Below are 115,104 nucleotides of genomic sequence, written 5' to 3'. Positions count from 1 at the left end.
AACTATTTTTAGATAAAAGTTATTAATATTGAACCTGAATGAGCTATGGGGGTTGGGAGCTAGGTTTTGATAGTGAATTAACAATTTTATAGGTTGTGTAGCCCAACCTTGCCTACACCCTAAGCATAATAATATTTGTTTGGGCTTGGGATAGGAACATGGTTGCCCATAATTATAAAACTATGGCAATGGGGTGGGGACTATACTCCCCGTCCTTGACCCCAATCCGTACCAAGGATAAATATAACCCTCCATCCCCAATTGCTAATGGAGATAGATTCTTTACTGGGAACCTAAATCTTCAAAATTTTTAAATTAAAATTATCTTCATAAAATATATTTACTTAAAATAATGGAACTTTTTTAAAATATAAAAATATTTTAAATATATTCTGATATAAAAATATCATAAATAATATATATAATTAGGGTTAGGGCGAGGTGAGGAATTCACTCCCCCATCTTCATCCCTATCCTCGGTTGGGTATCACTATCAATCATTGTCCCTACTAAGGCAATATCCATCCCAATCCAATGTTGAGTACCCAATAGGACGGGGAACATTGCCATCCCTATTCATATTCAAATTTTATTAATTGGTTAATTGTCAGAGAACTATAATTTGAAACCTAATAACTAAAATTAATAAAGCCCAATCCGAAGCCTTAAACCTTAAGCTCGAGCTTATATTAATGTAATTATAACTAAAAAAGATAATCTATAGATTAATTTAATTATGGATATAACTTAACTTTATGTTTTGTTTATTAAAAATATTGTTAATAAAAGAATACTAATTAAAATATTGTAATTATTAATAGCACTATATTAATATTGTAATCATTACCTATTTTGACTAGATTAATAAAGTTGCACACTATTAGAGAGAAAGAGAGAGACTTTTGGATTTTTCAATACCTCTAAATTTTAATGCATGTTATTATTACATTTAAGAGAAAGAGACATTTGGGTTTTCCAATACCTCTTATTTTAATGCATGTTATTATTACATTTAAGAGAGAGGGAGAGGGAGGGAGAGAGAGAGAAAGAGAGAGAGAGAGAGAGTTGTAATAATAATTACAATATTTTAAAAAATTAACAGTATTTTTATTAATTAACAATATTAACCATATTTATGAAAAATAATGTATTTATTAATTAATAGTATTTTTAATAATCATAGAATTTTTAAATAATTAACAGTATTTATTCAAGAACCATATTAAATAATGTATTTATATATAATGTAAGTTATAATTTATTAAAAAATAGAATTAACAATTATAGTATTTATTAATTAACAATATTAGTTGTAGTATTTTAAAATAATTATCAGTATTTATTCAAAAACAATATTAAAAATGTATTTATTAATTAATATGATATATGTTATAATTTATTAAAACTAGTATTAACAATCACAATATTTATTATATAAAAGTAATTAAATAATTGCAGTATTATATTAATTAATGGTAATAACTGTACTTTTAAATAATACAATATTCTTGATAATTATAGTATTATTAATTAATTAAAAGTATCCATTAAAATACTGAATTTATTAATTAACAATATTTTTAAGAATTCAGGTTGGGCTTTTATTAATTTCAGTTATCAGGTTTCAAATTATGGTTTTTTTGACAATTAACCAATTAATAAGATTTGAATATGAATAGGGGTGGAAATGTTCCCCATCCTATTGGGTACTCAAAATCAGGTCGGAGAAGGAGATTGCTTTGGTAGGGATAGCAATTGATAGTGATACGTACTACGTAACCGACCAAGGATAGGGATGAAGATGGGGGAGTGAATTTCTTGCCCTTCTCTAACCCCAATTATATATATATATATCAAAATATATTTCAAATTTTTAATTTAAATATATTTATGAAAATAATTTTAATTTAAAAATTCCAAGGATTTAGGTTCCTAACAAAGAACTTGTCTCCGTTAGGAATCAAAGATGGGGGGTCATATTTATCCCTAGCTAGGATCGGGGTCAAAGATGGGGATTTGTTTCAAAGTCAGAACCGAGGATAGGGAGTATGATCCCTATCCCGTTGCCATGGTTTTATAAACAGCATGGGCGAGCATGTTCCTATCCCAAGTCCAAGCAAATATTATTATGCTTAGGGTGTGGGTAGGGTTGGGCTATGCAACCTATAAAATTGTTATTACACTATAAAACCTGGCTTGAAATCTTTTATGTTTTTTGTTCATTATGCTACACAATGGGGTAGCTTAACCCCCATAGCTCATTTGGGATTAATATTAATAGTTTTTATTTAAAAATAATTAAAAATCCAAAAATAATATATGCATGGGTTGTTCTTAGATTTGATCCAGTTTAATTGCAAATTTCACATTGCTCTTAGGGGTGCAACATAAGGGGTTGGGTTAGGTTGAGGATCAACAAAAGTGAATTATTAATCAACTTATGACATATAATACATATAATATAAATAAATAAATATATCATTATAAACATAATATTTTATAATATAATTATATTTTTTTCGGTAAAACTCATGACATATAATTAGATTTTATAACATAATTAATTATATTATGCTTATGTCATAGACACACACATATATTATTACATATATAATATTATAATATTATCATGGGTTTCATCGGGCCAAGCTTGAAGTGTTGGGCCAGGCTTGGCCCCAAAATTTAGCTAATCCGGGCCTAAAACACAAAAACCTTAGCCCAAGCTTGAAAATTTCTAGGCTAGGTTGGACCGACAATGACCACCCCCTAGCTGCCCTTCTTTTCTTAGTCTAAATCTTCCTGTAGCTATGAGTTCGGATCTTCTCCCAACAAGGCAACAAGTGATTATAGTTACACCTCAGGAGCGGGAAGATCTCCCTTGTCATTCATGGGAAGATGTTCCCTGTGTGCAGACTGCAAATGCAGGGCCTTGTTGGAACACTTGTTCATGTTGAGAGCAGATCCAGTTTTAGTAATTATCTATATCAATTTCTGGATCCCCGGTAAAACCGCTATTGTCTATAAACATTTTTTTCATGAAAAAATAATATAATATTTTTTTTTATAAAAAAATCTATGATACTGAAAAAACATGATACCGAAAAGGTCAATCACCCCATCATAAATTTTGATGAAAACCCACCTGATTGACTACTATTGTTATTGTTATAAACTTATGATGCAAATTGGTTGGTTATAAGTATTTACAGTATAATGTCTTCCAAGTATATATAGTCAACCCTTTTTCTCTATCCAATTTTCTTCCTTCTCCCTCCCTTTCATGCTCTCTTAGCAACATTATTATTCCAAAACTGTTGCAACATAGTGTTTCGTGTTTTCTCCTTCTTTTCCTACACTTCTCCCACTATGCAACACTACTCTTGATTTTACCACACTACCACTCAACAAGATAAAAGATGATCATAGTTGATAACCACTCAAGTGACTATTGAACATTTGGAAGTCACACAAAAGAATCTAGAAGTAGCTCTAAGAGGTGATAAAATGAAAAAAAAAAAAAAAAAAAAAGCAGATTGAGATGATTTGGTCACAGGCATAGAAGACAATCTACAACACCTGTCATACCCAAAAAAGAATTTGGATGAAAGTAATAAGAAATAATTTAAGCACGCATAATTTAATGATGAATGTGGCATTGATGATAATAGAATGGCAAAACATGATTTTAGATGATGATGACTACGTACCCAAACTTCCCTACATGACTATTCCGATCATTCACTCCCAATTTCACGTACACCTTTAATATTACTGATTTACTCTTGACTTAATTCAAATATACCCATCTCTTCTTCTATCCAGTTTCCTATTTGGACCTCCAAAAAATTGAACTTATTGAAGTGTCTTCTTCTGTTGTCTTCTTTACATGATTGCTTAGATCTTTCATTGCAGCTACCACATGTTCCTAGCATACCCCGATTCTAGAGTTAATGGTTAACAATTTAAGGTCCTGTTCGCTTTTCGATAAATTACTTACTTGGGTAAATGCATTTTAATATGGGTAAGTGCATTTACCCATATATTTTATATCCTCAGGTGGGAAAGTTATTTATCCACCTAGGAGATGGATATCACTTACAATCAGGAAAATATTTTTTTCCTAATCCCCCACATAAATCTGAAAATAGAACATGAGTTTCTTGGTCAATGGAAACCAAAATCCCATTGACCAAGTTTCCCCCTCTCAAAATCCAAAAAACAAGCACACCCTAAAAGTAAGGATTAATATGCTATTCACAACACTTAAAAAAATGACCACCACCTTTTCATGTAAGAAACTATGGAATTTGATTCATTGAAGTATTAACTGTCAGCCAGAAAGGTGCCATGTGGCACAAATCATGGGCAATCGTAGGAAATTTGAGATCACATCTGTGCCCAACAAATGCCCCACATGCACATCTCAGCATGCATTAGGAACATCTCCCAAAGTTATCAATTTGAGATATTCTCAATACACAGTTGGGATATGCTGTGGGGCACAGATGTGAATTCAAGAAACTTATTAACATAACTAATAAGGTGAAAGAATTGGGATCTGCTCCTCATACTGATCTCATATCCATATCCCATTTTGTATTGGAAACATCTTCTATAGTTAAAACTATGGAAGCTGTTCCCAATATATATGGTACATGCTGTGAGGTCTGTGTGAGGAGCATTTTGTAAGAAGAAGATCCAAGGCAAAGCCAAAGACGTGCACGCATTTAAAACTGAAACGGATGGCAAGGACCCATTTTGGATAAGGATACCTAAATTGACAAATGAGACCGTTACTCCTTTGCTAAATCTCCTCCTTATATAAGAGCCCCTGACCCAAGGTACGACACATGAGACCACCTCAATTCATTCGTACTCTACTACTCTATTAACTTTGCTGCCCAATCTTTTGTGTCCACCTCATCTGACTTGAGTGTTAAATACTAAAGAACTCTAGGGTTTCTAACAATTTTTCTATAATCACTAGAGACCTAGATCTTATTAGGGCTGTAAAGGGATTGTATTAAAATGGAAATATCTAGATCCCAAATTGATTTGTTAATACCCGTGATTTCAATCCAGTCTCAATTGGATTGAGATATTGAATCCTATTAATTAATTAAACTAAAATCGATCAAAATATTATGTCATTAACTAAATGAAGTGAATTCGATATTCATTTCATTAATAAAATGATTTTTCTTGTGAGTATTTGAATAAAATTAATTGAAATAACTTCTACAAGACTTGAACCTAACTCTTAGGCCCCATTTAGTTCACAGGAATAAGGGTCTGGAATGGGAATGGAATGGGAGAATTGGAATCTCATTTCCATTCCCGGTAGAATGACATTTCCTCATTCGAGGGAATGACCATTTCCTCTCCCTCCCTTGGGAATGAAATCTCATTCCTATTGATTTTAATTCTCATTCCCTTTACTGTTTGAACCAAATAGATTAAGGTAGTAGACCATTCCGATTCTTAATCGAATCTAAATGTGGGTCTCTCAAATGTAGAGACCCTTAGACTTTTAGGGTCCATTTGGTTTACAGAATCAGAATTAGAATCTAAATGGTCTATTTTTTATAGTCCGTTTGATTCATACAAGAATCAGAATGGGAACTGGAATCAGATGGAATGAGATTTCATTCCCAAGATGAGGGAATGACCATTCCCTCAAATGTAGGAATGCCCCATTCCATTAGGAATGAGAATGGAATTCTGATTCTAGCCAACCAAACAGTTGGAATCCAAATGGCCCATTCCAATTCCAATTCCAGACTTCCATTCCTGCAAATAAAATGGGCCCTTAGTAAATAGACAACACACAGACTTCCCTAATGGAAATAATATAAAGTTTATGTAGATACAAGCATTTAAAGCATGTATATTTAAATATTATTAGATCCAAATTGATGTCAATCCATTTACAAATGGATCTCATTCGTGTCATTCTTGTCTAAATCAAGTTTAAATTTTGCACTTGTATGAACCAATACCATTTGCAGCCGTAGAACTGACTTTCTAGCGGCAATAAGATATTAAGGTGTAGTTTGTTTGCAATGCATATTTCCTTCACATGCATCAGTGTAAATGCATAGGAGTGCAAATAAGTTGACTATGAATTTTGGTTTACTTTTGCTTTAGATTGAACTTTATTTTGTTTGTTTGTGAAAAGTAAAATAGAAAGTAAAATGAAGTAATCCCCACTTTACATCAAAGAAAAGGGAGGTATGAGAGGATTATTTGTTTGAGAGTGGTGTAGGAAGTAAGATGATTTGGTCTTCACTTTATATGAGAGAGAATTAAGTTTGGGGGGAAGATGGTGTAAATTTTGTATCAGTTTTTGGAATATAATATTTGCATTGCTAATGAGTGCAAACGAGACAAATTATAGATTGTATAAAACTGAAGTACAAATAATAGTTACAAACAAATGGATGCAAAATTAGACCGGATGCAAAGTTTGTATTCCATTCAAATTTTTTATAGAGTCGAAAGCAAAATATACCAATTGATTTTAATTTCCTTCATAATAGAGCCAACAGAACCCAAGCTAATTTTTCATCTTAGGGCCGTTCATTTTTCGAATCTTGGGAGGAGGGAAAATTGGTCAATGGGATTTTGGTTCCCATTGACCAGATACCCATATTATTTTTTCAGATTTATGGAAAATTACCAACACTTTGATGAGACAAAATTACTCTTTTTAATAGCTTTTTTTATGACTAAAACAATATCTTATTTGTTTGGAAAATAAAAAAAATGAATAAATAAATTCCTGAAAAACAATCAGGTGATCGATAATGAAATGAGTGAAGCTTCCGCAACAAGTAGAACCTTTAATATTTTATAGGTATGGCTCTACCACAGGTGTTTCCACCGGAGCAGTAGCAACAGACGAAATCCCATAAGCAAGTAATGAAGTAGATCCTATTGTGCTTCCCCATTTTGTTATAATTTCAAAACCGTAAGAGTGCCCAGCTGATATAGCCTCTTAATATTATCGAATTAATGCTATCTTCTTTGAAGTTTCCCGTGCAAAAGGTTTAGAAATACGGTATACAAGATTTTGCACCTAACATATTTGTATTGATATATACAAGGTGGAGAGGTTCATTGGACAATTAAGAGCCTGTCTCGGAAGGCTTTAGCTTTGATTGAGCTGTGTTAATTGAGTCATTTTAAAAAAACTATTAAAATTAATTTCACGGAAAAATTGATTCATTAGAAAAACATAGCTTCTAAATTTTCTATGTGAGGCCCACCCTGTAATGCAAAAAACAGGTACATATAATAAAAACCCTCCCAAATGGAAGCTAAATCAAATGCAACAGCTTTGGGCTTCTCCCGCTAAATCCCCTGGAATCTGATTTTTATTTTCGTTTTTCAATTTTTGCCATTGAAAACCTGAATTGAATGGATGAAAATATAAAAATCAAAACCATACAAAACAAATGAAGGGGTGTTTGGCCAGTATTCATGATTTTATTTCTTTTAACCAAAAATAATTTCCTTCCTTTGCACCAATGGAAAAGCCAGTTGTTCCCCAGCCCCAACAAGCCACAAATTCAATCAGGGTCGCTTGAGAAACACCCATAATAATCATACCAGCCCAATCTATTTTCTTTTTCTCAACTTGAACTGTCCAAAGAAATGGTTAGTGAACAGTCAACGATATTCTCACAAATAAAAAGCTCTTCCTTCGTAAAAGCGTGGGCGTTTTTTGGACCTATTTTCAAAAAAAAAAAAAACGTCCATGTTTGTTAGACCTGTTTTTTACAAAAAAAAAAAAAAAAACACCTTTATATATTTGATAGTGTTTCTGCCACGTAGGCAGTGAACAACACTAATGATGTTTGGTAAGGTGATTTTCATCACCATTTTTTTATGTATGTGCACATATATGTAAGCACCACATCATTCATCTGATGGGGGAAATGATTCACCAAATTTGATGTTTCATGCAATGGTTGGGATGTGATTTACGATGCATGCCCGTTTTTCAGCATTTAAAAAAAAACGCTTGAACCAAATAGTCATGTAGTCGGTTGTTTGTGGAATTGCCTACATGGATCCAACGTGGCACCATTGTTCAGAAAAATGCCCATGCTTCCAAACATCCCCTTAGTATGTGTTTGGTTCTGTGGGCATTTATGGATAGAGCGTTTATTTGCACATTTTCACTTTAAACGTTTATCTATACCTTTTCATTTTAAATGTTTTTTTCTTACTTTAAATATTTCCTATTTTTTTTTGTTTGATTGAACTCTACTTTAAATGTTTTTTATTCTCCGATGAATACCTATTAAAGTGTGCCAAATCAGCATTTGGTTTCCAAAACGTTGGGGCATTGAGGGAAACAAGAATTTGATGTTTCCCCAAATGCCCCATGCACAAAAATCAAAGTGTTTTAATTTGCTATCATTTTATTTAATAAACTGTAAAACCAAATAATTATTTCATTTTGCTTCATTTACAATAAACACGAACACTTATATGACGCTCATGTAACGACATTTTTTCAATAAACACCGGCGGAATCAAACATCCCCTTAAACTAATTTCAACCGCTCCATCTAGGGCTGCAAAAGTGCAAATGGTATCCCTTTATAATTACAATTCAATCATGTTAAGGGTGATTTGAATTCCATTTGTCTATAATTAGAAGTATGTGGATAGACCTCTATCTGAATATTTAAAATCTCATCCGATTTGATTCAAATGTTTATGAATTATGCTTATATGTACTTAAAGTTTATATTCTATCATTAGTGAAGTTGGTCATATATCTTATTGTTTTATCAAAAAAAACTAGCTCTCTTTGTTTGCAATGTAATTTATTTTGCACTAAAACAAATGCAAGGAAGCATACTTTTACTTCGGATTTTATGTTATTCCACCTTAAGTTTTATTTTCTTCATTTACACTGAAAAAAAAACAAAAATAAATAAATCACACCTTGCATTCAACTCATTCGCACTCCATACAAAAGAAATTGCATAGCAAACAAAGCACAAATCCTCACGTAACAAAATTAAAGTAATTAACGCTTAATTAAAAAACGCGTTTATCTTTTTTGGCGTTTTTTGTACTCTTACTTGACACTCGCTTTAGGCTCTCTGTTTATGCCCATGGAAACGCTGTATAAATTGAAGCCCACGGATCAATCTCTCTCCTCACTTCTCTCTCTCTCTCTCTCTCTCTGGCTCTGGCTCTAATGGCTGTCTCCAACTCTCTCCTGATTCTCTTTCTCACCATCTCTTCTCTCTCCCTCTCAATCGAAGGAATCCAGAACTCTAACAACTTTAAACCCTCAAAGTATTCTTTCTCGTTCCCTCTTACATCTCGCCGCATTTCTCGCCCTGCCTCTGCTGCAACTCTCCTTCCCTCACTCGTTTCATCAACCAGCCGGAACCCCAACTCAAGCACTGGTTCGAAGAACAACCAATCAGCTTACAAATCTTCATTCAAGTATTCAGTCGCTCTGATCGTTTCTCTCCCAATCGGGACTCCACCACAGAGCCAACCAATGGTGTTGGATACCGGAAGCCAGTTATCATGGATCCAATGCCACAACAAAACCCTTGCAAAACCTCCTCCGTTTAATCCTTCCATGTCTTCATCATTCTCTGTTCTTCCCTGCAACCACCCTCTCTGCAAGCCCAGGATTCCCGATTTTACCCTCCCAACGGATTGCGATCAGAACCGCCTGTGCCACTATTCTTACTTCTACGCCGACGGCACCTTGGCCGAGGGCAATCTCGTCCGAGAAAAAATCACATTTGCCAGATCGCAGAGCACCCCTCCTTTGATCCTCGGCTGTGGTCAGGACGCCGGCGCTGCGGAGGGTATTCTGGGGATGAATCTCGGCCGGCTGTCATTTGCTTCACAGGCCAGGATTTCGAAGTTCTCGTATTGCGTTCCGGTTCGCCGGAACCAGATGAAGGTTCCGCCGGTAGGAGCATTTTATCTTGGTGAGAACCCATATTCCGGCGGATTCCGGTACGTTGACCTTTTGACCTTCAACCAAAGTCAAAGTCAGCAGATGCCAAATCTTGATGGGGCGGCGTATACGGTTGTGATGGAGGGGATACGAATTGGCGGGAAAAGACTGAACATTTCGCGCTCGGTTTTCCGGCCGGATCCCAGCGGAGCCGGTCAGACGATAATCGATTCCGGCACGGAGTACACGTTTTTGGTTGAGGACGCTTATGTTAAGGTGAGGGAGGAGGTTGTGAGATTGGTGGGACCGTCCAAGGTGAAGAAAGGATACGTGTACGGTGGAGCGTTGGATTTATGTTTTAACGGCGATCCGGTACTGATCAGACAGTCGATAGGAGGGATAGTGTTGGAAATGGGAAAAGGGGTCGAGATTCTTGTGGAGAAGGAGAGAGTTTTGGCTGGTGTTGGCCGTGGGGTCCATTGCTTGAGCATCGGACGGTCAGAATTGCTGGGCGTGGAGAGCAGTATAATTGGGAACGTTCATCAGCAAAATCTATGGGTAGAATTCGATCTTGCTAACCGTAAAGTTGGATTCGGGAGGGCGGAGTGTAGCAATTCAGCATAGACGAGCACGAGCAGCACCTTCAGAATACCGTATTGCCGTTCAACATTTCAAATTTACCCCCTGTGAATATCTGTGATACCATAGTCTCGCATTGGCTTCACGTCATTACATCAAGATATTTTTGTTTTTTCATTTTTATTTATTCGCGTGAAAGTGTATACTCGTTCACCGTCCGATTTTAAGTGAGTGGTGGGATCCACATCCACCTCGTTGGTCTTCCACACGCTGCATTTCAGCATCTCATATATTGTTTCATTGGTTAATAAAAGTGATAACACTAATCGTCTACACTCTACAGTTCAACTCATACTGGGCCATATGGAAGAACAGAAGTGAAAAATGCTTTGGTGGTAAGTCCAGTAATTCCCAAATAATCATTAATACTGAAACGAAATTTATTAAAAGGACATTATTGTATCATCAATTGTCACCAATTGTTTGTGTGGACATGAAAGTTATTTACCTATCTTAGGAGGGTATTATATATCCAAGTAAATTAGTCACTCGGGAATTGTTTTTTTAAGAGCAATTTTTGGTCCTTAATATCAATAAAAGTAATATATTTAAAAAATTTCAAAAATGGGTTAACTTTTTAAAAATAATATCAGTTAAGGGCAAAAACATTGTTCATATTCTTCCTGGCACCATCGTCTGCTGCCACCTGCCACTACCTCCGACAACACCTTTCCCACCTCCACCTCCGCCTCCGTCTCCGACAACATTACCAGAGGTGGGCGGAGACAGAGGCGGCGGCGGTGCTGGTGGGCGGAGGTGGTGGCGCAGGGCAGAGAATGACCACCAATAATGTCGTCGCTGCCTCTGTCTCCGCCCACCTCTGACAACATTGCCAGAGACGAAGGCGGAGGTGGTGGCATTGAGTAGAGAAATGACCACCAGCACTGCTGCCACCGCCTTTGCCTCTGCCCACCTCTGGTAATGTTGCCAGAGCCAGAGGTAGAGGTGGTAGAGATAGGCGGAGGCATTGCCGAAGGTGGTGGCGGACGGCAACACCAGGGAATAGATTGCAAGAGGAAGAAAATGAATAGTGTTTTTACACTTAACTACTATTATTTTTAAAAAGTTAACCTATTTTTAAAATTTTTTTAAATATATTACTTTTATTATAATTAAAGGCCAAAAGTTGCCCTTAAATGCTGTAATTCCTTCTTTCTTTTTTGTGGAACCCACCAACTAATTTGCCCCCATTTACCAAAAAAAACAAGCGACCACATAAATTCATTGTATTGGTCGATACTCACAGTATCAATCAATGGTCATTATTGACTTTACAGCCCAATGTGACCTAATATGGCCTGATCTCAAAGTTTTTATTGTATAAAATTATCATCATCACCATCCAAATCCTATCCAAACTATTGGTTGGTTACATGAATCCTATTTTGCCATTTCTTTCTATTTAATGCCATATCCATTATTAAATTATGAGCTATTAAATCATTTGTACTACTTTAGCCAATGTCTTGTTGGTTTATCCCTAGTCTTTGTTGCTCCTTCAAATTGCAATAGATCATTTCTTTTTACAGTACTGTCAATGTTCTCTTATGTAAGTTCAAAGATAATAAGTCCACTGCACCATACTTCATTTACTTGTCATATTTTATGGGTTTAAAATTTAACCCTTGATACTTTTTGTTTTTTTACTATTTTCCAATAATTCTTAAATGTGTTATAGTAGTTCACATTTATGTTTCTCATGTATGTATGTATACTTCATATAATTGTTTAAAACTCAAGACTCAATATTATTGATGTATTTTTTTTTGAATTTATTTTAATATCCATAACATGTGCATGCATATATTAATATTAGTTATTCCACCATATGTGTATTCAAAATTTTTCCCTATTAGATCTCTTACGATTGACATTGTTTGCACCATCATAGATAATTTGATTCTCAAACTTCTAGACCTTTAGTTTGGCAATTTGCACATTGACTGTGAGTACTAAAATTTGATCTTGTTGTCTTGGTGGTTTAAGTAGGGTTGTAATTGAATCGGATTTAGATTGGATACAACTACATCATCATCATCATCCATGCCTTATCCCAACCATATAGGGTTGGCTATATGAGTCATGTTTCACCAATCCATTATATTTAAATTCATATCCACTATTAAATTATTAGTGCTTAAATCATTTTGCACTACTTCTATCCATGTTCGTTTTGGTCTACCCCTTTATTCTACTTGTAACAAATCAGTTATGCTAACCAGAGCTATTGGTGAATCATCTTAATCTACTCTCTCATTTTATCATGTATTAGAGTTATTCTTGGGTTTCTATAGATGACTTCATTTTTTATCCTATCCTTTCTAGTTTTTCCACTCATCCATCTTAGCATTTGCATTTCTATCGCTCTCATTTTTTTGAACATATTTGATGTAGCACGATCCGGTCACTCCTAGCTGGCACTCACGTGGCTCCTGAGAGGTATCTGAGATGAGAGGAAAGAAGAATAACTCCCAGAGGTTTGTCCGGCAGGAACACTCTAATGATTAAGTCAGTATTCTATGCAAGAAGCAAAGGGAAAACGAAGGCTAAAAGTGCAGATTGCACAGGTGATTCGAAGATACATTGTTCCTTGAGAATAAGCCCCTTATAACAGAATTCCGTTGCTTCAAGCCCTTTGTCTTCTGACAGGACAGGTATAACCGCCACTGTTAGTCTGCCACAGCAATTACAGGCAAGGCTGAGGTGGTACGCGCGGGGCCATAGTTGTAGGGTACGCACCTGTCAGGTGCGAGACACCTTTCTAAAGGTGACAGGCGCGACACTAGCTGACGAGGGACATGTCTGCTGTCCACAGATTTTTCGGATACAGTGGTCGAGCAGGAAGCCTTCCTGTTGTATACCGAACTACCCTTCCGCGAATTACCCAGAGCCAGGCTGTCACTTGAGTGACGAGCTGCCTGTAGCAAGTTATGTCGAGCTGGCTGACTTGAGGTGTCTATGCCGCGGGATGTCCAGAGATGGATCGGTGCGTTCTTGTATGGGAGTGGCCCGAGGTCCATTGGGAGGAGATCGGGCCTTAAGAGAGGCCATGTCACCCCAAACTCGGGACGCCCCAAAGTGCCTTAACCCCGGGGAGGAGGTACGAGTAAGGTGGCTTCCGGCGAGTAGTTTACCTGCCCAGTTGCCGAACTGAACTCGGTGGGACTTTCCCTCCGAATTGTGATCACGTCCGTTGTGCTGTTATGCTGAGTCACTATTTGAACAAGATGACACACACGTGTACCCGTGTAGCAAGATCAGGCCAAATCACACCCCCATCAATATTATTTATTAATTGTCCAATACTTTGCTCCATACAAATGGTATTCTCTTATCACACAAAAGTCCAAATGTAGCCATCCATTTTTCCCAACTTATGGGTGACATCCTCCCCAATCCCTACCTTGTTATGAATCCAATCTCATATGGTGAATTTATACATACATAAAAATATATATACCAATATAAAATGTTATATATAGTAAAAATTTGAATCCTACCTTGGATTCAAATTTTTTATCCCATATGGGTTCAAATCCACACCCAATAATAGGATGGGATGTTGGATCAAGCTTCAAGCAATAGATTTTTCAAAGTACAGGGGGAACCCGAAGGAACCCATGCCTCAAAGTTCTCCACTTACCAATACTATATATTGTAAAATGTAGTTGCCCATGTCAGTCTCCTTATTAGGGGTGTTCATTACATGGTCTACACCACTTAACCTCATTGAACGAAATTCAAATTGACAGTTTGGTGTGGTCTAACTTACTGTTTTTAAAATTGGATTGGACCGGATGGTCAGATCAGAAAAACCGAGAACTGGTCATCTGATCGGTTTCGTTTTCCTCCAAAACAGCTTTTTTCCCTAAAACCGTTGATTTTGGTTAATAAACCGTTGAACCGGCCGGTTAACCATACAAACGGTTTTGACTGTTTTCCAATTTTTAAAATTTTTAATTTTTTTATTAAAACAAACCAACCATTTGGGTCAAATGGTCAAACTGTTTGAACCTGTAACCTGACCCCTAATCAGTTCGTTCACCGGCTCATTTTTAAAAACCATGGTCTAACATTAAAAATAGTTTGGTTTGGTCTAAGAAATTCTCATACTACAATATTTTGGTTTGATATGATTTTCTAAATTTTAGAAACCATACCAAACCGTAAAACTGAATTATTAATGATATATATAATATATATGTTTAAGCATATATGTATATATATTAAAATGCTTTTGTTTGGATTGAGAAATTTTCAAATCGTCATTTAGTAGTTTGGTCTAAGATCATCTCCAAACCAAACCGTAAACACTAAACACCCCTATTCATCATATTGCTCAGCCGTTTCAGAAATTGTGTTTTTTTTCTTAATTTAAAAAAAATAAATATTGAACTATTGATATTCACCCATAATCAATTCAATTAAAAAAATGAATATAAGATGAACATCTTTTTTTACACCAACTTGGGCATTGCACGGGTCTCCCTCTAATATCATAAATATAATAATATAATAATAATCTACCCCCATTCTTTTTCAATAATCAAACAAAAATGGCCCCACCCCAAAAAAATCCTAGCTCTTCTCTTGGTTGACAGCCCTAATTTAAAGAGTGTAGTTGTTGACTCTTGTTGGTAGCCACTAGCGAGCGAGGCGGTGCAGGGCGGGACGTGTGAAGTGATAATACAAGCAAAGAAAAGCGAAGACAAAAGCAATTAAAGAGAAAAAAGGAGAGCACTTGTCAACGAAGAAACAACAGCTAGCGAAAAAACGAAAGCACAGACGAAAAGAAGTCAAGAAAGGAATCGCTTTCAGTCGTCGAGCATCCATCCAATCCACAGTGCATGGGCCTCGCCTTCGCATTTCATCGAACAGCTGTGTGAAGTATGGACTGGTTAGAGTTTGGCGCATCTCTCGATGTTTTAGTAGACAGCTGTGCAGAAAAAGGCAATACAGCATTTTTGTCACAATAGATATGGACTGAATTCATCCCGATAATGATGGATTAATTAAAAGAGATCCTTAAATGTTCGAAGCTGGATCACTGCAATTCGAAAGCGACACACACGTTGCAATCAGCCAATCCTTCCTCTCTCTCTCTCTCTCTCTCTCTCCCAAGTAGTCATTGCCCCATGCATTTTATTTTTGGTAAATTACAGAATGTCACCCTTTCCTTACAAATACTTATACTTAGACCCTTAGTTCTTTACCCTGCCTCATTAATGTGCTTGGATAAAGATAAAATTATAAAAATACCCATATATAAAGTTATTCATTTTTGTCTATTTTCTGTATTTTCCTCTTCTTTGTTATATTTTCTATAATTTTCTGTTTTCTTTTATTTTCTTCATTTGTTGTTGTATTTCTCGTGTTTTTGCAATTTCCTTTTTTGTTTTATTTTATTAATTTTTTTACAAAATTGTTTCATAAAATAATTTAAGGATAATTTGGGGTTGTAAATATGTTTAAACAAGTACATAACAGTTATATAGAAATCTTTTATAAAGTTAATTAACGGAATACCAACGTGGGGACAAAGTGAAAGAAATAAAAAATCAGTGGGTATTTATTATAAATGAGAATTCAGGGATCAAGTGTCAACAATCTCTCTCTCAGTCCAAAATTTAAATGTAACAGGAATCAAATTCCTACTAATAAGGGAAACATGCCTGGGGTGTTGGGTTTCTTGTTAACATCACCAAACAAATTTTGGGTGTATTGGGTTTAGAATTATCCCACGCTCAATTGCCTGGGTTATAGGGGTAATGGTCAGTGGTGGACAGTCTTATTGATAATGAACTTCATTTGTCTTTGTCTTCCATCGGCCGAAGAGCAAGTTTGCCTACTTGAGGTGGCCAACCCTTCACCATCCGACCCATAAGTGGACGCGGTTGTCGTGGTAATGTAGACATCCATTGTAATTTGTGATGGGGGAATTGGATGGGCTACAAAAAAAGTGGGCTAAGCATGTGTTCATGTGGGTTCCACATGGGTCATGTGTAAGAAACATTAGCGTGTTCACGGGCTCTATAGGCAAGGCCCACAATGCACACTACCACCATTCGAAAATTCAATTTTGAATTTGAGATTCGATATAATTGAATTAAATTTGAATAATTCAAGTATCTAATCAGTTGAATTCGGATATCTTATTCATATTGAACGGGTAATCGGATTCAAATTCTGATATAACTTGTTCGATTCGATAAATATCTGAATTTGACCAATTATTTAGTTCTTATATATAATATATCAAATATTTAATTATTTTATATAATTTATATATAATAATTAAATTATATAAATAATTTATATATTTATATAAAAATATTTATTAATTACCTAAAATAACTAATTGGTCAAATTCAAATCGAACTGAATTGAATAGAATATTTGAATATTTAATCAAATTCGAATATTAATTTTTAATATCCATTGAATATCAAATTGAATTCGGATACAATCAAAGTAAACTTTGATCAAGAGGCACCTACTGAGCCCAGAAGTGATCAAAGTAAAATTTTCTTTTGGTAATACAGTCAAAGTAAACTTTGATGCATTTAGAAGATAGGATGAAAATTGTACTTATGGATGCATTACCAAAAATAAGGGGAGCAGGTCCTGGCAATCCGAATGGGTACAAGTGGAAAAACTTACAATGTCTGACGAAATGAGGTCTGGGCTTGAAGCCCAAAAGCTTTCCAAAGTGCTTGGTTTTAGCAGGTATATTATTGAAGGTGACTCGAAATCTATCACTGATGTTCTCGAAGCATCAGCAATAATGTCTACGTGGAGGTGCGGTGTAATGAAAGAATAGTGCTTGAAGATTGTTCGAGAAAACACCCTCAACAACACTTATAATCACACTCAAGGTTTTTAAAACTGACCCGGAGAATGAACCGGTCAGGGTTCGGTTCTCAAGTTGAATGGTCCGATTTTAAACCGAACAGTTGGCCCGTTCTGACAAAAAATAAAAAACAGTCAAAATTGTTCCAACAGTTCAAATAATTAACTGCACAGATTCAATGGTTTATTGACCAAAATCAACGGTTTTTGAGAAAATTCTGGTTTTGGGGAAAAATAGAACCAATCACTTGATCGATTCCCAATTTTTCCGGTCTGACCGTCCAGTCCAGTCTGATTTTGAAAACCATATCACCATGATCACGCTGATGGAGAAAGAAATCGAGTAGCTGACTAATAAAGCGTTCTCTGCAGCTGAAGTCAAGAGCTCTTCTTTGGTCATCCTAGAGGCTAGGTGTTTCGCAATGTAGACCTAGTTAACTAGTGGGTTAGAGACAAGATAAACATAAGGCTTACTGACACATAACATGGAGAGCTTCCCTTTCCATAGTTTAAACTTGTGCCTTCCTCAATATTGGGATGCCTTACGAGTTAATACTAATTTGACATGAGTGAATTGATGATATCAGTAACAAAAGCTAGAGAAGTCTTCCCCAAGAGTTAGTGAATGATATTAATCTATTTGACACCAAACCAGAGCAAATTGAAGACCAGTCCGTGATTTTGAATGTATGACATTCTTCAACCAAGATGGGTTTGCTTAAACGTGTAGGAGAGATAGATCATCTGCATTTCTTTCACTTAAACCAAGATGGGTTTGCTATTTTGAATCTATGACATTCTTCAACCTTTTCCAAAGGTTTCAATATCAAGTAATGGTTGTTGATGAGGGCAAATTTGGCCCTTCAGTGAAATTGTGAGATGTGGTACCTCGTGACAACTAGGAAAATACCCAGCCAACAAACTTATGAAGTTGGTGACCCGCTCGGGCACTAGTCTGGCCGGCCTGGTGCGACCTACGTGCGGCATGCGCGAACTACGCACGGCCTGCGCGAGCTATGTGCGGCGTGCGGCCTACGCGACCTGGCCGACCCGGACCAGCCTAGCGCATGATCCGGCCAAGCCGCCCATAAGGCGCCCACCGACAAACCTGGCCTAGACACTGACCCGCCGACTAACGCAGGCGCCCCCCTGACAACCCAGCCCAGGCGCCGATCTGGCCGCCTGACACAAGCGCCAGCCTGACGACCTCGAGGAGTTCACCACCGTACCCCAGTTCTGACAAAATGCGACGAGCCTTACCGTTTGGAGGCTTTTCACCCACCTAACCCGCGAGGACTCCGGTATATAAAGACCTCACCCCCCAAAGGGGAGGGGATGAAAAAAGGGAAGTAACCCTGCTCTCTAGCTCTCTCATACTATCTTCAAATCTCTCTACAATAAGAGTGCTAACTTAAGTGTCGGAGAGCCCCCACAGGGAAAATACCCCTGGGACCTCTGATTCAGATCTCGCAGGTCCTTCAGCTCCCGCCGCCTACGAAGAGGAGGAAAAGATGGAGTTCTCGGAGGTCCCTTAACTCCCGCCACCTACAAAGAGGAGGAAAAGATGGAGTTCTCGCAGGTCCCTCAGCTCCCGCCACCTACAAAGAGGAGGAAAAGATGAAGTTCTCGTAGGTCCCTCAGCTCCCGCTGCCTACAAAGGAAAGAAGACCACCTCATGCTGAGGGCAGTCGGATTGCGCCGCACCAAGGAGCTCCAGCATTCTCTAAGTCACTGGCTGCCTAGTAGGTAGTTCGCTACCAAGCAGTTCGCCACCAGGCAATTCGCCACCAAGCAGTTCGCCACCAGGCAATTCGCCACCAGGCAGTTCGCCACTGGGCAGTTCGCCACCAGGCAGTTCGCCACCAGGCAGTTTGCCACCAGGCAATTCGCCACCAGGCAATTCACCACCAGGCAGTTCGCCACCAGGCAGTTCGCCACTAGGTAGTTCGCCACCAGGCAGTTCACCATCGAGCAGCTTGCCACCAGGCAGTTCACCATCGAGCAGCTTGCCACCAGGTAGTTCGCCACCAAGCAGTTCGCCACCAGGGAGCTCGCCACCAGGGAGCTCGCCACCAGGCAGTTCGCCACTGGGCAGTTCGCCACCAGGCAGTTCGCCCCCAGGCAGTTCTCCGCCGAGCAGTTTGCCAGTAGGCAATTCACCACCAAGTAGCTCATCACTAAGGCACGCCACCACCGAGTCAAATAACGAGGTACTTAGCCAAAAAATTTTACATCACAAAACATTGGTACGTGGCCGAAAACGGTTACATCAATTGGCACCATCTGTGGGAACACGCTACCAAAAGCTAAGTTCTCATCCTACAAAAGCTAAGTTCTCATCTTGCCAAAACTAAGTCCTCGCTTTTTAGAAATTGAAGCTATCGCTTTATAGTTTACATTTTTTATGAACTCAGAGACTATGCAAGGAGCTAACGGACTAAGTAGCTCTACCAACCTTACTTTCAATTCAGATAATGCCACATCAGTCCTCTCCGCAAGGTCCCCCCTACAAAGATGAGCTCTTCGTGGCTTCCGCGGGAGTTGGCGGCCAACTGACTACATAGGCGCCCTTACCGGTCGAGCCTTCTAAAGCTCCCGTGTGAGCTGGCAACCTAAAGTTAGTAGTGCTGCCCCCGAAGGTCGAGCTCCTAGTAGCTTCTTCTAGGAGTAGGTGACTGGCATTACAAAGCTGATGCAGGCCACGCCTACGGGCCACATTACTACTTAAGACTCGGTCGCCTCTCCGGCATGAGCAAAGTCAAAAAAGAGTAGACCACTAGTCACTCCAAAGCCTACGGGCCACATCACTACTTAAGACCCGGTCACCTCTCCGGCACGGGCAAAGTCAAAAAAGAGTAGACCACTAGTCACTCCAAAGCCTACGGGCCACATTACTACCTAAGACCCGGTCGCCTCTCCGACATGGGCAAAGTCAAAAAAGAGTAGACCACTAGTCACTCCAAAGCCTATGGGCCACATTACTACTTAAAACCTGGTTGCCTCTCTAGCACGGGAAAATTTAGAAAAGAGTAGACCACTGGTCACTCCCAAAGCCTACGGGCCACATTACTACTTAAGACCCGGTCGCCTCTCCAGCACGGGCAAAGTTAGAAAAGAGTAGACCACTGGTCACTCCCAAAGCCTACGGGCCACATTACTACTAAAAACCCGGTTGCCTCTCCGGCACGGGCAAAAGTCAAAGAAGAGTAGACTATGAGTCGCTTCCAAAGCCTACGGGCCACACTAGTAATTGGATCAGCACTTACTAGCTCATCGACTTACGGGCCAAAAGAAATCTACTCCCTTCGCTGAGTTACTATCAGCTCGGGAGTGGGGGGTTATTGATGAGGGCAGATTTGGCCCTCCAATGAAATTGTGGCACGTGGCACCTCGTGACAACTAGGAAAACACCCAGCCAACAAACTTACGAAGTTGGTGACCCGCCCGGGCACCAGTCTGCCCGGCCTGGCGTGACCTACGCCGGCACACGCAACCTGCGTGCGGCACATGCGACTTGCGCAGCGCGCGCGCGGCTTGCGCGAACTGCGCACGGCCTGCGCGACCTAGCCGACCTGGACCAGCCTAGCACATGATCCGGCCAAGCCGCCCATAAGGCGCCCGCCGAAAAACCTGGCCTAGACACTGACCCGCCGACTAACGCAGGCGCCCCCCTGACAACCCGGCCCAGGCGCCGACCTGGCCGCCTGACACAAGCGCCAGCCTGACGACCTCGAGGAGTTCACCACCGTACCCCGATTCTGACAGGATGCGACGAGTCTTACCGTTTGGAGGCTTTTTACCCACCTAACCCGCGAGGACTCTGGTATATAAAGACCCCACCCCCCAAAGGGGAGGGGATGAAAAAAGGGAAGTAACCTTGCTCTCTAGCTCTCTCATATTATCTTCAAAGCTCTTTACAATAAGAGTGCTAACTTAAGCGTCGGAGAGCCCCCACCGGGAAAATACCCCCGGGACCTCTGATTCAGTTCTCGTAGGTCCTTCAGCTCCCGTCGCCTACGAAGAGGAGGAAAAGATGGAGTTCTCGGAGGTCCCTCAACTCCCGCCACCTACAAAGAGGAGGAAAAGATGGAGTTCTCGCAGGTCCCTCAGCTCCCACCACCTACAAAGAGGAGGAAAATATGAAGTTTTCGCAGGTCCCTCAGCTCCCTCTGCTTACAAAGGAAAGAAGACCACCTCATGCTGAGGGCAGTCGGATTGCACCGCACCAGGGAGCTCCAGCATTCTCTAAGTCACCGGCCGCCTAGTAGGCAGTTCGCTACCAGGCAGTTCGCCACCAGGCAGTTTGCCACCGAGCAGCTCGCCACCGGGCAGTTCTCCACCGAGAAGTTCGCTAGTAGGTAGTTCACCACCAAGTAGCTCATCACTAAGGCACGCCACCACCGGGTCAAATAATGAGGTACTTAGTCAAAAAAATTTACATCACAAAACCGAGTAATCAGCAGAGTGCCAGAGTCCCAATATATAGGTAGAAACACTCAGACACGTCAGAATTCCTCAAGGAAGTCTTGTTTGGCCAATAGGTTGATAATTGACAGAGCAACACCTTCCAAGATGAATAAATGATTTTACTGAGGTCCAAATCCTTAGCTAAAGAACAAGTTTGAAACGGTTTATGAATTATATTGACACTTAGACTCAGTTTGGAAGGAGTATAAACACAAATTTGTACAATATAAATACATATAAAATACATAGTTTTGCACTCTACATATTTATATTTGTACTCTTTCCAAACTAAACCTTAGCATTTCTAATAACTATCCCCACGGTATCACTGTGTCTCTTGGATGCATCAGCAACATTGGTTTTAACCCAATCAGCTGGCAGAGCAACCCTACTCAACACTATACTTCTGTTACCTGTAGTATACTTTCGGGAAGGTCACTACTACAATCTAGGATGTTTGCAAACACTTGCCTATTTCGGCCCTTCCAGACGAACCAGAATATTGTTTAAGGCCATTAGACAATCAAAGGGGAGAGAGGAGGAATTTGTTTCTATAAGTCTATATCAATCTCGTGGAAGTAAGCACATCATTCTTGAACTCACTACACAAAGCATGCATGCTAGAACCGAACCAAACCGTCTGTGAAACCTTGCACTTGAAGAACAAGTTTCACCAAGTTCTCTTCCTCACATTTGCATGATGGCCATGGATTCGATGGCTGGGATTCTGGTTTTCATAAGTCATAAACTAAAGATTCCAGAAAGTTTTCCACGTTATTCCATTGCAAGCAGTATATGAAAAAAGATGGTGAAGGTTGTGCTTCATTTAAGCATCAGTAACCTCATTTGGATGAAAACTTGCCATAAAGGGTGAGCATCCAAATAATTTTGATGGTGTCTGGTACTAGTGTCGTTTCTCCAAAGCATCCAAATAATTTTGCTGTCTCACTTTTTCTTGTTTTGGCCGAGTATTTTTAAACCATTTCAAGTAAAACTGGATGCTTCAGTTCTATAAAAGCCATTTTCGGAGTTGATATTTTTTGCAATGGAATCAATGTTTTTCTCCTTTTTGCCTACTAGTTTAAAGGTGGGTGGCATGCATGATGTACAAGTAAAAGATAAAGATATAATTTAACACTGATCAAATTAACTTTTATGGCCTGCATCAAAACCAAGGCGTATCTTCTTTATAATAGCATAGATATGGCGCCTAATGCCACCAAATGACAATTTAAAATATGCATAGAATCTAGAGTGACTTTATTGAATTCCAAGGCGCGACCATAAAATACAACAATGATACCCAACACCACCTTTATCAACTGAGTGTAGAGGGAAGCTTTATGTTCAATATAAGGTTAGCTCTCAACCAACCTAGTGTCAAATGAATTAGGAACCTCCTCCTCCTCCTCCTCCAATCTCATTGTGTCAGTATCCATATAATTTGCCACCTTATTGTATAAATATGGTACATATATTATAGGTCATGTGGTTGGATCAGGCTCAGTCTGGGGATGGGGTATCAGTGATCTAAACCCAACCCCAACTAGAGTTTCAGGTCCTATGTCCAGCCAACGGCCCAACCCCTGTAAACAAAGGCTGGCCTGACCAAGTTCATCTACCTGTGGATTGTAAACCCAAATTTGAACCAATTGAACTTGCCAATAGAGGCAACCTGGGTTTGACCAGTAATGAATTACTTTGAAAATATGGACGATGGCTAGGACTTCACTAACTCGACATAATTTCACAAGTTGAACAAATAATTGAGGGTTTAATGGAAGCTTGATCTAAAATAAGACAGGGCAATTTTTCCAATTTGTTAGCAACTGATCAATTGCTCCACCAGATTCACAAGTTGATTAGTACTTGCCAACATGACAACATGAAACATCTTTTAGTTCTTCAATGACCAGTACCTGAAGCCTAATTTTTCTCAAGGCTCGGTTTGGAAGGAGTACAAGTACAAATATGTAGAGTGCAAAACCTCGTATTTTGTATTATTTTATATGTATTTGTACAGTACATATTTGTATTTGTACTCTCTCCAAACTAAGCCCAAATGAAAAAGGATTTGTTAATTTGCTTCTCATGTATGGTGGCAAAAATTAATTGGTCACAACATGAAAATGGAAAGCCAATAGCAAGAGATTGAATTCTTCAGGTTACAGCAATGGCATTGGAGATCAAATACGTTTTAGCAGCTCAATCTTTTTCCCTTTTACCCAATTTCTGCAGAAACATGAAGAGAAGGGGAGAGGGGTTAGAGGATCAAGCAATATCAGAATTCCTCACTTTTTCTGCTTTTATTATTTAGGACTTACAAGGGTCTCAGGAAGCCTCCTCCCTTTTATAATCTGCCACAATTAGGATGGAATCACAACCTCATACACAGAAAACAAGACCTTTGCAATGTGATCACAAAGTACATCAAAGTTCCCTATTGAAGACTCATCAAAGTTCAACTTGGTATTACCATTGTGATACAAATTATGAAATGCATTGATATCAATAGGTTAGGTCCATAGCAGCAACAATACATCTCTCAATAACATAGCAATTCATGTGATAGATACCCCTGAAAGCTTTAAGCTACACATAAATATGCAACTGATGAAGCAACAATGAACCACGGCTTCAAGTAAGGATTTCCGTCAAGTACCAAAAGAATGCATGCAATGAACTATTGCATAGTGTCTCACTCCCTCTTCTCCTCATAATAAGTTGACTATGTGCCAGGGTCTAGTTAAACCAGAGCTACCACATTGAAGAAATAACAACTGCTTTCATTTCCCTCAATAATTTCATATAGAACAGAGTCTTAAATGGCTTTCATGTATTCTATACAAAGATACAGCTTGAAACAATCCTCTTTATTCATCATATGATCCACCTCCTGTACAACTTACCTCTCGGTTTAAATGGTTCCTCTTGCAGGGACCAAGTTTTCCAAATTGTGAAACTAATGAACAGGAACCAACATTATATATTTTTATACAAAGGATAGATGGAGAAATAGTCAACAATTAGTGATATTTAAGATATTTAAGTTGACACAAATTACAACACGAAAGAATTACATGTACTCTTCACATGCTTTCTCTCACTATCAACTCAGTCATCCAGGACTTAATACAAGTCATAAATTAAAAATAGAAGTAGTCAAAGGGCTCCAAATTTTCAGTTAATCTTCATCATTGGTGTCAAGAATTAATGAATATTCACACTAAGCATTGGCTAAACCTGTTAAATCACAAGGTTATTGCATCCTGAAAAATTGATTGTGTTCCCTCTCTTATAAATGAGATCTTGCCTTCAACCAATAAATAGGGTAGCAATCTTGCATTGGATAAAAATTGACCACAGGGTACCATAATTTTCATCTGATAAATAGATTAGGGAAATCAAGGTGTGTCCCTTCAATTCATCTCAGAGTCATACATATCCCTAGCTATGTCACTCAAATGTAGAATTTAACCATACAAGCATCTCTTTTGGCGACTTTTTGAATTTTTACTTAATTCACTAATCAGTGAACTGTAAGTTGCAAAATTAGACACCCAACCTTTCTCACTACGTAGCTTATCAGAACCCATTGGGTCTCCATGTTTGCTATGCCCTTCCAAGAGAACGTTGTAGGTAACATTATCTGGAACAACCCCCAAATTAAGCATTGCATCATGGAGAATATTCGCAATTTTCATCTGCCCCTGTTTGCAGAGCCCATTCATAAGAACACTATAGGTCACAACACTCGGTACACGACCATTGCACTGCATCTCCTTAAGCAACTTGAAACCCATTTTAATGTCCCCCTTCTTACAAAATCCGTCAGTCATCATTGTATAAGTAGCACCATCTGGCATCATTCCTGCTTTTAACATTTCTCTCAATGTCCTTTCTGCATTAATCATTCGTCCTTCTTTACTCAATCCTGAAACAAGTGTTGTATATGTCACGTTATCAAGCTCAATCCCTCAGCTAATCATTCCCTTCCTTACCTCAATGGCAGATTCTAGATCTCCCTCCTTGCAACACCCATCAATAATGGTTGTCTATGTGATCTTATCCGGTTTCAAACCCCTTTTCATCATTTCATCAACAAGCCTTCTCGCTTCCCTCAGATCACCAACCTTGCAAAGTCCATTAATGAGGGTATTGTAAGTAATTAAATCAGGCTTCACACTTTGCCCCAACATTTGCTGTTAAATTTCCATGGCCTCACTAATTCTCCCTTTCTTGCACTGCACATCTATCAAAGTTGTGAATGTAACATCATTTGGAACCAAACCTCTTTCGCACATTTTGCCAAACAAGTTGTTTGCTTCGTCCAATCTACTCTCTTTGCATAAACCATTAATCAAAACACTATAGGCTGTGTTTGGTATGCAGGGAAAGGAAGGGAAACCTTTGCAAACCTTGTATAAGTTTCCGTGTCTTTCCCTTCCTTTCCCTTCCTTTCCCTACCTTTTCCTTCAAACCAAACATAACCCATAAGTTACAACATCAGGAAAGATTATTGTTTCTGACACTACCCTCTTAAGCCTAAATCCCTCCTCCAGATTCTCCATTTTGCAGTTTCCATTGATCAAAGTGTTAAAACTAACAACAGTCGGGCTCAATCCTTCTTACTAATTTCATAAAAAATCAACCCAGCTTCCTTAATTTTACCCTCCCTACACAATGTATGCATCAAAATATTAAAAGTGTAAATGTTGGGCGGAAATCCACAATCCAAAATTTCCGAATAAAACGCCCAAGCTGCTGCAGGTGAATTGGAAGGTACCCGCAGGAATGAAATAGAATCCGAAATCCATGCTTCCTAACCAACCTAAAACACTGAATTGCGTTTGATATAAAACCAGAATCTGTATACGCATTCATCAGAGCATTAAATACCAAATTAGGTTCATGGGTACCTCTGGTTTCAAGAACTGATGCGAAAATGGATGATGTCGAGTCCTTCCCCTTACAAGAAACAGCAAATTGAAGCAGTGATTGGCTGAGAGCATCCGGTGGCCGCATAAGTGATGGGCCATGGACAATAGGATTGAATGGTATGGTGAAAACCCTGTTTGAGGAGACATTCATCTGAAGAAGGAGAGAAGAGAAGACGGGCCGAGGTAGAAAGGGTTTTGGGTAGTCAGATCAACAACGTGGCGAGATGTGAGAGAAGGGACAAACCTCTTGAGAGAGGAATCGAGGGGCTTTGTTGGGGTATTCTTAATGACCTGAGAAATGGTTGTGAGAATTGGGTCTTGCTATTCTTGGTGGAAAGGTGGTGGTGATCCAGGTGGAGAAGAGCACCAATTGAGGAGGAGAGAGAAGTGGGTGGCTTTTCGGGATTTTCAGAGTAGCCATCTGTTTCTTGCTTTAGACTGGTTCCCGAGTAATTTAAACTTCAAAGGTTAGTAGTGAAGATTTCGACAACCGTTTGCGCAGTACTCTATGCTGCCCAGGCCCTTGACAGAGGCTGGAGGGGAATCATCAAGTGGGAAACTGGGAAGTCGAACTTGGGTTTTGGCAAAATCTACGAGGGTCCGCTTGTTCGCAGTGGGAATCGGAATCGGAATGTTCTATTCTCATTTCCCAATCTGTTTGGTTCAGACAGAAAAAATTGAAATTAGCAAAAATGTGATTTCATTCTTAAGAGAAGGGGAAGGAATGGTCATTCCTTAAAATGCGGAATGCCATTCCACTCGGAATTGGAGATTCCGATCCTGTCCAACGAAACAGTTGGAATCAAATAACTCATTCCGGTTCTGATTGCAGATCCCTTCCGGTGAACCAAATGTGGCTTGAATGTTTTGGTTTTCATTTGTTTTTAAATTTGTCACATCAGCAGAAAATCACAAGCATGTTAATTTGACACTGTTTTTGTTTTGAAGAGAAAAAATTATTTTAAAAACAATACATGTTTATGAAATCATCAACATGATGGTTTAAAGAAAACAAAATTTGGAGTATATTTGCAAGTAGTTAAATGATATTTTAAAAAGACACAAATACCCTTCAAGTGTTATCTAATTTTTTTTATTAATCATTCAAATATTGACAAATAATTAACAACCATAAACCCTTGTCTCTTTTATTCAAGAAAGTTGGGGTTCAAAATACACTGAGACGTGACCTCAACTTTCTTGAATAGAATAACCTGGGAGATGATACCCAGACTTCATATAAATCTGAAGAAAGAATGAATTTCTTGGTTTCCCCTCTCAAAATTCAAAAAATAGAATGCCCCTGAAGTGTCACCAAACTGGATATTGATTTTGCTGCAACTCTCATGCGTTAACATTATTTATCTTTAGTATTAAGCCACTTCACAACCTGAGGAATAAATCCAGCTTCACCCGCTAATCTCTTGGCGGCTGGTAACAGTGTTCGATTGCAGATTACAGCGGTGGGTTGAAGAAGAATGGACAATGAGGGAGAGAGAGAAAGAGGAAGAAGAAGATATGACTAGTTCTTTCAGTAGGGAGGATCATAGCATCCCACATCGGCTAGCAGCGAAATGTTGAGAAGATATGACTAGTTATAAAATGTATTTGAGTCACACGAGTGAAAGCATCTTTGCGCTTGGGGCAATGACGCAGCTAATGAGGTTATAATCGAGGCGCGTCAATTGCTGGTTGAAAACTATTTCCAAACCCCCTCTTTGGCCTGGGTTTGGCCCTGGCCATTGAGAATTTCTGGAAGGGTTCCCTACGGGGTAAAGCCCTACAATTTTATTTTCTCAAAAATTTTATATCTTACATTTAATCCTTTTTTTATCCTGTTTGGGATGTCCTGGGCTTTGATTCTCAAATTAACCCTTCCAAACGATCTACTTCGGTCTTGTAGAAATGGCTGTTAGTAATTGTATCGTCTTTGATCTTTAATGAATTGTCTGATTTACTACGAGAAAAAACCAATAGAAAAGTCTTTTCGTTGGGTCGGTTTTAAAAACCTCGAGTAAAACATTCAAATAGCCAAATTTACCCTCTTGCAATAAATTCTTCAAAGCAGCTAAACGCAAACAACCAATAATTACATTTAAACTGAGTACAATGATCAAAATATAGATAAGCCCAATAATAAACTTTGCCAATAAAGAGATTTCAATCATCACTCCAAAATTTTAAAACTTTTTTGTATTGATATATCCATGCATATCTAGATACATTGTTATGGATAAGATTCATGATATATCATATCAATATTTTGATGATTGAGTGATAGGTAAAAGATGGATTTGAATTCGACTCATTTACATTTTTGGATATTAGAATTGATTAAAGTATCATTAAATCTATGTAAAATTGCCATGAATATATAAAGTTAATTATAAAGCAAAAACTTAGGCTGTGTTTGGTTTGAAGGAAAAAGTAGGGAAAGGAAGGAAAATGTAAGTTATCTTGTATAGGTTTTCTACATTTCCCTTACTTTCCCTACTTTTTGCTTCAAACCAAACACAATTTAGGGTATAATAGCCTTTAAGAATCATAGGCTATAGAAAAGCCTCACCTCTCATTTCATCGGAGTTGAGGTCATAAAGTAGGACCTGGGGTCATAAAGTAGCATGCATGCTAAGACAAGAGGGGTTGGGTGGTTCACAATTCATTTCATAGCATCTGCAAAAATATTACTATAAATGGGAAAACATTTATCTGAATTCCAAATTCAATTTAATTCTAAACAATTTAAATACTAAAACTTAATATCTATCTATCTATCTATCTATTTGTCTATATATATATATATATATATATATATATATATATATATATATATATATTATATTTGATTCATAGCATCTGCAAAAATATCTATCTATCTATCTGGTTATGATCATCATATTTTAGATTTGATTCAAACTAAACAGATATTAAATCTGACTTAAACCAATAAAATTCAAATTCAAATATGATTAAATTCAATCCATTTAGAGTGCTAGCTAAGTATGAAGCTAAGCCTTCCAAATGGATCCTTATGCCTTAATTTCAAAAGTTGTTTGAGAAGTAGGGGTGCAACTTGGGCAGGTTGGGTTGGGTTTGTTTGAGGTCAGCTCAAGCCTCACACTTTGATGCAAACCTTTAGCTTGGGCCTAGTCCAACCCAAGGTCAAGCCTGAGTTTACCAACCTAAGATTAACCTAGTACAACTCAAGCTAGGCTTTGGCTCAATTTGGGTTTTTTTGCAATTATTTTTTATTGGGATTTATCGCTCAAAATCATAGATATAATTTGACTATCATACCAAAAAGACATGATACTAGAATAACTTATAACTTGGGGCGGAGACAAGTATATTGATGGGGGTCCTTCCCCCCACCCCACCAAAAAAAAAACTTTTTGTTAAAACCATTATTTATATGGTTAATTAGTAAAGGTAAAAAACATAATAAAGTGGGTCCTTGCACCCCCCCCCCCCAAACTCGAACTAAAATTATAGTCAGAACTAATTGTACATGTAGGTTGGTCCAAAAACCAACAAAACTCTAATAATCGGCTTTACATTTTAAATTATAAAAACCCCCACTATGTCATCAAAGGCTTATGTGGTTATTGCCAACATGGGACTCTTAATCCATGTTGGACACAACAAAAAGCTTATACCGAATTCGTCCTTTAATGCTAGGTGATTTGAAAATAAAAAAGGTTTTTAATTCTCTCCCTCCCTCTTCTCTCTACCTATCGTTCCCTCAATCTCTCTCATTCTCTTTTTCGATTGGTCTCTCCTTCTCCATCAATTGTACAATATCAATCAAACCGTATAAAAGAGCATGGGGTCAACTTAGTATGGTTCTAAAAGCATTACACCAATTTGATAAAATTTCATAAGAAACGCTTGGCTATGAAATTTACACCAACTTAATAGAAATTTATAACTTGATTGTAGAAGTGCTTGGTCCCTTTAGTTCTTTTATATAGTTTGATTAATACTATATAAATTTGTATAAAAAAAATAAAAAAGAACAAGAGAGGAAATGGGAGAAAGACCGAGGGAGAATGAGAGAGAATGAGGGAGGAGATGTCGACTGAGAAAGAGAATGAAAGGGATTAAGGAAGAATGATAAATTCACACACACACACACACACACACAGAGCATGAGAGAAATATAGATTTTGATTTGGCTATAGACCGAAGCTGAGAGAGTGGGAGAGATAGAGGGAGTAGGAGTTTAGGAGATCGAGAGATGACTGTGAAAGTGAGAGAGAATGGACGGAGATTGAGAGACAGAATGAGCAGGAGAGGAACTGAAAAAATATTTTTAGTCTTTTTGCTGTGTCCAACATGGATTAAGAGTCTCATGTTGTCAACAACCACATAAGCCTCTGATAACATAGTAGGGGTTTTTATAATTTGAAATGTAGAGCTGTCTGTTAGAGTTTTTTGGCTTTTGGACCAACCTACAACCTAATTTAAAATCTACAACCAGCTTTAACTATAATTTTCCCTTAAAAATCTATAATAGACCTAAATTTTCTTAGGTCATTTTCCCATTTTCCCCAAACCCTAATCTTCTACTCTTTATCTCATTATAAAATAAAATGCTGTATCACCTTCTTCGGATGGGCGGGCCCAAACTACCCAAGCCCAATATGAGTTCAAGTCAAGTTTGAGTTTTCTGGCCTAGGTCCAGCTTGAAGCCCCAAAACTTAGGTTCAACTCTACCCTATTGAATACCAGTTGATTTCAAGATTTCAAAAATGATTACAAAATGACAAAAAAAAAAAAAAAACAAAAACAAAAAGAACTATCTAACCGTACTACTACGGGTATAAGTTGGGTTGAAGTCAACTCTAACCCAATCATAGTTTTGAACCCCTAACCCTAAACTTAACCCAATCCAACCTAGTAAACCCTAACCCTAATCCAACCTAAATTCCCCAACTGTAATTCAACTCAACCCAATCTGAAGTTGACTTCAAGCTGGCTTGGCTGGACACTTTCTCTCATATTCTTTTAAAATGTTGTAAAATCTCTCACATTCTCTTTCTCTTAAACTAAAACATCTAACCTGAACTTTGATCACTATATGATGACCATATTTTTTTATTAGTACAAAGTACCTACTCAGATTTCATGATCATATTTCCATTTTATACGAATCATGCATCCACAGGTTTAAATTTCATACACCAATAATTAAAAATTCTGTTAATGAAAGACGAAGGTGCAAACCAACACACTAAGGTACAATACACCACGGACGATGGGTCAATTCCACCAACAAACAAACAAGGTTTTACAGCCCCATGCGAAGCTTCATCGCTGATCACCAACCAGCTAGAAGAACATACTACTGCCTGGCTCCCATACAAATACAACAATTTTGATGGCTTGCTCCCAACCGCCCGATCGATCGAACACATCATGGTAGGCCCATTTGGAAAGTAAACATCTTGTTTGTGCAGATCCATACACCCCAATCGTACAGCTTAAATAGGATTAAAATTACAAAAAGGTACACAAAAAAGTTTGTTTATTGCACTTTACTACATTCTGTGCATACACTTTCACTTGGCATGGTTGGCTCTTGGGCGGCAACCAGAGAGGCCGACGACGGAGACATGCTTCGGCAACTGCAAGCGCCGCCCGCACAAGACTCCTGCTTCGACCACCTCTCCGCCTGATCCTCTTAGCCAAAGGGCGCCACCGCCGTTCAGTTTCTTGTTCATCTTCTTCCCACTTCTGTAACATTCGAGCAACAGTACTGCCTTCTTCTGGTGATGATCTTGATCCTTGACGGGAGAGTCCCCACAGAATTTAGCATTACTAGACTCGATGAGATGGTCTAGCTGCTGGGTGATTCTCTGGATTTCGTATGGATCAAGTAGAGAGTTATCTGCTAGCAGCTGGGATGGACTTGGAGTTGGACTAGGCAATGCCGATCCCTCCATGGTTCTCCGGCCGGCCAGCCTTATCGCCTCTAGCTTGTATCGAGATGGTCTGGCGGGGCGCCGATGAGTCCTTGTGAAGTCGTATTCACGCACTGATTTCCGTTCGGAGCCTCCATGCTGGTACCATGCCCACGCTGCGGCCTTAACTAAGGCTGATTCACCTGTGCTTCCGTTTGTTTTCTCCATGGATGGCTCTACAGAGGTTGAGGTATTAGAAGTTTCAAAATTCAAGCCTTGGACTCTTGGAGATGCGAAGCTCAGTCTTGAATTTATTACTACTCGATGAATAAGAGTTGTTCAATTACCTCTGTTCATATTCAAAGGTAAATTTGCCAATTTTGTTTTGCTTGAGTTCGAGGCCTAGTTATATTGTCAGAAATTGAACGGAAAGGTATTTATTGGGCAGGCCCACTAAGCCCAGTAAATATAATAATTCAAGTTAGGTGGGTCTGGGAAGATTAGTAGGTCATACATAGTTGATAAGCTCACTGTTCTTTCCACGTGGAAGAGTCCCGAACTAAAGCTGAGAAGGCCATCACTATTTGATTCCTATATTCTGCTGCTTAGGCTGCATTTGGCATTCCCTAATTTAAGGACTTATCTTTTTTATTTTTACAGTTAAAATGTCCTTATAAATACTAAGTTTTTAACTATAAATTAAAATAAGGAATGTCAAATGCAGCCTTAGAGTTGTTAATGGGTTTGGTTTGAGACAAGTAAATCAGCCTAAAATTGATTATTAAATAGACCCAGAATTGAATCAATAAGATAATTGTATCTGAATCTATAATTCTTCTTTTTTTTTTCCATTATTTGACATCTAAAATTAATTATGATAATAACAACTAACAACTTCATTTTTGACAATATAAACTTATATTACATGATAGCAAACAGTAATATGTTTATATATTAATAAAACAGGTGTTTTTAACCAAAATCATCAAACTCGTTCTCTATGTTGAAGCCTAACCTTCGTTATTTCTTGCACAGATTGGCTTTAATTGCTATTGCTTTGCTTTTAATGAAGGAGACAACAGCAGAAGCTTCCACCCAGATAGATGTATAAATCAAAGCACATTACTCTTCTCTAAATGCAAGTATTGTCCCGTTCTGATGAATCTACTCTGACTGGTCCATGACCCATTTGACCGTTAAGTGAACTGAAGTATATATATATATATATGCATGCTGCCTAATCAAGTCATGTTTGGTTTTTGGACTATAAATTAGATTGTTCAATTTGAAGAATTTTAACTACATTGGCTTTTGCTGCGTATGCCGGGTTTGTTTTTGCTGCGTATGCCTGCATGAGTATGTTCTCATACCAACCAATCAACGAGATGATCCCACATCAAAAGAGTAGCCTATATCTGATTTTATGGCTGGTATGACTAGAAAATTTAACAAATTCCAAACCCAGCTTTCTGCTCACCGTTGTTAAGTTTTTGTCTTAATAAGTAATATGATGGAACAAGAGGAGTCTAGATCACCTGCCAACAAAAAATGTATTCCAACAACTTACCAACAACATCTCACACCACACATTTTATAAATGGAAGGTTCCACTTTTATGGTGGGTCACAGTCTCATGGTGAGATATGGGGTGTTAAATCTGTTGGTAGGGGGTTAAAATGTATTTTATTGGCAGAAGATCCCAACTCCCCAACAATTGTGAACCCAGCTCAGCAAGGTGTCACGGGGTAGTTCTACAGCGGAAGAAACCCGTGCGACGTCTTGGCCAAGGCAGGCCAGGACAATCCTTTATACGCATAGAGGCTAGGAGTTGCCCGAAGGGATGGCTCCACCAAAGTCAGTAGCACTGGATCATGACCTCAAGTCCAATGGCCAGGGCACTCTCCTGGCTCAAACCGGTCCATGGGAGGAGGCGCTTACGTGCTAAAGGGGGACAACCGTAATGCAAGGCGACCATGCGCCGATGAGGTGACTTGGCACCGATGTGATGGGTCTCTTGTATGCCGATGATGACAGGCACCTGTGTGCCATGATGATAGGCAACCGCTTGGACCGGAACACACCCGTGCACTAAAGGCAATGGGGTAGCTCACTCAGCTTGGGCAAGGGGTTGGCGTGGTGAAGAGTCATGCTTGAGCCAGGCCCACATGCCAAGCCTCCCTTGAGTATCGATAGCGTAGTGCCGGTCCAACACTGTCCCCATGAGCAAGTGTGCGCCCATGAGGAACCTTGGTAGCCATGCTAGCCGTTAACCAAGGCCACCCCGCAAGGGGATGAAGGTCTAGGAGTGCCAATGTTAGGCACCCAAGGAGGTCGACCACCCCTCCTCAAAGAGTACGTTAAGCTTTTGGTGGTCTGCCTGAAGATGACATCAGTTCTCCCAAAAATCTTATAGGCAAAAATGACGGGCATGTCCCTAACGTAAGCCTACTAAGCGTAGGCAAGGCTAAGCCTGTGTTGAACCGTCACAAAGGGGCAAGTTGGCTAAGTATTAAATCTACATCAATGAAAAAAGGTGAAATGTTTGTTTACATGGAATAAAGAATTCAAGTTGCACATGTATGGTATGGGAAAGAAAATGGAAGGAGTGAGAAATAGAAAGCCAACGGAGGAAGTTAAAAGAGGGAAAAACTTCATCCATGAGAGGCATTCCATATGAGGAATTCAAGTTGCACAAGTGAGGGGTGTTTGTTAGTGAAAACAGATTAGCCAAATTTGTTAGCTGTTTTATGCCACCTATATATAAAATGCATATAGCCCACAAACAGTCAACCCCTCACTTGCATCTATAGCTGTTGTGGAGCAAAATGATTGGTCTCACAGCCCGTAAAACTAAGGGTCCATTTGGTTTGCAGTTGGAATCAAAGTCGAAATCCTCCGGAATCAGAATTGGAATGATCCATTCCGATAGCCCATTTGGTTCAGACAGGAATGAGAATAGGATTTCATTCCCAAGGGAACGACAGAGAATGACCATTTCCTCAAATGGGAGAATGTCATTCCAACAGGAGGGAACCGGATTCTGATTCCATCCAACCAAACAATTAGAATCAGAATAGCCTATTCCAATTCTGATTCCAGACCCCTATTCCCACGAACCAAACAGGGCCTAATCTGATGGCATCTGCCAGCATGTTTGATTTGAAAAAAAAAGGCTGTCTAAATTCTAACAGTCAGCAGGGCTCTTCTTATATGACACGTTAGTTCATTTTTCAGACAGACTCCTTAGTTGCTAATTATAAACAGTTTTGGTGCTGGATGCATTAGTAGGTGAATTAATGTGTCACATAGGGAGAGCCCTGTTGACAGCCCAAGCTGTATAGCATGGACAGTCAAAGTTTTTCTCATGTGATTATATATTTTTTGAAATAAAAAAAAAAACTAACACATTAGCAAAATCCTATATTGTTTTTGTTGATGTGGAGTTGGTTTTTGTAATTATGAAAAATAAAATCATATATATTATAGAGCACCTATCTACTTGATAGAAGTAAGACCATGGTTGTATTTGGTACTATTTTCGTTTCCACTTAGAAATATTTGAGCTCAGTTTGAAAGGAGTACAAATACAAATATGTAGAGTACAAATACATACAAAATAATACAAAATACAAGATTTTGCACTTTAGATATTTGTATTTGTACTCCTTCTAACTGAGCCTTGGGGTTTATCAATACAAATTGCCATACATCTGTTATATGAGGCTATTGATAGTTGAAACTTGTAATAGACATCTTAAAGATGCATGTGTGAAAAGTTGTTTGTAGCAATTTGGATCTCCTGTATTTGCATGTTACCATTTATGGAGAGATGTTCCCTGTACAACTGTAGTATCATGTGGGTAGGTGTGAATAGGATATCTGAATTGTGTTTGTAGAAATGTAAATTTGGCATTTCTTGCTCCAAGGGGTAAGTCTATCCACATGTATCCACAACCACAAGACACTACAGCCATGCATTGGGAACATCTCTCCCATGAATGACAACTGAGATATTTGCCTTGTCAGTATGTGATGTGGCAACACATGTCTCTCACCGATCTGTATTATTCAATCCAAAACTATATGGATCATGTTTTTTATCATTATCAAATTCCTTGTAAAAAAAGGAAGATAAGATACAAAATAGGCTCTTCCAAAGGATTTAAAAAATTTGGATAATTGGAAATTTAATTTACACCAGTTGGGAGGACCAACTTTGAGAATAAGAGATGATTAGGTTTATTAACATGATATTCTGCGTCAACTCGATAATATAATTAATATTTTTATACTTGTATCAAATAGAGAGTTGAGGAAATGCTCTTAACAAAACTAATAAAATACCTCAACTCTTTCTTCCTCTCTTATTTTATATCAAACCAAAGACAGCCTTAGGCAAATTTGTCAACCTTGGATAGGACTAGATAGTTGGACCATTAGAACTAGAAATTGGCAGCCAAAATGATTTATTGGCTGCTCGATTCTAAAAAAAATGTTCATTTGGTCAAATTAATAAAATGTGTTAATATGTATTATACCCTATAATATTTGTTGTTTTAAGCATATTTTCCTTACATTCATGTAGTAGTTGAACAGAACAAATGAATCATTCAACCCAATGACCCAATCACCATAAAAATCCAATCGAATATAGTCATTTTTGGCTCCCCATATTTGCATTAGGCTGATTCTGGTTCAACTTATGACTAGAGAGCTATTGTCTTTGATTATCAATAATCCCACTTCTCATTAATTATGCGTTCATTAAATTTGTGTGTTGATGTCACTTTTCCCATTAAAAAAAAGAAAAAAAAAATCAAAACCAATAAGTAAATAAATCTTAAACTTTAAAGCTATAGAATTAAAAGTCAAAAAGTTATAAGAATACATTGTATATATGTAGGGTATCATGACCCAGTGTGCAGGTCAGTCAAAACCCTAACCCAATTCGGATTGAATAATCAAAATCCTAAAACCAAATATATTGACCCGAACTCTACCCTATAAGGTCAGGTCAAACCAGATTTACCATTTAACCCGACTCACTGACATCCTTACTTGGGACACATACATCTCAAAAAGTTATCAAAAAAAAAAAAGAATATTACTTCAATCAAATATTGGAGTACAAAGTTATGACCTTCCGAATTTTATATACACATTTAATGTACAACACACGATCCAATCACTAAGTCAAACAAATCAACAGTCCAATCATCCGAATCGAATGATTGTTAACGAATTCAACAATTTTTTACCTCCCTCCAGGTTTTACTCAAACTGTATCCAAAATTTTGACCGAATTACGATTTGAGCAGTCAATCAGCTGAATCAGTTGAAAACACTACATAAAATTCCTACCTTAAATTTACTCGACAAACACGAGTATATAAATATGTAAAGAAAAACAAAAAATTGAGTTTAATCTCTCATATGGACTCAGTAACCCAATCCAAGGTTTTGGATACATCCTACCAAATTCTATCCTACCCTTTTGCAGCCCATGTAAAATCTTCGATCCAGACCCAGTGCGCCCGTTAAGCCTGAGCGCAGAACCTAGGCCCAAGCCCGAAAAATTGATACCGGACCTGGGCTTCTGTGTTGGGCTATGTCGGTCTATGATTGTATCGTTTCTGCCTTGTCACATTACACGTGTGCTACCGTTTCAGACACAACCCACACTTCCACAAACGTCATATAAAGCAGAAGAAGAGGATAGAGACTAAAGCCTACCGCTCTACTCTGGATTTACTGGGTCCTACAAAATCATCACCGTTCAAATACACGATGTTCATCAAATCACGTCATAGTCTATATTCGCATCCAACAGTTAATACCGGTCATATCTATCAATTCTTGAAACAGCTTAATCTTCCCCGCTGAAGTAGGCAAAGCACAACCGACGAGTCAAACAAACTGAAGGCAAAAAGCAAAGCTCGAAAACAAATTCAGGTAAAAGATTTTCGAGAAAGCGTTAAAAAAATGGAAAATCGAAGCACGTCGACACATACAAAACTAATTCTCCTCCATCTCATCTACCCTTCAACGCAGCAAAACAGAGAGAGAGAGAGTTGGAGTCTTGGAGAGAGATGAGGAGAGAGAGTGAGAGACACAGAGAGGATTATATAGAGAGGGAGAGAGAAATATAAGCCCAAACAGTTCCTGAACCCTAATAATGATATTGGTTTCATCTTCGTCTTCGGATTCTATTCAATTTCTTCTCTGCAACTGTCCGTACTAGTAATGGCGGAGGCATCGACCACCACAACCACCACCGCCGACTCCTCTGCGCCTTTGCTACGGCCGAGGCAGGGGACACCGGAGTCGAACGCCGCTCGGCCCGCCACGCTTGCTTTGCTGCTGGGGCGAGCGGCTGGCCGGCGGGGGCCGTCGATGCTGGTACGGGAGACAGCGGCGCTTCAGCTCGAGGAGCGACGGGCGGATTGGGGGTATTCGAAGCCTGTGGTGGCTCTTGATATTGCTTGGAATCTGGCGTTCACTATTGTGGCAATTGTGATGCTTATTTGCACCGCAAGAGAGCGACCGAATACGCCGATTAGGATTTGGGTGTGTGGATATGTGCTACAGTGTTTGGTTCATGTGGTGTTAGTGTGGATGGAATATAGGAGGAGGAATATACAGAGGAATCGGAATCCTGAGGATGGAATGAGGGATTCTGATTCAGATGTGAATGACAGTGACGATGAAGATGGAGTTGGTGGGAGTCGATCAAGGTCAGTTGAAGTGCATTGGATTTCAAAATTGCAAATTTAGTCTGGTTCTAGTCGTCTATCTCTTATTTGTTGTCTGGATTGGATCTTTTTTTTTTTTTTTCTTGTTTAAGATATTTAGGTTGGAATTTTGTAGTGGGGAATGGTTTTTCATTACCCTTTCAATTTAAATTGTTTGATTTTGTGGATCAGAGCAGCTTGGCGTGTTTCACTTTTGCAGAATTTGTATGGCGGGAAAGTGTAGTACAAATCCATGATAACCTGACTAATTATACCATCTACATTTTTTTTATGATTTCAACCTGTTGAAAATTTTAGCTTGGAAACATGTATTCTCTGGATTAGTTTCTTTTGTAACTCTTTGGATGAATGCCATCGTTAAGTTTCTTATTGACAGTTAAAAAAACGTTCTTAATCTAAGCAAGAAAAAATTGAAGAATGAATGAATGGAATCCATTCATGAAAGGGTGATTAATTAGTTGCCTGACCAAAGAAATCTTTGCAGTACTAGTGTTCTAGGGATGCAATTTAATAATATTCAAACCACAGTTCATTTGGCATGCTTTATAATGTTAGCCTACCTTGGTGCTCCTCACTAGTCAGGAACATAAATATTGCTTTGGGGGAAAACGTTGTAATTGGGCCCAGGAATTTCTGACCATCAAGAATGGTGGGAGGACTGTCCTAAGTGAATGATGTCATTTGAATAAAACAAATAGGATACTGCTGTGGACTGATGTAATTTAAGAAAAGAAACACAAGTTCGAAGAGAAGAAGAGAGAGAGAAAATAAAAGAGAGAAAGAAAGAAGGGGTTCGGTTGTGTATATCTATCACCCCATTTAATTGTTATTTATAAGCATTAATCTCCTTACAATAGTAGGAGTTACTCTAATACCCCTACTTAAACTCCAAGTTTCCAATACAAAATAAAAAAGATAAACATAAACAAGGCCCAGCCGACCCGACTAAAACTATCTCTTCAGTAGTGTGGGGTTGGAACCACACACACTACTAACTATCTCTACACTCCCCCTCAAGTTGGGAGTAGATGTTTGTCATTCCCAACTTGCGTGAATCTGTCTCCAGCTAGCTCTTTGTGACTGCTTTAGTAAGGAGATCGGCTAATTGCATGTCTGAGGCAATGTAAGGAAGACATACTTCTTGAGATGCAACTCGCTCTCAGATAAAATGTTTGTCCACCTCGATATGCTTTGTCTTGTCATGCTGTATTGGGTTGTGGGCAATCTTAATTGTAGCTTGATTATTGCAATACAACATTAGAGGCTTCTCATAATCAATTTCCAGCTCATTAAGCAAGGATCTCAGCCACAATACTTCTGCAACACCATTGGCCATGGATCTGTATTCAGCTTCTGCACTAGAGCGAGCAACAACATTCTGTTTCTTGCTTCTCTAGGAAACAAGATTTCCCCCCACAGATGCACAATATCCAGAGGTAGACCTCCTGTCATCAACACATCATGCCCAATCCGCATCTGTATACACTTCTATCTTCATGTGACCCTTATTCTTGAAGAGTATGCCTCTCCCAGGGCATCTCTTCAAGTAGGCAAGAATCCTTTCCACTACAAGGAGGTGAATGGTTCTAGGAGAATGCATGTATTGGCTAACAACACTAACAGCATATGAAATATCTGGCCAAGTTAGGCAGAGATAAAGAAGTTTCTCAACCAGCCTTTGGTACATAGCCTTGTCCTCAAGAGGTTCTCCACGTTCTACACTTATTTTATGGTTAAGCTCAATAGGTGTGTTAGCTAGTTTCACTCCTAACTTTCCAGTTTGCTCCAATAAGTTAGGAACATACTTCCTCTGAGAGATAAAAATGCCATGCTTAGGTCGAGCTACCTCAATTCCCAGATAATAGTGCAAATCCCCTAAGTTCTTCACTTCAAATTCCTTGTGAAGGTGTTGTTTAAGAGATTCAATCTCACTAATATCACTTCCTGTTATCACAATGTCATCTACATAGACTGCAAGTAGGGTCAAGGAAAGACCTGTCTTCTTAAAGAAGAGAGTGTGATCTGACTGAGCCTGTATATAGCCGGATTTGTCCAAAGCCAATCTAAACCTATCAAACCAAGCTCTCTGCGATTGTTTCAACCCATAGAAAGCCTTCTTTAGTAAGCAAACTTTTTTTCTTGCTTCTATACTATAAAAGCCAGGGGGTAACTCCATGTATACCTCTTCTTGCAAGTCTCCGTTGAGGAAAGTATTCTTAACATCTAGCTGAAATAGTGGCCATGAAAAGTTTGCAGAAATGGACAGTAGGACTCTGATAGTGTCATATTTGCAATAGGTGCAAAAGTTTCTACATAGTCTATGCCATAAGTTTGTGTGAATCCTTTTGCAACCAATTTGGCCTTATACCTCTCTACAGTGCTATCACCATTATATTTTACAGTAAACACTCATCTGCATCCAACAGGTTTTTTCCCTTCAGGCTAGTTAACTAGTTCCCATGTGTTGTTCTTAACAAGAGCATCCATCTCTGCTTTCTGTTGGTTCGGCTGTCTTAATTTGTATGTTTATCTTTGTTGGGTCTTAAGTCATTAGTTATTGGGCCTTAGTTACTGGGCCTAATCTTATTTAGTGTTTATTTTGAATAGGTGTCCCATCACTAATCAAGGGCATTATTGTCTATTTATGTAACATTATGTAATGTTCTTATATATAATAGATTAGGGCTGGCTGAGGACTATTCTGCCGCCCATCTCATATCTTCTTCTTCTTCTTTCTCTTCTTCTCTCATTCGACAGTCCTATTTCAGCAAACATGGTATCAAAACACTAATCTTTTGACTGGTTACAACAGCCACCTCTTCTTCTACTCGCAGTTAACTCTCTCATCTTTTTTTTTGGTTGCTGCAAAGAAACCCTAGGGTTGGTCGTAGAACACAGCTAGACCTACATCTAGGGTTTTCCTTGCTTGTAGGGCCCAAGGGGAGTTAGACCTAGAGGCTGATGCCCTAATAGACGCAGTACAACAGACTGTAGCCATTTGGCTAAGATAGATCTGTGTAGAACAGATCTAGGCGGAAGGACTAGTTCGTGGGTGAGGTTATAACCTGCGATAGCAGTGCTTAGCACACAGTAGAAGCCAACACAGCAAGTTGCAGGCTGCGGCAGCAGTGATTAGAACACAGCAGAAGGTAGCACAACAGAGTATAATCTGTGACAGTAGTAATTAGGGCACAGTGTGCAGTGTAGTACTCGGTGTTTCAGCTCTGTGTCGGGTTCTCAGGACTGAGTTTACAGTGCAGTAAGTTCTGTAAGTGTGAAACAGTTCACTATATATTGCGTTTACAGTCTTGACATTTACAAGTAAGTGAAGATGTCTTCCATATCCGGGGAAGTGTCTTCTAGAGATGTTAGGGCTTGTGGGAGGTCTCCTAATCTGGAGAATCCAAATCTGCACAGCCTACAGATCACAAGTGTGTTGTTGGATGAGTACAACTTTAGAGAATGGTCTGTCTCAGCCATGCTTTTCATCACATCCCAGGAACTCACTGGTTACTTGGACGGGCAGAAGTAGGAACTAGAAGTGGGGAGTGCTGAATATGCAGCTTGGCGCAAGGAGAATGCTACAGTTATGTCCTGGCTACTTGCCTCAATGACTCCAAGAGTAGCTAGGACTGTTCAACATTTCTCCACGACTGCCAAGATATGGGAAAAAGTTTCTAAAACCTATGGGCAGAAAAAGAATAATGCCAGAATTTACAAACTGAATCAAGACATTGCTGCCTTGAGGCAAGGAGATATGAGTATTGCAACATATTTTGCTACACTAGAAGGACTATGGGAAGAGTTAGATCACCACCTTATTATTGATTGGGAGAGTGCCGGAGACAAGGAAAAGCATGACAAACAAGTTGAGGAGGGTAGAGCATTTAACTTTCTGGCTGCCCTAGATCCCATATATGAGAGCATAAGGTCCCAAATTCTGGGAAGGGATGAAATGCCAGACTTACATCATGTTTACTACCTTGTGAGGAATGAAGAGGTGAGAAGAAAAGAGATGCAGGTTGATACTCAAACAAAACTAGTTGAATAGTCTGTGGAACATTCGACCCTAATCTCTACAAATCAAAGGGGAAATAGGCACTCTGACAAGAGACATCTGAAGTGCTCCCACTGTGGAGGGGAAAGGCATGTGAAAGAGACCTGTTGGGTTCTCCATCCGCATCTGAAGCTAGCTGCATTGAGGAAAGATAAGAAGCATTTGAAGGGTCAATCTGCAAGTGTGTATCTGGCTACGGGTCAAAGTAATGATGGTTCAAAACACTCATCTACAGTTACTTCCTCTTCCATGGGACAGACTACTAGTTCCCTTCGAATCGGGTCCTTGGGTTTTACTGCCAATGAGGTAGAGGTACTTAGCTGGGCCCTAGCCCGTTTAAGGACCAATTCTCCTCCATCCTCCTCCCTTGCCAGATCAGGTATTGTCTTTGCCTTTAGTGCACTCGTGGATTATTGATTTTGGTGCAACTGACCACATGACACACATGTCTTCTCTATTTTCTTCCTATCATTTAATGTCTGGCCAAGATAAAATGATGGCTGCTGATGGTTCTCTCTCTACCATCTCTGGGAAAGGAGTGGTTGACCTAAGCAAGGACCTCTCACTCAAATCTGTCTTGCATGTTCCCAATCATTCTTCAAATCTCTTATCTGTTTCAAAGCTTACCAAAAATTTGAATTGTAGCATAACCTTTTTTCCTACTCATTGTGTCTTTTAGGACAGATTGACGAAGAGAACGATTGGGAGCGGTCATGAGTGTGGAGGTCTCTACTACCTTGATGCAGACACTAGTTCGGCCTTGCAAACATCTGCTACTTGTAGTCAGTCCAATGTGGAGTCAATAGCTAGGTTACATCTGTGGCATGCTAGGCTAGGTCATTTACCTTTTTCATCATTGGAAGTGTTGTTTCCAAAATTATTCAAAGGTGTTTCAAGTCAAGAGTTAGTTTGTGAAGTCTGTCAACTATCAAAGCATGTAGAACTGTTTATTCAACTTCGAGTAATGAAATTCGAGCTTCTTTTGACTTAGTCCACTCTAATGTTTGGGGCCCCTCTCCCATTATTTCTGTTGATGGCTTTCGATACTTTATCAGTTTTATTGATCACTATTCTCGATGCACATGGATCTACTTATTAAAAGCACGAGAAGAAATGCCACGGATAACCATGACATTTTGCAAAATAATTGAAACACAATTTGGTACGAAGGTCAAACAATTCAGGTCAGATAATGTTGCAGAATACTTTGAAAGGTCTTTGAATCTGTTTATGGAGGATGCTGGAATGATTCATCGGTCATCTTGTGCTAGTACCCCCCAACAGAATGGGGTTGCTGAGCGCAAGAATAGGCACCTATTGGAGACCGCTCGAGCCTTACTATTTCAGCACAAAGTTCCAAAAAACTATTGGTCTCAAGCAATCCTTACTGCATCATATCTGATAAATCGAATGCCATCCAAGGTATTGGGGATGAAAACTCCTTTCTCTGTTCTTTGCCCTCATCTTCCTGACTTTTCTCTTCCACCAAGAGTCTTTGGTTGTGTATGCTTTATACATGTCAAGGATCCGAAGAAGACCAAATTGGATCCTAGGGCTACAAAGGGAATCTTTTTGGGGTACTCCCCTACTCAGAAGGGATACAAGTGTTATGATCCAGTCACCAAGAAAAAATATGTCACAAAGGATGTGGTATTCTTTGAGTCTCAATCCTATTTTCATTCTTCCCAGAATCCTCTTTAGGGGGAGTCGTGGGATGGAAGAGGATTCTTCTGTTCCCCCATTCTTTGTACCTCTCTCTACCTCGGGCCTTCCATCTTTTCCTCCTGATCCACCTAGTTGTGGTATCCCGGGTGAATCTAGTGAGACTCCCATTGTACCAGCTACTACTAGTGATGTTGCAAATATTACTGAAGACTCCAGCAGGCTGCAAAGAGATATCAAAATCACCTACAACAGAAGGAAGAAGGGTCCTCTAACTCATGATAGCAACCAATTGGACTCGGATCAACCTGTCTCAGAAACTCAAGGTAATCCTATCAGTTCCTTTGACTTGGATCTTCCTATTGCCCTTCGTAAGTCTACTCGTTCTTGTACTATCAGACACCCCATTGCTGATTTTGTGTCTTACTCACATTTTTCTCCTCGTTATTGTTCCTTTGTGTCTGCTCTCTCTTCTGTGCATGTTCCTACTAGATATTCTGAGGCAGTATCTGACCCAAAATGGAAAGAGGCTATGGACGAAGAAATGAAGGCCTTAATGAAAGCAAGGACTTGGGAATTAGTGGATCTACTAGAAGGGAAAGGCACTGTTGGATGCAAGTGGGTGTTCACTGTGAAGCATAGGGAGGACGGGTCCATTGAGAGGTACAAGGCTAGACTGGTAGCAAAAGGGTTTACTCAAAAAAAGGGATTGACTACAAAGAAACCTTTGCTCCGGTGGCAAAACTCAACACAATCCGAGTTCTATTATCATTAGCTGCAAATTTCTCATGGGAGCTACATCAGTTGGACGTGAAGAATGCTTTCTTGAATGGCGACCTGCATGAAGAGGTATTCATGGATCCTCCACCAGGTTATGGTTTTGGCAAGAAGGTATGTAGACTGAGAAAAGCCCTATACGGCCTTAAGCAGTCCCCTCGAGCTTGGTTTGAGAAGCTATGTGGGGTCATGAAGAAAGGGGGTTACACTCAAAATGGGGCAGATCATACCCTATTCATAAGGAAGAGAAATGGCAAACTTACGCACTTATTGTCTATGTGGATGATATGGTAATTACAGGGGATGATCAGGAAGAGATTAAAAGACTAAAGGAGGTTTTGGTTGCTGAAATTGAGATCAAAGACCTGGGCCAATTGAGATACTTTCTTGTGATTGAAGTTGCAAGGTCCAAAGAGGGCATCTATATATGTCAGCAGAAATACATTTTTGATCTTCTTCAAGAGACAGGCATGATGGGGTGTAGGCCAGCAGATACTCCAATAGAACAGAATCATGGTCTACAGGAGTCAGTAGGAGAGGACTACCTTGATAAGGAAAGATACCAAAAGCTGGTGGGGAAGTTGATTTACCTGTCCCTCACTCGCCCTGGCATTGCTTATGCTGTACATGTTGTCAGCCAGTTCATGCACACTCCTAAAATCCCTCACATGAAAGCTGTGGAAAGGATCCTCAGATATTTGAAGTCTTGCCCGGGAAAAGGGATTATGTTCAGGAAAAACAGTAAAATTGAAGTTGAAGGATATACTGATGCAGATTGGGCTGGCTCTGTTGGGGACAGGAAGTCTACTTCTAGGTACTGCACCTTTGTTGGAGGAAATTTAGTTACATGGAGGAGTAAAAAACAGAATGTGGTTGCTAGATCTAGTGCAGAGGCCGAATACTGAGCTATGGCTCATGGTGTTGCTGAACTTTTATGGCTTAAGATCCTGCTTGGTGAACTTGGAATAAAGATTGAGTGTCCTCTCAGATTGTACTGTGACAACAAGGCTGCCATCAACATTGCAAATAACCCAGTGCAACATGATAGAACGAAACATATTGAGATAGACCGTCACTTTGTTAGAGAAAGAATTGTCTCAGGAGAACTCTGCATTCCTTATACTCCCTCCGAGATACAGATTGCAGATGTTCTGACTAAAGGGCTAGCTACAGTGAAATTCGTGGACTTACTTGGCAAGCTAAACATGATTGGCATCCATGCTTAGCTTGAGGGGGAGTGTTGGTTCGGCTGTCTTAATTTGTATGTTTATCTTTGTTGGGTCTTAAGTCATTAGTTATTGGGCCTAATCTTATTTAGTGTTTATTTTGACTAGGTGTCCCATCACTAATCAGGGGCATTCTTGTTTATTTATGTAACATTATGTAATGTTCTTATATATAATAGATTAGGGCTGACTGAGGACTATTCTGCCGCCCATCTCATATCTTCTTCTTCTTCTTCTTTCTCTTCTTCTCTCATTCGACAACCCTATTTCAGCAAACACTTTCATTGCCACTCAGGTATTAAAAGAGCTTCTTGCACTTTTCTAGGTATAGGAATAGTAGTAATAGATGCCATGTAAGATCTATAAGATTTTGAGAGACATCATAGGAAAGGAACTTGGAGATACAATGGGTAGTGGATGAGGTGCAACGACACTTCCCTTTACGAATTGCAATTGGAAGATCAAGGTCATCTGACGGTGGAGGCTGAGCATCAGTAATAGTGGGCTCAACAGTATGAGCAGTGGTAGTGTCTGGATCTGGGGCCGTAGAAGATGTTGGGATTGACCCGGATTGTTGTTGAGGACGGGAATCAACTTGCCTCCACCACTTTCTGTGATATACCCTCAACTCTCTGGACTTTTGACAACCCTCTTCACGACACTCCCCTTAGTAACTGGGACAGGTAAAGGCCCTTTTAGGGCTGAAACTGGGGCTAAAACTAAAATCCCTTCCTCACCATTCTCCCCCTGAGGAGAAGCCCTACAATAGTAGGGCATATCATCAAAAAAGGTGACATCCATGGACACAAAACATTTCCCTGAAACAGGCTCATAACAACAATATCCTTTTCGATTTTGTTCATATCCAAGGAAAATACACTTAGTAGCTTTGGGGTCAAACTTGGAGCGATGAGGTCCAAGGATTTGAACAAAACAAGTACACCCAAAAGTTTTGAGGGGAATAGTGAACATGTCCTTATCTAGATACAAAAAGCTGAATGGTGTTTGCATGTTTAGAACCCGTGAAGGAACCCTGTTAATAAGGTAAACGGCTGTACGGATTGCATCCCTCCAGAAAAGTATGGGAACATTAGAGTTGAGCATGATGCTTCTGGCTACCTCTAAGATATGTCTATTCTTTCTCTCAGCAACCCCATTTTGCTGAGATGTACAAGGACAGGTGCTTCGATGAATGACCCCATGATCAAGGAGATAGGATGCCAAGGGTTTTGCAAAATATTCCTTGGCATTATCGGATCTAAGAATTTTGATCTTGATTTCAAACTGAGTTAGAACCATCTGATGGAAAGCTTGGGTCAGAGAAGGGACCTCATTTCGAAAGTGCACAAGGTAAACCCATGAGAAGCGGGTATAATCATCAACAAATAACAAGAAATATCTATACTCCCCCCCCCCCCCCCCCCATAGTGGGAGTATGATATGGCCCCCAAACATCGGTATGCACAATTTCAAAAGGAAGGTTGTTTTTTTTTTTTTACTCGGAGGATAAGATGATCTACTGTGTTTTGCAAGTTCACAACTTTCACATTTTGACTGACTCAAATAAATTTGGAAAAAGACTCTTTAAGGACCCAAAGACAAATGACCTAATTGGTTATGCCAAAGCATAATCTTACTCCAAGACTGAGAGACAAACAATTTTCCCACTTCACTCTGCTTCCCCTATGGATGTTCAAGCAGGTAAACTCCATTCATCTCATGGTCAATCCCAATCACCTTCTTTGTTTTCAGATCCTAAAAACACACCACTAACTATCTCTTCAACAGTGTGGGGTTGGAGCCACACACACTACTAAAACTATCTCTTCAACAGTGTGGGGTTGGAGCCACACACACTACTAACTATCTCTACAATGTCCCTATAGGATGTGTATTAAATTCCTGAGAGACACTTCTCGTAATATTTTCTTTTAACCTCTTGCCTATGACAGAATTCATCATGAATGCCATCTTTTTCCTATAGACTGTTCCTAAGCAACAAATCATTTCTCAGTACTAAATCATGTTCCACCATTCAATGCTGTTCAGTACCACACCCATTGTTCAATTATGAACCCGTCAAATCGTTTGTCACTGATACAACCCATATCCTTTTTTGGCCTGCCCTCATCTCTTTTTGACCCTTCAACTAACAGATCATTTCTTTTCACTGATGCTGTAGATGGTTCTAGTCTCCTAAACATCAAATATAAACTTTTAAATTTACTTAGGCAGTTAGGCTTATAGGCAGCTATCTAGATTATGTTAGGTGACACTGTGACACAATGTGGACTTTCTTTATAGTAAATTGTTTTTTATCAGTAAAAAAGGATTTATTAATAAAAGCAGGAAATATGCAAAGCTTGGTTTCTCAACTTGCTCATTCAGACTCCTGGATGCTCATTGGTTCTGATTCCAGTTTGTGCCCATGCAGCATTAAATCTAGGAGGGATAATGATAAGCATTAGAGGGGACTCTTTCCTTTGTCAAATTTGTAAGGCGTGACTAAAAAACCTCAAACTCTCAAGCTAAAACTTGGGCATGTGCTGTGAATTTGTATTACTTAAAGTTTAATATGATTTAAAATTATTTTGTTCGTTTTCTTTACCAACAAATATTTCATAATTTATAAAAATAAGAAATAGTATGCAAGGTGCCAACCAGTGGGTTGGTAAGGTCTCCAGCTGGTCATAGCAGAGACTTGGGGTCGTATCCCATCTGCACCTGAGTTGGGGGGGGGGTTATGGGTTGGGGGATGAGCTACCCCCTGTTGTGTAGCCCTTCAAAAGCAATAGTATTAAGAATAAAAAAGGCCATTTGCCAATGTTGGTCCAGCTATCCTGGAGTCTTGAGAGGGGTAGATAAAACTTTAAAATGTTAACCCACCAAGCCATGGATCCTATTTTTCATCTATGATACCTGGAATCCTGGATACCTGTACAAGGGCTGTATCGTGTTGGATACTTCATACTTCATGATCACTAAACCTAACACATAGTACCCATTTCAGATTCTGACATTCATGCTGTTATCCATGTAGTATAGACTCTACCCAACCAAATTATTAGGGTCTGCATAAAGGTAATCGAATTAATCTCCCATGTCAGTTAGTTGTCTTTTCCCTTTAGTTGGCATGGGAGTTCCTTAAGGTAAGCAACCATCATATGAAAGAAGGATTAACATAACTCATCACCCTCAGCTGTACCTTCTCCTTCTATTAATAAATTTTTATTTTTTATTTATTACCAAAAAAAACACTTCTGTTAAGCTTCTGTTACTAGTTAACCTCAGAAACTAAGCATTGGAGCGTCCATGATAGCATGAAACTTTAGTTTGCGTGAGAGTTCCTTGTAACTTATCCAGCAAGACTTCCTGTTAAGCTTCTGTTACTAGTTAACCTCAGAAACTAAGCATTGGAGTTTCCTTGGTAGCATGAAACTTTAGTTTGCATGAAAGTCCCTTAGGGTAATCAACCATCATGTGGGAGAAGGTATAAGGTCTGAACGAGTATTAAGACTGAAGAGCAAGAGGGGCAAGGTCTGCATTAGTGTTGAAAATGGAGGTACAAGATGCCAAGTGCTAATCTTTCCTTCTTAGCAGTCTAAACATGAATCAAAAACAATGTGCATGCTTTGCATATGATGGGCAACCGTTGCATTGCCATCCTGCATAATAATCCAATACATGTTCTTATAAGGAGAACATAATACCTTGCACCCTAGAACACAGATCAACTACTTAGGTTTTTGTAAAGGGCAGTCCAGTGCACAGGGCTCCCCCAATGCGGGGTCTGGGGAGGGACAGATGTATGCAGCCTTACCCTCCACATACATAGAGGCTGTTTCCAAGATTTGAACCCTGGTCACCCAGGTTGCAATGGAGCAACCAACAGTTGCGCCATAGCCCACCCTCAACTACTTAAGTTCTTGGTATTAATAGAAATTCAATTTTTGAAGTGAAAGGGCAACGCTATTCTCTCATTGTGTTGTAGTTGCAGAACCATGATTACTTAATTTTCATGGTACTTCTTTGTGATAGCAGGAATTACTTGCATGGGGATGTCTAAGACTTTTGGATTGTTTTGTTAGATCCTAAGTGGGCCCATTTGGTAGCAAAAGTTATATTTTCCATTAAGGTCTCCTGCTGGTCGTAGCGGAGACTTGGGGATCGAATCCCGCCTGCACCTGGGTTGGGGGATGGGCTACCCCCCATTGTGTAGCCCATCGAGAAAAAAAAACCATGGTGGGGGTCATTGCTTGGTGCAATGGTAAAACTTGTGCTGGCTAGCATGAGGACAGCCACTTTGTGCAAACAATTCTAGAAGTTGTGACTATGTGCAGTCCATCTGATGCAGATGGAGAAACAGGGAAAGGATCCATGGAGAGAGCAATTTTCCCTTAATTCATTAATGAATGTTTGGTAATTCAAAACTTAGTATTTTTGTTTATTTTAAAGTTATTTCATAGTTGTTTGGTGTCTTAAGAACATGGTTACTTGTCTTAAAGGGTCATAGTAGTTTAAAGAGTCATATTAAAGAGGTTTTAAAATTTTGAAAACTTGAAGATACAATCTTGTCATTTTTCATTTAACCCATTTTCAGATGCAAACTTTCTTTTTCTTTGCATGGTTTTGGTATTATTACATAGGTTATTATCTATCCAATGACACAAGATGTTGTAAATTCAATGTGTTTCGAGCAAGTTATAACCATTTTAGTGATAAGGTATCAGTCTATGAAGAGATTTTGGTCACTCTATTTCTGTAAGTCAATTTAGGAACTATTTTTGGTTTGTTTGGCAGTTGGATCAGTTGTGTTATTAGAGTTATTATGTGAATCTAAGTCTTCATTCGAGTTGTTATCTATGTGTATACCTTAGAATTAAAGCATTTAGGAGTTCTATCTAGTCGATTTTTTAGTCTAAATTGGAGTGTCCGACTATGTAAATGGAGATCTGATTCATATTCAGTTTGTAAATAGAGTCAATGTTGAATTAATGGAATAAAAGTTTTTGTGTCTAAAGTTACTTGCTGGTAAGAGTGATATTCTTTCTCTCTCTTTTTATCTCTAAGAGTGTAATAGTTCCTCCTTTAGCCTTTATTATTCAGATTTGGATCTCTCTCTCATCATTCAGATCCTTAATATCTGTATTCTTCCCACCATGTGAAGATTGTAGGACTTTTCTCCTTCCCATCTTGCATCACCACCCTACCAAAACCCTTGGTTGTCAGTTTGATACTCTGTAACTTTCTTTGTTGTTATGGTCACAGAGGAGTCCGTTGAATGTGGCTAATAATCCTGAATCACTTGGAAGTGTTAGAGAGTGGTCTGAGTATTGGATACAATCATCCCATATATCTTATTAAGTGGAAAGGATTTGGGTGACTCAAGTTGTTTTTCCTCTTCATTGTGCACAGAGGATTCCAACATTATCTATCATTCTTTGTGCTTTTGTCTCTGTAGATTCCCTCCCCTGAAATTTTATGCTTTTGCCTATGTTACATGGATGTTGATATAGACTTATAGAGTGTCCAAATCCAACAGGTTAAGAACAGAAGAATCTGACACAGTAGTAGGTATCAGATTTGGCATTCCCAAAAAAGGACTAGACATATAGACTTGTAATTTTCAATTATTATTTTTATATTTAATAATATGATAGTTAATGAAAAGATGCAAACTAAATGGTCTTTCTGAAGAATTAGTGGAAGTTGAATGTAAAAATATAAACTGATATCCAAATACAAACAAAAAATTGAAAAAAAAAAATTGTAATTGAGATGGTAACTAATGAAAAGAAGCAAAATATATGACCTTTCCAACAAAAGAGTACAGGAATGCAAATAATAGTAGAAATTGAAATTAGAGGTTGAGGGAAAGGGTGTGACAATATCACAATGTTTTGAGGTGAAGTAGGGGGAGGTGGTGTGGTGTCCCATTTTTAGAAGACCTTTTGCTCAATTGGGAGGTGGAAGAATGTGTGCGGCTGCTGTCGAGACTTCAAGAGGTGGATATTGATCTAGGGCGTGCAGGCACAAAGTGGTGGAAGGAATGCGAGAATAGCAGGTTCTCAGTTAAGTCTTTTTATAAAGCCTCAATTTGAAATCAAGTGGAAAGATCTTCAGTTGTAGGTGTTTGGGGTAACCCAGTTCCTCCAAGGGTTGAAGTTTTTGCATGGTTGGTGGCAATGGACATCATTCTTACTCAAGATTACTTGAAGAAAAGAGGGTACTAAACGGAAAACAGGCATGTTCTATGTCAATCAGAAGCAGAAAACATTTTGCATCTGCTGGTGGACTGTGGCTTTTCAAGTTGTATTTGGGATTTCTACTTCCAACTCTTCAAGATGGAGGTGTGGTCACCTTAGATGCCTAAAGAAAATTTTGAGCTTTGGCTGGTGCTTAATAGATGCAGAAAAGTAAAGATTATGTCAAGCTGCATCCCCTTTGCAATGCGTTGGGAGCTTTTGAAAGAAAGAAACAGAAGAATCTTTGAAGGAAAAGAAAGAAGCATGGAGAAAGTTTTGTGCAGTCATTGGGGCAAAGTTGCTGGACTAGATTTTGATTATGCCAGAATTCGAAGTCTCTAAAAGAGGAGTTCGGATCTGATTTTTGGAGAACTTTGAACATACAATAAATGTATCTTGGATAAAATGGATTGTAGTGGTTTCTGCTTGTACTTTCTGGTTGTACTTTTTGTTTGTGCATGATGCCTCATCATTTTGTATTATGCTTTTTATTTTAATGAATTTTCTTTCTTTTTTTTATTTATCTTAAGGAAACAGTAGAAATTGAAATTAGTGATAGTGTTAAAGTAAGGTAAACACTTGTAAAAACTGAAATAATTTTTTAGATTATATTAAATTTAATTAAGCATTATAAGTCCACAATTCATTACCAAGTGTCCCTTAATTGTTATGTCAGGTTGGTGTTAAACCAAGGTAAACACTGAGCCAGGTTTTGGGCTTGCCTTTACACTGTTTCAGACTCAGGCTTTGGGCCGGGCCCATTAGAATTTTAGAAAAAGCTAAGCCCGAGTCCAGCCCATGAACAGGTCTACCCACAGTCAGCATGTCTTGAGTGAATTTGAAACGAAAATGTGATGATCAAACTCTAGTCTTGAAGTAAGGTGCAACTTCGAATGGCAGACACTCATTTTTTTTCCTGATAGGTAACTGTGAAATTTATTAATATTAAGAAAAAAAATAATGAATATGTGCAGGGGTGGGGTGGGGTGCTCAGGTCATTTGTTAAAATTTGAATGGGCCCAAGGCAGCATAAATTCTTCAAATTGCGAACCCAACTTGTCCCCTATATTGGAGTTGGAAGCAAAGAGTGAAGCGTGTTTAATAACTTGGTGAGATTCTGCAAAAAATAGAAAAAAAAATGTAATGGTGAGGAATTATGCATTTATGCTCCCATCCTGCACTAACGGCCTATGGGCTGTTTAACTGCAACCTTGGTTGAGCTGCTTTCACTGAGCTCTGCTTTAGAGGAGCCAGTAAAAGAAGCTTCAGTGGAGAGCCATGTTTTTGGCTTTAAGACAGTTTTGGGGTTTTCACCAAACATAGCTATTAGGCTGACTGGGTGGGGCCTGCCTCTCAATGCTAGAAGCTGCTGCATGAAAACCCTCCAGAACAGGCACTTAGTTTCTTGAAGGAGTCAGTTAGATATATAGGAATAATGAAATCTGGTTATCTTTCTTTCAAAAAAAATGTGGCTATTTTAGTTATTTGCAACACCTATTGCATTTATTTTGGACTTTTTTCCCTTTTCTCTTGAACTGTTGCATGTGTATTAGGCCTCAATGTTTCTCTTTCTTCTACCATATTTTTATGGATAAGTTTGAAACTTTCTTATTATAATAAAGAATAAAGAATGACCAATTTACAAATGCCAACCATCCCTCAACTTAAGTTGTCTCTAGCAGTCTAGCCACCTAATCCCATTTTTCTTCTTTGTTTTACACTTCAAAGTTCCTTAACTGTCTCCAAAATAAGTAAGTTCTATCTCTGTTTATCCAATGTATAAGCCATACAATTTGGCTGGTCTATGTGTCCAACAGAAGCTACAAATCATCTGCCTTTCCAATCCTCTTATCTCTCTCATTATGCTTTGGTATTGTAAAGAGACTACACTAATGTTCTTTAGCCAGCCCACAACTACATCCAAACTTAGGGGGTGCAGCTTGTATAAATTCTTCAAATCAGGTATCCAACTTTGCAACCCTAGGTCCCCTACTATAATACAGAGATCTTGCCAGCCTTAGAAGTTAGACCTTGAAGCACTACTTCTAATTCTGCCCTTTGGAGTGTCCTTGTCCTATGGATCCATAAAGTTAATTTTGTCCTATTGCAATATCTACTGACCCTTCCTATACCAGAGGGATCTGGATTACCCATGCTACAGCCATTAAAGTTTAACATATTTTGATTTGTACATAGTGGCCTCTATTGCCCTGAAACTAAGGGCCAATATTTAGAGGACACTATCCATTGCCAGCTTCTAAGAAAGTCCTCCATAAAGTTGTTAAGGATATTCTATGTACCCAATTTATTACTTTCATGATAACATTTTCAATGATTGCACTTCTAGATCTCATTTTCTTATTCTTCCTTTTCCTTTCTTCCCAATCTGTCCAAAGTACTGCTGCCCTTGTATATCTCCACATAATCTCCATCTTTTCCTTTTCCTTTCTTTTGCTTTTTTTTTTTATCAGAAAAAAAAAAAACTGAAGGTTACATTGCTGTGGGTATATTACCCACTTCCAAGAGATCATCAAAGCATAGATAGTACTCAATCCCAAAATACAAACATTACATTTTAGCCCAAAACATTTGCTGCTTGTTTACCCCTTGTTTGGCTAAAGCATCTGCCTTTCCATTTGCTGTTCTTCTCACCCACTTAAAGGTAATACTTAACTCAGTTGTTAAGCATTCAATTTAAACCCAAAGACTTTGGCTACAGAATTTTGTCCAAGAAATAATCACCTGGGAGTCCTCTTCCACTTCTAGTAGCTGGAACATGAATTGCTTTGCAAATTTCAGTCCTTGAAGCAATGCCAACAGTTCTACTGTCAATGAGTCTCCTTGCTCTAATGGGCCTGAATATAGTGCTAGCACCTTACCTTTTGAATCTTGCTGAATCTTGAAAGACCCCCAAAACCAGCCCGCCCTTCATTTCCCAAAAAATTTCCATCTAAGTTAAGGTTAAAAGTATTGGTTGCTGGTGGTCTCCACTCCATTATCAATCTATCATTTTATTGACCCAAGTGTACTACTTCCTTCCATAATCTCAAAATATCATTAAATGAGAAATCATGGAAGGTTTCCAAGGTCTTCTTCAAATGTGCAACTTCTATTTTTATGATATCCATGGTCTCCAACTCAGACCTATTCTTTTCATTGAAAATCCTCTATTCCTTTCCTTCCATATGGTCCAAACTATTGCTACTCTCACTGCTTTCCACATTATTCTTCATCTCTCTTCTTTGGTTGTGTCTGAAAATTTGGATCAAAGAGACCCACTACATCTTGGGGAGGAGTCCATTTGCAGCCAAAAAGAGAACAAAAATGCTTCCAAACACACCACACAAGAGGATAGTGAATAAACAAATGGGAAGTGTTTTCACCACTAGCTTTTCAAAGGCAACACATGAGGGGAAAGGCATTTGTTTGGCATTCTTTTTTGCAGCAAGTCACAGGTGTTTATCTTTCCAAGAAAGGCCTCCCAACCAAAGGCCTGAATTTTAGGTGAAATTATCTTGCTTCAAATTTATTTCACCAGTAGGTTCAACCCCCAAGTGGTAAGGCTGTACTAAGTTATTGAAGAATGGTACATAGGTAAAGATACCATCAGAGGATATCTCCCAAACCCTTCTGTCCTCTGTACTTTGGTCCAAGAAGACTGAATCTAATTTGGCCAATAGAAATATGAGAGCTTCACATTCCATCTCCCTTAGACCCCTCCTAAAACCCAAGTCCTAGTTCAATCCCCAATTGTTGAAGGTCACAAACTTGGAAATGGGTTCAGACTTATAGTTTGTCAAAGCATAGAGTAAGGGGAATTGGGCCTTTAGAGGTTGTTTGCCTATCCAGAGGTGTTCCCAAAACAGTACCTTATTCCCACATCCCACATCAAATCGAATATGGTTAAGAAAGAAAGGATATACCTCATGAATTTCTTTCCAAACTGAAGGTAAACTAGGGGAAGAGTTATGTGGTAAGAAGGCTTGCCAACATTTTGGGTTGTCCAATGAATGATCGGCCTATGAGTTATTTGGGTTTACACTAAGGGAAATCAAAACTTTGAAGCTTTCCGGTACCCAATCCTAGAGAGGTTCACAGATATCTCACTCGGGGGGAAAATTACTCTAATCAAGTCCACTTTGGCAAACCTGCATGTTTATTTCCTCTCTACCTTTTCCATTCCTGCGAAAATTGCCAGCAAATTAGAAAAAAATTATGTGGTAATTTATATTTCTTACTAACTAATCCATATGGTTCCCGCCGGATAGGGGATTCATGAAACTCAACTTTGATGGAAGCTGTATGGGTAATCCTGGACCTTCAGGAATATGAGGTGTATTCAGAGATGAGGTATTGTTATAGCACTTTATTCAGGACCAGTTGGGGAAGGAGATCCCCTCATAGCGAAGGTGCTGGCTGCGATGGAAGGGAATGCAAAGAACAAGTCTGTTAAACATCAGAAAATTAGTAGTTGAAGGAGATGCCAAACTGGTGGTGAGCTGGTTGTGGTGCAATGATCAGAGGATGTGAATTTTTAACTCTGAAAAAGAAATTCAAATGGTTAACAAAAGATATGGAAGTAAAGGTCCAGTGGGTTAAGCAGTCTGCTAACTCTATGGCAGATAGTTTAGCCAAGCAAGGGGTGGAGAGGAAGAATCTGTTCTGGGCACTGTTGCAAAACTTATAGGTTGTAGGGGAGAGACAAGTCTGTTTGTCTCTCAACGTCTGTGTGTATATTGTACCTCTTGTATCTATATTTTAAATCTTCAATATAAATCTTGTTATTGATAAAAAAATTAGAAAAAATTATGAGAGACTTTTTGTGGGAACCTAATGAGAGAAAAAATGATCATTTGGTGAAATAGGAGGTGGTTTTTGGGAGTAAGGAGCAAGGAGGGTTAGGTACTGGAAATATTTGAAAAAGAAACCTAGCACTTTTAGGGAAGTGGATTGGGGATTGCCCTTGGAGCAGGATAGGTTGTGGCATAGGGTGATTGTTAGCATTCATGGTATGGCACCCAATGGCTGGGACACCAGACTTGATCCTAGGGATACACACTCTTTTGTGGAAAGCTATTTATGGCATTCTTCTTTCCTTCCTTTCATAAGGTATGATGCTTGTTCTGGAAATAAAGTGCTTTTTTGGCAAGATACCTATCTTGGAGAGGCTCCTCTTAAAGTTAAATTCCCTTACCTTTACTCCCCACTCTCTGCATAAATCCAAGTTGTAAGAGGATGGAGTTATATACCATTATTGTGATAACATAGGCCAGTTGCGAACACAATAACTTCTGTGGCAGTATGATTACAAGGAAACCGTGATAATCTCCCTTATACAGAGAGAACTGTGCATGCCCTATTTAAGCATTATGGGTTGTGGTTCCTAGATGCTAGGCGAAGGCAAACACCAAGCCACAAAACAAAAGTAAACTACTTGGACACAACACAAAAGTAAGGCTCACGAGCGACAAAAAATGTTGTATACGCATCAGTGATTTAAAAGTCGCACTTGAGGTGTGGGTGCATAGGCAAGGTGCATTTTAGGGTTTGCACCTCGCCTAAGTCCTAGGTGCAACATTTTCAAAAGGCATGTGCCTGGTGTGCCTTGCACTTTAGCCCAGGGGCTTGGTACAAAGGCAGCTTCTTTAAGACCCTAATATGGGCTTGTTTGGGCTTGGTACAAAGGCCGTTTGTAGAACCAGGAATGCATAATGTTTAACATCACATTAGCTATTTCAAGTAATGCAATTAGGAAAAAAATAAAGAAAATAAGAGTTTACATGTTTGAATATGTTTTATATGTTATGCTTGATTTTATTTTTAAATTTTCATTTTAAATGTGTTTTACATGTTCTGTTTATGTATTTGAATTGGAGATAATAAGTTTTTTAAAACATTTATTTTAAAATTTAAGTTTATATTTTTAATTAATATTGCATTTATATATATATTTAAATTTTTTGGCATTTTTTTGCCTTGCTTCAAAAAGGTGCGTGCCTCGCCTTGCGCCTCACACTTCGGGCACAAAATGGCCCTTATGCTTTTTTGCACCTTGCACTTTTAAAACACTGACAGGTATGTGAGACATACAAAGGCGCTCTCCATGTGACACATGGTAGGATAACAGAGGTGAAAACCGTTATAGTCTACCTAGGTTGATAATCGGTCACCACACCTTGGGGTTTGACATGTGTCCCCATCGAATCAATCTAGATGTGCGAGTTAACCACCTTGAGAATATTCCAGAATTTCTCATTTCTTACATGAATGAGCCCTTCTCCACTTCTATAAATAGCCATCCTTCTGATGGAGAAGGGACTCATTCATCTATCCTTCATCAGCTTTATTCGTCTTATTCTGTCATCATCTTCCTCAAACTCTTCCCTGATTGAACCCTAACTCCCCATCTTTGTCTCCTTGTCAATTTCAGAGCCAAGACCCCATCACATCCTTACACAAGTCATTTCTTTAGTTCAGGGCAATGGGGACTCTTGGGATTTGGGGCCAAGTAGAGGGCTAAGGGACACTGACATGGGAGCGGTTGTTGAGATTCTTTCTCTTTTGAGTAATGTGTTCTTGGACCATTCTTATTTGGAAGCATGGTTTGGATGACCTCTCCTTCAGGTTCTTTCTCGTGTCCTTTCTTCTCTGCCCTCTTCCAGTCTAACAATCAGGATTTGTCTTTTCTAGCCAAAGAAGTGTGGAGTATTCCTATGCCCCCCCACCAACCCTTGTGATGTGCATCAAAAAAGATGGCCAAATTGGTGCCTATCTTCTCATGTTTGTATCCTTTGCTTTACTTGTGGTGAGACAGCTTCACACCTGTTAATATCTTTCTCTTTTGTTGCTTTTATTTGGGATTGGTTTACTTCTCTTTGGGTGCAGGTGGGTGCTTCCTCTTTCTTTGGCAGCTTTGTTTGAGGCAAGCTTTCTCAGACAACTAAGGAAGAGGGGAAGGGTTCTGTGGAGGCTACCAGAGCAGCAATATTATGGACAGTTTGGGAAGAGAGGAACAACTATATCTTTCGAGATACGGCTAAATTGGAGGAGGAATTAATAGAAAACATTACCTTCAAAGTAGCAAATTGGGTTAAAAAAAGTGAATTGCCTAAGGAATTTTCAGTGCTGGACATAATCAGGGGATGGAATGCAGTAGCAAATACATCAACTATCAAAGATGTAACTCAAGAGGTTTGGGTCCCTTCAGCATCTCAAAGAATAAAAATTAACTTTGATGGAAGCTCGATGAGCAACATGGGGCCTTCTGATATTGGAGGAGTTTTTAGAGATGAGAATGGAAATGTAGTTGCTCTCTTTTCTGCTCCAATAGGAGTGGGAGATTCACTTAGAGCAGAAGTTTTGGCCCTCCTTCAAGGCTTAAGATTGGCTAAACAGTTGGGTGTCCGGTATCTAGAAGTGGAAGGGGACTCCAAGTTAGTGATAAGGTGGATGCAGGCAAGGAATCTGAGGGTATGGACCCACAGGCAGTTTGTGAGGGAGATATTATGTCTTTCAAGAGAGATTAGCATCAGCTTCAAATGGATTAGAAGATCAGCCAATGGGATGGCAGACAGTTTAGCTAAACAAGGGACAAGTAGGGAGAAGCTCTTTTGGGATGCTTTGTAATCTGTTTTTCAGAAATTGTAACATTTTAATTTCAATTGAAAGTTACCATTTTCAGTAAAAAATGATATACTTGACATTTTGTATGGGTCTTCTGGTGATGCTAATTATCTTATTGTGTTGTAGGTCCTGATGTTATATGCATGTTTTAGCCCATCTTCGTTTTGGATGCTTTCCTCCATTTTCATCTTCATTGAATTTCTTTAGTTGGAAAGTACTTAAAAAATGAACTTCTTCATCCTATTCCTGATATGTTATGATGGTTTATTCAGGATTGCCAAGCAATGTGAAAATATTAATACATTGGCTTCCTTTCTCTGGTGGATAGTTGGCTTCTATTGGGTGGTTTCTGGTGGTGAAACACTTTTGCAGAATGCTCCACATCTATACTGGTAATTTTTTTGCAAGAAATAGCAATTTATTTGTATGCATTCTTTGAGCTTGTTGAACTTTTAAGAATGACAAGAGCTTTGGCTGTAGCTAATTTTATTATCTCCCTTTAACTGCTTGAATACCTCAGTGTATGTGTTAAAAACAAAGCCCCATCATCATGTTCACACTTATCCAAAAAAAAAAGAAAGAAAGAAAGAAAGAAAGAAAGAAAGCCCCATCATTTTATATCAAGGCACAATTGACTGGAATATCAATATGTTCATTCTGGACTGGACCCTAGTTCATGAGGAATTCAAGGATATGTGTAGGTTGACTTCAACTTATCTCTTGTTATATTTGTATTTGCATAGAGTGAGTTACATGAGAAATGGAAACCTTCTTTTTTTTTTTGTGAATCTCCCAAATTTTAATTAATGAAAATTCTGTTTCAATTAAAAGAAAAGGGAAGTCCCAATTTTTTTTTCATGGAGAAATAATTTTAAACTAAGTTATGATTTCGTTTATTTATTACCATCATATTATATCAGTTACACAAAAATTCCATGTTATCCCCTTCTTTTTTTTGTTCAATATGTTATCCCCTTCTTGATTATTTGATATGTAAACCACGTTCAGAATGTGTGTGATGGAGCATTCTCCTCAATGATTATTATGTTCCTGATCATCCAAAGGTGATCAAGAGTATGTAAGATTTGCAAGAAGCAAAATCAGAAATTATAGGCATTAAAATCTAGTGACCATGGTTCAAGTCTTGCTATTTATCAAAAAAAGAAAAAAGCAAAATCAGTTACTTCTTGCTTCTCTCTGCAGTAATAATGGTTGATCCTCAATCTTTTGAGTGTATGAGAAATGATAAAATTATGTCTATCAATTGGACAGCAGCTGGGATGCTGGAGCTTCGGCTAGGGAAAATTGAGCTTCTCCTTGGAAATCCATCAATGCAGTACTACCACTCCTTACTCCTTTTATTAGATACAATCTTTGTAGTGGTAACAAGATCAAATTTTGGGAACATGTTTGGCTAGGGTCCTCATTGAAGGAACATTTTCCATCACTATTTGCACTTTCTTGTTCTAAAAATGAGAACATTTCTAAATTCATTGTTCCTTTAAACTCAAGAAATTGCTTCACTTGGGATTTGGGTTTTCAGAGGGGTATAAGAGACTCCAAACTCTAGAATGTACTTACTTTACTCCAATGGTTGGAAGAAGTATTTCTTGATCCTTCTAAACTAGATAACTGAATTTGGACTTGTACCCCTTCAGGCTCTTGTTTTTCCTTTTTCAAAGCCTTGTTTCAATCTTCCTCTAGCTCTCTGCTTCTCTTTCAAGTTAAGGAGGTATGGTGTTAAGCCTATCCCTCCTAGAATTGGTGTTTTTTGTTGGCAGTTGTTTATGAAAAGATTAATACTGGCATACTGCTGACTTACTCCAAAGAAAACAACCAAAGTGGTGTGTATCCCCTCATTGCTATACCTTGTGCAAGGCAAATGGTGAGAGCTTCTATCACTAATCTACTGTTCGTTTGGCTCAGTTTGGAAAGAGTACAAATACAAATTTGTAGAGCCAAAACCTTGTATTTTGTATGTATTTGCACTATACATATTTGTATTTGTACTCCTTCCAAACTGAGCCTTTATTACTTTTGTTTGGGAATGGTCTTTCTCCTTTTTTGGGTGTAGGTGGATCCCTCTGGTGGATGTTGTGGATGTTCAAAGCTTACTTGCTCCATCTTTCTTCGTATGGCCAAAAAGGGGAAGAATTATGTGGAGATGTTTAAGAGCGGCAGTATTATAGACAATTTGGGAAGAAAGTAACTCTAGAATTTTTTTAGAGAATGAGAGAAGCAATGAAGATTTAGTGGAAATAATAACAATCAGAGTGGTACATTGGTTGAAGTCCTCGAATACATTTTCAAATGTGTCAATGGATGACTTCTTTAGAAGGTGGAAGGAAGTGGCTGAATCCTACTCAACTAAGCCCGTCTCCAATTACCATTGGTCTCCTCCAGACAGAGGGTCCATTAAACTTAATTTTGATGGCAGCAGTATGGGAAACCCTGGTTTATCAGGTATTGGTGGGGTTTTAAGAGATGAGGAGGGAAAAATTCTAACTCTTTACTCAGAACCAGTTGGGGACGGAGACTCTCTTGGAGCAGAAGTGTTGACTCTGATGGAAGGTGTTCAAAGGGTGAAAGATCTGAACATTAGGAAGTTGATTGTTGTGGGAGATTCAAAACTGGTAGTAAACTGGTTACAAGGAGAGGAATCAAAGCTTTGGATATACATTAACGAAAATCCCCTTCAATTGGATTAAACGTAGTGATAACTTGTTAGCTGATGCTTTAGCCAAACAAGGGGTGGGCAGAGAATCTCTATTCTGGGCACTTCTGTAAATGAGGGGAACAGTTGGTTGAGAGAGAGCAGATTTTCTCTCTCATTGACTGACATTTACTTTTGTAATTCTTCGCTGTACACTTCTTTCTATTTCCCTAATGAAATGAAATTATGCAGTTATTGATAAAAAATTATGTCTATCAATTGTTCAACATAATGCATGCAACAATTCATCATAAAGAATGTTTGAATATTTCTCATAATGAATTCATGCAGGTTGGCTGTCGTATTTCTTGCGTTCGATGTGTTCTTTGCCATCTTTTGTGTTGCTTTGGCATGTTTGATTGGGATTGCTCTCTGCTGCTGCTTGCCTTGTATTATTGCAATTCTTTATGCTGTGGCAGGCCAAGTAAGCATATAATGATAACGCATAATATAATAAGATTCTTCCAACTGATTGGATGCCTTCAAATAGCTAACTTTTTCTATCATTCTGAGCATGAATATGCAGGAAGGTGCATCAGAGGCAGATCTTAGCATCCTTCCAAAATATAGATACCAAATCGGTAGCAATGATGAAAAGCCTAGTATAGGGACAGGATTAATGGTCCCTATGGTAACAAGCAGTGGATACTTGACAGAGGAACGTGTCCTTTTACCTGAAGATGCGGTATTTATTTTATTTTATTTATTTATTTATTTTGATAGATAATGAAAATTTGTTTGAGGAGAAAAAAGAAATAACAAGATGAGTGAGCATCCCTAGTGAGGCACCATACAAGTAGGGGAAAAAACAAAGCGTTTGGTATACACGGAGTGCCCTTGAGCCCTTGAGGAAGAAATATAATATGAAAAAAAATCTTACAAGGCCATCCAATCACCTTTTCATGTGGGGCCTCGAACAATGTTATGAGGCTGAAGTTATTCATTGACTTGTAAAAGGGACTAGACTTCAAAGTAAATTAATTAGAGAACACTGATCAAACTAGTAATTTGGTTACAGGACCTGTATAAGATACATGAGATATTGAGATTATTTAGACTTCAAAGTAAATTGATATCTTTATAATGTTTTAGTCTATGGCACCCAGACAATAATACCTACTTGGAGTCTTGGACATGATACAAAAAATGGAGACACTATTTTTTTTTCGGAAACGATAACTTCATTAATACAATTTAAGAATAACTTTCCAGAGTTAAGTACAGCTGTCAACCCCTAAACAGGTGTTGAGCCTCAGTAATCTTTCTTACAAAACTGTCCAGAACATTCTCTCCCTCACAGTTCCTTGTTTAGCCAATGTGTCAGCTAAACCATTAGCCGATCTCCTTGTCCATTTGAAGCATGCACCGATCTCCCTTGTTGTGTTGAGGATTTCCCTTATGGGCTGTCTTTAAATCCAGGCTCCCAACTTTCCAGATTGCAGCCACTCAATCAACAATTTAGAGTCTCCCTCTATCTCAATTTGGTGTAACTGCAATTGTTTGGCATATCTTACACCTTGAAGGAAGGCCATTACCTTCGCTCTCAATGAGTCTCCCACTCCTATTGGTCTTGAAAACAACCACAATTCTGCCATTTTCATCTCTGTATACTCCTATACCTGAAGGGCCCGGGTTACCTCTAGAACTCCTGTCAAAGTTCAATTTAACTCTTTGTTGTGTTGGTGGGGACCACAATTCCTGTACAATAGGTTTTATGGAAGTTGTAGATGCTACCACTTCCCAATTCCTGTAAATGTCTTCAGCGGATAAGTTTTTAAACAAATCCAAAGTTTTCAACCATTGAATAGTCATAGTGATTATCCTTTCTACAACTGCCTCCTTGAATTTCTCCACTCCTTCAAAGATTCTATTGTTCCTTTCTTCCCAAACTGACTGACCATAAGATAGATGCTCTTGTAGCTCTCTACATTAATCTTCCATGTCTCTTCGGTTGCCTGAAAAAGCTTGGGTCAAAAAGGCTTGCCACATCTGGTGGAGGTGTCCACCTGCTACCAAAGATAGAAAAGAACCAGGCCCAAATAAAGCACACAAATGGACAAGAAATTAATAGGTGTGTGATCGTCTCACCAGATCCCAAACAGAGGCTACAAACATGGGGTGATAGGCATACATTCGGCCTTTCTCTTTGCAACATATCTAGAGTATTGATTTTTTGGAGAACCACTTCCTAACAAAAAGCCCGAATTTTTGGGGGTACAGGCTGACACCAAATCTCCTTTGAAGGAAAGCTCCTTGTAAGGTTTGATAATTGAATGAGGACATCAAAGGAGGAACAAGTGACACGCCAAATGGGGAAGGTTTCCAAATTCTACTGTCCAAACAAGATTGATCCAGGTAGGTTGATCCCAGAAGGTTAATTAATTCATCCACCATTGTCATTTCCGACTCCCTTAGACCTCTCCTCAAACCCAAGTCCCAAGAGTTATTAGTAAAAACTGAAGAGGCACTATTTCAATATGTACATCTTACCAAATTTGATTTAACTTGTGACATATAAAGATTCTTTTTTATAAATAAACTTGTTACACGTAGCATTTTATATGTTCTAAAACTGTTAATACCATATACTCTAGAAGTGTTTCCAGTATTGGAGATATAGATGTGTCATGAGGGAGATGTAGATATGCAGTGTTTAGAAAACCAGACCAGACCGGCTGGTCAAATTGGTTGAACCGTGACCTGGGGTCTTGACTGGTTCGGTCACACCCCAATAACCAGATTTGCTCAAAACCCACTGAAAACCGGCTGACCGGCCAGTTTAACCGGAAAACCGGTGAACCAGTCCCAGTTTCATGAAACCGCCTGGGTCCATACACAAGTGAAATTTTAAAATGTTGTTAACAAGATTTGAACCCAAGACCTCTTATTTTCATTAGATTACTTAATTACCACTAATCCACCTCTTTACTTATACTAATTAATGACTTTTTTGTATATATTACATTACTATGCACGTATTTTAAAGAAAATGTAAGTTAAAAGGCTTAAACCCCAGTCATTTTGTTTTAAAAATTAAGTGGCTTACCATCCATCCATCATATTTAAGCACATTAAAAAAAATTGTAAAATATATTATATAGTATTTATATGACCCGTAGTATATATGTATATTCCACGCCATCACGGTTCAACCCCAATTGAACCTCTGAACCTGTGCACATCTCCCATCTCCAGTTCTATGCCCGGTCTAGTTCTCTGAACATTGTAGATATGTATGCTGTCTTGAATCCTCAAAGAGTTAAAACCTGAATTGATGCAAGGAAGAATTCAAAATTTTGTTTAATAAACACATATTGATTGGATCCGCTGACCACAACACATTGCTGGCCACGTTCACCCAGCTGTACATCAGGAACATCAGTTGTACTTTACATCACCAATATTCCTGATGTGTGGCTGGGTGAACATGGCCAGCAATGAGTTGTGGTCAGCAGATCCAGACTCAACAAAAATAGGGTTCAGCTCCTTTATTTTCTCAAATTTATTTTCTTTCTTCAATTATTTTCATATGTAATTTTCTATTAAAAAACTCCATTGCCTAGGAGTATGTTTTGCACAAAAGGACAAAGATTCTTGGTTGGGAGAAGACTCGAAAAGTATGGAGTCTAGGGTATTAGATGGAACTTTGAAATGAAATTTGGTTAAATTAAATGTTAAGAAGATCTATGGGATCATCCAAATATGGCAGTAAGGCATCAACTGAATATGTTTTGGCACAAAAGGGAAAAAACTGCAGAAATGGAGAAAATTTTAGGTTTCATCATAAATTGATGAACTTAAGGAAAACATACCTGTATCAATTCTAGTCCTTGTAGAAATGTTGAATGAACTTCTGAGCTTTTGATAGTTGTAAACACTACTTATAGGATTGCAAAAGAAGAGAGAGAGAGAGAGAGAGAGAGAGAGAGAGAGAGAGGGAGACTGGAATCATTCAATGAGCATAATATGAATAAAAATCATTGAAATACCATTCCATTAACAATTGCCACATTTTGACTCTATATAGGCTAGTCTTAGAACTAGAAAAACAAAATTTACAACATAGCTTCCATCACTAAGCCATCCCACTTTTATTAACTTTATATGTATCTTAAAATTTTTATATGTATCTTAAACATGAACAAAAGAACTAAATCTTAAATGATTTAGTGGATTTGATAGATGTATCTTAAAATTTTGTGCACATTATTTTTGTTTTTGTAAATAAAAATAATAAGATTATAGAAATAAAACATTAATAATAATTTGCATTAACTTATAAAAATACATATATTTTTAAAAGGCATCCCACTAATTTGCATTAACTTATAAAAATGCATTATTTTTGTGCACATTATTTTTATTTTTGTGCACATTATTTTTATTTTTGTAATTTGCATTAATATTTTTGTAAATATTAATAATAATTTTTATCTTAAACCACTAATTTGCATTAACTTTATTATTTTAATTTGAAATTATCAAATCCACTAATCTACATCTATATCAAAATTTGATTTTTTATTTCAAAAAATTATTTTCTTTTTTTGATCAATAACAACTTCAGCAATTTTATTAAAATATCACAAAAATAGTTACAGCAAGGAAGACAAACACTCTTATCTTCCAAAAACAACTTAAGTCCTCAAAGAAGGAAAAGGAAAAAAAGAAGCAATTTAGTTACAACTTAGCCCAGAACATTACATCCCTTTCTATCCCCTGTTTAGCTAGCCCATCAGCTATAGAGTTAGCTGTTCTTTTAACCCAACTCATCCTGATTTCCATTTCCCACACCAGCCACTTGAACTTTCTTCTCTTATTGCTGTACTTCCATAATTCACAGTTGTCTTTCATCAGCCACCCTATTACTACCTCCGAGTCCCCTTTAATTATGAGTTTTCTGTTGTCCATCTCCTTAGCTTTCTGAACTCCTTCCACAACTGCCAAGATCTCAGCTCTAAGAGAATCCCCCACTAAAATTGGACCTGAGAACATGGATGAAATGACCCCGTTCTCATCCCTAGAAACACCCCCAATCCCTGATTGTCCAGAATTCCCCCTACAACTCCCATCAAAGTTAAATTTTAGGAATCCAGCAGGTGGGGGTGTCCAAGACACCTTCAGAACTTATTTGGACTTCATACAACTTGCAATCTCACCCCACTTCCTCAACATGTCATCCACTGTGTAGTCTATGAATAGCTTTAGAGATTTCAGCCACTGTACAGCCCTGATATGGATCATAGCCCTCAATTCTTCAGTCCCTCTCTCTTCATCCGAGAAGATTCTAAGATTTCTTTCTTCCCATAAAGACCAGCATACTGTAGCCCTCAGTCCTCTCCACATCCTTTCCCTTTTCATGCGCCACCTGAACAAAGAAGGAGAAAATAGGCTCTGCTCTGCAAATCTGATGGAGGGTTCCACCTACGCCCAAAGAGAGAAAAAGTCCATTCCCAAATTGACTTTGCAAATTGGCACGACAGCAGTAAGTGAAAACCAGTCTCCCCATCTGTTTTGCATAGAACACACCAATGAGGTGATAAGCATGTATTGGGTCTCTTCTTTTGAATCAAATCACCAGTATCGAATCTTTCCAGATAGGCTTCCCAACAAAAACTACCAACCCTAGGAGGAATTGGTCTGCACCAAACATCATTAACCGGGAAAGGGGAGGTTGCAGGACTGGTGGACTGCCATAAGACTTTGAAAAAGGAAGCACAGGAAAAAGAGCCTGTGGGGGTCAAGGTCCAGGTTTTAGAGTCCACCTTAGAGGGGTCAATGAAGACATTATCAAGAAGGTCAAGGAGGATCAAGACACTGTGGAAGTCAGAGTCCCTCACAGCCCTCCTTAATCCCAGGTTCCACCCAAACCCAGAACTAGAGGAGGAAGGGGTGATGAAAAAGGAAATTGGCTTATTTTTAAACTCAGAGAGGGCATACAAGGAAGGAAACTAGTCCTTAAGTGGAACATTCCCCACCCATGTTTGTTCCCAGAATTTTATGCAAGTGCCAGAATTCAAATCATTCCTAACAAGTGGGGAGAAGACTGGAAGCAAATCATGAATGGTTTTCTAAGGTGAATTGCTTGTGGACCTTGCTCTGCTTCCAACACCCCATCCATTCTGCTCCATCTCATGTATACTTGCCACTATTCTAGCCCATAGCTTCTCCTACTACAAAGGAGACCTCCACAACCACTTTCCCAAGAGGGTCGAGTTCCTTTTCCCGATATTCCCGAGCGCCAAACCTCCATAAGCTTTACTCCTAGTCACCATTTTCCAGCTAACTCTATGGTCCCTCTTCTCCTCTCCCGGCTCCCAAACTCTCATTAATCTCTCCAACCTACTGGAAACCTTCACTGGAATTTTGAACAATGAAAGGAAAATTATGAACTTGTACATGATATGCATTTTAGAAAATTTAACAAATATGATATATTTCAAGTTAATATTATCTGTTTTTATAAATTATTAATTGGTATTTTAATTTACATTTGAAATTTTAATATTTAGTTGACTTTTTTTTTGTTAATGTTAAAAAATAAAATTGTAAATAAAAAGTAATTGATATAATAATTAAAATACAATAGGTGCATAAACATTTGTGTCTTGGACTCTTCATTGATGTATTGTCAATAAAATTGTATGATATCTATGCATCCAGATAGATAAATTGTAATATATTTTTTCATACATACTATTAAAATATACATTTCCTATGTATTTATACATTATTTATAACTATTTGACGTTAAATTTAGTGCTATTAATGTATTTATGAAATTTATGTGTTTCCTTAGCGTATTCAAACATTTCCATATTTCTCATTCGTACCTATGCATTTTCAAAACATATATGTACTTGTATCCGTATCCGAGTTGTCCAACACAATACCCAATGTTGACACTTTGATCCTTGGCCCATACATCATTTCCTTATCTAATTAACTTCAAATAGTCAAACGAACTTCTATACGTAGTCTTTGGCACACTATTACTCGTATTGAGAATTTCATAAAACTCACGGGTCGTTTTGACCTAACCAAGCCTTCATGAACCATGTTCTACCATTCAAGGTTCTAAATATCGATATCTTTGGCTGTCTTTATTTTTTCAAACTGGTTTAGGGGGGTCGGTTTAAGGCCCATCTCCCCCCCTGAAACTGGTTGGACCTGAAACATCCATTGTAGGGACATATTGGAGGGTCACCGATACGATATGTATTGGCAAATGCGCCCCAATGAGTGATGAAATTTAAATCCTTGCTACCATTCTCAATAAGTTGATGTTCATCATATGAAGCTCTACCTTATTGAGGCTTGTGAATGGCAGTGGAATGCATGAGTTCAACATTGATTTAGGTTGGTAAAAGTTGTCAAAGTAATACAATTTTATTACTTTTCAATCCATCATATCTGTTACAGTAAATCTCTCTCCCTCCCTCTCTCTCTCTCTCTCTCTCTCTCTCCCTCTCTAACTTCCGATCTGCTATTGTAGGAATGCTGTATTTGCCTTAGCTCATATGAAGATGGGGTAGAACTCCATACTCTTCCCTGTAACCATCATTTCCATGCCACATGCATTGTGAAGTGGCTTAAAATTAATGCAACATGTCCTCTTTGCAAGTACAATATTCTCAAGGGAAACAACGAGCAGGTGTAAAGAAGGCAAAAAAGAGAATTACAAGCAGCCAGTCACTATGCTCAGCCAGTGTGTGTGTGTACATACAGTCATCAAAAAAAGAAATGCAACTACTCCAGTGTGATCATCAGATCTGACACGGGAGTTAGACAATTGAGCGTCCGTTGGAAATTAATCCTTCATTCTCTTTTGGAGTTGGTTCTTTTATCAAATGTTTGTCCTTTCATTGCACAAGTTGTACTTGATTTATCTGATACAGGAAAGAACAAATTTGCAGTCTTTTTCCCCATTTCCAAGTTTATCTGTAGAGTGGAAAATGTCTTCAGTTTTTTTATGTATTAGCATTTTCTCATTTGAGATCTAGACCAAAGAATAAAACAGATCGTATTGGTCTTACTTCACAGCAAATGTGAGTAAACTAAAGTTGCTGCACTGCAATTGATGCTTCCGCTGTTGAACTTCCTGGTCAAAAACTAACAAAAAAAAAAGGTCATCTTTGAGAGAAACAAGAGCAAATGGCATCAAAATCTCTTATCATGCCTACAATAGGCAAAGGCTGGCTGTTTGTGGACAAGGCAAATGGTCAAGATGGCATTTACAGATGGAAAGATGCGATCACTCAAGGTCGAATGTCTACTTATTGGAGCTCGAAAAGAGCCATTCAGCACATAGGCACAAAGCAAGATCAATATCTTGAGTGACCTATCATTTTGCCAACTACTGTATGCTGTTTTGCATGGACCTCCAGTGCTAAATACTTATGGGACTGTAAGGAATTTGATCATTCTTCAGTCAAGCAAATAACCAAAAGTCTGAAAATATAAGAGATTATTGGGTCGCATTTGAGTATGAAGCAAATGTCTTCCGATCATGAATTCCTTGTATCAAGAGGCTTTGAGAAGTTAAAAAAACACGCTATGAATTTGAGAGAATGAGAAGTAGAATGGGCCAATGAAGGCGCCCAGACATCAGACGGATCAACAGGATTAATTAGCATGTATACTGCTAAAACTAGTCCACTGATAATGCCTGCATCAGTAACCACCTTTGCAAGTTTGCTCTGATACAGAGATCAAATGGACAAGAATTCAGAGTGTAAGTTTGCATATAGAGTTATGGATTCCAGTTCTTCTCATGGATGATATCTTGGAATTCCCATGTGAAGCTTCAAAAATATTTGGCTTCAAAAGAGGTTAAAAACTATTTGGCAAGAAATATTCCCTATCAAAAAAAGAAAGAAATATGAAGTCTTACGCTGTTCCTGCAATGCTCTATTTGACCACATTTTCCCATCGACACTAGGGACGCAAATTGGGTTACTGATCCACGGACCCAGCAAAATTAGGGTTTGGTTGGAGTCGTTGGACTGAATTGAGTAGAACATTGGGTTCCCGTAAGGGATGGGAAAAGCCAAATCCCATTGAATGAACCAACCTGGAAAATTAAGGATTGGGACTAACATTTCTCCCTGCCATGAATGATGGATCCCATCCATTTAACCGTTCTCCTACTCTCACCCTCGAATGAATACCACTTGGAAGGAACTGGCCATATCCACCTATCTGAATGCAATCCCAAACATCAAGAAATTCTAACCTACCTCTAGCACAAGTAAATACATGCTGAATAAACTGTTTGGTTCCTATTTTATTCATCACTCATTGGATAAAAGGTTAAATAAATATTTATAACAGTTTTGAGCTGCATTTTGTCAACAACCCCAAACATCAAGCAGAAGTGTTAAAAAAACAATTGATAACAAGGCAATATTTTAATGATATAGTTCCACTCAAGAACAAAGTTTTAGGTTCTCTATGTTCTTGGTTAAGTGTACAAAGAGCTTTTATTGGTATTCAGCTTTTGCCCTTTTTGCAAGCTGGACCTTTTTTTAACTGATCTCTCAGATCTTTTTGTAAATTCCCAATGTACAGGTTCTCATTGTACATCATGGGCTGATGCATTTGGCTTTCTTTTGCAATACAATACTTTACCTTCTTCAAAAAAAAGAAAAAAAGAAAGAATGAAATAGCAAGCCAGAGGGAGGGATCAAATAGAATTCAGCCCACTCCGACCATATGGAAAATACCCCACCAAAACATCGAGTCCCTCAGTATTACTCCCAAACCCACCTACATGCAGAACATCAGAAACAGGGCAGACCAATCCCAAGTCCCCAAGAATCAGACACCCTCATCATCACAACATACAAAGACAAGGAAATAAATGGATACCTAAACCCCTTAAAACATTGCAAAGTCATGTAATAACTCTGACACCCCCTTGGATATTCCCTGTTGTCAACCTTATCCCCTGCTTCAAGTACCACCAAGAAACAAACAAGAGGTCCAACCAAAATATTGAAGCCCTTCATGCCACAGTAATAATGCCACACAACACACACACACACCATCCCTTACCTTCCATCCCATCAAACCTCATCCTATGTTTCAAGTATCTCTACTGCTAAAAATGCACAAGTATCTTTTCCCTTGGTCCAGAATCTGGGCCATAGGATGTTTCAACAGAAGATAAGAGGGAATGGAGTTGGGAGAAATCAAGACAGCTTTCTGTTCAATCTTTCTATAGTTGTCGATCTCAGCAACAGGACACTAATTTCCCTTGGTCCAGAACCTGGTGTCAATACATCCCTTCCAAGGTAGATTTCTTAGTTTGGACTGCTACCCTTGGAAAGTGTTTAACTTCTGACAAATTAATCAAAAGAGGAATGGACAGGATCAATGAGAGTTGCAGTCTATTTGGGGTCTGCACTGAGTCTTTAGATCACTTTTCATTCACTGTAGCTTCACTCATCAATTGTGGGTTATGCCTTTGTCTTGATTTGGTTTATAAGTATGCCAACTTGGTTCTCTACTTCCAGCTATTCTAAGGAAGGAAGTTACAAATATTAAGCAGAAGAGGAGGTGCTTATCCAAAAAAATGGTAGAAGAGGGAGAACCCTGTGGAGCATATTCCCTGCTGCAATCATCTGGGTAGTGTGGAAGGAAAGGAATCAAAGAATTTTTAAAAATAAGCAGAATGAAATGGCTCTAGTAAATAGGGGTGCTCACGACTCAGTTACTGAACCGTGTGGTTTTTTTTCAACTGAACCGACTTGGTCGGTTTCTTAATAATTCAAACCAAAACCGAACCGATGGAACCAGTTAACTGCAGTTCATTTTTTTGGGTTTTTTTGTGCAGTAACCTTCCACTCAAAATTAAAAGAAAAAAAAAAGAAAAAGGAAAAAAACCTTCCCTCCATCAATCAATTTACGTATTAAAATAAATTGATTTTAATTTTTTTTTTCACTTTTAATCAACATTCATTTAGTAAAATAAACTGAACTATTAATCAACATTCATTCACTCATTCGGTAACAATCCAAAAAAATGAAAAAATACACTATAAATGAACAAGTTGAAATGAAAATACAAGCTGAAGCCTGAAGGCCTGTATATTTATGCAAAAAAATTAAAAAAATACACTACAAATAATATTTATGCAAAAAAAAATAAAATAAATAATTTAAACAAGCTGAAGGCCTGAAGTCAAACTTGGACAATGAACACCAAAAGTGATGGCCGATTTGCCAGTGTCAGACTGGTTGCTGTCACCTGAACCTGAAGTGAGAGGTGGCGGAGATGATAGGTGTCGCCAGAGAGGGAGTAGCTGGCGCCTGCCTTTGGTGGCTTGGTGCTTGTTGGCGACCAGCGTTGCTGCAAAGCGGCAGAGGAGATGACAGGCGAGAGAGAGAGAGAGAGAGAGAGAGAGTGAAAGAAAGAGATCAATTCTGGGCCTTCTGGCGTGGCTATAACAGAGAAGGGATGGGGAGAGAACGTTGGAGGACGACCGTCGATCGATGCCGATGTCAAATGATGGAAGATGACGACCGGTGCCGGAGGAAAGCAAGGGTTTTCAGTTTTGGTATTAACCTTTAGGTATCAAAGAAGGGGAAAGGGGGAAAACTCAAAAAGTCAAATGGTGATGGGTTTATTTTGATTTAAAAAAATAAATATATATAATATATAATACATAATATATATTACTGTATATATATACCGGTCAGTTCGGTTAACCGCCAGTTTTTTAAAAAGATTAGCCAAAACTGAACCGAAACTTGCAATTCTTTAAGAATAACAAACGGAAACCAAACCGACTAGTTCGGTTAACCAGATTTTTGGTTCGGTTTAGGTTGATTTTTTAATCCAGTTTGGTTTTTCGGGCTTTCTTTCTCACCCCTAGCAGTAAAGAAGAATCACAAAGGAACCTTGTGCTCATGGCTAACAATTTGAAAGCATTTTCAATGAGTCCAACCAGTATTTTTTTATGTTGGGACTCTGTTTCCTTAATTTTTTGCAAAGACCTTTTTTGTATATCCCTATTTACAGCTTTTCAATGTACTCGTGTAGGTGCACATCTTTCAAAGTTTACTTCAATACAATAAAATACTTTGCTTTCTTTCGATTGGTATCTCTAGGTTCTTATATTTGTTTCCTCAATTATCAAGTCTGCAATCAATGGGATTCAATTATTTCTCAAATCCTTAACTAAAGAATCTAAAATAAATTTTATTTCAAAACTCATGACCACCTAGCAATTTGTTAGACTATAAGAACTATATACAGATTGGAAAGGAAAAGGACTATATTTCTTACACCAAATGAGTTGATAACAATAACCACCATAATCACATGTGTCTTTTGGATGGAAAAAACAATAAAAAAGGAAATCTATAGAATAGATAGTTTTGACAGACTACAAAAATAAAAATTGAAAGTCTCGGCCATGTTTCTGCCTATGCACCAGTGTGCAATTTGTAGAGATTCCTTACAATACCTTGCATTCCAGTTCAAGTAAATTACAGAAAAGCAAAAAATATGAAATATCAACCCAAATGAACATCATTTTTTTCATTAGTAACAGAATCAATGAGATCAACGACTGAAGTGGTAAGAAATGATCCAAGGACTTGCAGTTTAACAGAACATAGTTCTCCATAGAAGAAGACGGCAGGTCAGGATTCTTATAGTGCACCCCAAATAGTTAGAATTAAGGCTGAGATGAGTTCAGTTGAGTAACAAGATCAACAAGAAGCAGCCCTATGCTAAATCATGTATGTCTTCCCATATAGCCCAAGTATACAAAGGTTACCCTAGGCACCTAGGCAACAAGGTGCCCATGGAGGGTCACTTCGTATAAGTGTCTAGCTATTTTGTACATGATGCTAAAAGTATCTTTGTATTCTTTATATTTTGAGAAATTGAGATTATAATAATAAAGTAGAAATTGTTACACTAAAATATTTGTTTTGTAGGTTTATATACTAGTTTAATTTTATTATTTTCTTATTTGTTAGGGTTCAATCAACACACATGTTGGCATATGCTGTCTTGAACCCATGAAGATATCAAAGCTTGAACTGATAAAAAAGGAAGAACTTAAAATTTTGTCTAATTCTTCTTTTCCTGAGACAAGAACAGGGTCTCAGCCCCTATATTTTTGAATCTTCTTTTCTTTTTCTTCTCATAAATATGTTGATTTTCTATGTTTTAATATCTTGTTTATACTTTTTATAAGATTTTTGATAACTACTAGTGAAAGATGATTGCTGGTTGCTATGGAGCCTAGGGACTTACCCTAGGATTCAAAGGTTAAAAAAAACACCTCGTCACCTAGACAATAAGATGCCCGCCTGTCAATTAGACTCGCCTTGGTGCTTTGAAAACTATGGACATCCCAATTATAGATGTTCCTTAAATGCCTTTGCTACAAAACAATTGGTAAACACCACCCTAGACCCTGGGCTCCAGGTTTTTTAAGGCCTTCTGAGAAACTTTTTGTATTTTTGCTGGCCTCAATGTAATAGATTAAGGGGAGTGGAGTGAATCTCATACTGCAGCAGAAAAAATGGAAACCTAGAATGTTCTTACTCTAGGTATGCCGGCAGTTTACAAAGACGCAATCTTTGTACTAGTTTGAGATCTTCACCTCCTTTATTTGTGGGTAATGTTAATAAATCTCAGAAGGGAAGTGTGGCTGAGCATGTTGGTGCTCTTTACAGTCTATCAACAAAACTGAAAACCTAGTTATAAAATTGGCTTTCTCTTTAATGAGGGGATAATCAAGGTAGAGTTTTTTAATGGGATGGGAAGAGAGCAACAAGCAGGGTTTAGAACTCTGGTATAAATCTAAAAGAAGATGAAACCCTGTAGAAACAGTGTTGCATGAACACTCCTAAACAGACGTGTTTGTGTTGCACACATGTTGGGATTCTAAAACTAAACAGATTTCTTGAGGACACTTCTACATTTCCTTTTTTTACATTCTATCTCATTTGACATAATAACATTTCTGCTGGACACTTCTCTGTGTGTCGAACACAAACATGTCAATTTTTCATATAAAATGTTACTTAGAAAATAGAACAATGGCAACATTTTAGACCCCTTCTTGCAGGTAATATAAAGTTATAATTTAAACAATAATGAAGTATTTTAATAGTATATACTTTTTACTAGACATCTCCACATTCCCAGAACGTATAGCACCCAAGACTTCCTCAATTCCATATGATGCTCAAAATTGTTTCCACTTCAGCAATTAGCATCATAAGCCTTTTTCCTACAAACTTAGGGAGCTTTGAGTTGCTCAACATTGATAATCAGATCTTCAGACAGGCAAGCCTCCTCCCACTTCTACTCCACTAACCAACCATGGCTTAAGTTTCTGCAGTAATAGAACTAGCGTAAAAGGTGAGAGAAAATTCCTGATGTATATACCTGCCTTATCTCATTTAATTTATGACTTATGAGTAAATGGTCCATACCTCCCTATATGCAAATGATCTTCGTGCCTCCCATTCATAGTCATATGGAATCCCCCTGATCCAACCCAGTATAGCAATAAATGGATTTCCTTCCACAAATGGGAAATTAAATTCATGTAACTTCACACAGAATTAGTGAAAACAAGCTTTTCTGGCAGGTCTTATGCAGTTTTCAGAAGTATAAAATGGTTATGTGGATGGCGAACCACATAAAGGGCCTCAAGAACCACTAACCAATTTATACGCAGCCCATGAGTTAACTCATTTTCTGCTAGTTTGGTGAGCCAAACCATCTAAGGGCCTGTTTGGGACTGCCTAGCTGAAGATTAAGCTAAGCTGGTTCAGCTGCTTTGAAGCATTCTGGATGAATTATTCATCAAATGACTATCTAACAGCTGATTTGGGTTCTCTGAATTTTTTACTAAACATAGCTTATAGGCTTTTCATGTCAAAGCCCACCTCAGCAAGCCAGAAGCTGAGGAGATGGTGAGGTTCTATTTGATGGTGGTCCTGGTGGACAGTGCATGTGCATACCTCGGAAATTTTCTATAGCGATAATTAACTAAAATAGATAATAAAATCAGTGCATCTTCTTTTCAAAGACTCTTCCTACCCATTTTTGGTACACATTTGACCCTTCAGAAATCACAAGAAAAGTGAATTGGTAGTTGCAAATGTCTTTATTGGGTTGATCTTTACCAAGAGATTATACTATGGCTAACCCATTGTATGGAATATTCAGATTTCAGTATGTGCAAGTTTTCACTTATGTCATTGATAGCCTGGTGGAGCTATGGTCTACAAAATTCCATAGCCCTTAAAGTCTGCATTCTGTTTCCAGATTCAAAATTGGTTCAAGCAAAATTCCGAAAGTTAATAAGATGAAACTACCCACATTGAACATGCAATAAAAGAATGTTGGCTTCATTCCTGATGTATACGGATCATGGCCAATGTCATCCAACAACAGATGATTTTGCACCATAAAAGGTTAAAGAGATGCACAATTTTAATATGGCGAATATAAAAAGAGAGCTATCATAACTAGGCAGAAAAAAGACCAAATAAATCCATTGAAGGGAAAAAAAAAAAGGTTCATCTGCTTCTAACAAAAGGAATTATTCCCTGATATACAAAAGCTAAGAAGTGCATCTACCAATTTCATCTGAAACCCCTAAATAAACAAGAAAAGGCAAGATAATATCTAGTACTGTTACTGCTGCTCCAGATGCTGCTGGCATAACTACCACATGGTACACAAGACAAAAATTTCTATCATCCTTCACCTTAACTTTGCCCGCTTAGGAGGACCACCTCTAGGGTCTCTTTTGTCAGGGACCCGACCTTTCCCAAAGGCCTTCATCTTCCTTCTCTTCCTCTCCTCCTCACTATCTGACTCATCACCTTTCTCCCTGTCAGCATTGCTAGCTTCCCTTTCCAATTCTTCCCATGTTTTTCCCTCCTCTTCCTCTGAATCATCCTCAGAATCATCCTCAGAATCCTCTGATTCAACAAGTGACTCACTGTCATCTTTAGATGATGACTCAGAATCAGACTGCATATCTGATGGCTCATATCCCTGATCTGACTCCTCTGAGTTCTCTGAGTCTGAGTCACTTACCTCCATGTTCAGGAATTCCCATCCCCCATCCTCTATGAACTTTTCTGGATCATCTGTAATTGTCTTTAATATTTGCCGCCAGTTAAGATTCAGCCTGCTCTCATAGTACTTAAGGTCAGTTGTATCAAGCCATTCCTTGATGCCATCAAGAGCTGTGGATGGGATGGAATCAATCCGAAGGACATCTCGCTTGAAGTCCTTGAACACAATTGTCATGTCAAAGCTCTTCTGCCCAAGCCCAACCCTCTCCAGGTTCACAATCTCAATCTCACTAAGGGTTACCACCAAGAAGGGTGTCTCTATCAACTCAACCAGACAGCTAGAAGTGGGGACAATGAAAGCAGAGGCCTTGTGGGGAACACCATGGAAGCCTAGCTCCCTCAATGGCTGATCAAACTCAAGGTCAAGATCACGGAACTGGGGCTGTCCCCAGAGGTCATTCACCTTGTTAACAAAGTTTTGGAAGTCCATATTTATTTTATTTTTGCGCTCCCTTTCCCTCTGCTCCTCCTCAATCTCATCTGGATCATAGGCAGATCGCTTTCCACCGCCTAGGGTCTGGACCACATCCATGACCTCAACATAGAATTGGACATCTTTAGTTTTCTTGTTCCCTACCATGATGTGATTGTGAAGGTGGAAGTGCAGGAGGGTAATCATCTCCTTCTCTGCAGGCTGAAAAAATGCATGCTTGATATTACCAAACATGACATCTACACGCTCATCTGGCCTTGAAGTAGAAAACCGGAACCCATTTACATGGGCTTCCAGAGTACCAGGGATCTTCCTTCCCCTACCACCAAAGACAGGACGGATCCACAGGTCAGACAACCTTATTGGCTTGAATTTGTTACCTGCAAGCTGCAACTTCTCCTGAGTAACCAATGTAGCCCTTTCAGCTCGCTCTGACTCTCTTGATGCAACCTGTCGCCTGAGGGTCTTGATCTGTTGTACCACTTCACTTATGTGCCTTGGGTCCTTGGAGCGGAATGAGACCTCCTTCAGATATATAGACCCTTGAAACTTCAGGGAGTTTGAATCGTGAGGATTGAAGGGGGTCCCTGGTACATTGAAGATTATTCGGATATAGCCAGTCCGATTATTATCCTGTTGACTAACAACAGTCTTCACGTTGCCTACATGGAAAGGGACCATACTTCCATAGATTGGCAAGATGATGGCCTCATTCTTCTGGTCAATCTGAATAACCAATTCTCTTGTTTGGGGAATATCATTCACGTTCTTATAAGCAATCAACTCACCCGATGCCCTCACAGTCCGACGACCATCCCCTGTACCAGACCCACCCCCAGCCAGCCTCCTGGCAGTTTCTTCATTCTTTTGGCGGGCAAGTTCTGCCTGGTGCTGCCTCCGTAGTTCTTCCTTTGTCATCTCATGGTTGTCTGACCGAAGTGTCGCTTTTGACAAGAATGCCTCTGTGCCATTAGACTCAGCCTTCACATTTGGCTGTTCTTCCTCCTCCTCATCCTCATTGAAAGAGTAGGCCACATCCTTGACTGCTTTAGAGCTGATTGAAGTCACAACTTCTGGGAGCTTTTCACCAACAATAACTGTATCTGCAAGCAACAGAGAGAACTTCTCGGTCTTTGACTTGTTGGTCTGAGCTTGCAAGTTCTGAAACCCAAGTGACACATTAAAAACCATCCCAGACTTTAACACACGATCATTTTTAGCATTCAGGCTCAACCCTGATTCACGAAACTCAAGGCCAATCCCAGTTCCAGAAGACTTGGTCAGGTTTGCAGCCAATTCAGGAGCATCCTTCTCAACTATAGACAAGGCAGCTTGGTAAGCAGCACTGACTTTATTCCCGGGCTTCAATGCATTGATGGCTGACTCATGGGCCTTGAGGAGAACTTCATAAGCTTTACTCTGAATAGCATTGGCATCAATCAAAAATGTCCTTGCAACATTAGAGCAGTAACTATTATAGCGGGACCCAATTGCACATATGATCACACTTGTGGAGTCATAATACAGATTCTCATCACTGCTTGAAGCACTCGGTCTGAGATCAAAGTCTCCCCCACTCTGAAATATGGGAGGGTAGCAGATATCAACATTCTCTGCCTTGAGCTTTACTTTAACCTTTGCAGGCTCAAGTATGGCTTTCTCTGTGTCATCCATCAATGAAGAATGAGAGACCTTCTTCTCCTCATCAATTATCTTCTCAAGCTTTGGTACAACGAAATGTTTCATCACAGATGAAGTCAAGAATGCTGCCTTTTTGACATTCATAAGCTCAATACTGTCTTTAACAGCAAACAGGTCAGAGAACCCATTTGTTACATCGCCAAGTTGGAACCCAGAATTTCTTAGCTTTTCAGCCCAGATCTCCAAAAGATTCCCTTCAGGAGCTTCTTTCACTATGTACCCAATAACAGGAGATTCATGACCATCAGATTTTGAGTGAACATGTACAGCCCGCAATATCCCATCCATCAATGCAGATCCATCATCACCCCTTGCCTTTACATGAATCACAACCTCAGCACCAACCGACTCTTTGGCTGATTTTTTCAGGGTTTCCAGCAGAGCGGCCTTCTTCTGACTACACAAGAAATGGATCTGCTTGTTCGTGAAAACCATGATTGTTTCTGGAAATTCGTAACCAAGCAACCAAATATTCAGAGCCGAGGATTTCAGGTACCGAAGGTCCTCAGAAGCCGGAGGAGTGGCTATTGCAATAGCATCAGAAGAACCCCATAGATCATTCTTGTGTTGATCCCAGTGTGAGTAAAAACTTTTCAACCGCTTGTTAAAGTTCTCCAGATTAATGGTATACGTATTGGATTGTCCAGAAGTTTTACCATCTGGAGCCTTGACATTCCCATTCCTATTATCCGCCATTAAGGGTTATTGAATCTAGAAAAGTTCAAAACTACAATAATTCCTCCAAAGAAACTGATGAATAAATTAGATGACGAACAGCTTGTAATTCTCAGCTTTCCCCTTGTGTCAAATAACACCTCACAAATAACAAAAGCAATCAGAATCCCAAACACACTGCAACAGGAACTCACGATTTTTCTTGTACTAAGTAGCGCCAGCCCGTTTCCTGTAAAAGAAGGTATAAGAGGCGCAACTAGGGTTACTTCAAATCCCTCTGAATCTCCATGAAAACATAAACCACGACTCAGAAAAAAAAAAAAAGAACTGAATAAAGACTCACCTTTCTTGTACTCAGAGGGAATCCTCTCTACTACCAGTCATAAGAAACTCTCTGATGTTAGGGCTCAACTACGTCTTATTTCTGCAATCCCCAAAACCAGTAATACGAGACCGCCAACAAAACTGAACCTCTTCTCCTGTTTCACAGTGGCTGAAGGTTCCCGTCCTCTGTTGCACAAAATTTCAAATCCAAAGCTACGGTTAGGGTTTTCGCTACCTGCAAACTGAAAACAACGACGGAATAAGCAGAAAACAAGATGAGAAACTTTACTGGTTATGCTTCCCCCGAAGACTCGTTCCACGATCCTCGGATTAGAAGGGCGAGGTTTCGAAGTCTATTAGGGCTAGGGCGAGGTTTCGAGTTTGGGTCTCTGAAACTGTTTGAGAGGGGGGGGACTAGGGATTAGGGTTCCTGAACCCGATGGGAATGGCGAAACTCGAATATAGAATTCACGAACAGAGATGAAAAGTGAAGAAAAACAAGAAAGAAAAGATTAGGGGAAAGGATGAAAAGAAATCTGAATAGCTTAAGATTGGAAAACAAATCGCAGAGAAGAGAAAACGAATCGAAGTGAATAGAGAGGGAAATGGAGATCAAGTCTTGAATTAATCAGTCCTGCTGTGTTATATATCGCGCTATCGCGCTCCCTAAGCGCTCTCCCAAAATCGGCTCCTTTGTTCCCTCGACGACGGGTATTTACCCTTGTGATACATGAATTTTACCGAAATGCCACCAGTTTTAGTTCCATGGAAAGCTATCATTTAAAGTTCCAATGAAATGGCGAAAATACCCTTGTCACGGATTTCCTAATTACCCTGTCAACCGGAGGACACAATTCGTCTCCTGATCAGTTTCTAAGGGGCTTTTTTGGAGATGCAGAAAAATGCTATTGTCTCTGTATGGAGCCGACGTGTCCCTGGCCGTTCATCTCCACAAGATGAATATTTTAATATGAATATCTGAAATCTCGTTTCTACCCCTGTGGCCGCGGCAAATGGCGGGTGGCGGGAAAAATAGAACTCTTAATCTATTCTGGGTTAAAAATGGCGGGAATTCATCGAAAATATCAGAACAGTACCGTTGGAAAGCATATAGGTTAAAATGTTGAGTATCTACGATTTCCTGTGTACCTTTAAACATAAATCTTTACCTTTGCCTAATATTTTGAAAAAGATGTAGTGCAATTTTATTTACACTCTACATTACAAATGTATGAAAGTGCAAATGAAAAACAATGCAAATTTTGGTTTAATTTTATTTTAGGCTTTGTTTTTATTTTTCTTCAAGCCTTATTTTACTTCATGTGTATTATAATCAAACAAAATACAGCAAAAAATTGAAACAAGGTTTCACATTGTACATATTTCCATCTGCACTCCTTCCAAACTAAGCCTAGGCCCAGTTTGGAAGGAGTACAAATACAAATATGTACAGTATAAATACATACAAAATATAAGGTTTTGCACTCTATACATTTGTATTTGTACTCCTTCCAAATGGAGCCTTGGGTTTAGTTTGGAATGAGTATAAATACAAATATGTATAATGCAAATATATACCAAAGATAAGGTTTTGCACTCTACATATTTACATTTGTGCTCCTTACAATTTGAGTAAATGGAAATAACATTATGTCTCAAGCTAGAAATCAATTTCTTATTAAATCTATTTTGTTATATGGGTCACTCCTATTTTCTATATTAATGTTTATTTTAAGTCAATGTTTGGAACTAATGGTGTTTCTCGAGAGGCATTTTCTCAAAAAGTGGTCCTCTATGCATTACATTTTCTCATAAAACTTTTTTTTTTTTTTGTTTTTTATTTGGTGCCATTGTTTTTGCCAAGGATCAAAATTTCGTTACGTATTGGCCCATATTGAAGCCTTCCCGACATGCCCCTACAAGGGGTGTTTCAGGCCAGCAAGTGGTTCAGATGGTATACCGGCCTTAAACCAGCCCCTCTGAACCAATTTAAAAAAAAAAATACTGATACAATCCAATATGCCTTACTGACGTTGCCTTGTATCGATATTTTGAACCTTGATTATTGCTTCATAAAAAAAATAAAGATTTTAATCATGGCATTGATGTGGTGCCATTTTACGAATAAATGGCATTGATGCCAAAGACTTACTAAGATGACTATATTGTCAAGAGGCGTTGATAAGATTCACCTACTAAACTGAAGTGGTACTTTTGGGATAGGTTATTTCATGTAAATAATAATGGTGGGTTAGGCCGTTAGGGTTTCCGAAAACCAAGGATTCTAAATATTCTCTTAAAAAAAATGGTGTTTTGGTGTTTTGTTATAAGGAAAGACACACGGATAATAGCACCATTTCAGCTTGAGTGTCTAATAGAGCCTAAATATTTAAAAATGCACACGTGCAATAGTTGTTTCCTTCTCTAGTATAGCCTAAAGTGTCTTGAGGTCGTTCATCTAGAGCTTGGTTATTTGGTTAAACAAAGAGATGTAGGATTGGTTTGCAAAGTTCCTCGGATTCAATAGGATAATTCTTCTGCTATTCCTTGGGGCCCTACTCATTCTTCCCATTTGAATGTTCAATTCAAAGATTTTTATAGACTCAAATCTTGAGTGCTTCTGGGATGAAAAATATGTTAGGACAATTTACTATTAAACAAGCTCATCATGAGACGCCACTCATTTAGTTGGTCAAGGGGATTTTCATTCCCATTGATCAAGGTATTCATGTTCTTGTTTTTTTTTTTCAAAATTTATGTGGGGTTCATGGATTTTTTTTTTTGTATCACTTAAATAATACCTATTAAACACTTAGATGGGATAAAATTGCCCCTTTTAATAATGATTTGTTTGGATAAAACATTTATTGTCTTATTTACTTGGGAAATAAAATAAGATAGGTAAATGCACTAGCTGGGTAATTGGGTAAGTGGTTCATGGGAAGTACTTACCCATGTAAGTAACTTCCCCAAAAGCGAAGGGGGACTTAACCCCAATGTAAAATTAACTCTATGGGTTTCCATGATCCAATTACTCTAATGGATTGCTATGTTCATATTGTCCCTTGGGTATGGGTGGATTTCAAGTGGCTGGGTTGGATGGGATTAAAATTGTTTTGTATCTTGTTTTTATTTTTGCATTTATATGATTCGAAATTGTTTTGTATATGTACCTACAAATTTATGTTTCCACCCTTAAAAATCATATTGATTTTTTTTTTGTCAAATGGGATTGTTCAAAAGTCTTGAACACCTATTGACCTAGCTAGGGATGCAAATGGATTGGATCGGATTTGAATTAGGGTATACTCGAATTCGATTCGACACTGTTCATTTCAGATCTGACCCAACCCGAATATATGATCGGATCTAATAGGACTCTATTTGAATTTGAATCCTATCGGTAAATCGGATCTTCAGATCTGATTCGGTCCGGTTTATTTTCTTAAAAAATTAATAAATTATTAAAAGAAAATACAAAATATACTAATTTAAATAAAGTAAAAACAAAAAATACATGTTTTTTTTAATTATTTTTATCATATATACATGTTTTTTTGTAAAAAGTAAATAATATAACAAATTTATAAAAATATAATATAAAAAATATATTTATAAATAAATAAATAACATATATATGTAATATATATATATCAGATTGGATCTTCTCGGATCAAATAGGGGGGTGATCCGAATCCAATCCAATTTCTAATCGAATCCTATTATCTAACCTGAAGATCTAAACAAGAGTGATCTAAATTTGACCTCGGATAAAAAAGAACCAATGGTAATATAGCATCACTACCCAACCCGAATATATGATCGGGTCTAATAGGATTCTATTTGAATTCGAATCCTATTGGTAAATTGAATCTTCTGATCTGATCTAACCCAACTTGTTATATTTAAAAATTAATAAATTATTAAAAGAAAAATAAAATATACTAATTTGAATAAAGTAAAAACAAAAACTACAAAAAAAATTTAATTATTTTCATCATATATATATACATATTTTTTTATAAAAGAGTAAATAACATAACAAATTTATAAAAATATAATATAAAAAACATATTTATAAATAAATAACATATATGTATATATATATAATATCAGATTGGATAGGGGTGATTCGAATCTAATCCAATTTCTAATAGATCATATAATCCGATCTAAAAATCAGAACAAAGGTGATCTAAATTCAACCAAATAAGATCATATATCAGATTGGATGGGATCATTTGCACCCCTAGACCTAGCCTTAGAATCTACCAAAAAAAAACTAACATTAGCTTGGATAAAAAATAACCAATGGTAATATAGCATCACTACCCAAAAAAAAATTCTGCCAGAAAGAATCATCATCGGTTCATCATCACTCAAAAAAATAGAACAAGGTAATAGATAGATGGGTTGAATGGGTGAAAAATTGTTGTTGGGGTGAGAGAGGCTCGAACTCTCGACCTCAGGATCACTCTTTTGCTATGAGACCTACGCGCTAGCCAACTGCGCCACCACCCCATGGCTATAATATGTACAATACCTTCTATTTATTAATGGTATAGCTAAACCTGCCTGTCTCCGACGAACAAACTTCCCAAAAGTCTGATCGAACCCGGATCTCCATACAATTAAAGGATGTCAATGGTATTCGAAAATTCGATTTCAAATTTGATATTTGAGATAATTAAATTGAATTCGAATAATTCAAATATGTAGTCGGTTGAATTCAGATATCCTATTTATAACGAATAGTTAATCAGATCCGAATTCGGATATGACCTGTTTCGATTCGATAAATATTCGAATTCAACTAATTATTTAATTTTTATATAAAATACTTTATATAATTTATATATTTATTTACTTTATATTAATAAAATATTTATTAATTATCTAAAACAATTAATTAATTGAATCAAATATTTGAATATTTAATCAAATTCAAATTCACATATTCATTTTCGAATTCAAATTTGAATATTGCCTAATCCAATTCGATCTATTTACACCCCTCACAACTCTACCCATGTCTACCCACGTAACATCGCAACACATATGGACAACATTTCATTATTTTCCATCTCATTCTGTTATATAGTATAATGTAAGGGAGATGTTCTCAATTCACGGGGGATAGTTTGTTGTGGATATACATGGGAGGAGATCCGGAGTCAGTCTGATCATCATCAAAGACGTCAGTGAACAAACGTTATTCAGTGCCTCAGTGAGTCAGTGGACGTTTACTCTCCTGTTGGAAGGGACGAAGGGTGATTTAATCTCATTTTTCTAAGCGATGGAAACAAGGGTTTTCTTAGGTTCATTCTACCTTCTTCCTCCCCACAAAACTCTGCACGAGCTTATTTTTTGTTTATTGTTCTTCCATTCGCAAGGAAAATTTGAAGAGGCAACTCGCGCCAGTAGCTTAGTCATTTATTTTTCTCATCATTTTTAATAAAAACCTGATTCTATGTTCTCTCAGAAGGTTTCGCTGATAGAAGAACAAGAACGAAAGGGTAACCATTCACTTACCCTTTTCTTTGTTGGCACGAAAAACAGATTATCTGTTCTTTCCTTTTTTTTTTTCTCTCTTTTTAGAAAGTGTTTCTTCAGCAGTAGAGCAAAGACGGGTAAGTCTATTTTAGCTTTACTTCTTCTTCTTATTTTTTTACATTCAAAATTACAGTTTCTTCATCTGTTGAATGATGGGATCTTTTGACTGACTATTTTTTTTTAAACCGCTTTGTTCCATGTGGTTATTATGTTCATTGTCTTGTTGTTTGAGCTTCAAATGCCATCGGAATCATTTATAAAAATCATTGGCATGCCAACAATGTACAAGAAAAATATGGGTTGGGGGATTTCGCAATGCAGATCGAAGAACCCAGCAATGAGAGAAATGATGATACCCAGCATATTTACCAAGTAAACCCTCTGAACTCCAAGTCACTCCAACTTATTGCATGAGGGTTATTAATTTCCCTAAAAACATTGGAGGAAATGGAGAGAATTAGGGATGTCAGTAGGTCGGGTCTATGTACCCAAACTGATTATTAATGGGACAAAATCATAGACTCAGAACTGTCCCGGTTAATAGTCTGGTTTAAATACAATAGACTTAATTGCATTAAAAACTGTACTTTTTAAAATAATAACAAAAATTAAGTTTTTGTAATATGAACTTAATCAAATTAATAGCAAAACAATAAGTTGTTTATATGTTAATAAATTAATCATTTTTAATTAATATTATCTATCAAATTTATCATTTTAAACATAAAAATGATAACAATTATATATTATCTGTGATGCAGGAAAGATATAGTATCCGAAGAGCTTTGACCAATCAAAACCCACCCATGAGATTTATTAAATAACCCCTGATTGGCTACCACGTTTATGATACCAGTTGATTGGGAAAAAAAAATCAGATATCATATTTTTCTCATAGCATAGTCGATCCCTTAATAAAATAATTGATTTTGGATATAAATTGGTTCAGGACAGGCAAGAAGTGAAACCAACCCAACTATTAATTAGGACAAAATCATAAAACCAGAACCATTATAATCAATTTGGTTTATTCGGGTTTGTCGGGTTTTTGGTGGAATGAAGAGGCGGGGAAAAAGAGTTAAAATGGGCCATTTGGGGGAAAGTTTATTAATCCAAATAAGTTGGAGGACCCATAATGTGTGAGATGTACGGTGATAGATGACGTTGGCAGGGTTGGCAGGGTGTTGGAACACATTTTGTTGGCGGGTGATCCCACTTCTTAACCAAGGGATGCTTCTTGAGTCACCCAAGCGATCTTAATCACCAATTTGATATGGCACATTGAAATTAGAAAAAGCTGACAGCTTTTGTGAGATGCAATCATGATTTTTAAATCAGATCAGACTTGACAGTCGGATCGGAAAAACTAGAAACCAGTCAGGTGACTAGTTCCATTTTGCCCCAAAAACTGTTGATTTGGTCAATAAACCGCTGACCCGGACAATCAAAACGTTCAAATCAGGAGAAAGGGGATGTGAATGTGGCTGGGGAGGTGTAACTGGAGGATTTGATTGGTCCATCCAATGCAATCGAAGGCTATGTTCCGAAGAACTGGAGGTAAACATTAAAAAACCATCTTGTTTGAAAAGTCAAAACATGTTCTTGAATTGTTTTTTTGTTGCTGGTTCTAAGTTCCAACAACAAGTCAAAACCATCTTGTTTGAAAACAGATTGGTTTTGGAAACAAAAACATAAGAAATATGTTATTGGTTGTGTATGTGTTTTTTGTTTTCAAAACTAAAACCAAATACATGTTTTTGAATTTGTTTTAAAAACATATTTTAATTTGATTATTCAACATTATGTTCCATAAATCATATAATTTCTATACTAGGGAAAGTTTGTTTTTGTTTTTAAAACCAATATTTTGTTGGTTTCAAAACAAAACCTACATGTTTTTTCCTTTGAGAACAAAAACAGAGTTCAAGAACATGTATTTGTTTTTTTTGCTAATGTGGTGATTTCAAAAACAAATGAAAACAAAAAATTCATGTTGTATAATGCCACCTTGGACTCTCAGCTTTTTGGTTTTGAGGATATGGAGTTGCATTGTTCCTCCAATCTCTATAGTTGGCTCAAGAATTTACAAAAATCTCATGTTTTATAGTTATCATCATTTGGAACAATATGGATGTCATCTACCTTGGCTTATATATGGAAGGGATGCAAATTCCCATATAGAGTTTCAGCTGGTTGTCTTGCGTGGGCTTGTTGTAGATGTCAGTTCATCAATCAGTATCTATTTTGGAGCAAGGAATGGTATGTTTTTGAGCACTTGACCCTAGGCTCATTTTCTTTGATATGCAACTTGCTAGTAGTGACATTTAATTTTTTTTATTTTGTTTTCTGGATACTTTTCCACAGCGTGTGGATTTAATCCATCACTGACTAACAGTAAATGATACATATGTTTTGAAGCTTCATCTTACAGAAGAAGAGGATTTAATAATTAGAACAAATAATTTTCAAAGTGTAAGTCAAATGTAAAATTTAATAAACAACTTTTACATCTATCCGTGTACTCCAAATTTTAACACAAAAGAAAGCTTGACTGTATGTTTTTTCCTCATGTGGATGTTTTGAATATGTTTGTCATCAATGTAAAGTTTCCTATTTAAACATACAATGGGGACATTCCTTGTGCATAAGCGATATCTAAGAGGGGCAGCTATGTGGATGTATTCCCCATTATCTTAAATTATTTGGGGAATAGACTCTATTTTTCATTTATAAAGTGATAGAAAACTGAGAATATAAATTACAATCAATTAGTCTGTGTGCGTCATTCTGTTGTTTCTATTCCTAAGCTGTCCCAATATTTTAGTGTTCTAACCATAATTATTATTCCCATAACATATGTGAGTGGATGATTTTAATACTTGAACTTAACTGTATCTGGTAGGAGGGCCTTATGCTTGATCATTTTATCATTTATCAGCATTCAGATAACTAGATGATGGTCATGGATTTGATTGATAATCATTCACTGATGTATATATATATATATATATATATAGGTGCAGAGGTGCGTACTTGATACAATGTCATTTGTGGATGCATTACCACTGTTAACAAGTAAACAATGAAATGTGTTTATATTTTTATTTGTTGATGATCTATCAGTCTGTAGAATGCCTGTACTTCACTGGTGACAAGTAGGAGAATACTATTACACAAGGTGAGATGCAGTTGGGATCACAGTCCCATTGGACAGACATTTGCCTTTTCTCTATGATTTTGAAATCCTTGAAATGGTTCAACTTTATTTACTTGAAAGTGAATCTATCATCTGTATTAATGTAAACCAAGGCTTGCACATGTAGATAACTTCGCTGAAATGATTTACTCCACTTTGGTGGATATTGAATTTTATTGGGGTTGCTGGAAATCAAACATCTCTGGTCGGTTGTATTTCTCTTGTTTGTATTGACCAACAATTTTGATTCCCCCTCTATACAAGTCATGGTTCCAATGTTTTGTATCTTGATCTGGATCTAACAATAAATTTGAACAATATTTTAATATTTTGGTTGGATAAAATGTCCAGGTACAAAATTCATATACTTCTCTTTTCATATCTCCCTTTGCCATGCCATCATCGCCATTTTTTCTCTCCCTCTTCCTTTCATATATAAAAGAAAAAAACATTTTTCTTCTTGACCTCTCCACCTACTCCATTTAAAATTAAAGCATTCATAGAAAATAAACATTTATATGCATATAATTCTTTTAAATCTTGTCCATCTGAACATGGAAACTAGAAAAAAATGCCAATTATTTTTTCTCTTTTTTGAATCAAGGATCAAATTTTTGCAATGTATCAGCTCGTATTGGCCGATAAGTATTGTATCAATGGGTCACCGATATATGAAATCCTTGCTGTTTAGTGGTTTATCTTATTTCATGGGGTAGACAGTCCTTATACTGACCCCCCCCCTTCCCCCAATAGGTTTGAAAAAAAAAAACTAAAAAAATGTGTGGTGTTACAAAATTAGATATGCCCCATCTGGTGTATCAGACTGTATCGATTCTTTGTACATTGTTTGGGATTATAGAAGGAATGTTCAATGTGTTCATGCATGACCCTCAATTGATAAATGGCAAAGAGCTTTAAAGTACTAAATTTCCAAAATGTGTCAGTTATTCCCTATCATTAGCAGTCCGTTAGTTATCTCTATCACGTGATGACATGCACAACTTAAAGCTTGTAAAAATGTCAAAATTATCCTTCAAACTGTTCATCATATTCTTCCTCAAGAATCAAGATTGAACCAAAGCAACAGATTGGTTTTTGACAAATTGCTTTTCTCTATCAGCTTCTAAAAGATTTGGGCATTAGAATGGTTGATAAAAAGAAAATTATGATACCCTAAGGGCATTTACACCCTTTCACTTTCCACTAAACGGTTTTGTATTAAATTGACACATTTTAGAAGTTCGGGGATCAAAATAAGATTGTTGGTAAACAATGAACAGAGGTTTACAATGCTATTAGAAGAGCATGTGAGCTTACTTGCAGCTAAGCTTCATACAACAATAGGGATCCTACTCCACTGCATTAGGCAGAAAGACAAAAAATAATAAAACCCGAAAATTTTACCTAGTAATCCCAAATAACCATTTTATAAAGCTATAGAGGATTTTGCAAACCTTTTTGACACATACTTACCTGTTAAGGTGGCCCGTTCACAGACCGTTAAAGATATTTCCATTTGTTTTTTTCTTTTTTTTTTTTTTTTTAATGAAACCAAATTTTCAGTGGAAAAACAGAAAGCCCTCATGGCTTTGTGGATTGAATAATAATGCAACATTAATTTACCTAAAAAAATATAATTATTTGCACTGGATGTGACTGATAATACTGTTTTATTAGTTTATTACAGACAAGCTTTAAAAGTATCGGAATATAAAGATTAACAAGTTTAAACAAGGTTTCACTCCACCTAAACGCATAAATATATGCCTAGTGCATATAAGGTTCTGTGCACTGGATTAATCGTATAGTTTTTAGGGCTACTGATATGCCTATTGTTAAGATTTATAAAATTTTAAGTTTTTAAAACTCAAATATGTGATGTTAAAGGTCGCATAAAACTCTGATATGAAAAGGCCTGATATAAATTACATCGAGTGTATTGATACTTTGAACCATGGTTATACGTAAATTGAGGGGAAATTCAGTTGATACATTAGTTGGTTTGATCTAATATTAATGTGAATTCGATTCCTGCAACCACTGATTTAGAGAGGGGTTATTAGTGTGGTGCATATGGTTAAATACCAAGAACAAAATAAAGAACCATACAATAAAATCAAATGAGGATTAATCTCCCCCAAAAAAAAAAAAAACAATGAAACCATATCATACAACAACTACACCAACAGGCCAGCGGGACACACCTTTCCAATTAAGTGCTGCCATTTATCAAGCTTAAGAGGGCCTTACCTGTATGGGCTATTAGGGGTCTAACTTGGGTTGGAGTGAATTAATATTTTAATATTTTACATTGCTTTGGGTTCGGGTTTTGGGCCGGGTTAGGACCATTCAAATTTTGACAAAACCCAACCAAGCCCATCCAGTTGCACCCCTAATATTGCTATATGCTCTTCCCTACTATCCAAATCCCTGGAGTGCCCTAATAAAAAAAATGGTTGTTGATTTCATTGGATCCCTTTTTTTTTTTCATTTTTTCTGAAATCGTACAATATGAAAACCGTTTTATTTCATCCGCAATATCACCCGTCGCATAGGTGAATTAGACCAATCCAGGCTTAAGTATTTTATTGTATCGGATTGGACATGATCCACCGTGATGTATTTATATTGGATTAGGTCGATTGAATTATCCAGTCCTATGACAGATTATAAGAGTGGGTGTCAATTGACCATAAAACCAATTTGAACAGATTTAGACCAATCCACGGTGATTCAAAGTATTCATCTTATTGGATTGGACCAGGTCCATCTAAAATGGACTCATATCCATTGATACTCTATTAAGGGGTGTAAGCAAGCTCCTATTAATAATATTCAAGAGAGTTCTGTAATTTTTCAATACATGGGACGTAGAGTTTCAAGAGAAAAAAAATTGGTGGAAAAACCAAAAGTTTTAGAAAATCAATTTGATAAAACCAAAGATATAAAAACTAAGCTCTATAATCAATCAATAGAATTCAAAAAATTTAGGGCCCGTTTGATTCATAGTTAGAATCGGAATAAAAATGATCTATTCCTATAGTCTGTTTGGTTCAAACAGGAATAAAAATGGGAATTGAAATGAACAGGAATGTTATTTCAGATACATTCTCAAAAAAAAAAAAAAAAAAATCCAATTTCAGACCCTATTCCCGCGAACCAAACTGGGCCTTAATCTCTTGATCAAATAAAATCTCAACAAATACTAACTGGGATCAGATGAACGTGGTGATGGCTTTGTTAGGTGCGGTGAAAGTGTGTAACGGTTTAGATTTAGAGAGAGAGAAATGGAAATAACGGTTGTTTATCTCTGTAACCGCACTTTGTTCAATGGGATTCGTGCAAGCGAAAGAGAGAGAGATTAAGAAACGAAAAGTAACAGATGAGAATCTCTGGCTCTCTTTCTTTATATAGAAGAAGATAAGATACATTATATATACATATAGTTAGTTTCTTGGAGTCAGTGGAGTCAGGCTAGTGCACAAACGTTGCATGAATTAGGGTTCTTTGCAGGGATCAAATCAATCTTTCCTTCTCCTTCTACGATGGCAGATTTCATGGTGAGGATACTTCATCTTGACTTCACAATCGTACGGGACGAAAGATCAAGTCTCGTCTCCAGATCGTGGGCTACGAGGATAACATGGTCATGGGTTTTCATGCAGTGTGGAAGAAGAACCCCAACTCTACTCGTGGAGAGCCGAACAAGGCTGTCTTGGTGGCTCTCTGCGTAGGGTTTCGGTGCATCATAGTGGAGCTCAAATGTTTCAACTCTGTGCCCCAATATCTCAAGCAACTCCTCAACAACCCTAGAATCTCTTTCGTGGGTTCGAATGCCGAGATGGGGTCGAACTTGGTCCACTGGCTGCTAGGGTTCTTGAGAAGCCTGAGCTTAGTTCTCTGGGGTTGGCTGAATTGGCTATGGAGGTTGCAGGTATCGAGTCGTCGGGCCCAGTTGGTGATGCAATTGGTGCCAGCGGAAATCTGGCTTCCACAAGCCTTACCAGGGAGGAGATCCAAGAGGGTAACTGGCATGCGTCTGTTTCTTCACAAGTTGGAAACAAGTTGCTTGGAGGTTTCTGGTCGCCCTTCTGATCAGTTGTGATTTCTAACGGGTTCTATCTGCTGCAATGGATTGATCTTCTGTATTGATCATTGCTTATTGTGGTTGGTTTTAATGAATTTTCTTTTGGGATTTGTGGTGGAGCACAGGGACAGGGTGATCTTTAGGTGCTAGGATTTAATTAATTCATGCATGCATATAATGTAATGAGTCTATTGTGTTTTAATTTCTCATGGTGACAGTTCTAATGGAACTTCTGATTTGGGGGGTATGTCATCTTTGATTGTGGTTGCAGGATTCATGCATTACTGTAGTGAATCTTCTGTTTTCGTTTCTCGTGGTTAGTTATTATTACTTGTTTTGTCCTTGGTTTGGATAGCTTGTCAGTTCTCGTGGGGTAATTTGGAGCTTGTGTTGATTAATGCTAGATTGCCTCATTACCTTGCTTATTGTCTTAGTCGAATCACCTGATTTTTTATTTTTACCAAATTAACGTATGTAAAGTACACTTTGAATTAGCGTCTGTTTGGCATCGATGCCGTTGCTCCATAAAACAGAAAATGGTGACATATTTGTGTATAGAAAAAAATGGTGCTCTAGGAAATATTCATTTGTGTGGAGTTGTTTTTTCACAAAAAATGATGTTTTAAGCCATGCCTTAGAAATCGGGAAGGCGTGATTTGGAGCAATATCAAATTTGATATTTTTTCAGATTGAAGCTCATTATTGCTAATGTACCAGTGACGTTGACTTCCTATAATGGGTATCAGTGCTGAAAACAAACATAGAGCACTGGTACCAAACAAAAAGTGTTGTTCTTCTTCCAAGAAACGTCCTACCTGACAGTAACATTTCCAAACAAAAAAAAATGTTGTTTTCTCATGAAATGGTACTTCAAACCCACACATTGAAAAAATGGTGTTGTATTTGCAACATCGATACCAACCATATACTTAATAGTTGACAATCAAATGATCTAACAATGAGACAAGTGCCCAAAAAAATACATAAACAAACTCTTTTTGTAAATTTAATTTCAAATAGTGGTTCAATTTTTGCATTCCTACTATTTATGCACTGTGGGAGAATTCATCAAAAGACAAGCAATGGCTATCAAGGTTCAAAATATGTGATACGTCGGTAGGGTGTATCGTCCTGTATTGATATATATATATTTAAATCTGATTCAGAGGAACCGGTTTAAGGCCGGTCTACCCCTTGAACCACTTACTAACCCGAAATACTCCTTGTAGAGACATATCGTAAAGGCCCCGGTATGATACGTATCGACCCATATCGGTCGATACGTATTGGAATTTTGAACCTTAATGGCTATACCTGTTTTTATCATATTTGCTTGATTTGGGGTTGGTTGGTGCTCATGTTTTGGATTTTCACATATGTATTTGCTTAACAAACTGTTGTTTGGCTTGCCATGCAAATTCGACTCGAACTAGAATACATAGGCTCTGGTCCAACATATGTGGCGATTCAAAAATGGCTCTAGAGTGAGATCTGTGTATAACAGATCGAGCACCACAGACCTTTCACATCCATTGGTTTTGCCCTATTGTTGCATTTGGGAAAACTTGTGCAGCCGCCATGCATTGATGCGGAGATGAAGAATGTGATTCAGATTTCAGGTTATGCCATGGTCAATCTTGATGGGAGTCGATAGGGTTATTGTGTGTTTGGATATTTTGAAGATGCTATACGAAAGATAAATGGAGGAATCATGCATGGAACAATCCTGGCATGAATAAGTTTTATTTGAACATATATTGTATCCAAACCAATACTGATCTTTTGTATATTCACGTATGTAGTTTGTGTAAGATATATTGAACCGGATAATGGTGCATGTTTATGGCATTAGGTACTTTGAACATATATTGAACCGGATAATGAACTGTTTGGGGGTCCGGTTCTTAGGTCAAATGGTCCGATCATTCGAATTGAATGGACGGTTCATTCTAACAAAAAAAAATAAAAAAATAAAAAATGGCAAAAAATCGTTGAATGGTTCGAACAGTTTGAACAGTTTAACTGCCTAGATCAATAATTTGCTGACCAAATCAACAGTTTTTGGCCAAAAAGACTATTCTAATATAAAACGGAACCAACTGATTTTCAGTTTTTCTGATCCGATTTTGAAAACCATGATAATAGGTTATATGTTTTAAACTGCAAAGCACTAATTAAACAATTTCCTTACCTACATTTTAGATTCTTAAATTTTCATGCTTTCAAGCTTTTAGTTGCTTTTTCCTATATTGGCCTGGAGGGAGTGGTTGCTTAAATGGTGCATGTTTATGGCATTAGGTACTTTTAAGCCCTGTCATCTAACAGAAGTTTGTTTTCTTTTCCCACAAGTTTTTATCTTATTAATGTACATGATGATTTCTTCTGCCTCATTCCTATACCCAATGTTTTGTTTTTGATTCTTAGGTCAATACTTATTTTATGTGATCTTTCCTCTAGCTTTTACTTTCTACTTTATTATTTTATTGTTTTTTCCAGATTGTTTGTATTTCAGTTGATGGATGCATACTAGTAATCTAATAATTTTGGATATATTAGCTTCAAAGGTAACTAGTCAAACGACCTATGAATAACTTGTATGATTTCATTTGGCTCTTGATTTTAGAAGGTACAAATAAATGGTAACTAGCCAAACACTTAGGTGATGTTTGGCATCAATATCATTTTCTGAGAAAACAATGCCACATAGGTGCCACATCAAAGAAAGTAGTGCTTCAAACAATGTCCTCTTGCTTGATATCATTTTTCCAAAAAAAAATGATATTCCAAATCACGCTTTGGAAAGTGAGAAAGCGTGGTCTAGAATAATGTCAAATTCAATGTTTTTTTTAGAAAATGACGCATTACTACCAACAGTGCAATGATGTGTCCTCATCTTGGACATTGAATAATATAGGTTAATGTTGAAAATGACACTATTACCAAATAAAACTAGTGTTGTTTTCCCAGAAAATGCTTATATAGCAACACCATTTTCAAAAACAAAAATGGTGCTTACAACTCCACATACCCAGCACCATTTTTTATGAAAAAACGGTGTAACGTTCCCAACACCAATGCCAAACACCTACTAATGGTTTGGTTTTCTACCAACTTTTCAACTATAAAAGCAACGTGTGCATAAAAATGAGAGAATAACAACTTAGAGAATATACCAATTAACAAGTCATATTATAAACAAAAATTAGTAATAATAAGACATGCAAAATTATAGACATGAGAAAACAAACTTACCCTTTTTTAGAAAGACATGTGAAGATGAAGAGTAGAAACACGTAATAATAATAATAATAATAATATGATTACATTTTTATTAAATAAAATAATAAGTTAATTAGTTTTATTTATTTATTTATATTATTTATATTTTTTTAATCCATGCATTTGCACCGAAAAATTTATAAGCTGTCTATAAACATAAAAAAGCATATTGTCGTTGTAGTATAGTGGTGAGTATTCCCGCCTGTCACGCGGGCGACCCGGGTTCGATCCCCGGCAACGGCGTTTTTACTTTTTGGTGGTATTAAAAGATATGAAAATGATAGAAAAGGTCACCAAGAACTCTTTTTTGGGGTGAGTAGATCACCAAGGTGGAGACCTGCCGATAGGCCAAATGTAGATTTTTATAGATCAATGTCCACCCGTGAATTAGCATCAATACTGAGCTCCCACCCATCCCAACTTTATTATGGGCCTAAAAATTCTGATCTTGGGCTAAACCTCATTCTCCAAAAAATAGTGGTGAGTATACCTGCCAGTGCTTGTCATGTGGACGACCTTGCTGACCTGGGTTCGATCCCTGACAATGGCATTTTTTTCAGAATAAAAAAATACTCTGAAAATCATACAATAGATTGCCAAGAATTCGCCAAATCGGATCGGATCTCTTGACCACTACTCTCTACCTAACCTCTGCCTGCCTTGAATTACAGTCATACATAGCCATCTTGTATTGTAAAATGTATAGCCAATAGTGTACCGTGGGTACTGGTTAGGGTGCAAGTAGAGAAAGCAACATTTTAAAAAATGACTCGAAAATGGAACCGATCTAATCATCGGTTTCCGGGTCAACAGTCCAATTGTCTGGTTTGAACGAACGATCCATTCTGACAATAAAATAAAAAAGTTCAAAAATCATTAAACGGATCGATAGATCGACAGTTCGATCACCTGAGTCAATGATTTATTGACTTTTTCAACAATTTTTACCAGATTCTGGATTTTGAATAAAACAGAACCGATTACCTAAACAATTTCCGGGCCAAACAGTCCGACCATTTGGATAAACGACAGATCGAAAACGTTGAGAGAAAGTGAATAGGAACTCTGGATGCAGAATTCACTCCTTGCATATACATTTTGAACACTCTAACAATGGATACGTAATTAGTGTTTATAAAAACAGAACCCAACTATTTTATTTTGAGAAATAAAATAAAATCAACAAAACTATGGTTTATAACATGACAATTATTTTTATAGTATGAAAATTATATGTTTTATGAAATATGAAATCATGCTCTTTAACCAGAAAATATTCAAGAACATGTTTATACATAACGTTCAACGGTTCATGCATGTACAGGATTATTAACAGGTCGGTCTTGCAATGGGCTTGACTCAACTCAAATCTGATTTAGCCTGACCCGCCACAACTGAATGGAGAGAGGTATTGAACCCGAATCCATATCAATTCCTCATCACTGATGTGTTATTATTCATCTGATGTATTCTGAACATACAATAAGATGTGCCTGTGAGGTTGGTGTGAGGTAGTGGTGAGTAAGAAAAATCGAGAAACTGAAAAACCGAACCAAATAAAAAATTCTGATTAATTGAATCAACCAATATACATATATTTAGATATATTTTATATTATCTATATATTATAAATGAATATATATATATATATATATGTATTATATATTAGAAATATATTTATAATGTATAATATATGATTTATCATTTATAATATAATATTTTATATGTATTTTTAGTCTTTTTATAATATAATATAATATTTTATATTTATTATATATAATAATTTGAAAATAAAAAAACTAATGAATCAAACCGGCGATTAATTGAACTAATCAATCGATTAATTGATCGGTTTCATTTACTAGTTTTTCAAAAATTAGTACCACAGGTTTGATACACCTATATAGTACACCTATACTTCTATAGGTGAGGTAACGGAGCAAATCCCAATTCATCAAACCCACCACTCCACCCCGCCTCATATACAGCACACCTATATAGCAACGATGTCAAAGAGGATAACATCCCTGAGTGTGATTGAGAAGATTAGCTTGTAGGATTTGTAGGGACATACCGCCCTCGTATTTTTTTTAGGCCCCGTTCGCTTTTTGGTAAGTAATTTACCCAGGTAAATGCAATTACTTGGGTAAATTTTTCCTGAAAAACACTTAATTAGGTAAGTGCATTTACCTATATTATTTTATTTTTCATGTAAATAAGGCAATGACCATTTTATCCATAAAAATCCATTATTTAAATGGGCATTTTTGTCCCATTCAAGTGTTGGCAACTTTCCCCCTAGGTGGGAAAGTTATTTACCCGCCTAGGAGATGGGGGTAAGTGATACCCAGGAAAATAAAATTTCCCTATTCCCCACATAAATCTGAAAGAAGAACATGTGATTTTTGGTCAATGGGAACTAAAATTCCATTAACCAACTTCTCCCCTCTCAAAATCTGAAAAAAGAATGCCCCCTTAATGTATATCTACCAAAAATGCATATATTATAAAAATATGCTTTTTATTTTTGTTTAGGATTCTTTTTTTCTCAAACCAGCTGATATATATCTAAGAAAAATTCAGTATGATGCATGGATGAGAATGATGAAAGTTACTGATTGAATGACGGCCGGGTACTTGGAAAAAAAGGGTTTGTTGTCACTATACCAAAAAGTTAGGAGACAAAATCTAATATATATATATATATATATATATATATATATATATATATATATATATCCCTTCCAATTGGGTTCTCTCTCCCCCCACAACTCATTCCTCTCACTTTCTAGGACAACCTAATTTATCTTCTTAATTAGCTCAATATATGTTTTATCCTCTCTTTCACTTCTATCTCTAATTCCCCTCTATTCTCTCCACTTTCCCATCAAAATAAGGCCATAATTTATTAAGATTTGGTTTTCCAAATCAAACAATATTTATATATATAGACATGATTTCAAGCAAAGAGGGGGGAATAAGGGGAATTCGATGTTTCCTATATATTCATGGCATCTTCCATTATTGTTAAATAATCTATTCCTAAATAATAATCCATTAGTTATGAAAATTATTAAAAACTTTTGGAAAATATTCTACTAAAAATCATGAAATAATTATTTCAGAAATAATCCATTATTTAACAAATATTGAATTATTTAATAAACTATTAAAAATTAATTAACAATCCATTATTTAATAATTTTTTGTTACTAATAAATGTTTTAACATTTAGTGTAATTTACATTAATCATTGTAATTTAATAAATTTTTACAATAATAATTTATCGATAAAATGTATTACTAATTAATGTAATTTACTAATTTCTATAAAATCAATAATTATAGTTAACAATTATCAAATAATTTAAGAAAACTCTTTAACTAATTATCCATAATTATTTTTTTAAATAAGTAAGTAAAAATTTAAGAAATTAATATATGAAAAAATATTCTCCAAAACTATTTAAATAATAATCCACTATTATTATTTAGATAAATAATTATTAAAAATTTTAGGAAAGTTAAATTAGGAAATTAATCTATTAGAAATTGTTTCATAATTATTTAAATAACAATTCATTATTACTATTTCAATAAATAATTATTAAATAATTTAGGAAAATTATTAAGTCTATCTACACTGATCTAGACCACTTGGTTGACTTTGATCAGGCTTGGTTTCACATTCATTAACAACAAATAGTTTACTTTTAATTAAAAATAATGTAATTTACCATAATTACATTAATTTACTATAATTATGCTTACTTTGATTAATAGTAAATGATTTACATTAATTTATTGTTATTGTAAATAATTAATTCAATATACATTACTACTAATCAATAGTAATTTCAATATATTTTTTGGAAATTTTTATAAAATATTGTAATTTCTTGATAATTAATTTACTGTTAGTTAATTAATTATAGAAATTTATTAGAATTGTAGGATGAAAATTTTCCCTATAAAATTGGGTCTTACCCTGCCCCACCCCGAATGGAGCAAGTTTTCTCAAATCTCAAACGGGGACGGGGCAGAGACAAGGTGGGGACAGGGAAAATATTTTTGCCCCAAATTAGGGATTGTGTTTGCATATAATTCCCTAAAGTCTATGGTAAATTAGTAAAATATCTGTAAATTTAACATTGATTTTTAAAATATCTCTAAGTTTTTCTCATATTCTTATAATCATAGGATCCCATAATTTCATTTATAAAACATCCCCAAATTGTCATAATCCAATTCCTAAAATACCACCAAATTCTCATAATCCTATTTGTAAAATATCTATAAATTAAATTTTTTAAGATGATTGCCTCATAGTGGGGAAAATTTAGGGATTCCCCATCCCCAACAAGGAATGGGTTCCTTCGCCTCGAACCTGCCCCGCCACTGGGGTCGAGGCGGGGATGGATTAGAGTATCTTAACTTATAGGGGCAAGGATCAAGGAGGGGTGCCCCATCCCGTGCATCACATGGGCCCCCACTAGTAATAAAACAAATGCTCAATTTGGAAAGAATATAAATCCAAACATGTACAAATACAAATACATACAAAATAATACAAAACATACGGTTTTGCCTTCTACATATTTGTATTTGGTACTCCTTCTAAAGGGAGCCAAAAGTTCAACTATTATGTATTTACTAATATTAGGTGCATGTTAAACCAGATGTAAATTAATTACTTTAAAATTTTAGTACCTCGGTTCACATATGACAGAGAGTGTACTTTTATATTTAACAAGATGCACTTACACGGTTACATCAAGTGAACCAAACGTCAGTTGCTGCCTGGTGCATTGGATGCACCATAGATTTTGCCTAAGAACAATTAGAATATTTCATAAAATAATTGTATTTACTTAAAAGTGATTGGAGAGGGTGAATCTAAAATAGGGCATAGGGGTGTTCAATTCGAGTTCGACCCTAAAAATTGTGCCTAAGGCCCAATCTTTGATCAAAGCCGGGTCTATCCAATCTTGATTGTTGCACTTGAAATAAATTTTTTGGGAGAATAACAGTTCAGCCCAGGGTCAGAATTCTTAGACCCAAAGTACAATTGGGGTAGGATGGTAGATGCCATCTTGAAATTGATGCCAATTCACAGGGTGAACATTGATATATAGAGTGGAATTTAGAAATCTGCAATGGGCCTATCCATACTTTTCCGATTTTTTTACTGTTATCTATACTTTTACTTTTAGATCACATATTAAAACAATGGCTTGTTTACATTTTATTGGGGATGTATACTCGTACTGTCAGAGGAAATCTCTTTTCATTTTATGTGCAACAGATCCATGGTCTTAAAAGGAAGTCTCTTTTTATGCACTACGATTTGATCCAAGGTTTTAAAAACCGGACCGGATACAGAGCTGTTTTTGCCATCACTTCTTGGGTCAAATGGTCTGACTGTCCAAGTCGAGTGGACAGTTCGTTCTGGTTTAAAAAATAAAAATAAAATAAAACATTCAAAACCATTGTCTAAATCAACAGGTCATTGACAAAGTCAACGGTTTTTGGCTCAAAAACAATTTTAGGGTGAAATAGAACTGGCTTGACCGGTTGAATTAATGTATTACGGGCAGGCTTAGAGTTTGGTTTGGCTTTATGGCGGCAACATGCACCTTAAAGCACATCTCAGCGTGCACTCCGAATGTCTTCTATACTTGTCATGGAGAGATGTTTCCGATGCACATTTGGGATATGTTGTGGGGTACACTCTGGGGGAAGTGCTACCTACAAAGTATATAAGGTGCTACTAATGCGTATCCATAAGACAATGTTACAGCCGAGACTGGATCTGCTCCTCACAAAAGGCGCCTCACACGTGCCTCACAAGCACATCCTACCATGCATTGGGAACATCTCCCGTACTTTTAAGTTAATAATTACGGGAGATGTTCCCAATGCACGGTGGATGTGCATGTGAGGCGCCCAAGTGTAAGGAGCAGATCCCGTCACTTTACAGCCATGCGTTAGGAAGGAACAATAATTAATGTCTTGTGAGTAGTCAAGGGAAACATCTTCTGTATTAGTCAAGGGAAGAGGTTCCCAATGTAATGTTGGGAACCAATGCAAATTTGTAGACTTTTGGTTGTAGCTAGATATGGAGTGTGATCCCAATAAATAGTTTTAAGAGGTTGCAACTTGGTCCAACTTTGCATATAGAAGGTTAAGAAAGCCAACTTGAATTGGTAAAGTTACCTTAACCGTTTAGCATTATATATACATGTACACACACATATAGATATATATATATATATATCAGTAATGGAAAAATTATCATCCCTATAATTGCAATTGATTTTATTTTTGAAAACAAAACCAATACCCTTAAGTCAGCTTCATATTTTTTTAATCTAACTTGACACTTCAAGTTGGATTTGAACTAACCCGGCCAAGGTTGCAAACGAAGTATTTAATTCCCTTATTTTATATAGCATCTTAGCGGGTGAAGTGGTTGAAATGTTGAAGTATGAATGGCTTATAGCTTTGACTCGTATTGACTGAAGTTGAGGTGGAATTTCGGATTTGCTTCTCAGAGAGAGCTCCAAACAATAACCTCACAGCACTTGGAGCCATATATTTAAAACATATCCATTGTTATAAATTATCATTCATGGGGAGATGCTTTCAATGCATAGCAGCAACACGCTTTGAGGTTGGTATAAGATGCACTCAGTGAGGAGCAAATCCAAATTCTTAAGGTGGGGTTTATTATTCTATAATTTTTTATATTTTATTTATTGGCTCAGGAAAGAGAGACTCTGGATCCCCTGCCCCCCAAAACATCTAGGTTGAAATATTCGCATATATGACTGATATTATGTGGGTAGACATGAATAGAATTCTTGTGGGTAGGAGATTTCCATAAAACAGTCAATTGGTTCGCTATATTCATCACATTATTTAAAAGATATTATAGCCATACATCAAGAACATCACCAATAAATGATAAATGACAAGTAGAAGAGATGAGCTCAATAAATAAAGTCATTTGCAAGAAATGGTCATATAATTAAGAAACTAATTAAATAGAAACCTTGGACTGTCTCAATGAATAACAATTCAGTTCAAACTCGTGTTCAAGAATTCAAATACAACGTCACTGGTTTTCTTTTTATAAGATGCTTTCAGGTACTGATTTGGGCACACCCCGTTTAACAAATTGAACCACAAGACGTCGGAGAACACGATTATCTTTATCAATCTCACCAAAAAAATAAAAATTAAATAAGAGAGAGAGAGAGAAATCAAGTACTTTTCGATCAAACCAACGGTTTTTTTGTGAAACGGAATTGGTTATCCGATCGATTCCCGCGTCAACTGATCCGGTCCGATTTTCAAAACCACGCATTGAAGCGACACAATGATTTATGCATTGACGATTTTATATTCTTCAGCTACTAAAACCGTGAATGGGTAGTTTGATAAACTTACTGGTCACTGTAGCATCTGTGAGTAGACTCATTCTAGAGTGTTGATTTTGAAAGTACAGAACACATTGTTGTCCAAGTGACAATTTAATGCAAGTGTCCCTGTCCCATAAGTATAGGTACATTCACGTAATTTTTTCTTTTTAATTTCTTAGGCCTTGTTTGGATAGAATTTTATAAAATACTTTCGTACTTTCATACTTTTGAAATCACCATTCAATAAAACTCTTGACTCTATACCGGAGACCGTTACTAGGGGTGAGCATTATTTGGTTAAAACCGAAATATCGAACCGAAAACTTTTGTTTTGGTTTTTTTGGTTTTTGGATAATTCAGTTCGGTTAATTTGGTTTTTATGAATTTCGATTTTCAGTTTTGGTTTTTAGAGTTAGACATTTGGTTAACTGAAAAAACCCAATTAACTAAAATTCATTATATAATATGTTGGATTTTAATCTCATAAGAGATTAAATCCAATGGGTTTGATTGGTCAATTACATGAGAAATTGCACATGCACACTTGGTTGGAAAATCAGTTTTTCTCTTACAAAAAAAAAAAAAACCCAGTTTTGAACTTGTCCCCCATTGGATAATTACAAGGTTTGTTTCCAGTATTTCAATAGGATCTGATTTGCACTCCTTAGAATTAGTAGAGGAGAGTATGGGGATTCGATACCGTGCAACGCGCGCATGCGTGTGCGCACGTGTGTGTGGCGCAATAGAGGCACACTTTGTACGCACCCGCGTGGCTCACGATGAGCGGCTCTGGTTTTGGTGCGTTGATGACCGCTGATCACCGTTGATGAGATCAACGGTCACGATTCGATCGGGTGTGATCAAAAGACACAATTCAAAATTAACAGTCACCAACTGTTAACAACTTTTTAAACAGTCACAATGGTTGAAATTGTGACTGTCCAAGGTGACTTCTCTAAACCAGCACCTACCTTTTCCTCATACCTCTTCACAAATTATTTAAGGAGCATGAATCAGACTACAAAACACACAATTTCAAAATTCACTATCTCTCTCTCTCAGTCCGGTCTGCTACAGTCTCACAGAAGGTTTCTTTGGAGACTCTTCAACTTTGTTGGTTGCAGATTCTGTTGTATCCTGGGAATGAATTTGCCTGTAACCCAACAACAAACTCAGTAAAACTGAGTGGGGGCAAATAATGTTCTAAAGACAGTGTCTTCAGACGCGCCTCAGAGCTTCTCCTCCTAAGTTACAGTGACCCCATCTTCCCCAACATAATATGTAATATATAATATACAATATTTAATATTTAATATATAATATGTTATATATTGATATATTATATATAATGTATTATAATGAAATTCAATTTCGTAATATATATTATAGGTTATAATATATAATATTTTATATATTAATTAAATTTGGTTTTTAATCCAAATAACCAAAACCAAATTCGGTTATTTCGGTTTTCTTGTAATTTGGTTTCGTTTCAGTTATCAATTTTTTTTTTTAGTATTTTAAATTTCAGTTTATTCGTTTTGGTTTTTAATCGGAAAAACTGAATGCTCACCCCTAACCATCACTGAAAGTACAGACAGACGTGCTTTTGCCAAACAAAAATGGTACTTCTGTTTTGGAAAACACACTTTTCAAAATATTTTACCCAAATGGTTTTTAAAGTAAAAATACCAAAGTAAAAGTATTTTATGTATTTTATACTTTTATATTTTTAAAAGTACAAAAGTATATTCAAACAATGCCTTAGTAGGTGTTTGGCATCGGTGTTGGGCATGTGGAATTGTAAGCACCTTTGTTTGGAACTGATGTTGCCACATAGGCTATTTTCTGAGAAAACAACATTGATTTTGTTTGGTACCAGTGCTAGCAACAACGTTTTCAACATGGTCTATATTATCCAACGTCCAAAATAATGCCACATCATTGCACTGCTGACAGCAATGCACCATTTTCTCATAAAACATTGAATTTGGTGTTGCTCTAGACCAGACTTTCCCAATTTCCAAGGCATGGTCTCAAGCAACATTTTTTTTTTCTAGAAAACAATACCAAACAAGAGGGTGTTGTTTGATACTTGGGATTTCCTACTCACTCTCTACCTGATTTGGATTGGAGCTATACATCTCTATTATGAATTGAGAGATGTGTGGCTACAATTCACGACGAGTAGAAAGTGGGAAGGAAAAGTGAGTAGAAAATTAGGGAAGCATCACTTTCTATTATGGCACCTATGTGGCTCTGTTTTCTCATAAAATGGCATCGGTGCCAAACACTTCCTTTGGCATCGATGTCGTTGCTCCAGAAAATGGTGACACATTAGTGCCACGTCGGAAAAAATGGTGCTCCAGGAAACACCTATTTGTTTGGAACTATTTTTCCATAAAAAACGGTGCTCCAAGCCATGCCTTGGAAATTGAGAATGCATGGTTTGGATCAATGCCGAATTTGGTGTTTTCTCAGATTGCAGCTCATTGATGTCAACGAGGACACGAAGTGGCAGTGATGCAAAGTTCATATAATGGATACTAATGCTGAAAACAGACATGGAGCACTAGTACCAAATAGAAAGTATTGTTGTTGCTCCAAAAAAGTTCTACATAACAGCAAAAAAAAGAAAAACACCTTTTTCTCATAAAACGGTGATGTATATGCAGCATCCATGCCAAACATATAATTAATGCAAATTACTTTTGGGCGTTTAATTACGAGTGTGCCCCATTCATTAAAGATTGAAAATTGGTGTGCAAAGACAACTACTTTTTCTTTTTTATTGATCTTTTTCTTACATGACGGACTATTTGGCCATAGTCAATAATTCAGTAAGTCCCACATCTCTGAAAGTAATGGTTGGTTTTGAATTGAATCCGTCTTCCAAAAGGTTGGTTTTGAGGAAGACGGAGTCATCTTCGTCATGAAATTTTAATAAAAAGTATTGATGGAAAGGACCGAGTCTCCCTTTCCGAGGGATACAAGGGTATAAGAAGCCTCCTCCAGCTATATCACCACCACCCAGCGTTAGAACAACCATTCCTCCTCTCACTCTCCTCTCTTCTTCCCCAGAAATAAAGCAAGAATTCTTCTTTCTCCCATGGCACCCTCTAGCACCAACAGTTCAAATTATCATACGATCTACCATCTTCACAAGTTGACAGTATGGGATATATTTAACATCTTAGTGTCGTGGAGAAGCTTAGAGAGTTATAATTTTATACAGTACTGTCATCAACCTGCCGAGGATACTGAGAATTTGAAAGCTGGCTTGTTTACTGTTTTAGTCTGGATGCTTCAGAAGATGCTGATATGGTTTAATGGACCATTAAAAAGACTGGGTCATCTGGTGGAAGCTACCTTGAATTTGGTTTCTAGCAATGGAGGCATTGTCGAACTGTTTATAAATACAATATCAGGTTTTCACTCTGCCACGGCTTTCACTTATATACATGGCCCCATTTCGTCACTTGGCAATAATAATCTGCAACTCTTAATCAAGTATATACCTGATAGTTTCTGATTCCCAGTCTGCATTAATCAATTGAAGAACATTGTCTATTTGTCTGTGTGTATCTGAACCAATTGTTTCAATTTCTTGAGTGATTGATTTCATACGCATTTGTTTTTCTTTGTGAAGGGTCACTTGCGAAACCCATTAAAGAAGACTCGAAAGATTTCCTGTCAGTTCTGGCCCATGTAGATAGACGGAAGGATCTCTGTGAAGCCTGTTCCCTTCTCAGTTCTCTCCCGGCGGAGCTGGACAAGGACACCATTAATGATATCAATGTTCAAGATCTCTGCATGATGGCAGCAAAAGTTGCGTACGAGAACAAAGCATATGTGAGGGACGTGGTCAATGTACACTGGAAGGTAATTCCTGTTGCTCTTTCAGTCTCTTGAAGTAGAATTTCTCTCTCCATCTCTCTCATGAATGTTTGCACAGAGCAATCTCAGTCTCACCATTGATGAAGGATAGGGGAGAAAAACTACAAAATAAGTGTATATTTTGTGACTGGTCTAATAATTGTGGTTTAAATTTATGCAGATGCATCTTCTGGGATTCTTTCAGTTCTATAATGGTAAGCCCGTTCAGCTTATCGCTGTGCTTTAATTAAGATTCGAGTTGAGTTGACATGGCCGAGTTTTTCCCCTCTTTGCATTGCACTAATTAAACTGTTATTCTTTCTCTCTCAACTTGTGTTGTGCAGACAATTCAAAAAAGAATGACACCCAAGCTTTCATATGCTGCGACAGGCCAAAGGACGTTCGGTTGATCATTGTCTCATTCCGTGGCACAGAAATGTTTAATGCTCTGATTGGTTGACAGACCTGGACCTTTCTTGGATCTCCTTTGGTGAAATTGGAAGAGTTCATTTGGGATTCATGAAAGGCCTTGGCCTTCACCAAGAAGAAACGAATGGAATTCGACCAAAGGATTATTCTGCTAGGAATAAGAACAATCTGGCATACTACACCATAAGAGAAAGGTTGAAAATGCTGCTGGAAGAAAACCCAGATGCCAAGATATTAGTAACAGGTCATAGCTTAGGAGGGGCGCTTGCAATCCTGTTTGTTGCTGGACTTGTGTATCACCAAGAAGCTGCCTTGCTGAACCACTTGTTGGGTGTGTACACATTTGGGCAGCCCAGAGTTGGAGATGAGAATTTTGGGAGATTCATGGATGCAAAGTTGAAAGAGAAGTACTTCAGAGTGGTTTATAAGTATGACATTGTTCCCAGGTTGCCTTTCGGAGATCCCATTACACAGTTTGCCCACTTTGGAAATTGCATCTATTACAGTAGCTGGTACAAGGCACAGGTAAAGCTTGAGTTTTAAGAAAAACAAAATTTAGAACTTGTAACAGTTGGTGATCAGTTCAAATGTGTGATCTTATTGATTTTGCATGTGGAATAACAGGTGCTGAGAGAAGAACCAAATGAGAACTACATTAATCCCTTGTTCTTCATTCCCATGCATTTCGATGCTTGCCTGGATTTGCTTAGAGCAATCTTTCTGGGTAGGAAAGAGAAAAGTTTTGAGGAGAATTCCCTCTATTTGTTAGGCTTATGGGGCTTCTGATTCCTGGTGTGAGTAGCCACTGTCCGAGAGACTATGTCAATAGCGCAAGGCTGGGCAGAAGAACTGACCAAGCAGAAGATGAGGGAAAATCAAAAGACGATTGATTAGATTGTAAAGGGTTTTAACATTTTTTTTTTTGCTGCAAAAAAATGTAGAGAGATTAATTTTTTTAAATTGTAAAGGGATTTAAGTATCAAAAAGAGCCTTTTAACATTGAATTGAATTTATCGCTCCCTTTTCCTGTTCATTATACTGCAAAATATATTATAATAGCTTATTGTATTTAATATCGGATTGGAATTTGGAATGGCTATTGTTAAGGTCTTGGACTCTTGCCAAGCCAGCAGGGATTAACAGAAACTCTGTGAAGTTTAATTTAGGCCATGTTTGGGGAGTGTTTAAAAATAAGTGTTTATTTGGGCGGGGACTACATCATTAAGCACTTATTGGTGTTTGGGAAATAAACCCGAAATAAGTGTTTATTTTAAAAATAAGGGCTTATTTTTTAAGCCCAAATTTCCGGTCTTTTTTAAGTGCTCATATAATAAAGACTTATTCAAATTTGTTCTCCCAGAATTGTCCTCAGTAAATTTTTAGAATACCCTTTTATAAAGGCACTATTATGCAAATAATTTTATGAAAAGCACTTTTATGAGATTAAAGTATTTTTACGAAACCACTTTTGTGAAAGTACTTTTAGAAAGTCACCTTTATGAAAGCACATTTATGGAAGTACTTTTACAAAAGCACTTCTATAAAAGTACGGTCATAAAAGTACTTTCATAAGAGAACTTTCACGAAAGTACAAAGCACTTTATAAAAACACTTATATGAGTTTTTATGAAAGTACTTCTATGAAAGAACTTTTATAAAAGTACTTTTAAATATTCACTTTGGATTGAATATTTTGAAATTTTGAAAGAAAATGAAAGACAAAAGTGTCACAATTGCTTATTTTAGTGCTTATTGGAGAAAAAGACCACCAAATGCCTAATCACTTGAAAAAGATGTGTGCCAAATGCAAATAAGTGCATATTTGAATAAGCACTTGTTTTTAAGTACTTATTTTTAACATAAGCACTCCCAAACATGGTGCTACTCTGACATCTTATCAGGGACCAAACAAAGAATAATAATAAATTAATAATAATCAGGGATTTAGGTAAGGGATGTTGCATTAAAGAACCAACTAGTTGATTGCCTATTAGAGCTTGTAGTAAACCATGTTCAAGTCTGAACCAAGGAAGGCAAATGATCTGAATTATGTTATTAAGGTGTTGTTATATTTTCTTATATTTATGATTAGTGGATTAAGGTTTACTTATTTCAGCATTATAAAATAAATTTGAAAAAAAATAAAACAATAAAAATATATTTACTTATAATATTTTCTGGAATCAATAAATTTTGATTATTTATGTGGCTAAATTCAAAAATCTTTCAATAATAACTCTCAACCCAAAAAAAAAAATCTTTTCTTTCTTTACTTATATAATATAACTAGGCATGACCCCGTACTAAGTGCAGGTCCATGATCTGAATTATTTCAATCTTTTAAATATTCTATATTAGAAATTTAGGTTAGTTTTTTTATTTCATTTTTATAGATTTTTATTTGATTTAAGAGATTTATCATATTTTATCTAGAAGAATGGCCCGCATCATTTATTACTTCATCCGAGACCATAACTTATGCTTTATAAATTTGATTTTGGTTTTTTATTTAAGTACAGGGCAACTATTATTTTGTTAGTGATTGTACTTGTATGGTAAGTTTGATTTGAGTATTTTTGGAAGATGGATATATTTTAAGAAGCATTAGATAATTGAGTATTTTGTGAGTATAGAATTATAGATAAAGTTAAAAATTATATAAATAAATAAATAAATAAATATATATATATATATATATATATATATATATATATATATATATATATATATATATAAGTTTAGACAAATAGTGTAGAAAGATGGAGAGATGATTCTAACATAGACAATCACATTTTGCACATTTTATACATGTAATACATTTTATCACATTTTAATTAACTTAAATTAAGTTATTAGCTTCATTTGGTTATTTAACCATTTTACTAAATATTCTATCATTTTATTTTTTTGGAATAATCATTTTTAATAATTATTGAATCATTTTGTATTTCTTTTTATAACTTAATAATGTATACTTGTATATTAATTGCATACATGAATTAGTGAATTGAATAATTAATTTATCACTAAGTTATTAGTTTAGCTTAATTAGATAAGTTATTAATTGAATCATTATTTAAGTTAAAGTAATTAACTTTAATTGAATTAAGGGGCCAATTTAAATTCAACGACCTATAGGGTGCACAGATTAAACATAAATGAATCAACTTATGTGGACCTATAAATTATAAAATTAAAGTAATAATTTTTTATTGATTCAAGGGGTCAAGTTGGCTTATCAAAAAAGCGTGATAAGTTGAATTAAATGACCTGTATAGTTTGCGGGTTAGACATAATGGGTCAATTTATGTGAACCCGTAGATTATATGGGTGGCTTAAAAAATACATGTTTTGCCTAAAAAAAATAGAAAAAACAGTTTAATTTGTCTTTAGTGACCTATGTCAATTATTTTCAATTAACCACAACTTTAAATAATTGCGATTTTGAATAATTGTCAATTAAATTCAATTAGACTATTTGGCCTGTCCCACCATATATTTTTCTTATTGGGTTGACTATGCATCTATTTTAAGATTTTGAATCAGGGGGAAAAATAAATATTTGAATCATATATTTGTAGTAGTTTTTCTTTTATGTGACGGTTTCCGGTCACATATCATTTTTTCATGATGTGTCAATTTTTTGGCTAAGTACCTCGTCATCTCATCACAAATAGTATATTCACCCATGACAAATAACAATGGGACCCAAAAATCTATAAAGTTAAAACGATTGTTATGATTTTTTTTTAAATTAAAAAAAAAAAAACTAGGGTAAAAGACCTAAACCTCCCCTGGTATTTATGTTATATACTAAGACCACCCCTTTATTTATAAAATGGACTAAGACCTCTTTGTTGGGTAAAGTCATCAGATAAAGACCTCCCTTCCGTTAAAAACCCCATCAAGATTCGTTTCAATGTTATACCACATGTGCCTGAAATTTTTGAAAACCCCATCAAGACCTCCCACATGAAATAGTAAAATTGTATTCACCCCCTTGTGCTTAGAAATCATTTTCTTGTCATTGGAAACGGTATGCATTTTATTTCATCCAAAATCTTGGTGAATCCAATGCATATCCTAGTGAGTAGTGAATTCTCTCTTTCATTTCCCAAGTCCCATCTTTTTCTCTCTGCATTAATCCCATAATTGGAGTGAGAAAAAAGAGAACTTTGCAGAACAAATATGGCTGCATTTACA

At 37.3% G+C, this 115,104-nt stretch overlaps 3 protein-coding genes, 2 long non-coding RNA genes, 3 other non-coding genes and 3 pseudogenes across 9 annotated transcripts; 7 read left to right on the top strand and 4 right to left on the bottom strand.

The window, feature by feature from the left end:
• The first annotated feature begins 8,950 nt into the window (after nt 1-8,950).
• LOC148863957 (aspartic proteinase PCS1-like) lies at nt 8,951-10,860 on the top strand. The gene has a single exon (XM_088980383.1). It carries the CDS (start codon nt 9,221-9,223, stop codon nt 10,568-10,570), a length of 1,350 nt encoding a protein of 449 aa, XP_088836509.1. The 5' UTR covers nt 8,951-9,220; the 3' UTR covers nt 10,571-10,860.
• Nucleotides 10,861-23,997: 13,137 nt separating this feature from the next.
• Nucleotides 23,998-26,364, bottom strand: LOC148863956 (uncharacterized; annotated as a pseudogene).
• On the bottom strand, nt 25,258-27,688 carry LOC148863955 (putative pentatricopeptide repeat-containing protein At1g09680; annotated as a pseudogene). Its single transcript, XR_016109416.1, has one exon. The product of XR_016109416.1 is annotated as a putative pentatricopeptide repeat-containing protein At1g09680 (transcript).
• A 782-nt stretch (nt 27,689-28,470) lies between these two features.
• LOC148863954 (U4 spliceosomal RNA) lies at nt 28,471-28,621 on the top strand. Its single transcript, XR_016112058.1, has one exon. It is a non-coding gene; the product is annotated as a U4 spliceosomal RNA (small nuclear RNA).
• Nucleotides 28,622-32,352: 3,731 nt separating this feature from the next.
• LOC148863953 (uncharacterized) lies at nt 32,353-34,064 on the top strand. Its single transcript, XR_016109316.1, has 2 exons — nt 32,353-33,109; nt 33,780-34,064. It is a non-coding gene; the product is annotated as an uncharacterized LOC148863953 (long non-coding RNA).
• Nucleotides 34,065-38,652: 4,588 nt separating this feature from the next.
• On the top strand, nt 38,653-71,727 carry LOC148863952 (E3 ubiquitin protein ligase RIE1-like). Its single transcript, XM_088978688.1, has 5 exons — nt 38,653-39,478; nt 61,359-61,478; nt 64,091-64,223; nt 64,326-64,484; nt 71,295-71,727. The coding sequence occupies exons 1-5, from the start codon at nt 38,988-38,990 to the stop codon at nt 71,457-71,459; spliced, it is 1,068 nt and encodes a 355-aa protein (XP_088834814.1). The 5' UTR covers nt 38,653-38,987; the 3' UTR covers nt 71,460-71,727.
• Nucleotides 71,728-79,307: 7,580 nt separating this feature from the next.
• Nucleotides 79,308-83,723, bottom strand: LOC148863951 (FACT complex subunit SPT16-like). The gene is made up of 3 exons (XM_088981675.1): nt 83,347-83,723; nt 83,077-83,243; nt 79,308-82,962 (listed from the first exon to the last, which is right to left on the bottom strand). Exon 3 carries the CDS (start codon nt 82,752-82,754, stop codon nt 79,545-79,547), a length of 3,210 nt encoding a protein of 1,069 aa, XP_088837801.1. The 5' UTR covers nt 82,755-82,962; nt 83,077-83,243; nt 83,347-83,723; the 3' UTR covers nt 79,308-79,544.
• Nucleotides 83,724-87,493: 3,770 nt separating this feature from the next.
• On the bottom strand, nt 87,494-87,578 carry TRNAM-CAU (transfer RNA methionine (anticodon CAU)). Its single transcript is given in 2 exon segments — nt 87,494-87,529; nt 87,541-87,578. It is a non-coding gene; the product is annotated as a tRNA-Met (tRNA).
• A 2,623-nt stretch (nt 87,579-90,201) lies between these two features.
• On the top strand, nt 90,202-92,150 carry LOC148863949 (uncharacterized). The gene is made up of 2 exons (XR_016110384.1): nt 90,202-90,869; nt 91,628-92,150. It is a non-coding gene; the product is annotated as an uncharacterized LOC148863949 (long non-coding RNA).
• Nucleotides 92,151-95,449: 3,299 nt separating this feature from the next.
• Nucleotides 95,450-111,784, top strand: LOC148863947 (triacylglycerol lipase OBL1-like; annotated as a pseudogene).
• Nucleotides 99,344-99,415, top strand: TRNAD-GUC (transfer RNA aspartic acid (anticodon GUC)). Its single transcript has one exon. It is a non-coding gene; the product is annotated as a tRNA-Asp (tRNA).
• Nucleotides 111,785-115,104: the final 3,320 nt, after the last annotated feature.

This window comes from Nelumbo lutea, chromosome 3, assembly GCF_056320005.1.
Source record: "Nelumbo lutea isolate HS-2025 chromosome 3, American lotus-T2T, whole genome shotgun sequence".
Classification (NCBI taxonomy): domain Eukaryota; kingdom Viridiplantae; phylum Streptophyta; class Magnoliopsida; order Proteales; family Nelumbonaceae; genus Nelumbo; species Nelumbo lutea.
This window is presented reverse-complemented; position numbering and strand designations above follow the sequence as displayed.

Excerpts from the sequence above, each read along its gene's own strand:
- LOC148863957 (XM_088980383.1), top strand. The coding sequence starts at position 9,221 with ATGGCTGTCTCCAACTCTCTCCTGATTCTCTTTCTCACCATCTCTTCT.
- LOC148863952 (XM_088978688.1), top strand. The coding sequence starts at position 38,988 with ATGGCGGAGGCATCGACCACCACAACCACCACCGCCGACTCCTCTGCG. Across the intron at positions 61,479-64,090 it reads AATGCTCCACATCTATACTG|GTTGGCTGTCGTATTTCTTG; the intron begins GTAATTTTTTTG and ends GAATTCATGCAG. Across the intron at positions 64,224-64,325 it reads TTTATGCTGTGGCAGGCCAA|GAAGGTGCATCAGAGGCAGA; the intron begins GTAAGCATATAA and ends ATGAATATGCAG.
- LOC148863951 (XM_088981675.1), bottom strand. The coding sequence starts at position 82,754 with ATGGCGGATAATAGGAATGGGAATGTCAAGGCTCCAGATGGTAAAACT.